Below are 114,821 nucleotides of genomic sequence, written 5' to 3'. Positions count from 1 at the left end.
CATTGTGCCATCATCTTCAAAGGGAAGAGAGAGATGGATAATGTTGTAGTCTTTAACTAGGCTATATTGTAGGCTATGTGTATTCAATTACTATCAGACAGTATAGTTGAATTCTCTTATGATCACTCCTTTGTTTTGTAAAGGATAAGAGGAAAACAGAGTAGAATAGAAGACCATGATTAGGCCAACACTGATGTCACATAACAGCTAATTCTGAACTAAATTAGGCAAAACATCATTAGGGGATTTGCTGTTTAAAACAGTTTGATAGCGGCCTTAGGTATCCACTATCCACACCATAGTATTTCTGGTTTGGTCAGCTTCATGCCTTAAATAAATGTGGTGTGTGTGTTATAGCCTATGTCTGAGTCCAAGGAGATGTAGCTTGCTGTGAAAACATGATCCTGGGTGGTCTTAGAGAGAGAGAGAGAGAGAGAGAGAGAGAGAGAGAGAGAGAGAGAGAGAGAGAGAGAGAGAGAGAGAGAGAGAGTGAGAGTGAGAGTGAGAGAGAGAGAGAGTGTAAGAGAGAGAGAGAGTGTAAGAGAGAGAGAGAGAGAGAGTAAGAGAGAGAGTGTAAGAGAGAGAGAGAGAGAGTAAGAGAGAGAGAGGGAGAGAGAGAGAGAGAGAGAGAGAGAGAGAGAGAGAGAGAGAGAGAGAGAGAGAGAGAGAGAGAGAGAGAGAGAGAGAGAGAGAGAGAGAGACAGACAGGCAGACAGACAGACAGACAGACAGACAGACAGACAGACAGACAGACAGACAGACAGACAGACAGACAGACAGACAGACAGACAGACAGACAGACAGACAGACAGACAGACAGACAGACAGACAGACAGACAGTGACACAGAGAGAGCGAAGGAGAGAGAGAGAGAACAGAGAAAGACTGGGAGAGAGAACTCAGGGAGAGGAGAAAAAAGAGAGGAGGGAGAGATTTTTTTTTATACAGAGCAGAGAGTCTATTCCAGGAAGACGGGGCTTCCTCTGATGGTGTACTGAATCTCTACCGTGTTTTATGAGGTGGTTTTCAATGTAAATTTAGGCATGGAGGAATTCCCCCGGTGTACATCTGATCTATACCATATGGCAGAGTTCCCAAATAGGTGGCCTGCGGGCCAAATTCAGCCCGCGTGTGATTTGATTTGGCCCCCAAAGTCGCCGGAGAACAAAACAACATGAGCTCAAAGTGATTTTAATGTAGGAAATCTGTTCCCAAGTATCCCCACACATAAGAAGAGAGGCATATGTGATCGTGTATCCCAATGTAATCAAGGTTTGAAATTATTATATTTTTCTCAAATACTATATCTGTTTGAGATTCTGCAGTGTACAAATTATTTATAACTCTGTTCCGGCCCCCCCAAAAAGAAAAAATAGACCCACTGCCGAATGTAACTGAGCACCCCTTACATATGGAAAGCTCAACTACTAGGCCAAGCGGCTGCAGTCATATGACCATGGTAAGCCAATCACAAGTCTCTATATATATTTTACCACCAGTGCACTCAAAGTGAAGTAATTCTTTGCAACAGTCGAGAGGAATACTATTGTGTACTTGCACATTCAATATTAAGTAACTGTGTGTGTGTGTGTGTGTGTGTGTGTGTGTGTGTGTGTGTGTGTGTGTGTGTGTGTGTGTGTGTGTGTGTGTGTGTGTGTGTGTGTGTGTGTGTGTGTGTGTGTGTGTGTGTGTGTGTGTGTGTGTGTGTGTGTGTGTGTGTGTGCTTACGTATATGCCACTGTAGGCTGGCACTTCTATACTTTTACTGACGTTGTTGCCAGTGTGTTGTAATTATAACTAGACAGCATCTTCCTGTGACTACACAATCCTGCATTCATCAGAGATCTAACCCAAGCCAATATGCTCTCAACTTGAACAAGAAGAAAGTTGTTTACAACTTGTTTCCCTGTTTTATACTACGAACTGTTAGTGTGCGCTTGCGTGTGTATGTGTGTATGCACTCGTGCATATGTGCGTGTGTGTGTTTGTAGGGAACTGGGAACTGTGAATAGGAGTTCCTGCGGGATGCTGTTTGTTTTCTTGGCTGCTCTCTGGCTGCTGTGCAGACGTCTTTGATTGGCTGGCTCCTCTTCCAGATGTTGGTGATGTCAGAGCGCTGTACAGTCCAGGTGTTTTCCCTGAAGTTTGATTGACCAGAAAGATACTGGGCACGTTCCAGGTTGACTACATTACAGCCGTGTTGTGGACACAACAACAGTGTTAGTGAGGTTGGCTTTGAGATAATGGATAATGGGATTATTGTTACTGCACCATGCATTACTCCGTTCCTGTACTGGTATGAATGAGACAGCAGGTGGCACTGTTGTCCCATTTTCCATTACTTCCATGATGCACTAAGATGCAGTTTCCTATCTTCACCAGCAGAGATCGCTACAAACATATTTCCCCCATTGTCCTCACATGCTCCCTTGACAGCAGTGCTGAATGGACAGCAGACAGGGCTGGCTGTTCAGGCTGTGCAGCGATCCCTGAGGATCCAGACATGACACTTCATCAATTGATTTATTATGTATTTTGGGGCTGTTTGAGTCACACAGTCAATGTTTTTCCGACTGAGGCCAAGACCAGCCAACAGAGCTTAAGCCTCTGCTGACCTCCATTAACATAATTTTATTAATTGAGGCACTGAGTTTATATTTCCACCATTATTGCCCTCGCCTTCCCGTTCCTCTCCCTGTTGGTCTGTTAGATTAGGAGGAAGAAAGAGGTTTGTGTGTTGTGCGTGTGCGAGAAAGTGTGAATGATAAAGGTTGGTAGTTTGGGTGTGGAGAGACAGTCCATGGCAAGATAAGGGCAGTGCCATGAAGGAGGGCGGTTATACAAGGTTAGTGGAGATTTCACTCCTTACCAGAACCAGCATCTCAGCCTCTGTTGTTTTCGTCCCAAATGGCAGTATTCCCAGAAATACTCTTCAGTTTCATCAGCTGTCCGGGTGGCTGGTCTCAGACGATATTCCAAATGCCTGTATCGCAGAATCAAGTTTTTTTAATTTTTCGTTTTTATGAGCATTTATGTTTGCTTGCTCTCTTGTTGTATATTTGGTCTCGTCTCATTCGCTCCTTCTGTGCTGTGTGCACCTTCCCATTTACACCAGAGATTTGTATAATGACGAGATGCTCATGTCTAAGCCCTAACAATGGGAGTCGTGTCCCAAAGGCGAGAAGGCAGGCGACAGGCTTAGGTTCAAAATAAGAGCATAGAAACGTATTGGGCTGATTTTGGACAGATTTTGGCGAGAGTGAAAACTCCCGCTTCGCCTCTTTCTCCCAAGCCTCTCTCCCTACCACTCACAACAACAAAGATGAGAGATCACTTCTTCCTGATATTATTTGACTGTATTAGAGGAGAAGTTAACCTTTCGAACCATACCCTGCTTATGTTTCAACTCCTACACGTTTGAGAAGAGCAGACACTACTAAAACGGATGTACCAGTGAGCATTCATTCTGACAAATGAATGCTCAGTTGGCCGTACGCACATTACGGTACCACGTATAGCTAGCAGCATTTTTAGTCAAATAAAGATTGCTATACTTGCTGTTTAGTCTGTGTTTTATAAATGTGCAATACGCATAAAACAATTATATAAGGAACTGGCAACTCGTTCTCATTCTGAGAAATAAGGTAGGCCACTTGATTGAAACATCTGAACAAAGTGGACAGGCTAGCATGCTGTTCAAACAGTTGGAGACGGACAGAAAGTTGTGTTTATAACAATTGTTTTGCCTTGTTAGCTGAATTCAGAGCTTGTGAAATTATACCTAGATCCAAGTTGGCTAAACTTGAAATATAAATATTAGCCGGCTACTCACTAGCACGTGTACTTGTGCTTGAGATATTGTTTATGAGACAGGTGTTAATGTTCTAAAATATTAGTGAATGGGCATTATGCTTGGTTCTGGTTAAAATTGTAACAAAAAGGGCATTTTTATTGACAGACCTGAAAGCCAGATCAGTGATTATTGCAAAAATAATAATTCAATTATTAGTGGGTCTTGCGGTTGTGTAAGGCATATATTCAGCCTAGGTATAATTTCAAAAGCTCTGATTTCATTAGATTATTGCTGACTGTTTTAAGTGCAGTGTATTTGACCTTTAATTGTACATCAAAGAGTTTTTATACAGTACCAGTCAAAAGTTTGGACACACCTACTCATTCAAGGGTTTTTCTTTGTTTTTACTATTTTCTACATTGTAGAATAATAGTGAAGACATCAAAACTATGAAATAACATACATGGAATCATGTAGTGACCATAAAAGTGTTAAACAAATCAAAATAGATTTTAGATTCTTCAAAGTAGCCACACTTTATTTAATAAAGAATAAATAAAGATCAAATTTGCCTTGATGGCATTCTCTCAACCAGCTTCACCTGGCATGCTTTTCCAACCTGGCATGCTTTTCTTGAAGGAGTTCCCACATTTGCTGAGCACTTGTTGGCTGCTTTTCCTTCACTATGCTGTCCAACTCATCCCAAACCATCTGAATTGGGTTGCTGTCGGGTGATTGTGGAGGTCAGGTCATCTGATGCAGCACTCCATCACTCTTCTTCTTGGTCAAATAGCCCTTACACAGCCTGGAGGTGTCTTGGGTCATTGTTCTGTTGAAAACAAATAATAGTCCTATTAAGCGCAAACTAGATGGGATGGCGTATCGCTGCAGAATGTGGTGGTAGCCATGCTGGTTAAGTGTGCCTTGAATTCGAAATAAATCACTGACAGTGTCACCAGAAAAGCACCATCCACACCATCACACCTCCTCCATGCTTCACAGTGGGAACCACACACGGTTGGAACTAAAAATCTCACATTTGGACTCATCAGACCAAAGGACAGATTTACACCGGTCTAATGTCCATTGTTCGTGTTTCTTGGCCCAAGCAAGTCTCTTCTTCTTATTGGTGTCCTTTAGTAGTGGTTTCTTTGCAGCAATTCCACCATGAAGGCCTGACTCACACAGTCTCCTCTGAACAGTTGATGTTGAGATGTGTCTGTTACTTGAACTCTGTGAAGCATTTATTTGGGCTGCAATTTCTGAGGCTGGTAACTCTAATGGACTTATCCTCTGCAGCATAGGTAACTCTGGGTCTTCCTTTCCTGTGGCAGTCCTCATGAGAGCCAGTTTCATCATAGTGCTTGATGGTTTTTACTAGAGGTCGACCGATTAATCGGAATGGCCGATTAATCGGTGCCGATTTCAAGTTTTTATAACAATCGGAAATCGGTATTTTTGGGTGCCGATTTGCCAATTTTTTTTGTTTGTTTGTTTGTTTTTACACCTTTATTTAACTAGGCAAGTCAGTTAAGAACACATTCTTATTTTCAATGACGGCCTAGGAAACAGAACGACAGATTTTTAACCTTGTCAGCTCGGGGGATCCAATCTTGCATTGATTACATTGCACTCCACGAGGAGCGTACCTGTTAGTGAATGCAGTAAGCTAAGGTAAGTTGCTAGCTAGCATTAAACTTATCTTATAAAAAAACAATCAATCAATGACTGTCATTGCTCCAATGTGTACTTAACCATAAACATCAATGCCTTTCTTAAAATCAATACACAAGTATATATTTTTAAACCTGCATATTTAGCTAAAAGAAATTCAGGTTAGCAGGCAATATTAACCAGGTGAAATTGTGTCATTTCTCTTGCGTTCATTGCACGCAGAGTCAGGGTATATGCAACAGTTTGGGCCGCCTGGATCTTTGCGAACTAGTTTGCCAGAACTTTACGTAATTATGACAACATTGAAGGTTGTGCAATGTAACAGGAATATTTAGACTCATGGATGCCACCCGTTAGATAAAATACGGAACGGAATAAACGTTTTGTTTTCGAGGTGATAGTTTCCGGATTAGTCAAAGGTATATGGTTTAGAGAGAAATAGTCGACGCGTTATAATTCCTGTAATAACTTGCAGCTGAATTTGAAAGGGGTTCCTTCGTTATTTTACCGTTCATGTCTTCCATAGAGAATGTCTTGAACTACTTCAAATAAGGTCTGTGTTTCGTGCAGGCTTAAACCGCCTCGACGTTTTGATACCCGTGTAAATCTCACTAGGATAGGTAACGTTTGTCAACATATTTTCATAAATCCACTCTACAATTTTTTTTATCTTCGCTTATATTTAGCCAATATTGATCAGAGTTACCTTGTCCTATGGATATCTACACAGTTATAAAATTGGCACGGTGATGTAAGCCTACACGAAACACAGACCTTATTTTAAGTGAATCTAAAAATATCCCATGGAATAAATGAAGGAACCGCTTTTCAGATTTTGCTATGTGTCATGGGAATTATGACTCACACTTAGGTTGTCAATTCTTACCATGCCATTATTAAAATAGGATTTCCTGCATATAGAAATTAAAGTTTTTGTTTCCAACATTCATCACAGGGAACTTAAACTCTATTTTTATTCAAACAGTTGAGAGTATTTGTCTCCTAAGCAGACTCTGTGTGTGTATTTATGTATTATATTAAGTTAAAATAAAAGTGTTCATTGTTCATTCAGTATTGTTGCAATTGTCATTATTACAAAAATGTGTGTGTATGATATATATATATTTTTTATAAATCGACCGATTAATCGGTATCGGCTTTTTTTTGTCCTCCAATAATCGGTATCGGTATCGGCATTGAAAAATCATAATCGGTCGACCTCTAGTTTTTACGACTGCGCTTGAAGAAACTTTCAAAGTTCTTGAAATGTTCCATATTGACTGACTTTCATGTCTTAAAGTAATGATGGACTGTTGTTCATCTTTGCTTATTTGAGCTGTTCTTGCCATAATATGGACTTGTTCTTTTACTAAATAGGGCTATCTCCTGTATACCTCCCTTACCTTGTCACAACACAACTGATTGGCTCAAATGCATTAAGAAGGAAAGAAATTCCACAAATTAACTATTAAGAAGGCACAGCTGGTAATTGAAATGCATTCCAGGTGACTACCTCATGAAGCTGGTTGACAGAATGCCAAGAGTGTGCAAAGCTGTCATGAAGGCAAATGGTGGCTACTTTGAAGAATCTCAAATCTAACTTTTTTGGTTACTATATGACTATATTAGAAGTGCCCATCCAAGAAGGCTCAAGGTCGTTGGCCACAGATAAAATTGATTAAAATCACGTTATATCTACAGTAACTTTGATTGGACTGATCATGTCAACATCATACTATCAAAATCTTAGCTAGCATCATCATGAATCAAGTCGAAAATCTGCTGGCAATTCCTCTTCAATCCTTGTCATATGAAGAGAAATTATGGATAAAAGGTATCCGTACTCATCGGCCATCGGCCATAAACATTACACAACAAGTTGGAAATAGCAAATTCAAAAATGTGTGGTTTGAAAGGAATCAGTGGCTAACTGCAAGCATTGCAAAGCAATTGCTAGCCTGCTATTCAGTGGAGTGGGTGTGTGGTCCAAGTCTGGGTTTAAGGGTCTCTTTTCCAAGCTTAAAAAAATTCACATTCAACATTGGCTATGCTGTCAAACCAGCATGACTTCTGCCGCGTTCAGATCAACTGGAAACTCAGACATCTCAGACTTCAGTGAGTTCAAGACAACTAGAAAATACGTTTTGAACAGTCATCCAACTCGGAATTTCAAGTTGGGAACTTAGGCCTCTTTCTAGAGCTCCGACCTTAAAGATCACTGACGTCATGATTCGGCCTTCTTTTTTTTAAAGTTCCCAGTTGTCTTGAAAGCACCATAAAGTGAGCACACTGTGCCATCTTCCTGTTCAAGTGAGCACAACACAACAAGTTGAGTCCAAAAATGTATTGTATGCTGCCGCTTAAATTATGTAATATGCCAGGGAGATATGTATACTGTAGCTAAGAAAGTAATACTAAGGGTATGTTGTGTAGTAAGCTGTTAGTAGCCCGTGCTGAAAAAATAGTTATATTGACTACGTCCGTCCTAGCTCGCTCATTAATGTCTTAATCGGAATTACGGATTGCCTCTTATCCGCTCGTCGTCCCCTTATGCAATGGTTTGTACATCTCAAGTGTCAGTAGAAACCACATTTGTATAAATCCTCTACCGCTTCTCTCTTCCGGATCCGGGATCCTCCTCATCAAAAGAGCTGACTAGCATAGCCTAGCCTAACCAGGGATATCATATAATATAATTTTCATGAAATCACAAGTCCAATACAGCCAATGAAAGATAAACATCTTGTGAATCCAGCCATCATTTCCGATTCTTAAAATGTTTTACAGCAAAAACACAATATGTATTTCTATTAGCTAACCACAATAGCAAAAGACTCAACCGCATATTTTCACAATTTTTCTACCGCATAGGTAGCTATCACAAAACCGACCAAATAGAGATATAATTAGTCACTAACCAAGAAACAACTTCATCAGATGACAGTCTTATAACATGTTATCTTCTTGAGAATACAGGGGGTGCTGTTTCGCATTAGCATAATTGCCTCTACAGATTAAACTGCCTCTTATTCAATTATTGCTGTTACTATATGCATATAACCATATACCATTGGATAGAAAACAAGCTATGGTTTCTAAAACCGTTCCAATTTTGTCTCTGAGTGAAACACAGGTCATTTCACAGCACTTTCCCTGAGCCAGAAGAAGATTGCAAGATGTGTATGCTCGCTTCAACGCTCTGCCTATATATGGTCACGCCACCTATGACCCGAAACACACTTCCTTCTTCTTCCTCTGGGTGTCAGGAAGACGTCAGAGGAGAAATTTTTTGTTTATCTTGTACTGACGTGAAATAAGACCTATTTCTTTAGCGTGACCGACAACTTCCGGTTTTCTGAGATGCGCGTTTTAGAGAAGCCATTGTCTTTTGTTATGCTGACGTTACGGATGAAAACTATCTCCGTCTCGAAGTTTGTTTGATACATGTGACCATATCACCGTAATGTATGTTTTTTCAATATAGTTTAATCAGATTATTAGAATTTTTTCGGGAGTTTTGCCGTGTTCCGTTCTTTGAGTTTTTTAACTTTGGACAGGGACCGTGCCAGTCGACCAGTACCCAGGCTAAATGAAGAGGGGAAGTTGCCATTGTGAATGGATTGAACGACTCATCAGGACTAAGGACACCTTGATCAACATTCTGATGAAAGACCAGCAATAGTAAGACCCAATTTACGATGTTATTTCATATATCTGTCGTGCATGTGAACTGGTCGGGCGCGTCCAGCTGGTTCTGGCTGGCCTGGTTATGCTAATTTAGCGCTACATTTTGTTTTCGCTATAAAACATTTAAAAAATCTGAAATATTGTTTGGATTCACCAGATGTTGGGCTTTCAATGTCTGTACGCTGTGTATTTTTTCTGAAATGTTTTAAGACAAGTAATTAGTTATATAACGTTGGTCTCTGTAATTGTTCTAGCTGCATCAGCACTATATCAGATTGCAGCTGCAATGTAGAACTGTGATTTATACCTGAAAAATGCACATTTAAAAAAAAAAAACTATGCTATACCATAAATATGTTATCAGACTGTCATCTTATGAATTCGTTTGTTGGTTAGTGGCTATCAATATCTTAGTTTAGCCGAATTGGTGATAGCACCTGATGGAGTAAGAAACTGTTGGAGTAAGAAAATGGTGTCTTTTGCTAACGTGTTTAGCTAATAGATTTACATATTGTGTCTTCCCTGTAAAACATTTAAAAAATCTGAAATGGTGGTTTTATTCACAAGATCTGTGTCTTTCATTGGGTGTCTTGGACTTGTGATTTAATGATATTTAGATGCTACTATTTAATTGTGACGCTATGCTAGCGATGCTAATCAGTGTGGGGGGTGTGGGGGGTGCTCCCGGATCCGGGTTAGGTACTCTGTAGAGGTTATACAATAAATTTATGTTTTGTTGGAAAATGTGCATATTAGAGGTATAAATCATAGTTTTACATTGCAGCTACCATCAAAAATATCACCAAAGCAGCCAGAATAATTACAGAGAGCAACATGAAATACCTAAATACTCATCATAAAACATTTATGAAAAATACATGGTGTACAGCAAATTAAAGATAAATATCTTGTGAATCCAGCCAATATTTCCGATTTTTTTATTTTTTTACAGAGAAAACACAATATAGCATTATATTAGCTTACCACAATAGCCAAACACACAAATGCATTTATTAGCAGCAAAAGGTAGCGATCGCAAAAAAACAGCAAAAGATATTAAATTAATCACTAACCTTGACCAACTTCATCAGATGACAGTCTTATAACATCAGGTTATACAATACACTTATGTTTTGTTCAAAAATCTGCATATTTAGAGCTGCAAACCGTGGTTATACATTGTGAATATGTAGCATCGATTCACCAGAATGTCCGGAGCTATTTTGGACACTCACCTAATCTGACCAAAGAACTCATCATAAACTTTTCTGAAAAATACATGTTGGACAGCAAATGAAAGATACACTGGTTCTTAATGCAACCGCCGTGTTAGATTTTTAAAAATAACTTTACCATAACAAACAGCTTACGTTATAGCGAGACAGCGCCCGCCTAAACGGCGAATAATAGGACTCAACATTTTACACAGAAATACAAAATAACATCATAAATTGTTGTTACTTTTGCTGAGCTTCCATCAGAATCTTGTACAAGGAGTCCTTGGTCAAGAATAAATCGTTGTTTGGTTTTAGAATGTCCTTTTCTCCTGTCGAATTCGTGCCACAATGCTAGCCAATGTTGATGACGTTCCCAATTTCTTTTGACGCAGAGAACGGAAAACTCCAAAAGTCCCAATAAACGTTAAATATTCTGATAAAACTCTGTTGAAAAAAACATTCTTTACGATGTTATTATCACATGTATCAAATAAAATCATAGCCGGAGATATTAGCCGTGTATACCGAACGCTTATCATAAGACAATATGGAGGTGCTTCCCGCGCCTAGGTAGAGAAAGGAAATTCTGGACACGTCATTCCAAAAGCTCTTGTTCGACCTCAGATCAAGCTAGACACCCCATTCCACCTTCCACTGCCTGTTGACATCTAGTGGAAGGCGTATGCAGTGCATGCATATCCATAAATATAAGGCAATTCAATAGGCAGGCCCTGAAACAGAGCCTCGTTTTCAGATTTTTCACTTCCTGTCTGGAAGTTTGCTGCCAAATGAGTTCTGTTTTACTCACAGATATAATTCAAACAGTTTTAGAAACTAGAGAGTGTTTTCTATCCAATAGTAATAATAATATGCATATTGTATGATCTAGAATAGAGTACGAGGCCGTTTAAATTGGGCACGATTTTTTCCCAAAGTGAAAACAGCGCCCCCTATTAAGAAGAAGTTTTAAGCAAGTCAGCCATATCAGCTGCCAGACAAGGCTCCGCTGATAGCCAGGTGGAGCAGTGGTAAGGTGTTGGGACTCTGCTGTTGGGACAGCTTTATGAAGGCCCTAACAATTTGTGGGCACAGTTTGTGGGATCCGTTTGTCACCATTATAGTGCAATTCATGTATTGTTCAGTGTTGTGTAGTGGCTTTGCTGGCATGCATACAAAACAAATTGGGGAGTGTGCCCCACCTAGGTTTGCATGCTAAAATCGCCACTGTGTACAATGACGAAAATATGACTAAAACATTGACAACTTCGTCAGGAAACAAATACTGTACCGTTCTTGCATTCACTCACAATGAAGGATAAAACTTGTTATAAAACCGGAGATTCTCTGCACAGCCACAGGTTGCGAGCTGTACTTGTGAGTTAGGCTAATTAACACTGTGAGTTCGTGCTGCTAGCTGTGATGTCGTGAGTCACTCTTAAAGGGTCAGGCTTTCCTACAGGTGAATACAACAGAAATTAATATAGGACTGTTGTTTCCGATCAATGAAAATGTTGTAATTAATTCAGAAAATCTGGAGGGTCTCCGACTGATTATAGACCCATAAGTTTAATAAATTGTGGCAATAAAATAATAACAAAGCTTATAAGCAATAGAATGGCAAAAGTCTTACCAGACTTGATACACATAAAACAAACAGGGGTTACATACTTACTAGCAAATACAAGAACATGTTTCAGTTTAATATAACACGCAAAATAACAAGATATAGATTTATCAATAATGGGTTTTGATGCTGAAAACGCTTATAACTGTCTTGAATGGCCTTTTCCAGGGCCGGCTCCAGGCATAAGCAACATAAGATGTCACTTAGGGCCCCAGGCCTCAGTCAGGGTCTCAACTTACTGTTGAGAGTTAGAATAGTAGAATACACAAGGTGCAAATTTGAAATTTGGTTGTTCATCAACAATTTTTCTCTTGCTATGTCAGTCACCCAAAGTCACTCAGTTAGCCATGTCAGCCAACAATTTTTAGATCGGTAAATTAGTCAAGCAAACTATCTAAACTAATCTTAATCATGGCCGAATACCGACCAGGTACTCAGGGAATATGAACAGGGGCCCTGACCTCCAGGGGTCCCCCATTGATTTTGTTAATCACTTTCACTCATATATCATTAACATTGCACAAGTCATGGCAAAATGTGTAGAATTGCAGAAAATATGTCATAAAATTACAAGTTGTTCTCTCCACCCCATGGCAAAATGTGTAGAGCTGCAGAAAACTCACTTTAAAACTGCTAAAAAATATATACATATTTTGGAACTCAGTCGGGGTCTCAACATACTGTTGAGACATAGATTAGTAGAGTACACAATGTACAAGTTCGAAATTTTATTGTGCATCAGCAATTTGGTTTTGTTATTTCAGTCACTCACAGTCACTGTCACACACTGTCAGCACCCTGATCTCCAGGGCCCCCCATTGATATCACTCAGATATCATGGCATAAGTCATGGAAAAATGTGTAGAATTGCAGGAAATTAACTTAAAAATGTACATTTTTCTCTCCATCCTCAAGGGGGGGACTTTTCTATTCAAAGCTTTGGAACCTTTCAACTTTCCAACTGAAATAATACATTTAATACAAATATTATATAAATGTCCTAAAGTAAAATTATACACAAATAAGACATTATCTGATTAAATTGCTTTAGAAAAGGGCACAAGACTGATGCACATGTCCCCTCTCCCCTCTCCTGTTTGCACTGGCAATTGAACATCTTGCAGAAATAATTAGACAGGACCCAAACTTAACAGGTATCAGTATTGTTAAACATGAATATATACGAAACTTATTTGCAGATGATGTCCTGATATACTTGACCAATATTGAAATCTCAATGTCTCCTTTGCTGAAAATATTTTCAGAATACTCTAAAATCTCAGGATGTAAAATGTATGTGGATAATGGCAATAGGAAAAAGAAAAACAATAACTCACAATCTACAGAAATCCTTTAAAGTGGACCACAAACAATTTTAAATACATATGTTGCTTAATAAGTGACAACAAACAATAAATATATAAAGATAACTTTATTCCATTACTCAACAATATAAAAGCAGATCTAATTAAATTGAACAATCTTCCCATAAATCTTACAGGTACTGTAGAATAAACCATTCAGAATGTCATGGCTCCCAATGTTTTTATATTTATTTTTGGTAATACCAATTACCCCATCGAAGATGTTCTTTAAAAAAGTATACTTGGTCATAACAGACTTTATATGGACAAATAACATTCATAGAATTAAATTGGAAAGTTTTACACCTTCCTAAGTATGAGGGTTTTAACCTTCCAAACTTTAAAATGTATCAAATCGCTAACCAAAGCTTTTACTTACGACATATGTATTAAAGCAATGGGTACATATTGAAGATGCGCATATTCATCCCCAGAATCTTTTTACGTGTGTAATTTAAAAGGATAAGAACATTAACTTCATAGTTAGAAACACTATAACAATATGGAAGAAAATGAAACCTATTCTACAAGAACCAATATCACATCCCTAAAAACACAACGTTATGGAACAATCCTTGGATAGCGTTTCAGAATTCACAGATAAATTGGTCCACATGGAAAATTAAAGGCATGGAAACCGTAAATGACTTGGTAAAACAGAAATACATTCTCATTACAGCTTTTAAAATACATTTTGGATTGACCAATGTAGATATTTTCAAATACATGCAATTTAAGTTTTATGTCACAACATTTAGTTTTGAAATCTTTTGGACATCAGAGCAATCTTGAGGGAATCCTATTTGAGTCAGAAAAGGATATTCATATGATTGGTAAGCTATACAGAATCTTGCAGTGAGCCTATCCAACTGACAATCGCTTAGAAAAAATATTAACTATTGGAACCCAGACTTAAAAATAACTGATGTTGGCACAAGATGGAAGGAATGTTGAAACATAACTAATGAGATTACAGTTAACGGAATCTAGGCTTAATCCAGTATAAATGAATGTTTTAAATGTATAATACAAGATACAAAAAATATCAATTCTACAGCACAATAGCAGAGTCATATCTGACGTGTAAAACGAATAATGACTCAATAATCCATGCCCTCTGGGAATGTTATAAAGTCAAAAAGTTTGTGGGTTGTAGTCTAATTAAGCAATAAGGCCTGAGGGGGTGTGATATATGACCAATATACCACGGCTAAGGGCTGCTCTTACGCACGACACAATGAGGAGTTTCTGGATACAGCCCCAGCAATATACCACAAACCCCCAAGGTACCTTATTGCTATAATAAACTGGTTACCAACGTAATTAGAGCAGTAAAAATAAATACCTGTGGTCATACCCGGGATATACGGTATGATATACCATGGCTTTCAGCCAATCAGCATTCAGGGCTCGTCCCACCCAGTTTATAATGCCTATTTTATGAGTGTGTGTCACGTTCTGACCATAGTTCTTTTGTATTTTCTTTGTTTTCGTATGGTCAGGGCGTGAGTTGGGTGGGTTATCTATGTTTTGTGTTTCTATGTTGGGTTTGTCGTTTGGCCTGATATGTTTCTCAATCAGAGGCAGGTGTTTGTCATTGTCTATGATTGGGAACCATATTTAGTTAGCCTGTTTTTGCTGTATTGTGGGTTGTGGGTGATTGTTCCTGTTCGTGTGTTCCTATGTTCTGTGTGCACTATTTCGGGACTGTAGCGTCTTCGGTTGTTTTTGTCAGTTTATTGTTTTTGTTCATTCTTGAAAGTATTCGAATAAAGATGAATACTCACCACGCTGCATCTTGGTCCGACATTTCTTACTCCTCAGATGAGGAGGACGAAGACTACCGTTACACTGTGTGTCTAATGCACCTCCATTTTCTTCTCCTGATCAGACAGTTGAAGCCAAGGACCACTGTCTCCATCTGCCCAACCCTGCAGGGGAATCCACTCACCCTCCATAGCACAGGAAGAACACCATATGCCAAGAATACCAGGCAGGAGCTAACCAAGACCCGGATACGTTCAGTTGGAGAGATAGCTGTTACAAATGTCCTCCAAGTTCTGTTCAATCTTCACAGAGAAACCCTGACAGTTGGTGGAGGGATGATGGTATGTGTGGTGTATGCTGAAAACCACAAAGCGGAGACCATGAAAATGGTATCAATGCAATGGCAAATATATCAATGGAATATGGAATGGCAACTGGCTTTAGAGACTCCCAATTCAGAATTGATCTTATTCCAAATTCCATGTCTGTCTTTTTATTGGCTATCACCACACCACCAGCCTTCCAAAGCTGTGATACTTCAAAGTCTGGCAGTTAGCTGCTACTTCTATGTCATCTGGTTACACAGTACACACCCACACACGTTTCAATATTTGCCAACCATTTTCGTTAGCTGGCCTCCTCCTAGTTCTAATGCATTGCTAAGTGGTATAGTCAGTGTCACAGAGTGTACTGTACTGTGTGCCCAGACTGCCTACAGACTGCCTACAGATGCAATGTGGAAATAGTGAGTTCTGTAAAATGGAGAAGGAAAGGGGATGGTGGAAACGTACATGTGGTTGTTTTACCTACTTTACTTTAAGTGCACTGATTGTATGTCGTTCAGATAAAGAGTGTCTGATAACTCAAATATAAATGGTGGGGAGTCAAGAGGATCAGGTGTACCAGATGGCGAGGCTGAGGCTGCACGAGGGCTGTCTGCCACAGACATCCATACCTCAGGCCCCGTTCTCCAATAGGAAACAGCAGGAAAACTCAAGGGATGTCCTCTTGTAAAGGGCCCTTCCAGGATCTAACTAACAACAGGATGGGACCTGTGTGTACCTCAGAAAGACAAGAAGGCTTTGTTTTCCCATTCCGTCTAGTGCCCAATGTTGAAAGGGTTTATTTATGCGACACGGAGCAGAACACTGTGTGCGCTAACTAAGTTTCCTTGCTTGCGTCAAGTGGAACAAAACTGTGAAAATAAAATGCTGCTGGCTGAGACCAAGTGTACTGACTAGGCTCTGTTAGACATTTAAAAGGGCCCCTTGCCTTGCTATGATGTAGAAACACAGACGAGTCTTTGTTAAACGCTGGCTTTCAGGAAACTTTCCAGTTGGTTTTTTATCCTTTTTATTAGAAAACATGTGGATTGCCATGGAAGGGCCATGTGGGCAAGACCTCCTCACTGAAGCAGAGCAGATATCGTTCCCGATTTAGCCAGGGAGTTCCCAGCAGAAAAAGATAACAGACAGAATATGTCAAACAGGAGACAATTAACTATTTTCTCTCTCCCTCTCTCCCTCTCTACTCTTTCTCTCTCTCTCCTTCTCTCTCACACACACACTCACACACGCAGCCATGTCAAACAGAGCAAAGACTGAGATCTGTTTTTGTCAAAACCTTTTTTCATTTTGAATCCACAGTTGGTTTGATTCACGCAATCATTCTTGAACGATGTAAGAGCTTATTGCATAAAGATTGTCCTCAATACAAGTTGGTGCAGATTCAGTGAACTGCAGAGATATACAGTAAAGGTCCAACTCTGTAGTTCTCTGAATCTCCAGCACCTCGTATTGAGGATTCTCTTTATGGGATAAGCCCATAGGCTACATCGTTCAATAATGATTTGTATAAGTGAGGCGGACTGGGGTTAAAATATTAGGCTCCTTCCTCCTACAAGCATGTGTTAGCTCGCTAACGCAAGTCTTGAAGTCTCAGACAAAGTTACTTACTCATCATCACACCAGCGCAGTTCACCCGAACCACCTCCGTTACATTAGCATGTTAAAGATGCACTCTGGTGTCTTAAGCACAACAAATTCATATTAAACAGCCGTTTGGGCCTTGGTGGGCCGGGTCCCACCCACTCAATCAGATTGAGCAACAACAACGTTAAATATGTACAGTACCAGTCAAAAGTTTGGACACACCTACTCGTTCAAGAGTTTTTCTATATTTTACTATTTTCTACATTGTAGATTAATAGTGAAGACATCAAAACTATGAAATAACACATCATGTAGTAACCAAAAAAGTGTTAAAAATATCAAAATATATATTTGAGATTCTTCAAAGTAGCCACCTTTGGCCTTGATGACAGCTTTACACACTCTTGGCGTTCTCTCAACCAGCTTCATGAGGTAGTCTCCTGGAATGCTTTCTCAACAGTCTTGAAGGAGTTCCCAGATATGCGAGCACTTGTTGGCTGCTTTTCCAACACTCTGCAGTCCAACTCATCCCAAACCATCTCAATTGGGTTGAGGTCGGGTGACTGTGGAGGACAGGTCATCTGATGCAGCACTCATCACTCTCCTTCTTTGTCAAATAGCCCTTACACAGCCTGGAGGTATGTTTTGGGTCATTGTCCTGTGACAGTCCCACTAAGCGCAAACCAGATGGTATGGCGTGTCGCTGCAGAGTGCTGTGCTAGCCATGCTGGTTAAGTGTGCCTTGAATTCTAAATAAATCACTGACAGTGTCACCAGCAACGCACCCCCACACCATCACACCTCCTCCTCCATGCTTGGCGGTGGGAACCACACATGCGGAGATCATCCGTTCACCTACTCTGTCTCACAAAGACACAGCCGTTGGAACCAAAAATCTCAAATTTGGACTCTTCTTATTGGTGTCCTTTAGTAGTGGTTTCTTTGCAGAAATTCGAAGGCCTGATTCACGCAATCTCCTCTGAACAGTTGATGTTGAGATGTGTCTGTTAATTAAACTCTGCGAAGCATTTATTTGGGCTGCAATCTGAGGTGCAGTTAATTGCCGATTTCTGAGACTGGTAACTCTAATGAACTTATCCTCTGCAGCAGAAGTAACTCTGGGTCTTCCTTTCCTGTGGCAGTCCTCATGTCACGCCCTGGCCTTAGTATTATTTGTTTTCTTTATTATTTTAGTTAGGTCAGGGTGTGACATGGGGTATGTGTGTGTTTGGGGTATTATATGGTAGAGGTGGTGTTGGTTGTAGTGTATGGGTTTGTGTTGAGTGTATGTATCTAGCTGTGTCTATGGGTGTGTGTAGTTTTCTAGGAAAGTCTATGGTTGCCTGAATGGGTTCTCAATTAGAGACAGCTGGTTTCTGTTGTCTCTAATTGGGAACCATATTTAAGGCTGCCATAGGCTTTAGCTGTTTGTGGGTCATTGTATATGTATATGTCGACGTAAGTAGTTTGTGTGTGTGCACTTGCGTTTTAAGTTTCACGATCGTTTGTTGTTTTTGTTTGGGTGTATAAGTGTTACGTGTTCATCTTCGTCGTTATAATTAAAGAAGATGTATTCAAGTCATGTTGCGCCTTGGTCCTCTCATTCATGTCAACACGATCGTGACAGAATGACCCACCAATCTACGACCAAGCAACATGACCAGCGGCAACAGGATCAAGGCATTAAGGATTCATGGACATGGGAGGAGATTTTAGATGGTAAGGGACCTTGGGCACAACCGGGAGAATATCGCCTCCCTCGTGAAGAGCTGGAGGCAGCGAAAGCCGAGAGGAGGCGATATGAGGAGGCAGCACGGAGGCAAGGCTGGAGACCCGCGAGTACTACCCAAAAATTTCTTGGGGGGGGGGGGCATAGAGGTAGTGGGCCGAGGGCAGGTAGGAGACCTGCGCCCACTTTCCAGGCTAACCGTGGAGAGCGGGAGTACGGGCGGACACCGTGTTACGCAGTAGAGCGCACGGTGTCTACTGTACGTGTTCATAGCCCGGTGCGGGTTATTCCACCTCCCCGCACTGGTAGGGCTAGATTGGGCATTGAGCCAGGTGCCATGATACCGGCTCAACGCGTCTGGTCTCCAGTGCGTCTCCTCGGGCCGGTATACATGGCACCAGCCTTACGCATGGTGTCCCCGGTTCGCCTACATAGCCCGGTGCGGGTTATTCCACCTTCCCGCACTGGTCGGGCGACGGGGAGCATTCAACCAGGTAAGGTTGGGCAGGCTCGGTGTTCAAGGGAACAAAGTACGCCTGCACGGTCCGGTATTTCCGACGCCACCTTCCCGCCCCAGTTCAGTTCCACCAGTGCCTACACCTCGTAACAGGCTTCCAGTGTATCTCCAGAGCCCTGTTCCTCCTCCACGCACTCGTCCTATGGTGCGTGTCTCCAGCCCAGTGCCTCCAGTTCCGGCACCACGCACTAAGCCTCCTGTGCGTCTCCAGAGTCCTGTGCATCCTGTTGCTGCTCCCCGCACTAGCCCTGAGATGCGTGTCCCCAGTCCGGTACCACCAGTTCCGGCCCCACGCACTAGGCCTAATGTGCGTCCCCAGGGTCCAGTATGCCCTGTTCCTTCTCCCCGCACTAGCCTGAAAGTGCGTGCCTTTAGCCCTGTGCCTCCAGTTCCGGCACCACGCACCAGGCCTACAGTGCGCCTCATCCGGCCAGAGCCATCCGTCTCCCCAGCGCCGTCTGAGCCATCCGTCTCCCCAGCGTCATCTGAGCCATCCGTCTGTCCAGAGCCATTAGAGCCGCCCGTCTGTCCCGAGCCGTCAGAGCCGATAGTCAGTCAGGAGCCGCTAGAGCCATTCGTCAGTCAGGATCTGCCAGAGCCGCCAACCAGACAGGATCTGCCAGAGCCGCCAACCAGACAGGATCTGCCAGAGCCGCCAACCAGACAGGATCTGCCAGAGCCGCCAACCAGACAGGATCTGCCAGAGCCGCCAACCAGACAGGATCTGCCAGAGCCGCCAACCAGACAGGATCTGCCAGAGCCGCCAACCAGACAGGATCTGCCAGAGCCGCCAACCAGACAGGATCTGCCAGAGCCGTCAGCCAGCCATGAGCGTCCAGATCTGTCAGCCAGACATGAGCGTCCAGATCCGTCAGCCAGCCATGAGAAGCCGGATCCGTCAGCTAGCCATGAGCAGCCAGATCCGTCAGCCAGCCATGAGCCGTCATCCAGCCAGGATCTGCCCATTATCCTGGTGCTGCCCCTTATCCTGGTGCTGCCCCTTATCCTGGTGCTGCCCCTTATCCTGGTGCTGCCCCTTAGTCCGGTGCTGCCCCCTAGTCCGGTGCTGCCCCTTGGTCCGGTGCTGCCCCTTAATCCAGTGGGGTTAATGTGGAGGGTGGTCATTTGGGGGAGGCTACGTAAGCGGGTAGTGACTAAGGTGGGGTGGGGACCACGACCAGTGCCGGAGCCGCCGCCGTGGAAGGACGCCCACCCAGACCCTCCCCTAGACTATGTGCTGGTGCGCCCGGAGTTCGCACCTTAAGGGGGGGTTATGTCACGCCCTGGCCTTAGTATTATTTGTTTTCTTTATTATTTTAGTTAGGTCAGGGTGTGACATGGGGTATGTGTGTGTTTGGGGTATTATATGGTAGAGGTGGTGTTGGTTGTAGTGTATGGGTTTGTGTTGAGTGTATGTATCTAGCTGTGTCTATGGGTGTGTGTAGTTTTTTAGGAAAGTCTATGGTTGCCTGAATGGGTTCTCAATTAGAGACAGCTGGTTTCTGTTGTCTCTAATTGGGAACCATATTTAAGGCTGCCATAGGCTTTAGCTGTTTGTGGGTCTATGTATATGTCGAACGTAAATAGTGTGTGTGTGTGCACTTGCGTTTTAAGTTTCACGATCGTTTGTTGTTTTGCTAGTGTGTATAAGTGTTACGTGTTCATCTTCGTCGTTATAATTAAAGAAGATGTATTCAAGTCATGTTGCGCCTTGGTCCTCTCATTCATGTCAACACGATCGTGACACCTCATGAGAACCCGTTTCATCATAGCGCTTGCTGCTTTTTGCAACTGCACTTGAAGAAACTTTCAAAGTTCTTGACATTTTCCGTATTGACTTCATGTCTTAAAGTAATGATGGACTGTCCTTTCTCTTTACTTATTTGAGCTGTTCTTGCCATAATATGGACTTGGTCTTTTACCAAATAGGGCTATCTTCTGTATACACCCATACCTTGTCACAACACAACCGATTGGGTCAAACGCATTAAGAAGGAAAGAAATTCCACTAATTAACTTTAACAAGGCACACCTGTTAATTGAAATGCATTCCAGGTGACTACATCATGAAGCTCCCGGGATCACACTCCCGGGTGCTCCCGGAAGTGGCCTCCCGGGTGGCGCAGTGGTCTAGGGCACTGCATCGCGGTGCTAGCTGTGCCACCAGAGTCTCTGGGTTCGCGCCCAGGCTGGGCTGGGTTCGCGCCCAGGCTCTGTCGCAGCCGGCCGCAACCGGGAGGTCCGTGGGCGATGCACAATTGGCATAGCGTCGTCCGGGTTAAGGAGGGTTTGGCCGGTAGGGATATCCTTGTCTCAGTATGTAAAAAAATGTAATATGTAATATGTAAAAAAATGTTTAAAAAAATAAATAAATAAAAAATGTAATAAAATGTATGCACTCTACTGTAAGTCGCTCTGGATAAGAGCGTCTGCTAAATGACTAAAATGTAAATGTAAGCTGGTTGAGAGAATGCCAAGAGTGTGCAAAGCTGTCGTCAAGGCTAAGGGTGGCTACTTTGAAGGAAATATATATTTTGATTTGTTTAACACTGTTATTTCATACTTTTGATGTCTTCACTATTATTCTACAATGTAGAAAATAGTAAAAAATAAAGAAAAACCCTTGAATGAGTAGGTGTATCCAAACTTTTGACTGGTATTGTATATATTTGTTATGCTCTCTACTTGTCAGTGTTCAAAATGGGACATTATTTGTCTTTTTACCTAAACATACAAACACCATCAGATAGAATTCATAGCAATCAGTGCACTGGAATGACATTCAGATGAACTGGAATGGCATTCACTCTCATGGGATGGGTGGCCAAAAATAACTAACTGAAAGCCACACCCCCAATAAGCCACAAATATGACCGCATTGAGGAATATGTCACTGTGATTCTATGGCTATATGCACCATGCCTCTGCTTCATTTGTTAATTTAGCAAACAAGACAACTCCATTTTTTAATCTAGTGCCTTTATCACAGTCAACACACCTATGTTTTAGCTTGAATTAGATTAAAACATAGAATAGCATGAGATTAGCTATAAAACTGCACATTTTAAGCTTTGTCCCATGGCAAAATCTGTATAATTGCAGGAAGTTAGCTGGGTTTTTTTGGTCCCATCCACATTTCTGCAGGCCCACCCACCAACTAATTTATGACTACACTACTGGTATCATATTGCACAAATTGGATTTGTAACATATATGAAATAGATCATGTAGTACACAATTGGATGAAGTAGTACACTGGCTCGTGAGCACCGTTTTCAAAACTAAAATTGTTCGAGAGTGCATCTTTAATTAAAGGCTTCCCACATACAAACTAGGGGTGGATGAAATATGTTAGTCAGCTGAGCTTAAGTCTAGGCACTAGTTTGGGGCTCTAACACAAGTCTTTAGGTCCACCGTTATTTAAGCATAATAATACCATCCCACATGCAAACTAGGGGGGTGGACAGAAGGACATGATGATGAATGAGCTGTCTGATAGGTTGGCAGTGAGGGATCCCTCTGCTGAAGGGTGCAGTGTAAAAGAACACATCACATAAAAGAAGGGCACAAACAGCAGAATAACGACTGACACTTTCACTGGCTCGGCCAAACCCCATTACAACGATGGATCACGGATCAATTACCAATCAGTTACACAAAAGACAGCAACAACACAGAACACTGCTTAGTCTTTCATTCCTTTCATCAATAAAAACATCAGCCGTTTTTAATTGTTGATTTCAAACACACAAAGACACAGTGTGTCTACGACATGCTTTCTCCTGCGTGCATTTACAGTGTAACGCCTTCAAGACTGTGTAATCCTCAAATGCTGAACCTCTGAGCTGGCCATTCCAGTAAGGTTAATAATATTATATAATAGTATAGACTGTGGGAGATGAAGGAGGGTAAGGATCACACAGAACTACATGGTGAAAATAGAAATATCAAACCTCAAAAGCTTCTACTCCTACTGCTGTTTCAACCCACTATTCCTTCCTTCCCTCCACGATGTGAATTTCCGTGTATGCCCCTCCCCTGGAGAAGTAACCCTGGAAACAAACTTCCATCCAAAGAACCCAAAGCAATATGCTCCTCCCCTTCCTAAACGAACACAGAGCTGAAAATGAAATAACAGATTTGAATAAATACTTTGTCTATAAATATAGGTTTTAGATCAGAGAGGGGTTGCGGTTAGAGGGTTAGAGCACTGGGGAGTGAGAGCTAGGGGGAACGCCCTAGAGAGAGCCATAAGGATGTGCGTCGCTGAGTGAAACAATATCCCCCTTTAACAGTCAAAATGACATTCAGTGGAATCTGAGACAGGGCACATAGGCAGCACCAGCCAGAGGGCATGTAGTCTGAGCCTGGGTAGAGGCAAGGATAGTCTGGGGCTGAGGCAAGGGTATGAGTTTGGGGCAGAGGCTGAGACTGGGGTTGGAGCTTGGGCTTTGTCTAACTTTTTTTTCCCACTACTTGGAAGAGTCCTTCAGATGACGAGATACAGAGAGAAGAGGTTAGATAAAGCTCACTCCCTCCGCCCCTTGTTCTTATCCATTAAAACAGATACATGCCCACTCACTCTCACTCAGAACATTGAATCCTTGATAAGACTTTAGTGTTTGAGAATAGTAGTCATAGACTATCTATCTGTCTGTCTGTCTGTTTTCACTCTCCCTGTGTCACGTCCTGACCATAGTTCTTATGTGTTTTGCTTGTTTAGTGTTGGTCAGGACGTGAGCTGGGTGGGAATTCTATGTTGTGTGTCTAGTTTGTCTGTTTCTATGTCCAGCCTAATATGGTTCTCAATCAGAGACAGCTGTCAATCGTTGTCCCTGATTGAGAATCATATATAGGTGGCTTGTTTTGTGTTGGGGATTGTGAGTGGTTGTTTCCTGTCTTTGTGTTTTGTCTGCACCAGCCAGGACTGTGACGGTTAGTTTGTTTTGTCATTTTGTATAGTGTCTTGTTTTGTGTTAATTAAATCATGGAAAATTACCACGCTGCACATTGGTCCTCAGATCCTTCTCGCCTCTCCTCGTCTGAGGAGGAGGACGACTTAGACTGCCGTTACACCCTGTCTGCTTAGGCCTACTGACTGACTCCCCTCCAACAGAGAATGTTCCAACAATGTTCCAACAGAGAATTCACTCTGTTAGAGTTAAATTAACACCCAGTAGTGTAAAATAACCCCAGTGTTGGTGTTAATAACCAGAGTTATTGTTTTACACTGTGGAGAGTAAAACAGTCCCATCAAACTACACCCATCATTACCATATTTCCCAGCATGCTATGCATATACATTGATTGATTATCTTATGCTACACAGAGATAATAAATACATTTTTTCAAGATAAATAACACATTTTTCTAAACAAATCCAATCAGTTAGTTACATTTATTGCACGCGTCACTGAAATGGTTGTTCCGGTTTAAATGGTTTAGGTTGTCTCCTTTCCTAACCCTGGTAGTCATTCTGAATGCAAGTTGTGGTTGAATAAAAACTCTGTCTGAATTCCAAAAGGAAGTAGACATCACTTTGCTAGGCAGCATAATGTGACTTGCAGGCCTGATGATGCCTGTAATTTGTATACCAGGATTTTCCTACCACCATTCTGTTAGGGGAAAACTAGGCCATCAAAGCAATTGATATATGATATATGTGATGTATTGTCATCAAGTAAAATTTGTAATGATAACATTCACCTAGGTACTAATTTGATGAAAGCCACAGGCTTTTAAAAGGCAAGAATTCAACAACTATCTCTCTGTCACTAACAAATACAGTCATGGGCGGTAACTCTACAATTCACTCGAAAAGAAAAGGCACCATATGCAAATTAGGCTTCACACCAGATAGTGCTAAAATAACACCCAAAATCACTTACTGTAACAGTGTTTTTGCATACCACTTATAGGAGTTGACTCTAGATTAACACTAGCGTTGAATAGAAATGACACTGAGTATTACCTACCCCATAGTGTTCAATTTGAGTAACACTGGCAAGTTTAATGCAGTGTTGATTTCCTACACTACGAAGTGTTACAAAACACTCAAAATGGAACACTATAATCAGAGCACTATGTAGAGTGGGACCATATGTTGTCTGAGATAGTGTCAAAATGTAAGTGGCAGTGGTTTAGTAGCCTGGTCCCAGATCTGTTTGTGCCGTATAGCCAACTACTAGGTCATTGGTTACAAACAGTACAAACAGATCTGCGACAAGGCTAGTGTCGAGGTCTAAACTCTGAAGCAAGTAGCAGATCAGAGTAATTTTCTGATGCCTGGTCTGATGCCTTGCAACGTGGTCATAGCCAACAACTCCATCAGGCTAAGAGAGATTTTAATTTATTAAATTTTTTATGGTTGTCTCCTGTGTCTGTGTTTGTCGCGCCACACGGGACTGTCTCGGTTTGTTTGTACGTTCGTTCTTTTGTGTAGTCTGTTTTTCCTGTTCGTGCGTTCTTCGTTTCATGTAAGTTCTTACGTTCAGGTCAGTCTACGTCGTTTGTTATTTTGTTTAGTATCAAGTATAGTTCGTTTTTTGTCTTCTTTAAATAAATCATGTCATTTCACAACGCTTTGGTCGAATCCCTGCTCCTCCTCTTCGGATGAAGAGGAGGAGGAAATCCGTTACAGAGACAACACAACACTACATAAAGAGAGACCTAAGACAACATCATAGCAAGGCAGCAACATATGACAACACAGCATGGTAGTGACACAACATAACAACAACATGGCAGCAACACAACATGGTAGCAGCACAAAACATGGTACAAACATTATTGGGCACAGACAACAGCACAAAGGGCAAGAATGTAGAGACAACAATACATCACACAAAGCAGCCACAACTGTCAGTAAGAGTGTCCATGATTGAGTCTTTGAATGAAGAGATTGAGATAAAACTGTCCAGTTTGACTGTTTGTTGCAGCTCGTTCCAGTCGCTAGCTGCAGCGAACTGAAAAGAGGAGCCACCCAGGGATGTGTGTGCTTTGGGGACCTTTAACAGAATGTGACAGAGATTTGAAAAAAAATTAGATGACTATGAAACAATTCTACAAGGTGCCATTTGAGAGGAATAGTGACAGAATGAAGGAGCTGTGGTACCAGTATGTCCAGGTAGGAACTGTGGTACCAGTATGTCCAGGTAAACCATTGGTGTGCACATGGTATATAGTACAGGGAGTTTTACTGTACTTCAATGATGCCTATATATACTTCTTGAAGTTGTAGATACCCATAAGAACAGAAAACATTTCTACATTACTAAACTGTCTGATTCTAGAATAGGCTATGCAAAACTAACTTTATATTTTCTGTGTTACTATATAGAGAATGATGGAGCTGGAAGGACATGAAATGACCCACATTCTTGTTTCTGTGGACGAGGCTGGGTTCAATCTGGCCAAAGGCAGGGGACGTGGCCGCAATCTCATTGGACACTAAGCCACAATTGGCACACCAGGCCAACGTGGGGGCAATATTATAATGTGCTCTGCCATTTCTGAGAATGGTGTGAGCAAACATATTCCACACATTGGGCCCGATAACACCCAACTTCTCCTGGCCTTCCTAAATACACTTTACAGAGACCTAACACCAGAACATCAAAGAGGTTTAGATAGACCAGATTTGCCAAATTATGTAATTGTGTGGGATAATGTCAGCTTCCACCGAACCAACATTGTTAGGGAATGGTTTGCTGCGTATGAATAACAATGGAGTTCCTTCCACCATCCTCCCCATTCCTGAATCTGATAAAAGAGGTTTGTTCAGCATGGAGGTGGAAAGTATAAACTATCGGGCACAAGATCAGATGTCTCTGTTAGATGCCATGAATGCTGTTTGTGAGGACATCACAGGCGATCACTGCAGGGGACGGTTGCGCCACGCAAGGACATTTTTCCCCCGGTGCATCGCAAGGGAAAAACATCAGATGTGATGTTGATGAAAATCTCTGGCCAGACCAACAAGAGCGACAGGATGTCCACCAAGAAGATGGGAACTTGTAGTGTTACGTACTGTGAGGAGGTACAATATATATATTTTTACAGAACTACCGCAGGTTTTTTTACTGTTGCGTTTTTTTTTTTTGGCATGCATGTCATTTTGTGGCAAAATTTCTGTCCACTATATATGACTTTACATGTAAGAAATATAAAAAAATGGACATGCAAATGTGAATTTTCTGTTTACATGTAACACATTGCTGCAAACAATAAATGTACTGTATGCATACAAATGTGCATATCATTTTTCTGTGTTCCTCAGTATTGACTTTTCCCAGTAAACTTTTCCCTACTGTTGAGATCGGTATCTAAAAAGCTCAGTGTGATAACACAATAGCATTTAGCTAGACAAAACTGACCTTCTGGTATAGTACAGTAAGCAGTCATGTCAACAAAAAAGTAGAACAAAACTGAAATTTGGTGAAAAAACATCTAAAAATGTTGATCAGTAAGGCTGTCACGACCTCCGCCGAAGTTGGTCCCTCTCCTTGTTCGGGCGGCGTTCGGCGGTTGACGTCACCGGTCTTCTAGCCATCGCCGCTCCACCTTTCATTTTCCATTTGTTTTGTCTTGGTTTTCCGCACACCTGGTTCACATTCCCTCATCTGACTAAATGTATATAACCCTCTGTTCCCCCCCATGTCTGTGTGTGGAATTGTTTGTTACGTGTGGTTCGCATCAGGCTGGTTTGCGCCGTGTATGTGTTTGACCCGTGTGTTTTGTTTATTGTACCGTTAGTGTACTTTAAGCGTTATCGCTGTTTTCCTTGGGCATGAATAAAGTGCGTCTGTTATCACCCATCTCTGCTCTCCTGCACCTGACCTACCTTCAACCAGTTGCGCACATAGTGGCAAAGGCTCACACGATGATTAAAAAAAGCGTTTAATTTTGGTGGCATTGGCCAATTTACTGACACAATAACTAGGTTTTGAAGCATGTTTTAAATGTTTTGTGGGAGTTACTACATTTTGCAGACATGCAATAGAGTTGTGATGTCTCATCAAACAGTTGTGACTATTGCACTTACAGTTTAGAGAATGTTAAGACCGTTTCAAAAAATTAACCAAAGTGATTGAGAAAAACTGTAAATCCCCTTCCCCTCAATTTCCCTTCTCTCTTTCTCCAACCCTCTTCTCTCCTTTCTGCTGATCGTCCTGCGTCGAGCCAGATTCTGTACTGCAGCTGAATGAGCTGAACACACACCTGGCTGCAACCACAGCAAAGTGAGGGAGGTGACTGACTAGTAATGAAGTCATGTCTTCTGTGGCACACACACACACAGTCACCTGCGACAGCCAGCCAGTGAGACAGACACTCAGCAGCGAGACAGCCTGATGGTTGGAACAAGGAGGCTTTTAAAAATAGTGAGCTCAGAGATAAGATGAACTAATGGTACTAATATTCTGGGAAACTCACAAAGCTCTGGGAAATAGCTTCTGGAGAATGTGTGTTTGTGTGTGTCCCGTTCTTGGGCTGGGACCTGCAGAATGTGACCCATGTGCACAGTGTGTGTGTGTGTGTGTGTTTCCCTCCTCTCCCTATAACATGTTTTTCAGTGTGGAGTTTACATTGAACCGTCAAATGTCAAGGCACTGGTCATGAAATAAATGATTATATTAGCCCCCATCTCTCTCCATGGCCATTCAATCAGCCAGATAACTGATTTCAAATGTCAACGTCTGCCATTATCATGCACGCCAGTAGAAATTCCTACTCATCTTCAGTGAAAGAGCGCATTGTGAATCAAACAAACACTGCCTACTCGCCGAGTTGAGAAAAAAAAAGGGGGAAAGGATAGGAGAAAGTGGGTGATTGAGTCAGTGGCTGAGCGCTCCCGTCCCACTCCGTAGACATCACCGTGCTCTACCGACTCCCGCCGGATCGGTGACTGACTGCGCGCTGGACCAAAGAAGTGAGGCTCGAGAGGCGGGGTTTATGCAAATGAGGCGCAGTGAGGAGACGCTCGAGCTTCAGTGAGACAGGACGAGCACTTTGTGAACACCACTTTCTTTGATCATTCGTCGATAAAAAAATATAATCGCAACATGGCTTCAAAGTGCCCCAAGTGTGACAAGACTGTGTATTTTGGTAAGTTACTTGATTTCCTGACTCTAATCTGTGCACATGGTTAGTTGAGATTTATTCGCGAAATGACACCCGTGGGAAAGGATGCAAAGACTGCAACCTGCTACAGCTAGGCTAGCCACGTTATTATGTAGAACATGTCCTTACCCAAAATCACGACATTTGTGGGTAGGCCTACAAGTTGGCACAGTTTGGCATTTTTTACAATAGCTAGCTAACGTTACTGTCATCACGACTAATTATCAAAGAGGACCAGCTTTTCTAAGCAGTAGTAAGTCTCTGCTTTGTTGTAAAAAAACGAATGATGCTAGCTAATATATCAAGTAAATTAAATGACTGGATTTGTTAATTGACTATACTCCATAGATTATTTTCTAAATCCTACATGGTCCTTTAGTGTTCAGCCTGGCACGTTCCTAACAATCCTAAGGGTTACCCACGTTTAGAACAACAGTCTAGTGGGCAAATCCTATGCAGTGTAAATACTAGAATGATAGTAGAGGATTGGACTAGCTAACGTTAGTGCCCGAAGAACATCCATTCAATCTCACAATAACATCCTTGCCGAAATATGGGACATTTGTATGTATGCATTAAAAAGATTTTTTTTTCAATCCTAAAATATTAACTGAATCGCTCAGTTGACACAGAACTAGGACATAGCAGTAGTACATTTGTTTTGCTTGGGATATATACGCATATGGAAGCTTTGGAGGTTGCCGCTCAGTCAGTGTCCTTGCTCACTCAGTCAGTGCCAAGTGTGTGATAATGCCATATGCTGAAAATACTCAATATGAAGGGAGGCAGTGTAGCCTAATTTTGTGGTCAAGCTGTTTCAGATGTACCAAACCTGCTGTTCTGTAAACCATATGCCCAGTCTGGACCACAAAGATACCAAACAACTACTTTGGCAGTGTAGAACTGTGATTTACACACACACACACACACACACACACACACACACACACACACACACACACACACACACACACACACACACACACACACACACACACACACACACACAGATAAGTTTGTCATGATTAAATCAATCACCTGATCGCAGTGTGTGTGTGCTTGTGTTTTGCTGTCATCATGGAAAAAACACAGTTATTCCTGGCTAGTTTTTATCCTATCTCTAACGACATCAAACACACACACACGCACACGCACACGCACACGCACACACACACACACACACACACACACACACACACACACACACACACACACGCCATCTAGTACAGTGCTTGAAATGGTCATGGGTTCCAAATCAATTAAGTGGATGCGCCTGTTATATAATAACAAGTGGTGCACATGGCAGCTGCTCCTCATCCTATGGGCCAATAGGGCTGTGACGGGCATGGCATTTTGGATGACAGTTATTGGTCTACCAAATAACCGTGGTCATCGTAATTTCCATTCGGATAACAAAACAAAAACAATTTTAAAGAAAATAAATATTTATTTTAAAGACATTTTCTATTCTCTTCCGCACCTGACTGTATGTGCTGCTGCTGCAGGGAGGCATTGCCTAGGCAAGCAAAGACTGGTTTGCTAAAACACCTTGCTTGTTTCAGCAAGGTGCAACAAAGTTTCATCACGTTGTAGAGTCCATGTTACCTCAGAAACGGACTCAACAGCACAAACGCCCGGGCGTCCCGTCTTCAGTCGGTTGTGCGTTCCACACAACAACAACAAAAAACTATGTTTTTTTAAATAACGGTTATGACTGTTATTTTATTTTGATGACGGTCTTCATCCAAAACCGTCAGTTACACGGTTATACGGTAATTGTGCCAGCCACACTCCCTCAAGTCAGACAACTAGAAGCATACAGGTGTAGGATCTTCATTTGAGACAGTTTGCTGGAAAGGTTAATTATTATGTGAATTGTAATTAATGGTCATTTTTGTAGGGCTGATACATTTTTTGTAAGGGAAAATCAAATTAAAAACTTCAGAAGCCTTTTTTAAACCTCAAATGCACTGGAACAGTGGTCACCAACTGGTCGATCCTGATTGACTGGTCAATTTCCAAGGCATTTCTAGTCAATTGCCAAACAGTTCTGTAAAAAACAACTATGATAAAGCCTTGCTTTCCTTTCCTTTTTGTTTTGTTTTTGTCTCGTGCTGTTGCCTGTAGGTGCATCCGATTCAGCTGCCCTGTGCGCCAGATTGGCAAAGTTTTCCCATTTTGAATCATTTCATGTGTCTGAAGGTACAAACTCTGCCTTCCCGGCAGGCCCGGAGAGCAAATCAAGTGCACTATAGGCCTACCGGTGGCCAATCGGATGGCTCAGATTAACGTGTCTGCAGTAGCGAGCCAGGCTTAAAAGAAAGCTACAGCAAAGTTTATACTGTGAGATTTCAAACCTTTTAAAACCCATGACTAGAGAGGCTGTCAACGAACACAGCAAAGTGCTGCTGTTTTTATAATGTTGTTGTTTAACTTCTTACTCAATACTGTCAAAAAAATGTATTCAACACTTTTCTAGGCTATTAAAATGTGCGTTCTTCCAACACTGCAGCGGTAATGAATGACAAGGAAAGTGTATCTATAGGCTTGCGTTGTTATCATTAGAGGCTTGGGTCTTTATTAGTATCGGGGAATATTTCACTTTCTCTGTTCATAGGAGTAACAACATGAATTAGTGCAGAAGACCGAAATAATGCGGTGCGACTCGAGTTTCGCCATCAGCTGGAAGACGGTGACCCTTTTTGGTCAGCGGAGGAAAGGGAGAACGGAGGGACGTTGAGAGGCGGGCCCTCAGTCTGCTGCTCTCTCCCTCCGCTGAGACTGACCATCAGATGCAGGCACCATCAGCCGAGTAAAGTATTTAAATGTATGCTCACTCAGCTGTGCCTCACAAGTAATACAACAACGGTTACCTGAACGCTCATCTGAGGCCCGCTAATCGTTAGCTGTCTTATCGGCTGCTATCTGAACAAAACCCCACTACACGGAACCTACCGACGGAAACGCACGAGGTATCTACAAACAGACCTCCATCCTATGCTGCTACCGATAGCCATATACCCGGCCAGCTGTCTGGATCGCCACGACCCCAACCAACCTCTACTCACTGGACCCTTATTTATCACTTGATTAAGCTTGCCTCTCCTTAATGTAAATATGCATTGTCCATTGCTGTTCTGGTTAGTGTTTATTGGCTTATTTCACTGTAGAGATTCTAGCCCTGCTCTCTATACCATATCCAACCCTGCAGTTCCACCACCCACATATGCGATGACATCACCTGGTTTCAATGATGTTTCTAGAGACAAGATCTCTCTCATCATCACTCAATACCTAGGTTTACCTCCACTGTATTCACATCCTACCATACCTTTGTCTGTACATTATTCCTTTAAACTATTTTATCGCCCCCAGAAACTTCCTTTTACTCTCTGCTCTGGTAGCTCTAGGCGACCAATTCTCATAGCTTTTAGCCGTACCATTATCCTACTTCTCCTCTGTTCCTCTGGTGATGTAGAGGTGAATCCAGGCCCTGCAGTACCTGGCTCCACTCCTATTCCCCAGGCGCTCTCTTTTGATGACTTCTGTAACCGTAATAGCCTTGGCTTCATGCATGTTAACATTAGGAGCCTCCTCCCTAAGTTTGTTCTGTTCACTGCTTTAGCACACTCTACCAACCCGGATGTTTTAGCCGTGTCTGAATCCTGGCTTAGAAAGACCACCAAAAATTCAGACATTTTTATCCCCAATTACAATATTTTCAGACAAGATAGAACGGCCAAAGGGGGCGGTGTTGCAATCTACTGCAAAGACTGCCTGCAGAGTTCTGTTATACTATCCAGGTCTGTTCCCAAACAATTTGAACTTCTACTTTTAAAAATCCACCTCTCTAAAAACAAGTCTCTCACCGTTGCCGCCTGCTATAGACCACCCTCTGCCCCCAGCTGTGCTCTGGACACTATATGTGAACTGATTGCCCCCCATCTATCTTCAGAGCTCGTGCTGCTAGGTGACCTAAATTTGAACATGCTCAACACCCCAGCCACCCTACAATCTAAGCTTGATGCCCTCAATCTCACACAAATTATTAATGAACCTACCAGGTACCACCCTAATTCCGTAAACACGGGTACCCTCATAGATATCATCCTAACAAACTTGCCCTCCAAATACACCTCTGCTGTTTTTAACCAAGATCTCAGCGATCACTGCCTCATTGCCTGCATCCGTAATGGGTCAGCGGTCAAACGACCTCCACTCATCACTGTCAAACGCTCCCTGAAACACTTCAGCGAGCAGGCCTTCCTAATTGACCTGGCCGGGGTATCCTGGAAGGATATTGATCTCATCCCGTCAGTAGAGGATGCCTGGTCATTTTTTAAAAATGCCTTCCTCACCATCTTGAATAAGCATGCCCCATTCAAGAAATTTAGAACCAGGAACAGATATAGCCCTTGGTTCTCTCCTGACCTGACTGCCCTTAACCAACAGAAAAACATCCTATGGCGTTCTGCATTAGCATCGAACAGCCCCCGTGATATGCAACTTTTCAGGGAAGCCAGAAACCAATATACACAGGCAGTTAGAACAGCCAAGGCTAGCTTTTTCAAGCAGAAATTTGCTTCCTGCAACACAAATTCAAAAAAGTTCTGGGACACCGTAAAGTCCATGGAGAATAAGAACACCTCCTCCCAGCTTCCAACCGCCCTGAAGATAGGAAACACTGTCACCACCGACAAATCCACTATAATTGAGAATTTCAATAAGCATTTTTCTACGGCTGGCCATGCTTTCCACCTGGCTACCCCTACCCGGGACAACAGCACTGCCCTCCCCTCTGCTACTCGCCCAAGCCTTCCCCATTTCTCTTTCTCCCAAATACAGTCAGCTGATGTTCTTAATGAGCTGCAAAATCTGGACCCTTACAAATCAGCCGGGCTAGATAATCTGGACCCTTTCTTTCTAAAACTATCTGCTGAAATTGTTGCCACCCCTATTACTAGCCTCTTCAACCTCTCTTTCGTGTCGTCTGAGATACCCAAAGATTGGAAAGCAGCTGCGGTTATCCCCCTCTTCAAAGGGGGGGACACCCTTGACCCTAACTGCTACAGACCTATATCTATCCTACCCTGCCTTTCTAAGGTCTTCGAAAGCCAAGTCAACAAACAGATTACCGACCATTTCGAATCACACCACACCTTCTCCGCTATGCAATCTGGTTTCAGAGCTGGTCATGGGTGCACCTCAGCCACGCTCAAGGTCATAAACGATATCGTAACCGCCATCGATAGGAAACAATACTGTGCAGCCGTATTCATTGACCTGGCCAAGGCTTTTGACTCTGTCAATCACCACATCCTCATTGGCAGACTCGACAGCCTTGGTTTCTCTAATGATTGCCTCGCCTGGTTCACCAACTACTTCTCTGATAGAGTTCAGTGTGTCAAATCGGAGGGTCTGTTGTCCGGGCCTCTGGCAGTCTCTATGGGGGTGCCACAGGGTTCAATTCTTGGACCGACTCTCTTCTCTGTTTACATCAATGATGTCGCTCTTGCTGCTGGTGATTCTCTGATCCACCTCTACGCAGACGACACTATTCTGTATACTTCTGGCCCTTCTTTTGACACTGTGTTAACAACCCTCCAGGCGAGCTTCAATGCCATACAACTCTCCTTCCGTGGCCTCCAACTGCTCTTAAATACAAGTAAAACCAAATGCATGCTCTTCAACCGATCGCTGCCTGCTCCGGCCCGCCTGTCCAACATCACTACTTTGGACGGCTCTGACTTAGAATATGTGGACAACTACAAATACCTAGGTGTCTGGTTAGACTGTAAACTCTCCTTCCAGACCCACATCAAACATCTCCAATCCAAAGTCAAATCTAGAATTGGCTTCCTATTCCGCAACAAAGCATCCTTTACTCATGCTGCCAAACATACCCTTGTAAAACTGACCATCCTACCAATCCTCGACTTCGGTGATGTCATTTACAAAATAGCCTCCAAAACCCTACTCAATAAATTGGATGCAGTCTATCACAGTGCCATCCGTTTTGTCACCAAAGCCCCATATACTACCCACCACTGCGACCTGTACACTCTCGTTGGCTGGCCCTCGCTTCATACTCGTCGCCAAACCCATTGGTTCCAGGTCATCTACAAGACCCTGCTAGGTAAAGTCCCCCCTTATCTCAGCTCGCTGGTCACCATAGCAGCACCTACCCGTAGCACGCGCTCCAGCAGGTATATCTCTCTAGTCACCCCCAAAACCAATTCTTCCTTTGGACGCCTCTCCTTCCAGTTCTCTGCTGCCAATGACTGGAACGAACTACAAAAATCTCTGAAACTGGAAACACCTATCTCCCTCACTAGCTTTAAGCACCAGCTGTCAGAGCAGCTCATAGATTACTGCACCTGTACATAACCCATCTACAATTTAGCCCAAACAACTACCTCTTTACCTACTGTATTTATTTATTAATTTATTTTGCTCCTTTGCACCCCATTATTTCTGTCTCTACTTTGCACTTTCTTCCAATGCAAACCAACCATTCCAGTGTTTTTTTTAGTTTTTATTTTACTTGCTGTGTTGTACTCACTTCGCCTCCATGGCCTTTTTATATTTTTATTTATTTATACATATATCTGTTTGCCTTCACCCCCCTTATCTCACCTCACTTGCTCACATTGTATATACTGTAGACTTATTTTTTTCACTGTATTATTGACTATATGTTTGTTTTTACTCCATGTGTAACTATGTGTTGTTGTATGTGTCGAACTGCTTTGCTTTATCTTGGCCAGGTCGCAATTGTAAATGAGAACGTGTTCTCAATTTGCCTACCTGGTTAAATAAAGGTTAAATAAAAATAAATAAATAAATAAAATAAAATATATTACCGGTGTGATCATATAGCCTAGCTCAAATGTTTACATATTTAAAATAAAAAATGCTCTGAATAACAATGCATTGGCAGGGCAATTCAAGCAAAGCCAATATAAGGTGCTAATATATTGGTCTTACTGCACAAACCTCATTGATACAGTACTGTTTTTAGTAGGTTAATGTTGCATAGGCTTACATTTGTCTAAGTCATGTTAAAAAAATCTGAGCAGTTCATCTCAGTTTGCATTTTGACTCAGAAAGTGATTTTGACTTAGAAAAGGTTGGTGACCACTGCACGACACGCTTTAAATGTTCTGCAGGAAAGTTCTTCTGCGAAAGTGTGATCAAATTAACACCCTACATCTGTACAGCAGGCAAATAAGATTTGAGATGAGCACCAAATAATACATTAATACTGGCAATTTTCTAATCTTAGCAGTATTTTGATTGCTCTGCATTTATTAATACTTTTTCTTATGTAACACACAGACAGACACACACAATGCGAGCACACAGAGGAAGGGGAACAGCCTATTGAAGTTATTTTTACCGGGACTGCGTGTGGTGGGGTGAAGTGTTCACATCACAGTTGGGTGGAGTGCTGCCTCCTGCCTGGAGCATGCAGGTTTATCTGCAGTGCAGTATGGGGTTGGTGCTGGGGTTATGTGAACAGCTGATGCTGGGATTGTGTGAACAGCTGATGCTGGGGTTGTGTGAACAGCTGATGCTGGGGTTGTGTGAACAGCTGATGCTGGGGTTGTGTGAACAGCTGATGCTGGGGTTGTGTGACCAGCTGATGCTGGGGTTGTGTGACCAGCTGATGCTGGGGTTGTGTGAACAGCTGATGCTGGGGTTGTGTGAACAGCTGATGCTGGGGTTGTGTGAACAGCTGATGCTGGGGTTGTGTGAACAGCTGATGTTTTTTATTTATTTAATCTTTATTTAACCAGGCAAGTCAGTTAAGAACAAATTCTTATTTACAATGACGGCCTAGGAAGAATGGGTTAATTGCCTTGTTCAGGGGAAGAACGACATATTTCTTCCTTGTCAGCTCGGGGATTCGATCTAGCAACCTTTCAGTTACTGACCCAACGCTCTAACCACTAGGCTACCTGCCACCCCATGTAGGGGATATGTGAACACAAGAGTTGATTCTGGGGATACAGTAGCTGTAACTGACAGCAGTCAGTCAGTGACTAGCCTCAGTGGTTTGCGTCAGAAGTCAGAGTGGGTGAGTGAGTGAGTAACTAACTATAGCAGGGATGGGCAGTGGGGGTGGGGGCCACAACAAATCTGAACTCATCATGAGGGTCTGCAGTGGCTTGCGGGTCTGTGTACCCACATCCATACTCACACATGCAGTCAGCCGGCCCCCCCACCTTGCGAGAAGAACATTTTAGTGGCCCCCTTTTTTACAGCGGGAAAGAAGAGAGAATTTCATGCAATTCTACTCATTTTGCCATTGGACGTACAGAACATGTTGCAGTTTTAAATCAAGTTTGCTGCAATTCCACACATTTTGCCATGGGGCAGAGATACATTATTTTTTTTATATATCTAATTCCCTGCAATTCTGCTAATTTTGCCAAAGGGTGGAGAGAAATGTTGGCCCATGATTATTACAAGTTTAGATAGCTGGCTAGACTAACTTACCTATTTAATTAAATTGTTAGCTGACATTAGCTAATTGAGTGACTGTCAGTGACTGACATAACATGAGAAAAACTCCTGATGTAAAACAACATTTATAAATTGTACCTTGTGTATTCTACTATTCTAACTCTCAACATTAAGTTAAGACCCCGACCTAATAACCCCACCCAACATTTTTTGGATTGTTCTTATTTGGGAGCGGGGGCAGGGCAAAATTGATCTGCGGGCCTACAAAATCTCCTCGGGTCTATTGATCCGTGGGCCTACAAACAAATAACAGTTTTACTGGGAGTAGTTGACGCTGTGGCTAGTCGGAACAGTCAGTGATGAGACTTGTGTGGTTTTGTCTGCATCATACGTGATTATTGGAGATTATACAACGGGTGGGTCTAATCCTGAATGCTGATTGGTTAAAACTGCATTTCAGCCAGTGTCTATTCCACAAGGTACCACCGGCTAAATGTATGACGTTAAAATGCCTATTTACTCTGTTCCATCTGACTCCGCAATCCACTGTCTCATCAGCCCAGCCAGGCAAGTTATAAACTTGATCTCCACTTTAAAAATCATCTAGACATGATCTCATGATCTAGACTAACATTTAGTTTTCAACAGCAGAGATTTTTTATAAACCTTGCAGTCTGTCTCACCGACATTTGCAACATTGTTTCAGTATTCAAATTCGATCTCCAGCTGTCCCATAGTAATGAAAGTGTCAGGAGTCGGGACGAGACAAAAAGGCAGGCAGAATTTCTCAGCCAGTTGAAGTTATGAATCAGCTAGCATCATTTTTATGGATATATACAGTGCCTTCAGGAAGTATTCAGACCCCTTGACTTTTTCCACATTTTGTTACGTTACAGCCTTATTCTGAAATTGATTAGCAATCTACACACAATAACCCATAAAGTCAAAGCGAACACAGGTTTTTAGAAAATGTATAAAAACAGAAATACCTTATTTACATAAGTATTCAGACCCTTTGCTATGAAACTTGAAATTGAGCTCAGGTGCATCCTGTTTTCTTTGATCCATCCTTGAGATGTTTCTACAACTTGATTGGAGACCACCTGTGGTAAATTCAATTAATTAGACATGATTTGGAAAGGCACACACCTGTCTATATAAGGTCCCACAGTTGACAGTGCATGTCAGAGCAAAAACCAAGCCATGAGGTGGAAGGAATTCTTCATAGAGCTCCGAGAGGCACAGATTGTGTTGATGCACAGATCTGGGGAAGGGTAGCAAAACATTTCTGTAACATTGAAGGTCCCCAAGAACACAGTGCCCTCCATCATTTTTAAATGAAAGAAGTTTGAAACCACCAAGACTCTTCCTAGGGCAGAAGGGCCTTGGTCAGGAAGGTGACCAACAACCCGATGGTTACTCTGACAGAGCTCCAGAGTTCCTCTGTGGAGATGGGAGAACCTTCCAGAAGGACAACCATCTCTGCAGCACTCCACCAATCAGGCCTTTATGGTAGAGTGGCTAGACGGAAGCCACTACTCAGTGAAAGACACATGACAACCCACTTGGAGTTTGCAAAAAGGCACCTAAAGACTCTCGGGACCATGAGAAACAAGATTCTCTGCTCTGATGAAACCAAGATTGAACTCTTTGGCCTGAATGCCAAGCGTCACGTCTTGAGGAACCCTGGCACCATCCCCATGGTGAAGCAAGGTGGTGGTAGCATCATGCTGTGGGGATGTTTTTCAGTGGCAGGGACTGGGAGACTAGTCAGGAACGAGACAAAGATGAACGGAGCAAAGTACAGAGATCCTTGATTAGAACTTGCTCCAGAGTGCTCGGGACCTCAGACTGGGGGCGACGGTTCACCTTCCAACAGGACAACGACCCTAAGCACACTGCCAAGACAACGCATGAGTGGCTTCGGAACAAATCTCTGAATGTCCTAGAGTGGCCCAGCCAGAGGCCGAACTTGAACCCGATCGAACATCCCTGGAGATACCTGCAGCAACGCTCCCCATCCAACCTGACAGAGCTTGGAAGGACCTGCAGAGAAGAATGGGAGAAACTCAAATACAGGTGTGCCAATCTTGTAGTGTCATACCAAAGAAGACTCAAGGCTGTAATTGTTGCCAAAGGTGCTTTAACAAAGTACTGAGTAATGGGTCTGAATACTTATGTAATGGTGATATTTACGTTTTTTATTTGTAATACATTTGCTAAAATTTCTAAAAACCCATTTTTGCTTTATGGGGTATTGTGTGTAGATTGATGAGGAAAAAAACTATTGAATCCATTTTAGAATAAGGCTGTAAAATAACAAAATGTGGGAAAAAATCAAGGGATGTGAATAGTTTCCGAAGGCACTGTACAAAGAAATGTAAATTGAAAAAAGGTCAAACGAAATGAAGTGCAACTAGTTTGTTGTCTTTCTTGCTGCAGTTTGAGGTGATTGTGTAAGCTGTGTTGTTGACGACCTCCTCTGAGCAACAGTGTCCTGACGAGTGAGCACATTCTCAATGCCAGTCGAAATCGCTCCTCATTAGTCATTGTTATGGATGTATCCAAATAAATGCCACTAGAAAACAGCTTTAACAAATGCAAATGTGGCTACGTTGCTGTTATTCTGGCTGCACTTTTTGACATGACTGTAAGTTAATCGTAAGAACGTTGCCAGCCAGTATGGCAATGGAACATTTAGAACGAACAACTGGGTCGCGTCCATAGAACGACCAAGAGTAAGTGATGCGGTCTAGTCTGGGCGAGGTGGTTGGAACATCAGGTGGACGTCACAAAGGAATTCTAGAATGCACCTGTGTAGAACGAGCTGGACTTGCTGCCTTGTTACAATACCGCCTAGACAACTCTCTTTAACCACCTTACCTGACTCACTTTAGCTGGAAGCGATTGCTGCTACTGAATGTGCTGTATGGATTCAAGCAGCATGGTGGTTGACATGCGCCTTATCGATTAGGCCTACTATGCACCTTGCGTCCTACTATGGAGAATGGCTATGCCAAAGAAAAATATAAGATCCATTTGGAAAAGGATCATCTTAGCTCAAGCATTTCTACATTGAATTCTATGTTTGCCAGTATATATTTGGCGTTGGCGTCTGTAGAAAAGGACCCGCCTTGCGTTGCCCAATATTGGAACAGCGGGCATTTTATCTATACCTATTTCTCTCTTTCAATCTTTTTTTAAATTCTCTCTCTTCCTTGATACTATAGACTGTCGTTTTAAACCCTTGGTGGTAAGCCACTGTCTGGAATGCAAACTTTTGCTTCGAAAGGAAGTGTTTTATTATTTTCCATTCGTTCTTTATTGGGCTGCTGTTTGCAGATGGTGACATTTAGTCGCCACTAACTTAATACACATGTTGTCTGTAATAGTGGCGTTTTAAAGCCTTTACAATCATCTTATTTCAAATGTATTTTTGGTGTTAAATCTCTGCTTAGCTTGTCTCTACTTATTCATAGTGTTTCTATCCCATGAAGAGAATCTGTACCAGATTAAAGAATCAAGAGTATAAAGTAGGTTGATGTTTGACCTATATTTAGGATTCTCATGAATTTAGGCTAACTTAATGAAATCCAGATACATCCATAATAAAACCTTAGCCCAAGTGTAGGCAGAGAAAGAATGCAGGATGTCCCTTAGCCTAGGTCAGGATGACTTCTTCTTCACTCGTTGATGTGAACTCTTAACTCCCAGAGTGCATGGTGCACATCTGTCAGAAGAGAGTTCCAGTGTTCCAACTGCTGCAGCTCTACCGATGTGAAACCGTATTGGAAATGCACAGGGACTATTGATTGGCGTGACTAGGACAGAGACCCCCAGGGAATTGTGTGTGTCTGTTTGTGTGAGTGCGTGCATGGTGGCACGGCTCAGTAAACCAAACGTGGACCTGAAATAGGCTAAGTGGGCCAATATAATGGCAGGCAGCATCACTTGTGCACAGCATGATAAGTGAAAAACTAGGAAGTGAATGATGCTGTGCTGCCATAAGTCTATTCTATGTTAAATATCTCTCTCTCCATCCCGTAACAATGTGCATATTGCCAAATCATACTTTCGAGATGAAGTGATTAATTTACAATATTAACATAATTTAAATAATAATCATCAAGATTGTCAGTGGGACAATCAGGAACAACAATAATCAAGGGTAAAAAAATCCATACAATGGACAAAACCAATGTCATAGAGGACATGTGCAGGTTGGTTGGTCTGTCAGACACTGTCCCTTCTTTTATGGCAGGCTGCAATGTAGTGCGCTGCCAACCCACAGCTCTATGCGTCATCCACCAACAGGACGGGTAGCCTATCCTCATCAGAGAGGTCTTTGAGCCTCTCTCTCTCTATCCCTCTACATCTCTTTATCCCTCTCTTTAAAATAAAAAAATCATACTCTTTCTCTTTCTAAACCCAGGCCTTAAATTCCTCCCCTGAATCTAAATGAGGGGGCAGGGGGAGCAAGGCGGAATGGGGCGAGTGGAGGGGAATGGAGTGACATGGCTTGGTCTTTATTTAAAGCGAGCCTCTCAAAGTGCCTCCTGTATTATAATGAGTAGCAACACCTCTATTCACACAAGGCTCTTTCTGTCTTTTTCTGTGTATAGTAGCTACACGCATTTATCCTTTCAGGTTGCTAGAATACCTTAGTCCTCCTCTTAGACAGGCTCTCTCAGGGCAGAAGAGAAGGACACCCTATTTCCCACACCGTAGGCTACACACTCATACACACACTGACAGACACACTGAAACACACACACACACACACCGTACACACACAATCTTCTCTTTCTCCCTGTTCATGGTGGAGTACCCTGTTTTCCACTTGGCTGCCCCTGGGGCTGACTGAACGCTCTACATTAGGCCAAGGCTACGTTATGTAATGTAATTTCTTGATTCGGTGCCTCATGTGGCATTGGGTTGCATAATAGCCCCTGTAAAACTATAGCTGGTCAAGGAAGGGCCTTGTTGTCGATCTGTATGCCTCTTCCAGTCACAGTTTGATCCCCTAACAGAGATGACACTATTGCGTCCCAATGGCACCCAATCCCCTATGTATGCACTATTTTTGACCACTGCCAATAGGGAAGTAGTGCACTATATAGGGTATAGGGTGCCATTTGGGACAGACTATGCCATGCCCTTAAAATGTTGGCTCCCGAGTGGCGCAGCGGTCTAGGTTCGATTACAGGCTCAAAATGTCCAGAAACAAATAACTTCTGAAACTCATCAGTCTATTCTTGTTCTGAGAAATGAAGGCTATTCCAAAATCTACCAATTATATGCATATCCTAGCTTCTGGGCCTGAGTAACAGGCAGTTTACTTTGGGCACGCTTTTCATCCGGATGTCAAAATACTGCCCCCTAGCCCAAAGAGGTTTTAAAGAAGCAATAAAACTGGCCTTCTTCAGACTAGTTGAGTATCTGGAGCATCATCATTTGTAGGTTCGATTACAGGCTCAAAATGTCCAGAAACAAATAACTTTCTTCTGAAACTCATCAGTCTATTCTTGTTCTGAGAAATGAATGCTAGTCCATGCGAGGAATTGTCAAGAAACTGAAAATCTCGTACAACGCTGTGTACTACTCCCTTCACGGAACAGCGCAAACTGGCTCTAACCACAATCGAAAGAGCAGTGGTAAGATCTGGTGCACAACTGAGCAAGAGCACAAGTGCATTAGTGTCTAATTTGAGAAACAGACGCCTCAACTCCTTAACGGGCAGCTTCATTAAATAGAACCCGCAAAACACCAGTCTCAACGTCAGCTGTGAAGAGTCAACTCCGGGATGCTGGCCTTATAGGCAGAGTTCCTCTGTCCAGTGTCTGTGTTCTTTTGCCCATCTTAATCTTTTCTTTTTATTGGCCAGTCTGACATATGGCTTTTTCTTTGCAACTCTGCCTAGAAGACCAGCATCCCGGCGGCAGGTAGCCTAGTGGTTAGAGCATTGGACTAGTAACCGAAAGGTTGCAAGATCGAATCCCCGAGCTGACAAGGTAAACATCTGTCGTTCTGCCCCTGAACAAGGCAGTTAACCCACTGTTCCTAGGCCGTCATTTTAATTAAGAATTTGTTCTTAGCTGACTTGCCTAGTAAAATAAAAATTAAATAAATATCTCCTCTATGTGCGCTAGTTAAATAAAGGTTCAATAAAATAAATAAAATCGCAGTCGCCTCTTCACTCTTCACTTCTTTAATCATTACAACAGTTTTCAGCTGTGCTAACATAATTGCAAATTGTTTTCTAATGATCAATTAGCCTTTTATAATGACACACTTGGATTAGCTAACACAACGTGCCATTGGAACATAGGAGTGAGGGTTGCTGATAATGGGCCTCTGTACGCCTATGTAGATATTCCATTCAAAATCTGCCGTTTCCAGCATTAAGAATGTCTACACTGTATTTCTGATCAATTTGATGGTATTTTAATGGACAAAAAATGTGCTTTTCTTTCAAAAACAAGGACATTTCTAAGTGACCCCAAACTTTTGAACGGTAGTGTATTATTTTTATATTAAGACGTCCAATCTGACTGCAGTGAAGCCACTCTAATTTGGTTTTGGTCTAGATGCAGAAAATCATTCATTTACACCCCCCCTACCCCTTTTATCTTCCTTAGCCAATTCCGCTGAACACTACCAACTAGTGTAGTGAACTCAATGCGTCCGAGACCCTTTTATTTAAGCACTTACTGCGCTCACTCTGTGACTCTGTGAAGGTGATGTGAATTTCAAATAGCATTTGGTTCTACAAGTAAACAGCAGCAAGACCACAGGTGCAAAGCAACCTACATACAGTACAATAGGCATCCCAAATGGCACCCTATTCCCTAAATAGCACACTACTATTATCCAGAGCCCTATGGGCCCTGATCAAAAGTAGTGCACTATGTAGGAAACAGGGTGCCATTTGGGAAACATGCTACATCATTAGTAATCATTAGCAGTAAGTCACACAGTCCTGTACCCAGTAGCATTTCAGCCTAGTACTTCTCTGAGAGCTATGTTGACCTGTAGCCCAGACTCTCCAGTTCAGAACACAATGTCCTGGCTGGTTAGTGGTTGCAGATGAGTTGGAGCTGAGGGTGAGAGGCTGTGTTTTCCACATTTAACCCAACCCCTCGGAATCAGAGAGGAGCGGTGGGCTGCCTTAATCGACATCCACATCATCGTCGCCGGAGAACAGCGGGTTAACTGCCTTGCTCAGTCAGAACGGCAGATTTTTACATTGTCAGCTCGGGGATACGATCCAGCAACCTTTCAGTTACTGGCCCAACGCTCCTACCCGCCAGGCTACCTGCCGCCCCGAAAGGTGAACAAGGCAAGGCAGAGAGGCTATGGATATGGTGCTTTCCTCTTGACCAGTACAGACTAGTGTTGCCCGGTACCACGGTAATATCACGGTACCAAAACATCATGATACCAATATCTTTGAATGCCGTAGTACCGTTTCATATGATACTACCACATTTTTCAGCCCTACAGATTGAAAGAACCCGCTGGCGCCTGTTAGAGAATGTTTATAAACTCAGTTGAATTGAAGCAACAGCCACTAGTCTCTTGTATGCACGGGTCCACTTCACTATCTACTTCACTTTCATGCCCACATCACATGTGGCAGCTGTAATCAGCCAGCCCCAGCCCAATCCCCTACCAGCCCACTCTCACTGCTTCTCTCTGTCCACTCTTCATGTACATCTATTCTTCCATCAGTTTTTGAAATAGAATTTAGCAGTGATGGCGAGCGGGGATGCAGACCCTGATGAGTCTTCTGTTGTTAGAGTTGTACATTTGTTACATTGGAACCGCGCGGCGCAAAGCAAGCCATGTTGATAGATTGTATCGTTTCATCGCCTGTTATAACCAAGAGCACAGGCCCAGAGTAGACTTTGCAAGTTGACTGACATGCAGCCTCTGAGTGCCAGAGAGGGAATATGGAGCACCGTTTCGCGACGGGCATGTGTACAGCTTTACAGCCATGAAAACGGCTTGTCTCTAGTGTAAGCGGTACAAAACAATATGACCCATATTACCAGAGATTTTTTTATTTTATTTTTTTACTTTCTATCGGGATTAGCACGCATTTGATATAATTTCACAAACCATGTCGCGGGCCATTTTAAAATAATCCTGTGTCGCTAATTTTTGGTTTGATAACCAACAACGTTGTTCAGTCATGTCACCTAGCTAGCTAAAAATCGGGCACTGTAACTTGACAGTAGGTTAAGGCTAATTTGATTGGCACAGGAAGAAAGGAAAAGAGTCTGCTACATATGAGATGTGCTTTAAAGGTAGGATTCATATAGGCCTAATGTAAACCTAAACTAAATCACAAATCCATTTCTTTCTGGTGCTCCTTAAATTTAGTTTGTGCCTAACATGTTAAAAGTTGGGAGCAGTGTTTGTGGGAATCCCTACTGTTAAACCAGTGACCGACGAAGGGGCGTACACGTCGGCTCTGAACTTCGGCTTGCCTGAAGACATTTTTTGGTGTGCACAAACAGCCGATAAAACCCTTGCCGAGGACCAAAACGGAAAACGTCACAAAATGCCATCATAATATATGCACCAACTGTTCCAAAATGTTGCGGATGGAAAGCATATTGATTTCTGCGCATAAAAAAGAGCACGGGTCGGGTGTGATTTTTATCGGGATGGGACAGGAAACTTCCAGGGTTCTAGAAATGTTGCAGGATCAGGATATTTAGGGGGAAAAATTGGACAGGACAAGACGGGAAGAATAAATTTTCACTCCCGTGTCAACCTGAATATGATCCTATGTAGTAGCAGCACATCACATCATTTTGAACCAACAAAACACGTAATTGAATCATAGACCTTCGGACTTTTTGTATTGCTAGCAGTGTAGCCCTTAACCCATCTTGACCCACTAATGAAAGGTCATCCTCATCACCCTCATGATGTGGTAGTTAACAAGGTCAACACTGTTGAGGATGTGTCAAGTCCTAAAGGACAGCTAGCCTGTTAAAAAACAACGGTAACATTTTACATTTAGGTATAGCCAGTGGGCAGTGTGAGTTCTGATGACAACTGAACAAAACATATTTTGCTTCTACTGCTTAGAAGCAGACAGAGGTCAGAAAGCGATTGATATGCCTGATACTGTACCTGTCCTGTGTAAGCTGCTTAGCTGTGTTTTGAGCTCCTGTGGTGAGCTAAGCTCTCCTCTTCAGTCTGTGGTTCCTTTGATCTCCTCTGTATAGTAAATATGGTCTTATCTTTTATCTGGCTGAAATATGTGAAATAACTCTTGTGACGCTACCCCTTACGCTCTGTTGGCAACCTGGTTTAACCCTTGGATGGAGGTGGGGTTGTATTAACCCCCTGTTGGCAACCTGGTTTAACCCTTGGATGGAGGTGGGGTTGTATTAACCCCCTGTTGGCAACCTGGTTTAACCCTTGGATGGAGGTGGGGTTGTATTAACCCCCTGTTGGCAACCTGATTTAACCCTAGGATGGAGGTGTTAACCCCCTGTTGGCAACCTGGTTTAACCCTAGGATGGAGGTGTGCTTGTGTCAACCCCCTGTTGGCAGCCTGGTTTAACCCTAGGATGGAGGTGTGGCTGTGTTGGCAACCTGGTTTAACCCTAGGATGGAGGTGTGCTTGTGTTAACCCCCTGTTGGCAGCCTGGTTTAACCCTAGGATGGAGGTGTGCTTGTGTCAACCCCCTGTTGGCAACCTGGTTTAACCCTAGGATGGAGGTGTGGTTGTGTTGGCAACCTGGTTTAACCCTAGGATGGAGGTGATGGAGGTGTGGTTGTGTTAACACCCTGTTGGCAACCTGGTTTAACCCTAGGATGGAGGTGTGGCTGTGTTGGCAACCTGGTTTAACCCTAGGATGGAGGTGTGCTTGTGTTAACCCCCTGTTGGCAGCCTGGTTTAACCCTAGGATGGAGGTGTGGCTGTGTTGGCAACCTGGTTTAACCCTAGGATGGAGGTGTGGTTGTGTTAACCCCCTGTTGGCAGCCTGGTTTAACCCTAGGATGGAGGTGTGGTTGTGTTAACCCCCTGTTGGCAACCTGTTTTAACCCTAGGATGGAGGTGTGGTTGTGTTAACCCCCTGTTGGCAACCTGGTTTAACCCTAGGATGGAGGTGTGGCTGTGTTAACCCCCTGTTGGCAACCTGGTTTAACCCTAGGATGGAGGTGTGGCTGTGTTAACCCCCTGTTGGCAACCTGGTTTAACCCTAGGATGGAGGTGTGGTTGTGTTAACCCCCTGTTGGCAACCTGGTTTAACCCTAGGATGGAGGTGTGGCTGTGTTAACCCCCTGTTGGCAACCTGGTTTAACCCTAGGATGGAGGTGTGGTTGTGTTAACCCCCTGTTGGCAACCTGGTTTAACCCTAGGATGGAGGTGATGGAGGTGTGGTTGTGTTAACACCCTGTTGGCAACCTGGTTTAACCCTAGGATGGAGGTGTGCTTGTGTTAACCCCCTGTTGGCAACCTGGTTTAACCCTAGGATGGAGGTGTGGTTGTGTTAACCCCCTGTTGGCAACCTGGTTTAACCCTAGGATGGAGGTGTGCTTGTGTTAACCCCCTGTTGGCAACCTGGTTTAACCCTAGGATGGAGGTGTGCTTGTGTTAACCCCCTGTTGGCAGCCTGGTTTAACCCTAGGATGGAGGTGTGCTTGTGTTAACCCCCTGTTGGCAGCCTGGTTTAACCCTAGGATGGAGGTGTGCTTGTGTTAACCCCCTGTTGGCAGCCTGGTTTAACCCTAGGATGGAGGTGTGCTTGTGTTAACCCCCTGTTGGCAACCTGGTTTAACCCTAGGATGGAGGTGTTAACCCCCTGTTGGCAACCTGGTTTAACCCTAGGATGGAGGTGTGGTTGTGTTAACCCCCTGTTGGCAACCTGGTTTAACCCTAGGATGGAGGTGTGGTTGTGTTAACCCCCTGTTGGCAACCTGATTTAACCCTAGGATGGAGGTGTGGTTGTGTTAACCCCCTGTTGGCAACCTAGTTTAACCCTAGGATGGAGGTGTGGCTGTGTTGGCAACCTGGTTTACCCCTAGGATGGAGGTGTGGCTGTGTTGGCAACCTGGTTTAACCCTAGGATGGAGGTGATGGAGGTGTGGTTGTGTTAACACCCTCTAAGATGGAGGTGATGGAGGTGTGGTTGTGTTAACCCCCTGTTGACAACCTGGTTTAACCCTAGGATGGAGGTGTGGCTGTGTTGGCAACCTGGTTTAACCCTAGGATGGAGGTGTGCTTGTGTTAACCCCCTGTTGGCAGCCTGGTTTAACCCTAGGATGGAGGTGTGGCTGTGTTGGCAACCTGGTTTAACCCTAGGATGGAGGTGTGGCTGTGTTAACCCCCTGTTGGCAACCTGGTTTAACCCTAGGATGGAGGTGATGGGGGTGTGGTTGTGTTAACACCCTGTTGGCAACCTGGTTTAACCCTAGGATGGAAGTGTGCTTGTGTTAACCCCCTGTTGGCAACCTGGTTTAACCCTAGGATGGAGGTGTGGTTGTGTTAACCCCCTGTTGGCAACCTGATTTAACCCTAGGATGGAGGTGTGGTTGTGTTAACCCCCTGTTGGCAACCTGGTTTAACCCTAGGATGGAGGTGTGGTTGTGTTAACCCCCTGTTGGCAACCTGGTTTAACCCTAGGATGGAGGTGTGGCTGTGTTGGCAACCTGGTTTACCCCTAGGATGGAGGTGTGGCTGTGTTGGCAACCTGGTTTAACCCTAGGATGGAGGTGATGGAGGTGTGGTTGTGTTAACACCCTGTTGGCAACCTGGTTTACCCCTAGGATGGAGGTGTGGTTGTGTTAACCCCCTGTTGGCAACCTGGTTTAACCCTAGGATGGAGGTGTGGCTGTGTTGGCAACCTGGTTTAACCCTAGGATGGAGGTGTGCTTGTGTTAACCCCCTGTTGGCAGCCTGGTTTAACCCTAGGATGGAGGTGTGGCTGTGTTGGCAACCTGGTTTAACCCTAGGATGGAGGTGTGGCTGTGTTGGCAACCTGGTTTACCCCTAGGATGGAGGTGTGGTTGTGTTAACCCCCTGTTGGCAACCTGGTTTAACCCTAGGATGGAGGTGTGGCTGTGTTAACCCCCTGTTGGCAACCTGGTTTAACCCTAGGATGGAGGTGTGGGTGTGTTAACCCCCTGTTGGCAACCTGGTTTAACCCTAGGATGGAGGTGTGGCAGTGTTAACCCCCTGTTGGCAACCTGGTTTAACCCTAGGATGGAGGTGTGGCTGTGTTGGCAACCTGGTTTAACCCTAGGATGGAGGTGTGGCTGTGTTAACCCCCTGTTGGCAACCTGGTTTAACCCTAGGATGGAGGTGTGCTTGTGTTAAACCCCTGTTGGCAGCCTGGTTTAACCCTAGGATGGAGGTGTGCTTGTGTTAACCCCCTGTTGGCAACCTGGTTTAACCCTAGGATGGAGGTGTGGCTGTGTTGGCAACCTGGTTTACCCCTAGGATGGAGGTGTGCTTGTGTTAACCCCCTGTTGGCAGCCTGGTTTAACCCTAGGATGGAGGTGTGCTTGTGTTAACCCCCTGTTGGCAGCCTGGTTTAACCCTAGGATGGAGGTGTGGCTGTGTTGGCAACCTGGTTTAACCCTAGGATGGAGGTGATGGAGGTGTGGTTGTGTTAACACCCTGTTGGCAACCTGGTTTAACCCTAGGATGGAGGTGTGCTTGTGTTAACCCCCTGTTGGCAACCTGGTTTAACCCTAGGATGGAGGTGTGGTTGTGTTAACCCCCTGTTGGCAACCTGTTTTAACCCTAGGATGGAGGTGTGCTTGTGTTAACCCCCTGTTGGCAACCTGGTTTAACCCTAGGATGGAGGTGTGCTTGTGTTAACCCCTCCTATGTTACCCCATCCTTATCCTTTTGACTCAGGATGACTACGTCTGGATGAGCCATTTTTTATAACAAAGCAAACCTACAGTTGACATTGTTCACAGTGTGGGTACAACTTGACTGTAAAGGGGCTGTAAGGTGCATGTGAGGCCACAGCAACTGTTCACAGAACTGTTCTATCATAGACACACATAATTCACAACCTTCTCTCCCAGGGAACATGGGAGTCATAAGGATGGATCTAATAGAATCAGCGTTGAGGAAAATTTGTTTCTGTAAACATGCCAAGTCCAATATGAGATTAGCCATGTGATAGGGGAAGTGCTGTTTCTACGCTGCTATCAGTGATACAGGTTTAGCAGAAAGTCGTCTCTGTGATTCGGTTACGTATTTTGTTTGTTCAAAATTATGTGATGTGCTGCTACTTAGGATCATGTTCGGCAGGGAAGCCATTAGGCCTACTGTGAGCGTTATTCTTTGGACAGTTAAGTTCTCTAGCCATATTGGGGTCTCTGTCTGTGTGTGTCTGTCTCCTGTGTGTGTCTGTCTCCTGTATGTGTCTGTCTCCTGTGTGTGTCTGTCTCCTGTGTGTGTCTGTCTCCTGTGTGTGTCTGTCTCCTGTGTGTGTCTGTCTCCTGTGTGTGTCTGTCTCCTGTGTGTGTCTGTCTCTGTGTGTGCGTGCGAGCGAGCGAGCGAGCGAGCGAGCAAGCCCAGGCGCTTATGGTGTGTGAAAACGGAGTGTAATTACGCCAGACATTAGCAGTGTGGGGAAATTATACGAGGGAACTAGTAATTTAGCAAGGAGGTCTACAGGGGGAAGGCTTCTAATGGGCAAGTGTCCCAAACGACTTAATTACAGCAGCTTAATTATCAACAACGAGCCAGAAGCACCCAAACACCATAACTCTCACACGTGATCCACACACAAACACAGCAAACACACACACATTCAACGTTTTTTTTTTTTTTTACTCTTTTCTACATTGTAGAATAATAGTGAAGACATCAAAAATATGAAATAACACATATCATGTAGTAACCAAAAAAGTGTTCAAATCACAATATATTTTATATTTAAGATTCTTCAAGTAGCCACCCTTTGCCTTGATGACAGCTTTGCAAACTCTTGGCATTCTCTCAACCAGCTTCACCTGAAATGCTTTTCCAACCATCTTGAAGGAGTCCCCACATATGCTGAGCACTTGTTGGCTGCTTTTCCTTCACTCTGCGGTCTGATCCCAAACCATCTCAATTTGGTTGAGGTCAGGGGATTGTGGAGGCCAAGTCATCTGATGGAGCATTCCATCACTCTCCTTTTTGGTAAAATAGCCTTTCCTGTTGAAAAACAAATGATAGTTGCACTAAGACCAAACCAGATGGGATGGCGTATCGCTGCAGAAGGGTGTGGTAGCCATGCTGGTTAAGTGTGCCTTGAATTCAAAAACATTACAGACCGTGTCACCAGCAAAGCACCATCACAACTCCTCCATGCTTTACGGTGGGAAATACACATGCAGAGATTATCCGTTCACCCACACCGCGTCTCACAAAGACACGGCGGTCGGAACCAAAAATCTCAAATTTAGACTCAAGACCAAAGGACACATTTCCACCGGTCTAATGTCCATTACTCGTGTATCTTGGCCCAAGCAAGTCTCTTCTTTTTATTGGTGTCCTTTAGTATTGCTTTCTTTGCAGCAATTTGACCATGAAGGCCTGATTCACGTCTCCTCTGATCAGTTGATGTGTCTGTTGAGCATTTATTTGGGCTGCAATTTCTGAGGCTGGTAACTCTAATGAACTTCTCATCTGCAGCAGAGGTAACTCTGGGTCTTCCATTCCTGTGGTGGTCCTCATGAGAGCCAGTTTCATCATAGCGCTTGATGGTTTTTGCGACTGCACTTGAAGAAACTTTCAAAATTCTTGACATTTTCCGTATTGACTGACCTTTATGTTTTAAAGTAATGATGGACTGTCGTTTCTCTTTGCTTATTTGAGCTGTTCTTGCCATAATATGGACATAGCTTTTTACCAAATAGGGCTATCTTCTGTATACCACCCCTACCATGTCACAACACAACTGATTGGCTCAAACGCATTAAGAAGATAAGAAATTCCACAAATTAACTTTTAAGAAGGCACACCTGTTAATTGAAATGCATTCCAGGTGACTACCTCATGAATCTGGTTGAGAGAATGCCAAGTGTGCAAAGCTGTCATCAAGGCAAAGGGTGGCTACTTGGAAGAATCTAAAATCTGAAATATATTTTGATTTAACACTTTTTTGGTTGCTACATGATTCCATGTGTGTTATTTCATAGTTTTGATGTCTTCACTATTATTCTACAATGTAGAAAATAGTACAAAATAAAGAAACACCCTTGAATGAGTAGGTGTTCTAAAACCTTTGACCGGTAGTGTGTGCAATACACATGCTGCACCCACACACCTCTGTGTCTGTTAAACAAAGTCTGAGAAGTCATCACAGACAAATAATCACTGGACTACTCCGCCTTGGACAACACTTACACAACTACCAGCATGCAACAGTACTGCCACAGGAACGGGAAGGAATGTCCAGTGGGACAGTGTTGCTACCTCTTATCATACAATAACTGGGTTAAAATTGTAGTGAAATCCACTCCGAAGGAAGATATAATGACTTCTGCCCTCACATATCTGATAGCGTTTACCTCACACAACTATTACCATTTAATGACTGGTTAGATAGAAGCAATCTATGAAGGATTGTATGAGTGGATGTGTGTGTATGTGTTGCAATTTAGGTGTCATGTATGTAGGCCTACAGTAGCTGCCTTATATTGATAAATTGCCTGATTCCATTTAGTTTTTTCTCAAATACCGTTTTCTCCGTTTCATTTGTCCAGGTTCCCGATAGCAAAATGATGATAACGGTTTTTGCTCTCAAAATCACACTTTTTAAATATAAAAGCAATATAAGTCCACAACAATGCTTAAACCACATCAGGAGACTTTTGAGGTCTGGGAAAAATATAAGAAATGTGGCTTTGAGGTGTAGTTAGGCTACCCTTTAATCCAAGTGCGCACCAGCAAGAGACCGTTGTTTGGTTAGCGATGTTTTTGTAGCGCTCATGTGATTGCATAGTTTTCAAAGCAAATGGCCACTGAATTGATGCAAATAATCATGATATCATTCTGCCAGGTAGGCACAGGTTACTTTGTAGTTCACATTTAATTGAGAAGGTTTTTGGGAAAGCTTTTCCATATCTGCTAGCAGAAGGTTGTCATTAGCATCATCGCTAACGGCTGTACAAAGTAGAGGTCGACCGATTTATGATTTTTCAATGCCGATACCGATTATTGGAAGACCAAAAAAGCCGATACCGATTAATCGGAAGATTAAAAAAAAAAATGTGTGTGTCTGTCTCCTGTGTGTGTCTGTCTCCTGTGTGTGTACAACAATACTGAATGAACACTTATTTTAACTTAATATAATACATCAATAAAATCAATTTAGCCTCAAATAAATAACGACACATGTTCAATGTGGTTTAAATAATGCAAAAACAAAGTGTTGGAGAAGAAAGTAAAAGTGCAATATGTGCCATGTAAGAAAGTTAACGTTTAAGTTCCTTGCTCAGAACATTAGAACATATGAAAGCTGGTGGTTCCTTTTAACATGAGTCTTCAATATTCCCAGGTAAGAAGTTTTAGGTTGTAGTTATTATAGGAATTATAGGACTATTTTTCTCTATACGATTTGTATTTCATTAACCTTTGACTATTGGATGTTCTTATAGGCACTTTAGTATTGCCAGTGTAACAGTATAGCTTCCATCCCTCTCCTCGCCGCTACCTGGGCTCGAACCAGGATCACATTGACAACAGCTACCCTCGAAGCAGCGTTACCCATGCAGAGCAAGGGGAACAACTACACCAAGTCTCAGAGCGAGTGACGTTTGAAACGCTATTAGTGCGCACCCCGATAACTAGCTAGCCATTTCACATCGGTTACACCAGCGTAATCTCGGGAGTTGATAGGCTTGAAGTCATAAACAGCGCAATGCTGTTTATGCAAAGAGCTGCTGGCAAAACGCACGAAAGTGCTGTTTGAATGAATGCTTACGAGCCTGCTGGTGCCTACCATCGCTCAGTCAGACTGCTCTATCAAATCATAGACCTAATTATAACATAACACACAGAAATACGAGTCTTAGGTCATTAATATGGTCGAATCCGGAAACTATCATCTCGAAAACAAAACATTTATTCTTTCAGTGAAATACGGAACCGTTCCGTAAGTCTAAATATTCCTGTTACATTGCACAACCTTCAAAGATATGTCATAGTTACGGAAAATTCGGGCAAATTAGTTCGCAATGAGCCAGGCGGCCCAAAATGTTGCATATACCCTGACTCTGCGTGCAATGAACGCAAGAGAAGTGACACAATTTCATCTGTTTAATATTGCCTGCTAATCTCGATTTCCTTTAGCTAAATATGCAGGTTTAAAAATATATACTTCTGTGTATTGATTTTAAGAAAGGCATTGATGTTTATGGTTAGGTACACGTTGGAGCAACGACAGTTCTTTTTCGCGAATGCGCACTGCATCGATTGTATGCAATGCAGGACACGCTAGATAAACTAGTAATATCTTCACCTATGTGTAGTTATAACTAGTGATTATGATTGATTGATTGTTTTTTATTAGATAAGGTAAGTTGCTAGCTAGCAACTTACCTTGGCTTCTTACTGCATTCGCGTAACAGGCGGGCTCCTCGTGAGGCAGGTGGTTAGAGCGACTCTTATGACTCTTAAATAAAGGTGTTAAAAAATAATTAAAATAAAATAAAGATTTCCGATTGTTATGAAAACTTTAAATCGGCCCTAATTAATCGGCCATTCCGATAAATCGGTCGACCTCTAATATGTACTGTACAATGTATCCATATTGTAATGTATGTGCAATATGCATTTTAATCTATATAAACACAAGTGTGTAGGTGGGTGTGCCTGGGTATGACTACGAGCATGCATGTCTATGCGGACACACATGGACACACGCACGCACACACAGATTTCACACACACACACACACACACACACACACACACACACACACACACACACACACACACACACACACACACACACACACACACACACACACACACACACACACACAAGCACATACACGCACCAGCACACATGTCTCTATTAGCAGTAGTGGCATAACACCACCTATCCTTCATGGCTCATATCTATGCAAAGCCGGGGTCCTGCCAATCAGTCACCCCGCTGACACAGAGCCCCACCTCCCCAATTAGAGCTGACAGAGCAAGATTATGAGGTGGCCCACCCCCACCCACCCACCTGCCTACGTGTCAATCACGAGCCTGGGCATCCGCACGCCTGTTTACTGTCAGATCCCATCTACGTCTGTCAGACGCCACGGCAACCGTCACCGAGGGAAGAGAGCAGGGTGGAAGAGGAGTTAGGGAGGCAGGGGGTGGAGAGGAGATCTGATCTGAATTAACCATGCTGCTCCCCACAGACTGGCCATACTTTTAATTCATTAAAGGGATGAGAGGAGAAGGGGAAAGATGGAGAGAGTGAGACAGAGAGCGGGGAAGGGAGGGAAAGAGGGTGGGGGAGCGTTTAACACCCTGAGCAGGATTGTCTTTGAAAGTTTTGGAGTGATATTTCCTTCCTTCTCTTCCCTGCCAACCATCCCCTGGTCCTGTCTCTCTCCCTCTGTCTTCTCTCAGAGGTGGAAGCTGTCTCTGAGGGAGAACACGCTGTCTTGTGGGACCTCTCAAGTGACTATTGAACACTGGTCTGTATGACGATGAGTAGGATATTCCACTCCTTGACAATCCTTGTCATTCCAAACATTGCATGACAAGGAGTGACAAGAAGTGGAATGTTAGCACAACAGACTGGTTTTCTCGTGCTACCACATATGTTGGGTTCCCTCATAAATGGTAACTGGAAGAAAAGGAGATATAGAATCTGGTACATACAGAAAAGATGGTCGTTATCACATGGTACCTGCATGGGGTTATTTGCACTTTAATGACTTGAATAGCTAACATTGAACCTGAAATTGTTCCCTGTCTATTGTAGTATAAAGGTCAAGATGCTGGTCCCATTGTGAGACCAGTGTGTGAGCGTACGTGTGTTTCAGGGTAGTTAGGGGTTTTAAGCTGTGGCCTGTGTACACAGTATGTAAATGTGTGTGTTTGTGCGTTCTCGCGGGCATTAAGCAGTGCTCTGTTTACACTTATGCAAATAAGGATGTGTGTGTGTGTGTGTGTGTGTGTGTGTGTGTGTGTGTGTGTGTGTGTGTGTGTGTGTGTGTGTAGCCATGGGCCCTTGGTCCCTGGTGTCTCTGTTCTGTGTTGGGGCCCCAGTGTGAACCCTAACTAATCCCTGACGGGGGCTTGATGGGGTCTCGGCCGGGGCCACTGCCAGAATTACAGGGCCACAGAGTCAACCCTCAGGAGAGAGGAGGAGAGAGATGGAGAGAAAAATGAAGGAGAGAGTGAAGAGGGAGCAGGAGAGAGGGCCAGAGAGGGATGGAGGAGAGGGGACAGGAGAGAGGGCCAGACTGGGATGGAGGAGAGGGGACAGGAGAGAGGGATGGGGGAAAGGGGACAGGAGAGAGGGATGGAGGAAAGGGGAAAGGAGAGAGGGATGGGGGAAAGGGGACAGGAGAGAGGGATGGAGGAAAGGGGACAGGAGAGAGAGATGGAGGAAAGGGGACAGGAGAGAGGGATGGAGGAAAGGGGACAGGAGAGAGGGATGGGGGAAAGGGGACAGGAGAGAGGGATGGGGGAAAGGGGACAGGAGAGAGGGATGGGGGAAAGGGGACAGGAGAGAGGGATGGGGGAAAGGGGACAGGAGAGAGGGATGGGGGAAAGGGGACAGGAGAGAGGGATGGGGGAAAGGGGACAGGAGAGAGGGATGGAGGAAAGGGGACAGGAGAGAGGGATGGAGGAGAGGGGACAGGAGAGAGGGATGGAGGAGAGGGGACAGGAGAGAGCCACTGATGGGGATGAGGGGGTAAGAGCAGTTGCCCATCGGAGGCACGTCCACCACTGACACACACCAGAGGAGGCTGGTAGGAGGAGCTATAAGAGGATGGGCTCATTGTAATGGCTTAAATGGAACGGTGTCAAACACATCAAACAAATGTAAACCACATGTTTGACTCTGTTCTATTAATTCCATTCCAGCCATTACAATGAGCCCGTCCTCCTATAGCTCCTCCCACCAGCCTCCTCTGACACACACATATACATAAACACACTAGGCATTCATGCACCTGAGGGTATTCTGTTGATGTACTACTGTTGATGCGCTTCTGATGTACTGTACCAGTCAAAAGTTTGGACACACCTAATCATTCTCGGGTTTTTCTTTATTTTGACTTTTTTCTACTTTGTAGAATAATAGTGAAGACATCAAAACTATGAAATAACACATATGGAATCATGTAGTAACTAAAAAAGTGTGAAACAAATCAAATTATATTTTATATTTGAGATTCTTCAAAGTAGCCACCCTTTGCCTTGATGACAGCTTTGCACACTTTTGGCATTCTCTCAACCAGCTTCATGATGTAGTCACCTGGAATGCATTTCAATTAACAGGTGTGCCTTGTTAAAGGTTAATTTGTGGAATTTCTTTCCTTCTTAATGTGTTGAAACAACAACATCATTAAAATAAGACATAAAGGTCAGTCAATCCAGGAACATTTCAAAAAATTTGAACATTTCATAGAGTCCTTTGGTCTGATGATTCCAAATTTGAGACTGTTGGAAAAGCATTCCAGGTGAAGCTGGTTGAGAGAATGCCAATGGCAAAGGTTGGCTACTTTGAAGAATCTCAAATATAAAATATATTTAGATTTGTTTCACTTTTTTGGTTACTACATGATTCCATATGTGTTATTTCATAATTTTGATGTCTTCACTATTATTCTACAATAATGTATGTATTGGTAATGTATGTATTGGTAATTTACAGAGATAGTAGCTGTATCATGAACATATTCCCTATGATACCATGTCGCAAGCAGCACTCATAATCAGAAATGTACAGGTTGTAAGTATTTCTGTTGGACATGTTCACAGCAGCAGTATTAGAGGCCTGTTCGCTATGTATTTATTAAGCGCAGTCTGATACAGAGCCCAAGTGCCTGCCTCTCACTCACTCACTCACTCACTCACTCACTCACTCACTCACTCACTCACTCACTCACTCACTCACACCACATCAACCTTTAATCCATATCTTATACTTTTCTTATATTTAGTGTGTTCTTTCTTCCCATATGGCAATGAACACTGACAAATATCTCAAATGCTCATAATGCTTTATTGATGAAGTATTCCACAGAATTTAAATTTTAACCAAAGCCAGCCGACAGTATTTACTTTTCCATCTGTGTTGCATTCTGACTTCTTCAGTTCGATGTCTGGGATGTACGCCATGTGATTTTCTTTGCCATGTGCCTTTTTTGACAGATTTTCTCTTTCTTTCTCCCTCTGTTTCTTTTCGTTATAGTTCCTTGTCACCTCGTCCAGGTGGGCTTTCACCCTCTCCTTATTCTTCCTCACTTCTTCCTTACTCTCTGCTTTTCTAGCTCTGAGCAGCTCTTTCACTTTGTTCTTCTCCAATATCTCTCTTTCCTTCCTCTTCTTCTTCTCTAACTTTGCCCTGACTCTCTGGGCAGTTTTAGTTTCCTTCTGAAAGAGAAAGTCCATACATGTTAATCAGTGATCTGAGATATTATTATTAGTCATTCTCCAGCATGCAGTCAACTTAATCTATTGAATCTGATAGTATAACCATTAGGAGGTGACTTGTGACCTCCCTGAAGTGTGACTGGTTAAATGGAGTACTGTACCTGTGGCTGCTCTTGCTCTCCGAACCTCAGGGCAGTCTGCATCTGGTACAGCTTTATGTATGCCTCTTTCATCCTCTCCACCATATCTTTCTTCTCTATTTCACATCTGTCTTTCTCCCTTTGCATTTTCTCAATTTCACTATTCGTTCTCTCCCGCTCCCCTGTAATCTCCAACTTCTCCATTTCCATCACTCTCTTTTCCATCTCCCATCCCTTCTTCTCTTGTCCATGCAGGCAAAGAATCCTCATATTTTCTCCTTCCAGAGCCTCTATCGCTCTTTCCTTTTCTCTCAACTCAATCATCCACTCCTCTGCTGCCTGTGTGCTACTTCTATTAATCTCCTCCTTCTCCGTCATCCATCTTTCCCCCTGTTGATCCCAGATTCTTTGTAGGCCAGCCTTGGCCTTGGCCCATCTCCCCCTGTCCTCCTTCCAGCCTAGTAAGGTCTGATTCCTCTCCAGGTCTGCTTTGGCCAAATCTGTCTTCAAACCATTTCTTATGAGGTTCCATCCATTCCTCTCTCTCACCCTCTCCTTCACCACCCTTTCATTCTCAGCTAACAGCCTCTCCTTGTCCACTCTCAACTTCCGTAACTTGGCCAAGGACATGTTCACCTTTGACATCTTGTCCACCAACGCTTGTCTGTCGGCCGCTGCACTTTCTCTGTGTTTGTCCAACACATCTCGCTGCCTTTCATTCTCTGCTAACAGCCTTGTGTTCTCCACGGTCAACTTCCCTATCTTGGCCAAGTGCAGTATGTTCTGCATAGTCACCTTTGTCATATTGACTTCTAGATTTTCTTTGTCTGCCTCTAAGCTTTCTCTCTGTTTCTTCAATATTTCTCTCTCCCTTTCATTCTCAGATAACAGCTTAGTACTCTTCACTGTCACCTCTCCTATCTCGGCCAAGTTCAGTATGTTCTGCACCTTCAGCTTTGCCATCTTGAGCTCCATCTTCTTTCTGTCTGACACTATGCTTTCTCTCTGTTTCTCAAACGACTCTCTCTCTAGCTTCCGCTGGTTGCGGTGTACCTCAATAGAAGCCTCAGTCACCCTTAACTGCCTCAGCAGCTCTCCAATTAGCCTTTCTTTTTCTTTCTCTGGTTCCACCCTCACCTTGTTGACTTTCTCCAATACCTCTCTCTCCAGCTTCCATCGGTTGTGGTCTACCTTGTTACAAGTCTCAATCTCCTTTCTCATTCTAAGCAGCCCCTCCATTTCTCTTTGTCTTTCTTTATCTAGTTCCATCCTCATCTTGTTGCCTTTCTCCATCTCCTCACTTTCAGTCATCTTTTTCTCCGTCTCACTGACTCCTCTCTGCATCGATCTATATTCAGAAACATGTATTCCTTATTTTTTTTTTATTTTTTTTGTGTAATTTTCTTAAAACTGTTTGGCCATGCCTGTTTTCCAACTTCAGTTACCCTCAAGCTAATTCGTATAATTTCTTAAATGCTAATAAGTAGGCCTACTTTCACTGATTTGCTTAGAAGTCAAACACTTTTACACATGATTATTTTCTGACTCACCTGTTTCAGTGTCACCTCTCTTCCACGATTTATGTCCAGTTATGAAGATTTAATAAAGGTCATACACTTGAGGTTTTGATGTGGTGAATGGATATGCTGGTTGTTTTCTTTGGTTTGGAACTTCTTGTTGCCAAGTTCTAATTCGGAATTCTATGGTTGTAGCCAAGCCTAATTGTTGAGTCATAATGAGATTGGAATGTTGGCTTGAATTCTTTATTATGGCCAAAAATCTCAGAATTCTGAAGATTTTAGAATTATTTTACAGAATTCTTGTTTGTGTCATACATTCTATATACCGGTACACAATTCTAGCCCATGGATGCTGTCTCAAAGTTATAAATCTTACATTCTCAGCCAAAGAAATGTTATCTATTTCAAAAAGATTCTAAATAAAGATGACTTTGTAAGTATTGGTTGTCATGGTGCCCTGAGGTAGTCCCGAAGCCACTCCTGCATTGTCTTGGCTGTGTGCTTAGGGTCGTTGTCCTGTTGCAAGGTGAACCTTCGCCCAGTCTGAGGTCCTGAGTGCTCTGGAGAAGGTTTTCATCAAGGATCTCTCTGTACTTTGCTCCTTTTATGTTTCCCTCGATCCTGACTAGTCTCTCAGTCCTTTTCGCTGAAAAACATCCCCACTGCATGATGCTGGCTCTACCATGCTTCACCGTATGGATGGTGGCAGGTTTCCTCCAGAAATGACGCTTGACATTTATGACAAAAAGTTCAATCTTAGTTTCATCAGACCAGATAATCTTGTTTCTCATGGTCTGAGAGTTTATAGGTGCCTTTTGGCAAACTCCAAGCGGGCTTTCGTGCCTCTTTTACTGAGGAATGGCTTCCGTCTGGCCACTCTACGATAAAGGCCTGATTGGTGGAGGGCTGCAGAGATGGTTGTCCTTTCTCCCCCGATTGCTCAGTTTGGCCTGGCAGCCAGCTCTAGGACGAGTCTTGGTGGTTCCAAACTTCTTCCATTTAAGAATGTTGGAGGCCACTGTGTTCTTGGGGACCTTCAATGCTGCAGAAATGTTTTGGTACCTTTCCCCAGATCTGTGCCTCGACATAATCCTGTCTCAGAGCTTTATGGACAAACTGTGGGACCTTATATAGACAGGTGTGCCTTTCCAAATCATGAATTTACCACAGGTGGACTACAATCAAGTTGTAGAAACATCTCAAGGATGATCAATCAAAACAGGATGCGCCTGAGCTCCATTTTGAGTCTCATTGCAAAGGGTCTGAATACTTAAGCAAGTAAGGTATTTATGTTATTTTGAAAAACAAAAAACATTTCTAAACTTTCAAAAAAACAGTTTGCGCTTTGTCATTATGGGGTATTGGTGTACATTACTGAGGATTTTATTTATTTAATCCGCTTTTGAATAAGGCTGTAACGTAACAAAATATGGAAAAAGTCAAGGGGTCTGAATTCTTTATTAAGGCACTATTTATTTAGCTATTTATTTATTTATTTATTTAACTATTTTTTGTTTTATTTTATGCACTTTGAGATTATCACAGTATAATGAAAAATACTTTACAAATGTAATTAATAATTATTATTAGTATTATTCTTCTGGAGGATACTGATAAAGAGCTCTAGGCCTGCGTGTCTGACGAATGTTTCTCACTCCCTGGCTGGTCCATTGACGTCTCCTCCACTCAAGCTACTCCTTTACTGAACTGTATCATCATGTAGAGGTGAAAGACCATTTTTCTCGCTATATTTTTTTTAAGCAACTTTGTCATTCTGTATGAAATGCTCCATTTGAAATATACCTATGATTATTATTCATTAACAATAAAAGGCCTTTCCATCATTTTTTTGAAAATGGTCATGTGTAGTTTTTCATGTATAGTCCATTCATTGAGATGTGTCTAGATTATTAGGGCTTTCCAAACCTGTTCCTGAAGAGCTACCGTCCTGTAGGTTTACACTCCAACTAATCTAGCACACTTTATTCTAATAATCAGCCGCTTGATAAGGTGAATCGGGTTAGTTACAACTGGGGTTGGAGAAGAAAAAACTACAGGAGGGTACTGTAGCTATTCAGGAACAGGTCTGGTCTAGATGTCTCTGTGTTTAAGGCCCTGTTACTGGGTTGATTATATGAGGATCTGGTATTTAGGAACAGTTTACCTGGAGACAGCCAACAGAGAGAGGGAGATAGTGAGGATCTGCATTAGCCAGGGAGCTGGGCCCGTACTCACAAAGCATCTCAGAGTAGGAGTGCTAATCTAGGATCAGGTCCCCACATTTTCACTCTTTGTGATCTACAAGGCTAAATTGATCCTAGATCAGCACTCCTATTGTGAGATGCTTTGTGAATACAGGCCCTGATGGTTAGGAACAGGGGTCCTGGAGACTGAGCCCAGTCCAGAGAGAGACAGAGGGAAGACCTGTATTGGCCAGGGCAGTTTGATGCCTTTAGCTAAATGATGGTGGCAGATGGAGGGATTGTTTTGGGAAGTTGTAATCCATCATGATTTCAGATGGACTCACAGCAGCGCTATGTTTATGGGGTTATGGTCTGGAGCTGTGATTGATGTGATGTGGAGGCTGGTGTAGTGTGTGTTAGAGGTCGACCGATTAGGATTTTTCAACGCCGATACCGATTATTGGAGGACCAAAATAGCCGATACCAATTAATCGGTCTATTTATTTATTTATTTATTTATTTATTTGTAATAATGACAATTACAACAATACTGAATGAACACTTATTTTAACTTAATATAATACATCAATAAAATCAATTTAGCCTCAAGTAAATAATGAAACATGTTCAATTTGGTTTAAATAATGCAAAAACAAAGTGTTGGAGAAAGTAAAAGTGCAGTATGTGCCATGTAAGAAAGCTAACGTTTCAGTTCCTTGCTCAGAACATGAGAACATATGAAAGCTGGTGGTTCCTTTTAACATGAGTCTTCAATATTCCCAGGTAAGAAATTTTAGGATGTAGTTATTATAGGAATTATAGGACTATTTCCCTCTCTACCATTTGTATTTCATTAACCTTTGACTATTGGATGTTCTTATAGGCACTTTAGTATTGCAAGTGTAACAGTATAGCTTCCGTCCCTCTCCTCGCTCCTCCCTGGGCTCGAACCAGCAACACAACGACAACAGCCACCCTCGAAGCAGCATTACCCATGCAGAGCAAGGGGAACAACTACTAGAAGGCTCAGAGCGAGTGATGTTTGAAACGCTATTAGCGCGCGCTAACTAGCTAGCCATTTCACTTCGGTTACACCAGCCTCATCTCGGGAGTTGATAGGCTTGAAGTCATAAACAGCGCAATGCTTGACGCACAACGAAGAGCTGCTGGCAAAACGCACAAAAGTGTTTACACACCTGCTTCTCCCTACCAACGCTCAGTCAGATACTTAGATACTTGTATGCTTGTATGCTCAGTCAGATTATATGCAACGCAGGACACGCTAGATAATATCTAGTAATATCATCAACCATGTGTAGTTAACTAGTGGTTATGATTGATTGTTTTTTATAAGATAATTTTAATGCTAGCTAGCAACTTACCTTGGCTTACTGCATTCGCGTAACAGACAGTCTCCTTGTGTAGTGCAACGAGAGAGAGGCAGGTCGTTATTGCGTTGGACTAGTTAACTGTAAGGTTGCAAGATTGGATCCCCCGAGCTGACAAGGTGAAAATCTGTCGTTCTGCCCCTGAACAAGGCAGTTAACCCACCGTTCCTAGGCCGTCATTGAAAATAAGAATGTGTTCTTAACTGATTGCCTAGTTAAATAAAGGTATAAAAAAATATATATATATAAAAAAATTTTTTTATGAAAACTTGAAATCGGCCCTAATTAATCGGCCATTCCGATTAATCGGTCGACCTCTAGTACAAAGTGTAGACATGCACCTGCATCACATACAACACACAGAGACAGGTGCATTCCAGTGCCGTTTCAGGAAGTTGCAGGAAAACATGAATCACTGATGCATTTTGTTCATGTTTTATGATCGGGCATGTGAATGCATTTTCTAATACGTTCAATACACTTAGTTGATGTCCTACTAAATTCAATAAATTTTTTAATATTGTTAAATTCCGTTTTAATGTCTGGATTCCGTGACTTTGTTCGGGTTCTCCACAACATGGATTTTATAGGGTCCTACTAACATTCCTGTCAAAAGTTATTCACCTCTATAACATAGACTTCAATGTACTTGTAAATCAGTCAAATTTGGGGTAAAATCCATTTAAATTCAGTCAATTCCAGAAGTAAACTGACATTTCTATTTCAATTCAAATTTTCCTCATTAAAAAGCAATTGAATTGGAATTGACACCAACCCTGAATACAGTATATAAATTGTGCGTTTTTTAATTGAATGTAAAGTATTTACATGTGTACTGTAGGTTAAATATTTCCAAATTACGGTTGGTTGGTTGGACTAATTTCTACATCAGCTGTCATGTGGACCCATCTGTTCTTCAGCCCCTCAACACTGTAAGCCCCCCTCTCTACTCCATTGCCCTTTCCTGTCCCATCCCCCCATCCATCCCTTCTCCTCTCCCCTATCCACTCCAGCTGAGTACACACAGGCATTTGTAGTCTACTCCGTTGTTACTATTGCAGCGCTCCTTTGATAATGGCATGTCCCATTAACCAACATGCACCTGACTCCTGAGGGCTGAGGGGCCTATAGAGGCAGTGGTAACAGAGAGAGTGAGTTTGTTTGTGTGTGAGGCAGAGACAAAGGGCACAAACATACAGCAAAACAAACAACCATCCTCCCACCTCCTCCCCTCTTCAGCAGCAGACAGGAAGGAACAACATTCAGCCTGTGTTCCCCCTCTGCATCCTCTCTCCATTCTGCTCTTTTTCAATTGAATACACACAACACCCCAAGGCCAAATGGCCTTCGCTGTGGTTAAGACAATGGCTATTCAACATTCACACAATCCCGTGGCAAAGGTTGGCATTCTACATCTACATCCACTAACATCAGTCATCTGACCCTGGCTTTGACTGTGGTTTGATTTGGTGAGGTACCAGTTCCATTCAACACTAGAGTCAAAGTCACTCTCAGACACTTGGTTTCTTGTTGCACATACATTAGAACATATTTTCAGCCTCCAGCTCTCTAAAATCTGAATTCCCAATCAACCTCAGGACCACAGCCATTACGGTGATACTGTAGCTGTCTATCTTTATTTAGTGCTTTCTGATTGGCTGGGTGGACATGTGGTATGTACAGCATTTGGCTTCCACCCCTCTAATCTTCTCAGATCTACAGAAGTGGCTAGAGAGTAAAGGGTTGATTTGGCATTCAGCATTAGGTGTGTCCCTCTGTAGGGTGTGATTGGTACAGCCTCTGGGTCACATGTGTTTGGGTCAGCTCCCGCTCCCTCAGGCTGGCTGATGCAACGCCAGTGAAACTATAGCCCAACTTCCCTTCAATCCCCTGGCTCTGGAGGACGTCTGTCGCCTCAGTCAAGGCGAGGTTTCCTCGCTCTCCCGCTCTCTCTCTCCGTTCGTCTCTATCCTTGTCAGCGTCCCTCCCTGAATTTAACAGCCTTGTGAATTGGGCTTGCTGACGTAAATGTTCTCTCCAGGCTGCAGCCTGGAGCAAAGTGGATAAGTTAAAATACTAGCATCCTGTCTGTCTGTATTAGTGTTGTCACGATACCACCATTTTACTAATGATACAATACCAGGTCAAGTATCACAGTGGGGAAAAAATCTGTGGTCTAGCGTCCTGTTCGCCCCCGTCCCCCGTACGCTTGTTCCCATTTTCTAAACGTTCTGCTCATGTGCTAAGCAAATATCTGTCACTGAAATTCACACTTTCACACAAATTCACATTTAACGTCAAACTGTTCAGTGTACAATAGAATACTGCATAGAATGGCTGATTTGCTCATATTTGCAAAGGCCTACCTGTAGCCGATGTGAGCAAGACCTTTAAACAGGTCAACATTCACAAGGCCGCAGGGCCAGACGGATTAACAGTGTACTCAAAGCATGCGCGGACCAACTGGCAAGTGTCTTCACTGACATTTTCAACCTCTCCCTGACCGAGTCTGTAATACCTATCTATGTTTCAAGCAGACCACCATAGTCCCTGTACCCAAGAAAGCGAAGGTAGCCGGCCTAAATGACTACCGCCCCGTAGCACTCACGTTGGTAGCCATGAAGTGCTTTGAAAGCCTGGTCATGGCTCACATCAACACCATCATCCCGGAAACCCTAGACCCACTCCAATTCGCATACCGCCCCAACAGATCCATGGATGATGCAATCTCAATCGCACTCCACACTGACCTTTCCCACCTGGACAAAAGGAACACCTATGTGAGAATGCTGTTCATTGACTACAGCTCAGCGTTAAACACCATAGTGCCCACAAAGCTCATCACTAAGCTAAGGACCCTGGGACTAAACGGCAACTGGATCCTGGACTTCCTGACGGGCCGCCCCCAAGTGGTAAGGTTAGGCAACAACACATCTACCACGCTGATCCTCAACCGTGGGGCCCCTCAGGGGTGTGTGCTCAGTCCCCTCCTGTACTCCCTGTTCACCCACAACACCATTATTAAGTTTGCTGACGACACAAGAGTGGTAGGCCTGACCACCGACAACTATGAGACAGCCTATAGGGAGGAGATCAGAGACAACAACCTCTCCCTCAACGTGAGCATGACAAAGGAGCTGATCGTGGACTTTTCACATCGACAGGCTGTAGTGGAGCGTGTCGAGAGTTTCAAGTTTCTTGGTGTCCACATCATCAAAAAACTACCATGGTCCAAACATACCAAGACGGTCGTGAAGAGGGCACGACAACGCCTTTTTTTTCACCCTCAGGAGACTGAAAAGATTTGGCGTGGGTCCCGAGATCATCAAAAAGTTATATAGATGCACCATAGATGCATCCTGACCGGTTGCATCACCGTCTGGTATGGCAACTGCTTGGCATCCGATAGTGCGTACAGCTCAGTACATCACTGGGGCCTATGCTTCCTGCCATCCAGGACCTATATACTAAGCGGTGTCAGAAATTGTCAAAGACTCCAGTCACCCAAGTCATAGACTGTTCTCTCTGCTACCGCACGGCAAGCGGTACTGGAGCGCCAAGTCTAGGTCTAAAAGGCTCCTTAACAGCTTTTACCCTCAAGCCATAAGACTGTTGAACAATTAATCAAACCTGGACTATTTGCATTGACCCCCCTTATTTTCTTGTGTAATTTAACCTTTCACGAGCCTCTACCCCGGGTCCGGGAGCACCCCCCCCCCGCCCCCCCCCCCCCCCCACACACACACTGATTAGCATCGCTAGCATAGCGTCACAATTAAATAGTAGCATCTAAATATCATTAAATCACAAGTCCAAGACACCAAATGAAAGATACAGATCCTGTGAATAAAGCCACCATTTCAGATTTTTTAAATGTTTTACAGGGAAGACACAATATGTAAATCTATTAGCTAAACACGTTAGCAAAAATCACCATTTTTCTTTGTCCACCATTTTCTCTCAACACCAGTAGCTATCACCAATTCGGCTAAACTAAGATATTGATAGCCACTAACCAAGAAAAAACCTCATCAGATGACAGTCTGATAACATATTTATGGTATAGGATAGGTTTTGTTAGAAAATGTGCATATTTCAGGTAGAAATCATAGTTTACAATTGCACCCACCGTCACAACTAGACTAGAATAAATACATAGAGCAACGTGTATTACCTAATTACTAATCATCAAACATTTCGTAAAAATACACAGCATACACTAATCGAAAAACACAGATCCTGTGAATACAGACAATATTTCAGATTTTCTAAGTGTCTTACAGCGAAAACACAATAAATCGTTATATTAGCATACCACATGTACAAACATTACCAGAGCATTGATTCTAGCCAAAGAGAGCGATAACGTCAACATCGCCAAAATCTATTAATTTTTTCACTAACCTTCTCAGAATTCTTCAGATGACACTCCTGTAACATCATATTACAACATACATATAGAGTTTGTTCGAAAATGTGCATATTTAGCCACCAAAATCATGGTTAGACAATAACAAAAGTAGCTCAGCTGGTCAGAAAATGTCCTGCACCACATTAGACAGTGATCTAGTCTTATACATAAATACTCATAAACTTGACTAAAAAATACAGGGTGGACAGCGATTGATAGACAATTTAATTCTTAATACAATCGCGGAATTCCATTTTTTAAATTATCCTTACTTTTCAATACAGGTTGCGCCAAGTGAAGCTATAGCAAACAAGATGGCGGCATAAACGTTTAACATTTATCGACAGAAACACGATTTATCATCATAAATTGTTCTTACTATGAGCTGTTCTCCCATCAGAATCTTGGGCAATGAATCCTTTCTTGGGTCTAATCTTCTTTTGATCGAAAGATGTCCACTTGTCCGTCGAAATGCCCACTAACGTACGACCGGGACCCCGAAACGTGCCCGGAGCTTCAAAGTCTATTACAAAGCAATGCCTCAAAATCGCACTAAACGGATATAAATTGCTATAAAACGGTTTAAATTAACTACATTATGATGTTTCTAACACCTATAACAAGTAAAAAGATGACCGACGCTATATTACTGGCTAAACCAAGGCTTGGAAAAAGGCCAGTCAGATATCCTTGCGTTGAGCGCAGTGTCCAAAGGAACGCTACTTCCGGTATTTGGTGATTTATAGAGCCAATGATTGCGCAATCGACTCCATTCAAATTGTCACCACTTACTGACATCTAGAGGAAGGCGTGGGCAGTGTTTGTATCTCATAGGATTAACAGAGACTTTTAAAACTGATCTGGAACCAGAGGCCAAGATGTCTAAATCTCACACACTGGGAGGAAAAGTGCTGTAGAATGAGTTCTGTTTCACTCAGAGACATAATTCAAACGGCTATAGAAACTAGAGAGTGTTTTCTATCCAATAATAACAATAATATGCATATTGTACGAGCAAGAATTGAGTACTAGGCAGTTTAATCTGTAGAGAAAATTATGCTAATGCGAAACAGCACCCCCTATAGTTGCAAGAAGTTAATGTATTTTTATTTTAACTTTAGTTAATTTTTGAAATATTTTCTTAACTCTATTTTAATTAAACTGCATTGTTGGCTAAGGGCTTGTAAGTAAGCATTTCACGGTAAGGTCTACACCTGTTGTATTCGGCACATGTGACAAATAAAATTTGATTTGATTTGGCTGGAGGAATGGGAGGAAGGAATATACATGCATAATGATCTGCATGTCATTGTGTCAGTAAGGGAAAACACTGCATGAAACCTTCTACTCTTCAGTTAAAACACACACACACACACTCTCCTTCCCTTCCTCACACACTCTGTCTCCCTCTCTCTCATACTAAACACACATTAATTTGTTGTCATTCAACGAAATACGACTCGTTTTCACGCACATTTTTTCAAATTCTGCACCAAACATTTTAATTAGATGTAAAATTGCGTGACCTAAGATCTCCTCTGCAAAAATGTAAACTCAAGAAATCTGTCATTAATTTTAGCTGAATTAATTAATTCGGACTATTTTGAAGTGTATACAAGCTACGGCATCTTAAGATGGACAAACAGTACTGTTGCGGCTTTTTCTAATTTTTCAAGCAAAGATCTGTAAAGGGAGTACGCGAGCACACTCGTTCGGTTCGGCTAGGCGATGCATGCGGAAGCCTTAAGCTGCTCTTCTGTCTGTCCCCGCTCTGCTGCAGCATCGCATTAGAGGAAACTAGGGGTGTGCCGATGTCGGCATACTCATATTCGTAATCGTATCCGTTTTATCGCACTTGATACTCGTAATCGGATTTACTCGTGATCAGAAAACCCCGAAGTGCGCTTTAAATGCCGGTAAAGACTATAGCTCAAGTGCTTATTACTGCGCTATCACTCCGAGTGCATCTCAGAGTACGTCGTTAAGTTTCTTCATTACTGCACTATCACTGTGAGTGCATCTCAGAGCACGTCGTTAAGTTCCTTCATTACTGCACTATCACTGTGAGTGCATCTCAGAGCACGTCGTTAAGTTCCTTCATTACTGCACTATCACTGTGAGTGCATCTCAGAGCACGTCGTTAAGTTCCTTCATTACTGCACTATCACTGCGAGTGCATCTCAGAGCACATCGTTAAGTTCCTTCATTACTGCACTATCACTCCGAGTGCGTCTCAGAGCACATCGTTAAGTTCCTTCATTACTGCACTATCACTCCGAGTGCATCTCAGAGCACGTCGTTAAGTTCCTTCATTACTGCACTATCACTGCGAGTGCATCTCAGAGCACATCGTTAAGTTCCTTCATTACTGCACTATCACTCCGAGTGCGTCTCAGAGCACATCGTTAAGTTCCTTCATTACTGCACTATCACTCCGAGTGCATCTCAGAGCACATCGTTAAGTTCCTTCATTACTGCACTATCACTCCGAGTGCGTCTCAGAGCACATCGTTAAGTTCCTTCATTACTGCACTATCACTCCGAGTGCATCTCAGAGCACGTCGTTAAGTTCCTTCATTAGTGCACTATCACTGTGAGTGCATCTCAGAGCACATCGTTAAGTTCCTTCATTACCGCACTATCACTGTGAGTGCATCTCAGAGCACGTCGTTAAGTTCCTTCATTACTGCACTATCACTGTGAGTGCGTCTCAGAGCACGTCGTTAAGTTCCTTCATTACTGCACTATCACTCCGAGTGCATCTCAGAGCACGTCGTTAAGTTCCTTCATTACTGCACTATCACTGTGAGTGCGTCTCAGAGCACGTCGTTAAGTTCCTTCATTACTGCACTATCACTGTGAGTGCGTCTCAGAGCACGTCGTTAAGTTCCTTCATTACTGCACTATCACTGTGAGTGCATCTCAGAGCACATCGTTAAGTTCCTTCATTACTGCACTATCACTCCGAGTGCATCTCAGAGCACGTCGTTAAGTTCCTTCATTACTGCACTATCACTCCGAGTGCATCTCAGAGCACATCGTTAAGTTCCTTCATTAGTGCACTATCACTCCGAGTGCATCTCAGAGCACATCGTTAAGTTCCTAAACGACCCCACCGGTTGAAAATGTACATGATTTACTTACTTAGTCCTATTCAATTATCAACAAAATAGGGGGGGGGGGGGAATTGCCTAATGCATGGCTGGCTACTACTGCCTGCATTTATTCAAGAAACAGATTTAAATGAAGGTAGGATAATTAGCTTGCCTCATATATTGTTTTACTTTCGAGAGGAACAAAATGTTTCTCTCCCGACACTTGTGCCACAACATTTGTACAATCAAAATAAACTATATACATTTGTAATTTTATCTTCTAATGATCTGTTACTCGGTAAACATGCTTGGGCGAGAATAAAAAAAAAAAATAGTAAGCAAGCTTGGGCTTGGATCATGACATAACGACAGACGTTATCAGCAATGGAATAATTATACGGACAAAGTAGGCAAACTCAACAACACCAGGTAGATAGACAAAAACAACCATATGGCCTCAGCAAAGTTGACAGTAAATAACTAGATTGAACAACAATGACTAGCTACGGATTCTGATTCATACACAATGTTTGGAGAAGGGCAGACTTGTGCCTTGAGATGAGTGACTGTGAGTGAGTGAAACAGCCATGCATGTGTCTGTGGAAGTGAGAGCAGAGGAAGAGCGGCTTGTTCTAATCCAATCGCTGCAGCAGGCTCAACCGATACCCCGCCCGTTTCTATACAGACAGACGAACTAGCCAATGGCTGTTTAGAGCTTCACACTGTTTGAGTGAAAGAGAAGCATGCTGGCAGCGGATTATATATTTTTTTTACTGATGTCGTATTCAGAAAATTCTCCATATCCGTTATGATACTCGTTTTGTCCGAGTACTCGGCACACCAAGACTGTTCTCAGGGCAAGCCTGGTTGTAGGTAGATAATGTTTGCGTTGCATCAGGGACAATATTAGCATTTACCTAACCGTAACCTAATTATCCTAACCTCCCACGTTAATTATCCTAACCTGCTTCGAAAAGTCACTTCTGCTAGTCAAAATCGGCAGATTTGCCCTGAGAACAGTCTTGGTTTCCACTAATGCGATACAGCTGCTATGCCGTGAGTAGCCATAGCAACTGCTCCATTTGGCTGCTGCTCAGCGCTCATGAGACAGTTGCCTGTACACAGCAGATAACAACCACATTAAGAGATTTTGGCAATTAACTTTTTGTACTTTTCTAGAGTCGGATGAACTCATGGACATGTGTAATTGTGTACGTCTCTGCGTGCATCTAAGATAAAGTAGTGACTGGCTACAACTGGAGCGAGACGACAGAATGAGCCGAAGGAAGGGGAGGGGAAAATGGCTATTTATTTTGTAATGATTTTAATAAAGTATACTATATTAGGCCTAGACAGTGGTTTTTTTTTTGTATGAAATGCGCCACACATGACATATTTATAACCCCCCCACCCCTTCCCCCCTCATAAAAGCTCATAACTATTCCTGTACTGCCCAATTCTGTAGACTGTCTATCCTGTCCTGTCCAGAACTTGACTATAGAACTTCACGGAATCCCGCAGGAATGAGAGTCAGCCGTTACTGGGTGTTATTATTCAGAGTTACAGTTGCATTCAAATATATTATAGGACCCTATAGTTTTGCGAAAAACTAAACGCAATCAGGTGAAAAATATAACCGATTTTTATAGGGCGGAAATATTGGCACACTTGCACTTTTCTTAAATAATTACCTATTTCTTCTCAAATAACTTGGTCCCCGCACCTTATTGGATGTTCAACATTGCAGAACCAATTTAAATTTTGTTGACTTATTTTCTAAACAAATTGTTTAAACTTAAAGACATGGCATGAACAAAACTGAGCTAGTACTTGGTTGCACAGCCTTTGGCCAAGATAACTTCAGACAAACTCTTCTTGTAGCCATCAATGCGCTTGCTGCATCTTTCTACTCGCTGGCCACTCCAGAACAGTCCAGTGTTTCTTCTTGAACCATTCATAGGTGTTTTTTGATGTGTTTGGGATCGTTATCCTGCTGGAAGTCCCACAACCTTCATTGGAGACCCTGTTTTTGGACACTTGGTTGAACATCAGACCCCAAAACACCTCATCTGCTGATTTCATGATGTCTTGCACACGTTCAAGGTCCCCAGTGCCAGAGGCAGCAAAGAAATGCCACAGCATTCAAAGAACATAACACCCTCACTACAATCAAACATGGGGGAGGTTGGATAAGGCTGTGGGGTTGCTTTGCTGCCTCTGAAACTGGGGGGATTGAATGTGTGCAAGACATCATGAAATCAGCTGATTATCAAGGTGTTATGGAGTGCAATGTTCAACCCAGTGTCTCTGAAGGTTGTGGGTCTTCCATCAAGACAACGACCCCCAAACACATCAAAAGCACCCTGGAATGGTTCAAGAAGATACACTGGACTGTTCTGGAGGAGCCAGCGAAAAGTCCAGATCTGAATCACATCCATAACCAATGGTCAGAATAATAATAATAAATAATGCCTTTTAGCAGATGCTTTATCCAAATTGACTTAGTCAATTTGCATGTATTCATTTTAGGTATGGGTGGTCCCGAGATTCGAACCCACTACTGTGGCGTTACACACGCCATGCTCTACCAACTGAGCTACAAAGGACCGAAACAGTAGTTAGTGGAGGGTACCCCTCAAACATTGATGAATTAGAGCAGTTTGATGCTAAAAAGTGGGCAAAATTCAAGCTCATTGGTGGCTCCAAGAAGCGATTGTTGGCAGTTATCTTGGCCAAAGGGTATGCAAGCAATAATTTTTTCGATGCCTTTTTGTCTTGGTTTTCTGAATTAAAATTGGAAACTTAAGCTTACAAAAATAAAATTGTTTCTGCAATGTTGAAAATCCAATAACAGGTTGTGGAGGACCAAAGTATATATACTTTTTTCTATTTATTTGAGAAGAAATAGGGAATTATTTAAGAAATGTGCAAGGGTGCCAATTCTGTATGTTCTCTAGCCATAGTGGGAAAGGGTCACACTGTGTGTGTTTGTGCCTCCAGTCACCCAGGCTGGATAATGGTATGCGTGTTTGTGGTATCGTATAGGGGGAGTGGTTGGCTGGAGGATAGACAGCCGGACCATTCCCCTACACTGCAACACACACACACTATAACTCACACGCTCGTAACCCAGACACCCCTTTTAACAACGTCTCTCCTCTTACAATAATAACATCCATTTAAACTGAAGAGCTTTTTTATTTGTTCAGTTTATCACCTAACCCTCATACAATGACAGAGGGCTGGCTGACATAGCCTTCTGTCCCTCTGCACGCACAACACACACACACACAATGACAGAGGACTGGCTGGCTGGTATTAAGCCTCTTCATGTCCCTCCTATCCCACTCATAAATTCTCTTTGGACACTGTCACTGTTTGGTTAGAAATCATTGATTTAGAATCTGTGATTTGGGGGTATTTCCCCTGACCCCTGCAACTATCCCCTGACCCCTGCAACTATTATCGCTGTGTTATGTTGTGTTTGTGGGAGGTCCAACTGTAGTTACTGTCTACATCCTGTTTTTGTTTCAGTGCAGTTGACAGCGAAACTGTCTTGGAGACAAAATGAACTGCCTGGAGGGAAGTCAGTCGCTGAGCTGAGGGGGGGGTCTGAAACAATCCTTCTGAAGCAATCCTGCTCACTCCAGGTGGAGAAGAGAGGGAGGGAGAAAGGGGGCGATAAGGAAGGTGTACTGTAGGAAGCGGCCTGACGTCCGGCTGATTGTGGCCTGCCATGATTAGAGAAGGTGTTTCCTGTAGTGAAGTTAGCTGGTCCTGCGGGCCTCTTCTGGACCATTGTCTGAGGGAGGGAGAGGGAGGTGGGTATAATTGTAAACTTGGCTATAATTAGGACCACTCCTGTCTGGGGAATGTCTGGTTTGGTTTGGGAGAGAGACTAAGACTGGTGAAAGGGGATAGAAACTGGGTGGATGAGGAGAAGTGGGGTTGGGGGGGGGGGGGTCAGAGAGGGGGATGAGGGAGGGGTATAGAGAGAGGAAGGATATTAAGGGATCTGGGTTAGCTGTTGACACCCTGCTGTCCAGCTGTACTCGGCCTCATGCATCTGCCGTCTGTCTGTGTGATGATGACATTATTACAGCAGCGTCCTGTATCGTGCACTAGCACCCTCAGACAATAGCCTAATGTGCCCTTCTCTGAGCTCTGAGGAGGCAAGAGAATAATCAGTGGAGTGAACAGAAAATCATTATACTGTAAAGCAATGACCTGAAAGTAACAGCCTTCTAAGAGATAAGGAAGTGTAGTCATTGATTTCAATGAAATGCCTCCATTATTTAAGCGTGTTTTCACTCATTACGTCTTCTCGTCCTCTCTCGCTCGCTCTCTCTCCTCTCTCTCATCTCTCTCTCTAGCTGAGAAGGTGGCATCTCTGGGGAAGGACTGGCATAAGTTCTGTCTGAAGTGTGGCCGCTGTAACAAAACCCTGAACGCAGGGGGACATGCTGAGGTGAGCGAAAATCAATGATGTCTATGGGTCTGTAGGCTTACAGGCATAGGATCAATCCCTATAGGTCCACGAGGTATAACCTAGTCAGAAAACCCAGTTTTAAATTGACTGATTGACACACACAGACACTCACTCACACTACATCCAGATTCGGTTGAAGTCAGAAGTTTACATACGCCTTAGCCAAATACATTTAAACTCAGTTTTTCACAATTCCTGACATTTAATCCTACTAAAAAGTCCCTGTCTTAGGTCAGTTAGGATCACCACTTCATTTTAAGAATGTGAAATGTCAGAATAATAATAGAGAGAATGATTTATTCCAGCTTTTATTTCTTTCATCACATTTCCCAGTGGGTCAGAAGTATACACTCAAAAGTATACACCCAATTAGTATTTGTTAGGATTGCCATTAAATTGTTTAACTTGTGTCAAACGTTTCAGGTAGCCTTCCACAAGCTTCCCACAATAAGTTGAGTGAATGTTGTCCCATTCCTCCTGGCAGAGCTGGTGTAACTGAGTCAGGTTTATAGACCTCCTTGCTCGCACACGCTTTTTCAGTTCTGCCCACAAATTTTCTATAGAATTGAGGTCAGGGATTTGTGATGGCCACTCCAATACCTTGACTTCGTTGTCCTTAAAGCCATTGTACCACAACTTTGGAAGTATGTGTAACATTTTAACTTTACGTCCATCCCCTCGCGAACCAGGGATCCTCTGCACACATCAACAACAGCTACCCACGAAGCATTGTTACCCATCACTCCACAAAGGCCGCGGCCCTTGCAGAGCAAGGGGAACTACTACTTCAAGGTCTCAGAGCAAGTGACGTCACCGATTGAATGGCTATTAGTGCACACCACCGCTAACTAGCTAGCCATTTCACATCCGTTACATATGCTTGGGGTCATTGTCCATTTGGAAGACCCATTTGCAACCAACCTTTAACTTCCTGACTGATGTCTTGAGATGTTGCTTCAATATATCCACATCATTTTCCTGCCTCATGATGCCATCTATTTTGTGAAGTGCACGAGTCCCTCCTGCAGCAAAGCACCCCCACAACATGATGCTGCCAACCCCGTGCTTCACGGTTGGGATGGTGTTCTTCGGCTTGCAAGCATCCCCCTTTTTTCTCCAAACATAACGATGGTCATTATGGCCAAACAGTTATATTTTTGTTTCATCAGACCAGAGGATATTTCTCCAAAAAGTACGATCTTTGTCCCCATGTGCAGTTGCAAACCGTAGTCTGGCTTTTTTATGGCGGTTTTGGAACAGTGGAACAGTGGATACGGGCTGGAACAGTGGATACGGGCTCTTCCTTGCTGTGTGGCCTTTCAGGTTATGTCGATATAGGACTCGTTTTACTGTGGATATAGATACTTTTGTACCTGTTTCCTCCAGCATCTTTACAAGGTCCTTTTCTGTTGTTCTGGGATTGATTTGTACTTTTCACACCAAAGTACGTTCATCTCTAGGAGACAGAACGCGTCTCCTTCCTGAGCGGTATGACTGCTGCGTGGTCCCATGGTGTTTATACTGGCATACTATTGTTTGTACAGATGAACGTGGTACCTTCAGGCGTTTGGAAATTGTTCCCAAGGATGAACCAGACTTGTGGAGGTCTACAATTATTTTTCTGAGGTCTTGGCTGATTTATTTTGATTTTCCCATGATGTCAAGCAAAGAGGCACTGAGTTTGAAGGTAGGCCTTGAAATACATCCACAGGTACACCTTCAATTGACTCAAATTATGTCAATTAGCATATCAGAAGCTTCGAAAGCCATGACATAATTTTCTGGAATTTTCCAAGCTGTTTAAAGTCACAGTCAACTTAGTGTGTGTAAACTTCTGACCCACTGGAATTGTGATACAGTGAATTATAAGTGAAATAATATGTCTGTAATCAATTGTTGGAAAAACTACTTGTGTCATGCACTAGTAGATGTTCTAACCGACTTGCCAAAAATATAGTTTGTTAACAAGAAATTTGTGGAGTGGTTGAAAAACGAGTTTTAATGACTCCAACCTAAGTGTATGTGAACTTCCGACTTCAACTGTAGATCAGTAGCTCAAAATGACATGACCATCACCGTTCTATAGGCCTAGAGCTTAACCTAAAGCTGTGCTCTGTAGATGTGCTGCCTGTGTCCTTGCTGAAGGTTAGCTGTCACTTCATGACCTAGCCAGCCAGCCCATAGAAATACCAGTACAATATATTATAGAACTGTTCTATTTCATTCAATGAGTCAGCTATTCTATTTTCACCATGTCTGTGTTTTATAATGAATACAGTATATCACTTCCAGTCCTCTCATATCTCCTCCATACACTCTTACATCAGTATGGCTCCTGGGCCTGGATCAGAACAGAAAGGAAGGAGAGGTGTACATTTTATAAGCCTTTTTCCTGACCTAGCAGTCAGCCATTCTATTTCCACCTTGTCTGTACATGAAGACTGAACATCCCCTTCAGTCATCCCTCATATAAACTCAGCAAAAAAAGAAACGTCCTCTCACTTCCAACTGCGTTTATTTTCAGCTAACTTAACGTGTAAATATTTGTATGAACATAACAAGATTCAACAACTGAGACATAAACTGAACAAGTTCCACAGACATGTGACCAACAGAAATGGAATAATGTGTCCCTGAACAAAGGTGGGGGGGGTCAAAAGTAACAGTCAGTATCTGGTGTGGCCACCATCTGCATTAAGTACTGCAGTGCATCTCCTCCTCATGGACTGCACCAGTTTTCCAGTTCTTGCTGTGAGATGTTACCCAACTCTTCCACCAAGGCACCTGCAATTTCCCAGACATTTTTTGGGGGAATAGCCCTAGCCCTCACCCTCCGATCCAACAGGTCCCAGACGTGCTCAATGGGATTGAGATACGGGCTCTTCGCTGGCCGTGGCAGAACACTGACATTCCTGTCTTGCAGGAAATCACGCACAGAACGAGCAGTGTGAATGGTTGCATTGTCATGCTGGAGAGTCTTGTCAGGATGAGCCTGCAGGAAGAGTACCACATGAGGGAGGAGGATGTCTTCCCTGTAACGCACAGCGTTGAGATTGCCTGCAATGACAACCAGCTCAGTCTGATGATGCTGTGACACACTGCCCCAGACCATGACGGACCTTCCACCTCCAAATTGATCCCGCTCCAGAGTACAGGCCTCGGTGTAACGCTCATTCCTTCAACGATAAGCACGAATCCGACCATCACCCCTGGTGAGACAAAACCGCGACTCGTCAGTGAAGAGCACCTTTTGCCAGTCCTGTCTGGTCCAGCGACGTTGGGTTTGTGCCCATAGGCGACATTGTTGCCGGTGATGTCTGGTGAGGACCTGCCTTACATCAGGCCTACAAGCCCTCAGTCCAGCCTCTCTCAGCCTATTGCGGACAGTCTGAGAACTAATGGAGGGATTGTGCGTTCCCGGTGTAACTCGGGCAGTTGTTGTTGCCATCCTATACCTGTCCCACAGGTGTGATGTTCAGATGTACCGATCCTGTGCAGGTGTTGTTACACGTAGTCTGCCACTGCAAGGACGATCAGCTGTCTATCCTGTCTCCCTGTAACGCTGTCTTGGGCGTCTCACAGTACGGACATTGCAATTTATTGCCCTGGCCACATCTGCAGTTCTCATGCCTCCTTGCAGCATGCCTATGGCACGTTCACGCAGATGAGCAGGGACCCTGGGCATCTTTCTTTTGGTGTTTTTCAGAGTCGGTAGAAAGGCCTCTTTAGTGTCTTAAGTTTTCATAACTGTGACCTTAAACACCGTTTCCCATGCTTGTTCAATGAACCATAAAGAATTAAATGAACATGCACCTGTGGAACGGTCGTTAAGACACTAACAGCTTAGGCAATTAAACCCTTTACAATGAAGATCTGTGAAGTTATTTGGATTTTTACGAATCATCTTTGAAAGACGGGGTCCTGAAAAAGGGACGTTTCTTTTTTTGCTGAGTTTATAATGGCGCCGGAGGGGATGGGTGCCGTTTTATGGGCTCCTTACCAACTGTGCTATTTTGTTAGTTTTTTCGCATTGTATTTTGTACATAAAGTTGATGCTACCGTCTCTAAAGACCGATAGGAGCTTATGGACATCAGAACAGCGATTACTGACCTCGAACTGGACGAAGATATTTTCATTAATGAGTCCTACGGCAAAGAATATACTTCTTTCCGGAGACAAGGCCCAAATCTCTCCCATTCACGTGAAGAAAAGGCGGAGATACAGAGGGAGAAGGTCGGTTCTATTGGCCAACGTGCAATCACTGGAAAACAAACTGGATGATCTGTGGTCGAGACTGGCCTACCAACGGGACATTAAACACTATAATATCTTATGTTTCACTGAGTCGTGGCTGAATGACGACACGGATAATATAGAGCTGGCTGGGTTTCCCATGCATCGGCAGGACAGAGCAGCTATGTCTGATGTAAGACCAGGGCAATGGTGTGTGTCTTTTTGTCAATAACTGCTGGTGCACAATGTCTAATATAATGTAAGTATTGCTCGCCTGAGGTAGAGTGTTTATCATAAGCTGTAGTCCACACTATTTACCAAGAGTTGTCATCTACAGTTGAAGTCAGAAGTTTACATACACCTTAGCCAAATACATTTAAACTCAGTCTTTCACAATTCCTGACATTCAATCCTAGTAAAAATCCCCTGTTTTAGGTCAGTTAGGATCACCACTTTATTTTAAGAATGTGAAATAATATAGAGAGAAGGATTTATTTCAGCTTTTATTTCTTTCATCACATTCACAGTGGGTCAGAACTTTACATACACTCAATTAGTATTTGGTAGCATTGTCATGCCCTGACCTTAGAGAGCCTTTTTATTTTCTCTATTTGGTTAGGTCGGGGTGGGATTTTGGGTGGGCATTCTAGTTTATCTATTTCTTTGTTGGCCGGGTATGGTTCCCAATCAGAGGCAGCTGTCTATTGTTGTCTCTGATTGGGGATCATACTTAGGCAGCCTTTTTTCCCACCTTAGTTTGTGGGATCTTGTTTTTGTTCAGTTACTGTGTAGCCTGCAGAACGTTACGTTCGTTTATCTTTTGTTGTTTTTTTGGTGTTCATCTAAATAAAATAAGATGTACGCTTATTACGCTGCACCTTGGTCTCCTTCCAACAACGGACGTGACAAGCATTGCCATTAAATTGTTTAACTTGGGTCAAACGTTTCGGGTAGCCTTCCACAAGCTTCCCACAATAAGTTGGGTGAATTTTGGCCCATTCCTCCTGACAGAGCTGGTGTAACTGAGTCAGGTTTGTAGGCCTCCTTGCTCGCACACGTTTTTTCAGTTCTGCCCACAAATGTTCTACAGGATTGAGGTCAGGGCTTTGAGATGGCCACTCCAATACCTTGACTTTGTTGTCCTTAAAGCCATTTTGCCACAACTTTGGAAGTATGCTTGGGGTCATTGTCCATTTGGAATACCTATTTGCAACCAAGTTTTAACTTCCTGACTGATGTCCTGAGATGTTCCCTCAATATATCCACATAATTGTCCTTCCTCATGATGCTCGTGGACTACATGAAAAGGAAGGCCGATCAGACCCCCATTAACATCGACGGGGCAGTAGTGGAGTGGGTTGAGAGTTTCAAGTTCCTTGGTGTCCACATCACCAACAAACTATCACGGTCCAAACATACCAAGACAGTCGTGAAGAGGGCACGACAACTCCTTTTCCCCCTCAGGAGACTGAAAAGATTTGGCATGGGTCCCCAGATCCTCAAAAAGTTCTACAGCTGCACATCGAGAGCATCATGACCGGTTGCATCACCGCCTGGTATGGCAACTGCTCGGCATCCGACTGTAAGGCGATACAGAGGGTAGTATGTACGGCCCAATACATCACTGGAGCCAAGCTTCCTGCCATCCAGGACTTATATATACTAGGCAGTGTCAGAGGAAGGGCCAAAAAAATTGTCAAAGGACTCCAGTCACCCAAGTCAAAGACTGTTCTCTCTGCTACAGCACGGTACCGGAACGCCAAGTCTAGGTCCAAAAGGCTCCTTAACAGTTTCTACCCCCAAGCCATAAGACTGTTGAACAATTAATCAAATGGCCACCTGGACTATTTACATTGACCCCCCGCCCCTTGTTTTTACACAGCTGATACTCATTGTTTATTATCTATGCATAGTCACTTTACCCCTACCTGCACAAATGACCTCAAATGACCCCCACACACTGACTGGGTACCAGTACCCCCTGTATATAGCCTTGTTATTGTTATGTAATTTTATTGTGTTACTTTTTACTTAACACTTTCTTGAACTGCACCTGTTGTATTCGGCGTATGTGACAAATAACATTTGATTTGATATCGGTTATGTCAGTGTGAAACAGCTCTGTCCCTTGGTCAGGATCAGAACAGAACAGGAAGGAAAGAAGGATGGGAATTCTGCAGCTTTTTATGACACAAAATCACAAAAGCTATTCCCCACCCAGCTCAGACCAGACGCTAGCCAGTCGTCAGTAGATACCAGTCCTAGCCTGGGTTGTTTAATCTCTCTATCATCATTACATCATATAAATGTTCTTTTTCCATGTCCTCTCCACAATTTCCCTCCAGACCCCAGTAGATAAGCCTGGTCCCAGATCTGGTTGTACAATGTACTGTAAATAGATCTGGGACCACGCGATAACCAAATCCAATTAAAGCACAAACAGATCTGGGACCAGGCTTTAACCAACTCCAATACAGAACAAACAGATCTGGGACCAGGCTTTAACCAACTCCAATACAGCACAAACAGATCTGGGACCAGGCTTTAACCAACTCCAATACAGCACAAACAGATCTGGGACCAGGCTTTAACCAACTCCAATACAGCACAAACAGATCTGGGACCAGACTTTAACCAACTCCAATACAGCACAAACAGATCTGGGACCAGGCTTTAACCAACTCCAATACAGCACAAACAGATCTGGGACCAGGCTTTAACCAACTCCAATACAGCACAAACAGATCTGGGACCAGGCTTTAACCAACTCCAATACAGCACAAACAGATCTGGGACCAGGCTTTAACCAACTCCAATACAGCACAAACAGATCTGGGACCAGGCTTTAACCAACTCCAATACAGCACAAACAGATCTGGGACCAGTCTTTAACCAACTCCAATACAGCACAAACAGATCTGGGACCAGGCTTTAACCAACTCCAATACAGCACAAACAGATCTGGGACCAGACTACTAGTAGATGTTGGCAATACTGGCCTGGTTTGTTGTTGTTGTCCGCCCTCCACTCCATGGACAGACAGCAGATCAGACACACACACACACACACACACACACACACACACACACACACACACACACACACACACACACACACACACACGATTAGATGTACTCTAGTCCATCCTCTCCATTGACAGCACATCCCAAATCCAAACAGCAGCCTTAGGCTAGGCTACATTGCCATGGTGAATGCATTGCCGTGGTCGGAAAAATCTGTACCCCATCATCATGGAACTGAAGGGATGGTTCAGAGATGGAGTGGGGGGGGGGGGGGGGTTAGTAGTGTACTATAAGAAAAGACATGGAATGTAGTCAGTGTGCTGTGAGGAGATCCCAGGCCCAGTACAGCTGAGGTCAGTGTCTCTATAAGCAGGAGGACAGGGGGATAACGAGGGGGGAGATGGCACCACTGCCCCCTGGGGCTCCATGGATGGCAGATGGCAGAGTCATAAGGTCATCCACATACTTCCCATCCGAAACAGTTATGAACAGGTGGTGCATTTGTTATGACGACATATTGTAATGTTTTTGTTAGTTTTGGTCTTCGGTAAGGTTTTTTTCAGCTGTTCGTGCACACTAATACTTTTTTTCAATGCAAGCTGAAGTTCAGAGCTGAAGTCTACACGCCTTCGTTGGTCATTGGTCAACAGTAGTGATTCGTTGGTCATTGGTCAACAGTAGTGATTCGTTGGTCATTGGTCAACAGTAGTGATTCGTTGGTCATTGGTCAACAGTAGTGATTCGTTGGTCATTGGTCAACAGTAGTGATTCTTGCAATTTGAGAGACGACTTGATTTCACACACCTTTTTTCACTTGGGAAATACTGCAATTTCTTAGATTAATTCTGACTATTTTGTGGAAGTGTATACTGGCTACGGCGCCTCAAGATGGACAAACAGGCTAGAGGTCGACCGATTATGATTTTTCAACGCCGATATCGATTATTGGAGGACCCAAAAAAACGAAGCAGATTAATCGGACGATTTTATTTATTTATTTATTTATTTGTTTGTAATAATGACAATTACAACAATACTGAATGAGCACTTATTTTAACTTAATATAATACATCAATAAAATCAATTTAGCCTCAAATAAATAATGAAACATGTTCAATTTGGTTTAAATAATGCAAAAACAAAGTGTTGGAGAAAGTAAAAGTGCATTATGTGCCATGTAAGAAAGCTAACGTTTATGTTCCTTGCTCAGAACATGAGAACATATGAAAGCTGGTGGTTCCTTTTAACATGAGTCTTCAATATTCCCAGGTAAGAAGTTTTAGGTTGTAATTATTATAGGAATTATAGGACTATTTCTCTCTCTACGATTTGTATTTCATATACCTTTGACTATTGGATGTTCTTAATAGGCACTTTAGTATTGCCAGTGTAACAGTATAGCTTCCGTCCCTCTCCTCGCTCCTACCTGGGCTCGAACCAGGAACACATCGACAACAGCCACCCTCAAAGCAGCGTTACCCATGCAGAGCAAGGGGAACAACTACTCCAAGTCTCAGTGCGAGTGACGTTTGAGACGCTATTAGCGCGCACCCCGCTAACTAGCTAGCCATTTCACATCGGTTACACCAGCCTAATCTCGGGAGTTGATAGGCTTGAAGTCATAAACAGCGCAATGCTTGAAGCACAGCGACGATCTGCTGGCAAAACGCACGAAAGTGCTGTTTGAATGAATGCTTACGAGCCTGCTGGTGCCTACCATCGCTCAGTCAGACTGCTCTATCAAATCATAGACCTAATTATAACATAACACACAGAAATACGAGTCTTAGGTCATTAATATGGTCAAGTCCGGAAACTATCATCTCGAAAACAAAACGTTTATTCTTTCAGTGAAATACAGAACAATTCCGTATTTTATCTAACGGGTGGCATCCATAAGGCTAAATATTCCTGTTACATTGCACAACCTTCAATGTTATGTCATAATTACATAAAATTCTGACAAATTTTCGCAACGAGCCAGGCGGCCCAAACCATATACCCTGACTCTGCGTGCAATGAACGCAGGAGAAGTGACACAATTTCACCTGGTTAATATTGCCTGCTAACCTGGATTTCTTTTAGCTAAATATGCAGGTTTAAAAATATATACTTGTGTATTGATTTTAAGAAAGGCATTGATGTTTATGGTTAGGTACACGTTGGAGCAACGACGGTCCTTTTTCGCGAATGCCACCGCATCGATTATATGCAACGCAGGACACGCTAGATAAACTAGTAATATCATCAACCATGTGTAGTTATAACTAGTGATTATGACTGATTGATTGATTGTTTTTTATAAGATAAGTTTAATGCTAGCTAGCAACTTACCTTGGCTTCTTACTGCATTCGCGTAACAGGCAGGCTCCTCGTGGAGTGCAATGTAAACCGTAAGGTTGCAAGATTGAATCCCCGAGTTGACAAGGTAAGAATCTGTCGTTCTGCCCCTGAACAAGGCAGTTAACCCACCGTTCCTAGGCTGTCCATTGAAAATAAGAATGTGTTCTTAACTGACTTGCCTAGTTAAATAAAGGTGTAAAAAATAATAAAATAAAATAAAAACGTCGTCCAAAATACCGGTTTCCGATTGTTATGAAAACTTGAAATTGGCCCTAATTAATCGGCCATTCCGATTAATCGGTCGACCTCTAAAACAGGCTATTGCATCTTTTTCTCATTTTTTTAAGTGAAGGTCTTTTTTTTAAAGGAGTATGCGAGTTCGACTAGCCGCCAGCCAACTGAAGCATGCAGAAGCCTTTAGCAAGCCTCCATAGTACACATTATGCATACACACACACAGGCCAAGCCTTCATCCTGGCTCTGTCCAAGGAGGAGGTCATAACTCTGTTACTACACACAGAGAACCTTCCAAGATCATGTCTGTACTAATCCCCCTCACCTGTATACCTGATACAGGTATACAGTTGATAATGGGCCTGGGTCTTACCACGCAAATGCCAAGGGAGCAGGGTGAGCGGTGGTGGTGTGTGTGTGTGTCTCACGAGGAAGGGGGCTGTATGAGATCGGATTCGGGGTCAGGGAAAGACTAGGGCTGTGACGGTCATGGATTTTGGATGACGGTAGTTGGTCAGCCAAATGATTGCGGTCACCGTAATAACCGTTCGGATAGCGAAAAAAGAAACACGGACGTTTTCTTCTCTCCTCCACTCCTGACTGCATGTGCTGCCATAGAAATAGAATGAATAGAACTGGTGTCTCCATTCAAATCAAATCAAGTTTATTTTATATAGCCCTTCGTACATCAGCTAATATCTCGAAGTGCTGTACAGAAACCCAGCCTAAAACCCCAAACAGCAAGCAATGCAGGTGTAGAAGCACGGTGGCTAGGAAAAACTCACTAGAAAGGCCAAAACCTAGGAAGAAACCTAGAGAGGAACCAGGCTATGAGGGGTGGCCAGTCCTCTTCTGGCTGTGCCGGGTGGAGATTATAACAGAACATGGCCAAGATGTTCAAAATGTTCATAAGTGACAAGCATGGTCAAATAATAATCAGGAATAAATGTATTCATGTCAATGATGTCCATTCATGTCAATGATGGCATAATGGGTGGACTGGCGGCCATTGCGAGTCTACTAATAGGAGCAAAGCAGGAAGTAAAAGGAGGAAGTAAAAGCAGGAAGTGTACCCATCACTTCTCAACTGACATTACAAAAAATACATTCCATTGCATGAGTCACATCAGATAAAATCATTTGAATGAACATTCTACGTTACCATGGAAATTATTGCATCAGGCAGCCATTGCAAGTGTTGACAGGGTTAGAGGTTCCAAGCCTTCTATTCATTATATTTCTTTGTGTGCTGCTGCTGCAGGGGGGGTGTTGCCTAGGCAACTCTTTTGCTACAACACCTTGGTTGTCACTAGTTACTACAGCGACAAAGTCAGAAGGCTCACCTACTCGACCAATCAGATGAGGGAGTGTGATGACCGGCTTGCAGGGGCAGACGAGAGACATGTATTTATTTTATTTAGTGATTCATCAATGGTTTGGTAAGTTATTAGATATAGTAAAACCAACCATTATAAATGCAAAGTGTAAATCTGATATTTTATTCAAATTCAGCTTGCAAGCTTATTACAAGGTTTGCCCTTACTCATAGTTACTTGTCTTAACCCAAAATAGGTTTACTCCAATATCTGCATTGTTTTTTAAATGGCATGTAGTCAAACAAATTGGCACATTTTGATTTTCAAAATCAACAAGCAAAACATACAGCTTCACAGAAATGTTCACAGAAAAAAAACACTATACAGTGGAAACTCACCACCCTAACCCCACTCTAAACAGGGGAAACTCACCACCCTAACCCCACTCTAAACAGGGGAAACTCACCACCCTAACCCCACTCTAAACAGGGGAAACTCACCACCCTAACCCCACTCTATACAGGGGAAACTCACCACCCTAACCCCACTCTAAACAGGGGAAACTCACCACCCTAACCCCACTCTAAACAGGGGAAACTCACCACCCTAACCCCACTCTAAACAGGGGAAACTCACCACCCTAACCCCACTCTAAACAGGGGAAACTCACCACCCTAACCCCACTCTAAACAGGGGAAACTCACCACCCTAACCCCACTCTAAACAGGGGAAACTCACCACCCTAACCCCACTCTAAACAGGGGAAACTCACCACCCTAACCCCACTCTATACAGGGGAAACTCACCACCCTAACCCCACTCTAAACAGGGGAAACTCACCACCCTAACCCCACTCTAAACAGGGGAAACTCACCACCCTAACCCCACTCTAAACAGGGGAAACTCACCACCCTAACCCCACTCTATACAGGGGAAACTCACCACCCTAACCCCACTCTAAACAGGGGAAACTCACCACCCTAACCCCACTCTAAACAGGGGAAACTCACCACCCTAACCCCACTTACATACATACTCTTTCTTTGTATCTATTTTATTGGCCCATCCACCCCCGGAGTTGTAACTTTTTTTGTTACTTAATACATGATATTTTGTTACTTAATACATGATTCATACACATGGTATTTTTCTATATAGTATTACATGATAGTAATACAGTTTGATATACACATGCAGTGAAAACAGGACAAATATAAGCAACCCCCCCCCCCCCCCCCCCCCCATGGGATCTTTAGTTACGACAGAGTTGGGACAGCTGTTTAAAGTGCCATCTTCTTCAGTTTTATTGAGGAACATACCATTGTTAGTACTTGAATATTATTTAATGAAACCAATGTTGTAAAAGTGTATTGCAGTGGTCACCAACTGGTTGAATGTGATCGACATTCCTAGTTGATCACCAAACCCAAGAAAACTATAAAAAACAACGATAAAGCCTTGCGTTCCTATTGTTTTGCGCTGTTGGCGGTTAGTGCACTTGATTCAGCAGCCCTAGCACCAGGAGAGCAAAGTGTTTCCATTTTTAAACATGTCATGTGTCTGAAGGTAGAACCACCTACCTGGCAGGCCCAGAGAGCAAATCAGGTGCACTTATAGGCCTCCCGCTGGCCAATTAGATAGCTTACCATGTCTGCAACGTGGACCTCGTGCCCTAGACTGTATAAAGAAGACTTGAACACAGTGAAATTTATAGTGTGATATTACAAAATGTTTAAAACTATGACTAGAGAGACTCAACGAACGCAGCAAAGAGCTGCTGTTTTTGAGTAAGTTCATGTTTAAGTAATTTTTTTAATGATTTATTTTACCTTATTTAACTAGCCAAGTCCGTTAAGAACAAATTCTTATTTACAATGGCGGCCTACCCCAGCCAAACCCGGACGATGCTGGGCCAATTGTGCACTGCCCTATGGGACTCCCAATCACGACCGGTTGTGATACAGCCTGGAATTGAACCAGGGTATGTAGTGACTTAGACCGCTGTGCCACTCGGGAGCCCTTATTCAGCACTGTCAATAATTTGATCAGCACTTTTATAAGCCATAAAAAGTGCATTCTCCCTATTTCCACTCACACTACAACCAGCACTGCAGCTGCAATTAATGAGTGTAGCAAAGTGTTTCCATAAGTTTGCGTTGTTATTATAAGCGGCTTGTCTTTTATAATATAGAGGAATATTTCACTTTCTCTGGTCATAGAAGTAACAACATTAATTGGTGCATGAGGCAGAAATGAATGTGGGAAAATTGGAAAGGCGAATGTCTCCTCCTTTTTGTGTCTGGGAAGTGAGTGGGCTAGGCTCTGGGCTCTGGACTGGGAAAGTTGATCCGTCTTTAGGGTACTCATACTGCAGGGAATTATAACCACACACTGGGCTGGGTAATCCAGCTTTCAGGTCCGACTGGTCCTGCTGTAGGGAAATTACAACCAGAACTGTGAGGGGACCAGAGCTGTCTAGTGGACACAATGAAGTCCTGTGTGCTGGACCTTCCCTCCTGACAAACCCATCAGTGCCTATTAGTCAGAGAGAGAGAGACTAATATTACCAGAACTTTTACTGTATAGGCCCCATAGATGTTACAACCCCTACGCATCTGTGTCTGTCTGTTTAACACACACATACTGTGTCTGCCTGTCTGTTTCTAGCTCCTGTTACAGAGCTACATTTACTTCCTTTCATGGGTAATACATTATAGATAGTTGAGAAGAGAAACAGGCTGTTTTCTACTCTGTGGGTTTCTGAGTGGAATAAGATGCCACGTGGGTGTGGAGGGATTGTGCGACTAAAGCAGTTTGTTCCCACAGTCGGCATTGGCACGTGGCCCTGTGCTGTGGCGTTGGTACCATAGCCTCCTTCATCCCCCTCTGCCTTGTCACTTTGGCTGTATCTCAATTCATCCTCTCTCTTCCCGGCCTCCTCACTGTATAGGAGGAGAATTTCCAAGGTCCCTTCTGACCTTTTTGTTTTCCAAAGATGCATGAGTCTGGCTAGAAGGTGTAAATTTCCGAGCTATGGTTGTCAGTCTTGTGAGGTTTGGGCTTATAAATGTTATTTACTCACCGTCAGTCATTCTTCTCTTTATTCCCTGTCTACAGCATGATGGGAAGCCCTTCTGCCACAAACCGTGCTATGCTGCCCTCTTTGGACCAAAAGGTGAAGTACATCTTACTATTGTCATAAGGCATACGTTAGATCAGGAGGGCAATTCCATGGTAACCGAATGATGCTGAGTCTCAGATGTTTCACTTTAAAATGTATGCCAAACAAAAACCAATGACTGCAAAGTTAAACAAACCATACGACTCTATGCACAAGAACAACTTTTAACAATTTCCACTGACAACTTTACAAAAACACATTTAACTTGAAGAAAAGTGCGGACGCAAAGTTTGTTAACAGAATGACGGCACAAACAGCACGAACCGTCATTCTGTTACCAAACTTTGCATCTGCACTGTTCTTCAAGTGAATGTGTTTTTGTAAAATGTTCAGTGGAAGTTGTTAAAAGTTGTGAATAGAGTTGTGTGGTTAGGGGTATTCAAATCCTTCCCTACGAGCTCCGGAGCCTGCTGGTTTTCTGGGTCACTTACAAATGTCCTTGTTTTTGAAAGAAAAGCAAATTGTTTGTCCATTAAAATAACATCAAATTGATCAGAAATACAGTGTAGACATTGTTCATGTTGTAAATGACTATTGTAGCTGGAAACTGCAGATTTTTTTATGGAATATCTACATAGGCGTACAGAGGCCCATTGTCAGCAACCATCCCTCCTGTGTTCCAATGGCACGTTGTGTTAGCTAATCCAAGTTTATCATTTTCAAAGGCTAATTGATCATTAGAAAACCCTTTTGAAATGATGTTAGCACAGCTGAAAACTGTTGTCCTGATTTAAAGAAGCAATAAAACTGGCCTTCTTTAGACTAGTTGAGTATCTGGAGCATCGGCATTTGTGGGGTTGATTACAGGATCTAAATGGCCAGAAACAAAGAACTTACTTCTGAAACTTTTCAAGTCAAGTTCTGAGAAATGAAGGCTATTTCATGCGAGAAATTGCCAAGAAACTGAAGATCTCGTACAACGCTGTGTACCACTCCCTTCACAGAACAGCGCAAACTGGCCCTAACCAGAATAGAAAGAGGAGTTGTAGGCCACGGTGCACAACTGTGCAAGAGGACAATTATTATAGAGTGTCTAGTTTCAGAAACAGACGCCTTACAAGTCCTCAACTGGCAACTTCATTAAATAGTACCCGCAAAACACCAGTATCAATGTCAACAGTGAAGAGGCTGGGATGCTGGCCTTCTAGGCAGAGTTGCAAAGAAAAAGCCATATCTCAGACTGGCCAATAAAAAGAAAAGATTAAGATGGGCAAAAGAACACAGACACTGGACAGAGGAAGATTGGAAAAAAGTGTTATGGACAGACGAATCTAAGTTTGAGGTGTTCGGATCACAAAGAAGAACATTCGTGAGACGCAGAAAAAATGAAAAGATGCTGGAAGAGTGCTTGACGCCATCTGTCAAGCATGGTGGAGGCAATGTGATGGTCTGGTGGTGCTTTGGTGGTGGTAAAGTGGGAGATTTGTACAGGGTAAAAGGGATCTTGAAGAAGGAAGGCTATCACTCCATTTTGCAACGCCATGCCATACCCTGTGGACGGCGCTTAATTGGAGCCAATTTCCTCCTACAACAGGACAATGACCCAAAGCACAGCTCCAAACTATGCAAGAACTATGTAGGGAAGAAGCAGTCAGCTGGTATTCTGTCTATAATGGAGTGGCCAGCAGTCACCCGATCTCAACCCTATTGAGCTGTTGTGGGAGGTGCTTGACTGTATGGTACCTAACAAGTGCCTATCAAGCCAATCCAACTTGTGGGAGGTGCTTCAGGAAGCATGGAGTGAAATCTCTTCAGATTACCTCAACAAATTGACAACTAGAATGCCAAAGGTCTGCAAGGCTGCAATTGCTGGCTGTAAATGACTACCTCCTGAAGCTGGTTGAGAGAATGCCAAGTGTGTGTAAAGCAATCATCAAGGCAAAGGGTGGCTACTTTGAAGAATCTCAAATATAAATTATATTTTGATTTGTTTATCACTTTTTTGGTTACTACATGATTCTATCTGTATTTTTGTCATAGTTTTGATGTCTTCACTATTATTATACCATTTAGAAAACAGTACAAAATAAAGAAAAACCCTTGAATTAGTAGGTGTGTCCAAACTGGTCTGAATCTAAAGTCTGACTTCTCTCTACCCTATGACCGCTGTAGGTGTGAACATTGGCGGAGCAGGGTCCTATGTGTATGAAGCCCCCGTCAGCAATAACCTAGCCTCTACTGACTTGGATGCCCCCCCCAAGCCTGCTGAGGAGAAGAAAGTGTTTGCACCCAGGGCACCTGTCAAAGGTACATGCTAGTGTGTGTGTGCACGTTCTTTTGCGCATGCATGTGTGTATGTGTCCACATATGTACAGTAAGTGAAGACATGGGAAAAGTTGTGAAATAGTGAAAGTAGCTGCCTACGGATCTGAGTTTGATAGAAAGGAGAAGCAGACTTGTCTTCCTGCTGACTCAGTGATGAGTCCTACTATACAGGCCAGGCTCACAGCAGGGATGGTCACAGTGGACTTTCTCAAGCTGTTCACACTGCGTTTTCCCACAGTTGCAGACCAGAGGCTATACGTGTGTGTGTGTGTGTGTGTGTGTGTGTGTGTGTGTGTGTGTGTGTGTGTGTGTGTGTGTGTGTGTGTGTGTGTGTGTGTGTGTGTGTGTGTGTGTGTGTGTGTGTGTGTGTGTGTGTGTGTGTGTGTGTGTGTGTGTGTGTGTGTGTGTGTGTGTGTGTGTGTGTGTGTGTGTGTGTGTGCGCGCGCGTGCGTGTGTGCGTGCGCGTGTATGTGTAGCTATCTGCTGGTGAACTCTCTTTCTGACTCTTCTGTTTCTTTACAGCTTCCAGCATCACCACCTTCTCTGGTGAGGCCAACCTGTGTCCCAGGTGCAGCAAGAAGGTCTACTTTGGTAAGTAGCCATGGCACACTACCAGGCTCAGAATAAACTGTCAGGTTAGGTGTTAGATTACAACTGGACCTGTCGTGCAGTTGCCATGGTGACGTGTCCTCCCGTGTGTCTTTCCTTTTGAATGACATTTGAACATTTCCGACGCACCTGCCGCTGAGGTCATTGATTTGTAAGTTATTGTGTGTGTGTGTGTATGACAGCTGAGAAGGTGACGTCCCTGGGGAAGGACTGGCATCGACCCTGTCTCCGCTGTGAGAGGTGCAGCAAGACCCTGGCCGCCGGCAGCCACGCAGAGGTAGGAGGGGTGTGAAAGAGGCAGGAAATTTAAACAGGAAAGGGGCCAGCTGCAAAAAACATAATCAATGTTCAAGGGAATCGGCCTGAGCAAGGCACAACACAGAATCACTGATCTACGAATCATCTTGGATCCTAAATAGCTGCTCATTATGTTATCAAGGTTAGGGAATCTACACAGCACCCTGCTCAAGCCGGTTTTCTTGAATGCACCTGAATGGCATAAATGCGTCATAATTAGGATGGTTACATGGAATACATGGTATGATTACACATTTTCATACAGTGTCTTTTGTGTTATAACAGCATAATGGCCAGCCATACTGCCACAAGCCATGTTATGCTTGTCTCTTTGGACCCAAAGGTAGGTGCTTGTCTTTACTCAGCCACTAGGTGGTGCTGTTGTCCATAAATATTAGCTATACCTTAACAGTAGCCTATGCTGTGTGTTATAGCTGTTAAAAGAATCATATTGAGCTTCCTACATAAAAGTGATGCTAAACCACCAACAGAAAATAAGTGACTAGTTATACTGTAACACATTTTCAGCATTTGATACTGATGCCTGTTTGTCTGTGGTGTTCTTGTGTCTCCAGGAGTGAACACTGGAGGTGTAGGCAGCTACATCTACGAGAAGGAGGTCAGCACAGAGGCCCAGCCCTGAGCTACTGCGGTCCCATCCCCAGCCTCAACCTGAGCTCTCCAATACTAATACCACAATCCAACACAGTATTATTAACACTAGGCTTTAGCCCCTATAGCTCCTTCTATAAGCAGCACTGAGAGACCCACGGCCTCTCTTCTAGCTCCTCCCATTTAACCCCTGACCCCAAATATTTCACCACCTGGCCCAGCCCACCTCAGCCTCCTAGCACTGCAGTCCTCTAATATACACTACCTGACCAAAAGTATGTGGACACCTGTTCGTAGATTCCAAAATCATAGGCATTAATATGGAGTTGGTCCCCCCTTTGCTGCTATAACAACCTACACTCTTCTGGGAAGGCTTTCCATTAGATGTTGGAACATTGCTAGTGATCTTGCTTCCATTCAGCCACAAGAGCATTAGTGAGGTCGGGCACTGATGTTGGGCGATTAGGCCTGGCTCGCAGTTTGCATTCCAATTCATCTCAAAGGATGCAGGCCGGGTCAAGTTCTTCGACACCGACCTCGACAAACCATTTCTGTACGGACCTCGCTTTGTGCACGGGGGCATTGTCATGCTGAAACAGGCAAGGGCCTTCCCCAAAATGTTGCCTCAATGTTGGAAGCACAGAATCATATGCAATGAATGTTATTGTATGCTGTAGCGTTAAGATTTCCCTTCACTGAAACTAAGGGGCCTAGCCCGAATCATCAAAAACAGCCCCAGACCACTATTCCTCTTCCACCAAACTTTACAGTTGGCACTATGCTTTGGGGCAGGTAGTGTTCTCCTGGCATTCGTCCGTTGGACTGCAAGATGGTGAAGCATGATTCATCACTCCAGAAAACGCGTTTCCACTGCTCCAGAGTCCAATGGCGGCGAGCTTTACACCACTCCAGCTGATGCTTGGCATTATACATGGTGATCTTAGTCTTGTGTGCAGCTGCTCTGCCATGGAAACCCATTTCATGAAGCTCCTGACGAACAGTTATTGTGCTGACGTTGCTTCTAGAGGCAGTTTGGAAAATGTTGTGAGTGTTGAATGAGTGTTGAAAATGAGGACGGACTATATTTACGCGCTTCAGCTTTCGGCAGTCCTGTTCTGTGAACTTGTGTGGCCTACCGCTTGTTACTCCTAAACGTTTCCACTTTACAATAACAGCATTTACAGTTGACTGGGGCAGCTCTAGCAGGGCAGAAATGTGAAAATTTGACTTGTAGGAAAGGTGGCATCCTATGACGGTGCCACATTGAAAGTCACTGAGCTCTTCTGTAAGGCCATTCTACTGCCAATGTTTGTCTATTGAGATTGCATGGCTGTGTGCTCGATTTTATACACCTGTCATCAATGGGTGTGGCTGAAATAGCCAAATCCACTAATTTGAATGGGTGTCCACATACTTTTGTATATATAGTGTAGATTGACGCTTCCCAAACACTTTATTAAATTATATTTTATTTACACTTCAAAAAGAAAAAATAATTCATGGAACACAGTTTAACCCTGAGTGGGTTCTTAGTAAAAAAGCACCATATTACTGTATCCATTCTCTCTCCCCACTGAAACACAAGAGCCAGGAGGCCAGTTCTTCACCTTTTATGAGTTCATGATTACTTTATGTTATGTTTATGTATATTTACGAGCGTGGATATAAGCACATTATAACACTACTTTAAGAACTGCAATAAAACATTTTATTTCCCTTTTTATTTAATTTTAAGTACCCCTAACGCGGCCTTTGAGGGGGAGTTTAGAGACGAGACCAGGTGAAAAAGGTAAAATGATCCCTGTAACATAACAAATCTATTTCCTCAAGAGTAGTGATACATGGTGTTTAAAGGAAGGTGTTGCATTGTCATGGTAACATGCTGACAGGAATGTAGGGGTACCTGGGAGAGAGGGTGTAGTCTGGCTGCAGGTGCAGGTGGTGCTGTTTCAGGACAGGAGCACCACTTTAAATCCCTCCTGCTAGATTTATGGGTTAAGACCCAGATTTATACAGTTTTGGCCGCCTGACTACATTCCTGATCAAATGGATGATATAAAAAAAAGTCTCTGGGATTTAAGTTCCAGAAAGTGTGGATCATTTTAAAAGATGGTGTTTTAGGGTTGTGGGTCTATAAGGGTAGCCAGGTTCACTATCTGTTTGTACTGTTTTGCCTATGGTCATTGCACGTCAATGGATACCATAGTATCCACACAGCACATACACATCTGGAACCAGGCTATTTTGAGGGTCCTGTTACTGGGTTGACATGGTACAGTAGATTGTTTATGCACAGTACTGCATTGGGTTCCAGACATGGAAGTCATTTTAAATTGGGTTTGAAATGAGCAGGATGTGTTGATTGATTTGTTAAGAATAAGAAGAGTATACCAGTAAAATTGCATGAGGATGGTGCATTGTACTACGGCTATGGGACAAATGAATGAAGGAAGCGAAAGAAGCTGGGGCAACATCAACTTGTAGGATATAGAGCTGTACAATTTGATATGGTCAGAATGTTCCTGTATTAAGAAACCCTTCATGTATTTCTACCTGAGATTACTATGAGCTAATTGAAGTATTATACCTTAGTAGGAGGTAGCCTATAGAAACACAGATGCATCTGAAATGGCACCCTGTTTAGTGCACTACTTTTGAACAGGGCTCTGGTCAAAAGTATCGCACTATATAGGGAATAGGATGGCATTTTGGGATGCACACAGAGTAACTGAAACACTGCAGACAAAGCATTATGTTAGAATGTGCTTTAGTATTTTATATAGATATATAATATGACTGTTATTGTGATGATTTGATTCTAATGATCTGTTATGAACTGTTTTGTGTAGTAAGGCTTTAAAACACTTCAGGAGTCACTGTTTGTAGAGAAAAATAAAATGGCTCCACTTCAGTCCTGCTGCTTCCGTCTTTTTAATCCCTTAATTAAACGTTCTATATATACTATTGATCTGATCTCCTGTGGTTTGTGTGTGTGTGGGGGGGGTATCCCAGAGCATATCAATATACTGTATTCTTTACATTTACAGTACCTTCAGAATGTATTCATAGCCCTTGATTTATGCCACAAGTTGTTGTGTTACAGCCTCAAATTCAAAAGTCATTAAATATGTATTTATTTCATCCATCTACACACAACACCCCATAATGACAAAGTGAAAACATGTTTTTAGAAACACATTGAAGATGAAATACAATGTCATTTACATAAGTATTCGCACCGCCGAGTCAGTACTTTGTAGAAGGACCTTTGGCGGCGATTACAGCTTTGATTCGTCTTGGGTATGTCTGTATCAGCTTTGCACATCTGGATTTGGGGATTTTCTCCCATTCTTCCTTGCAAATTTTGTCAAGCACTGTTAAGTTAGATGGGGAGTGGTGAACAGCTACCTTTGTCTTTCCACAGATTTTCAATGGGATATAAGTCTGGGCTTTTGCGGTGCCAATCAATGACTTTCACAATCTTGTTCTGAAGCAATTCCAGCGTTGTTTTGGCTATGTGGTTGGGGTCATTGTCCTGTTGGAACGTAAATCTTCACCCCAGTCTAAGGTCGTTTGCACTCTGAAGCAGATTCTCTTCAGGGATTTGCCTGGATTTTAGTTCCATTGTTCCCTCTATCCTTACCAGTCTCCCAGTCCCTGCCTCTGAAAAGCCTCCCCATAGCATGATGCTGCCACCACCATGCTTCACGGTAGGGATGGTGTTAGACCGGTGATGAGCTGTGCCTGGTTTTCTCCAGACATTGCGCTTTGCATTCAGGCCAAAGAGTTCCATTTTTCTCTCATCAGACCACCATTTTTCATGTGCCTTTTTGCAAACTGCAAGCGTGTTACGTCCTCGTATATTACCATGGTGATCTCTCCTTACAATAAACAAATGTCATGGTGGTTCGCTACGCTCTGTCATGACATCATCTGTCATTCATTTTAAAGTAAACTATGACATGCTGGGCTGGGCAGAGACAAATATTTCAAGGAAGACACAGAGACATGCGTGCGTGTGCACACCTTCACACATAAACACACAACTGGGTATGAATGGAAAACAATCAGGGGTTAGTTTGATTACTTTTTAATAGTTGCTCGTGCCCTGCCCACACGGTGTATGGAGACAAGGTACACATACACACACAGTCAATACAACAGAACAAACCATGTAACTCATGATAACCTTCGACCAACCCCACCCTGTAGTCTGAGCTGAGATCGACTCTTCATAGGCCTAGGAACTATCAGGCCAACCCTGCTTCTTCATAATACACACCATTAGGATTTATTTGGACCTTATTCTGCTCTGGTTGTGTGGGATGTTTGTTGTGTGATTGTCACAATACACACACACAACATTACTTCCATTACCCCAGGAATCAGCTTCTGTCTGTCAACTAAGGCTTGCATGCTATGGGCATGTTATGCATGTGTAATGGGGCAGTGGAGGCTGCTGAGGGGAGGACGGCTCATAATAGTGGCCGGAACGGAGCAAATGGAATGGCATCAAACACCTGGAAACCATGTGTTTGATGTATTTAATTCCATCCCGCATATTCCACTCCAGCCATTACCACAAGCCTGTCCTCCCCAATTAAGATGCCACCAACCTCCTGTGTGATGGTATGAATAGTTATTCTGTTTACTGTGTGTGGCCTGCTATTGTTTGTAAGGTTGACTGACTTCTTTACTATGCGTGGGCTGGTTCTGATGATTTACAGTCATAATGTCTTTGAGTTAAAAACACACACACACACACAGTACCTCAGGTAGCAGTCCCTCTGCTATGTTCCCAGGCCCAGACCTAGCTCCTTGTGTGAAGGCAGGGGACTCCCCCCAGCTCCCCTCAGGGCAGCGGACTCCCCCCAGCTCCCCTCAGTGCAGGGGAGGTCCAGGTGTCTGTCTTTATGGTCTAAACTGTACAGTATGTGAGGTTTGGGCATCTGGTCCAGAACAAGTAGTTACATTCCTACTTTACAACATAATGCCATTGCACAGTAGAGAGGGATGTGAATGTGTTTAAATATGATTATGTTCATTTGCTAGTTCAAGGTTTAATTGCTCACTAATACGGAGGTCCTCACTAAAACCCACAGGAGCCTGACTGGAGGATAGGAGCAAGAATGAAGCAGGCCTGGGTTCAAAGGGTATTTGTTCTCTTTCAAATATTTTGAGTGTTTGATTGAGCGTGCCTGAGTGGCAAACGGACAGGTTTTATACCCTGGGATGAATCTGATGAATCTATTGTGTCAGGCAAAATCGAAAATAACCGCAGCTAAAGCATTCGAAATAAAACAAATCCTATTTGACCCCCTGGAGTGGAGCTTGTGTAGCTTGTCAGCCAGGCTTTAGTCTGGTGAGGACAGGAAGTCTTACAGCCAACCAGGCTCATCATCATACCGCTGCTACCTGGGGCCAGAGCCTTTCTCCCTGGACCATCTGATGAATGACTCGGAGTATGGAGAAGTTAAAGAGGGCTGCTGGCTGCCTGACAGAGTGCTGTTGGCAGCGGAGACCTCCCCTCTATACTTCATCCTTATGAGCAAGTTGCAACAGGCCCTATTTATACACATCTGCTGAAGTGTGTTGTGCACCTTCCAGATGCACCCAACAGCCATAATCATCCCAAGGTCTGCCCTGTCACTGGACAGAGGGATAGGAAGGAAGCAAGAGAGGGATGGGAGGACGGTGGGATGGGGTGGGAATATCTAAAGCTGCCATGCATATTCAATAATGGAAACCAGGTCCAGATTTGACTGTAACCGTCATTGCTCATCCATCCCTGAAATGCTAGCCTGGATCACTCACTCACACTCACTCACTCACTCACTCACTCACTCACTCACTCACTCACTCACTCACTCACACACACACACACACACACACACACACACACACACACACACACACACACACACACACACACACACACACACACACACACACACACACACACACACACATCCATCCATCCATCCATCCATCCTTCCGACAAGGGCCTGGAGAATCCACAGGGAATGATTATGGATCTCTGTTGAAGACAGTCAGCCTCTAGACACAATTGATACGTTAAAGAGGGGACTGGTTCATGCTTCATGGCTTACAAAAAGCACTCCCTGAGTTGCCATTCCTCAAGACAAGAGTCCATATTTGGCACGTTCTGGGGTTTCACACTCAATTCTTTATTGTGTAGCGTGTTCCGAATGGGTTCCGGAGGTGGTGTAGTCAGTGTTTTCTTCTCCAGTGAGAAACATGGGACGTAACACTCTCACGCAAGAGCGTTCGTGTGCAGTTTAGTCCAGCTGGAGAGAGAATTATTACTCCTTCTACAGTACAGTTTTGGAAATGGACCATTATTGCAATTTTAAGTCCAAGTGACATGGTAGCTGCTAACACATGGTATTGCAATCATTCAAAGTATCTGTTCCATAAGCTGTCATTTCATACTGTACAGAGGGAAAATGATCATTCAGTATATATTTCTGTTCTCCCAGCCAATCCTTGGACAAACGGACAAAATTATACATAATGACTCAATTACGGTACCCAGAGTGCAAATATATCTGTCTGTGAAGTGGAAAAAGTAGAAATAAAAATGGACTCAGTACTGTAATGAGTCTTCGTTTCTCTACTTCGGGAATTGGCTTAAGAAAGTGAAAAGCCTATGGTTGCTTTGCGTCTACTTTATACCGTGAAATCACAGTAGCACTTCAGTTACCAGATGCGCTAGAGAGCCTGGAAACTCTGAGCAACATATGAACCACGTTATAACAACTCATATAATAGACCAAAAAAATCCCGGTAAAAACGTTAAGGGCACTTTGAAATAAAAAAAAATCTTATAGAGAGACGCTTAACACACCGATGTTGAGTTGAAACGCGCTGGCAAAGGGGTATTTGCGTAGGTACGTGCGTCCGTCAGACGTGCCTGCCTGCGTGTGTGTGTTACAGAGCTTTTAGAATTGGCCGGGTCCGCTTCTTTTAAATGAATTGCATGACTCAGTGACTCTGAGTGCGTCTGATACCGTCTTAAAGAATTTGTACTTTCCAATACTATTGTGTTTTACTGAGGGAAACTTAAGAAATATCCTGCCATAAAACAGTGACGTTGGAGCCTCTGAGTCTCCGCCTGCCTGCTGTTGTAATCGTGCTGAGTTGTAGAGTTGAGGTGCCTCAAGCACTTTCTTATTCAACAGTTCTGAGCCTGATGCCCTCTCACTAGTACAATGCCATAGCTTGGGAGTCCTATAGCAGTAGGCTTCTTATCAATTGACCCAAACAGATGTGTGTTGTCCCATGCCTCGTTCTACAGACAATAGAAAACGCCTCGTGTGAGATCTCCCCTCTGCACTACGTATTTCTTCATATTATCCAGCCATAAGTAGGGGCTACAGCCCTCAAACTCAAATCTGGGCCTTGAAGCCAGTTCCACTGCCTTTTCCATTTGTCCCCTCTAATCAGGGACTGTTTTAGACCTGGGAAACCAGGTGGGTACAATGAATTATCAGGTAGAACAGAAAAGCAGCAGTAGTCCGTACCTCTTGGGTGAGATTTGACTATGAGTAGGGTAAGTGTGCAAGACGCTACATCATTCTAGCTTTCCCCATTGAAGGTTTTCTTACTTTCTTTCCATCTTGTATCACACCTTTGTGTGTGATTCATGTTGAGACAGCAGTTTCTTGTTATTACTCGGACTTGCATCCTGAGTCACTGTGCACAGTCCAGACTCACCACATGAACTAATCTGACTCCAGACTACAAAAATGGCACCCTCCCTTTATAGTGCACTATTTTTTGACTCGGGGCCCATAGGGCTCACGTTAAAAGTAGTGCACTAAGTAGGGTATAGGGTGCCATTTGGGACACCGTTTCTGACTTTAGCCCACACGCACACTGCAGGTTTCACTTCCAAAGTATAAAACAACGAGAAGGGCTCCCATGACTACCGTGGTGGCAGTTAGCAGTCTGTCCTCCCTGCGTTGAAAGCTTATTGCCATGAAGAGGAAGAGGGAGAGAGAGAGAGAGAGAGAACGCGAAGGAGAGAGAGACAGAGAGGGAACACAACCTTCTGCTTTGAAAAGTACAGACCCTGTTCTCCCCCATCCGTCCAAAATTCTTTGGAAAAAAACGATTTTGTCTTTTGTCCTTCTGTGGAACTTTACGAGTTGTTTTGACATGGTTGGCACTGCGAGAAGTATGTTAAAACATTCCAACCACAACTGAAGTCAATTTGTATATTTTATCTGAGTGAGCATGTGCATGGAATTTGTATATTCAGCTTCTATTTTCATTGTGGTTACCAGTTAGGGGAAGATTAGGGATAGGAGAAGGGGTGGGAGAGAAATGCACCATTTCACAGATGTTGTTACTGATCACCCCTCCTCCCCCACCCCTCCTTCTCTCTCCTCCCCCACCCCTCCTTCTCTCTCCTCCCCCCTCCTGCCCCCCTCCTCTCTGTGACCAGTTGGGCATGCCTAGCTGTCTGTGTTATGGCTTAGTGGGGCTCTGTGTGACACTGAAGGTCTTTGTTCAAGAGGAGAGGGTGAGAACAAGGGAGGGAGGGAGAGAGAGAGAGAGAGAGAGAGAGAGAGAGAGAGAGAGAGAGAGAGAGAGAGAGAGAGAGAGAGAGAGAGAGAGAGGCAGAGACAGAGAGAGTTCCGCGCCGGCCGGTTGTCGGGTGTCTGTTGGGTCTTGTTTGTGTCTGTTACTGTGGTAACAGCGGTGGGTCAGTCGGTCCTGTGACAGCGGATGGGAGGGAGGTTAGTGAGGCGGCTGCCAGCCAGCTGCTGGGTGATGGAGGGCGAACGGACGGCTGGCCGTAACCGTGGAGTTGAGGGTGTTTCCTCGGAACAGGGTGTGGCAGCGGAGGCCACAAAGGCCAAGAGGAAGTATCTGGCCTTCCCTTCTGGCCATGGGACAGATTGGGATAAATCCCAGACCCACCCTTCCGCTCCCTTTAAAGACTCTGGTCCAGCCAGACCTCTCATCCTCCCTCTCTCCTTCCATCTCTCCCTAGCCTCTCTCCCCTATCCTCCCTTCAGTACTTTGGTCCAGCTGTTTAGTGGACAGGGTGGGTGTGAGAAAGAGCAGAGGGCTGTGTCCCATGAATCATGTCTCTATGAGTGGATGGGCCTGGCCAATGGAAGTGGATAGGGACTCATTCAGAAGGATAATGTCAGAATGTTTGTATCATGGAAGTGGATAGGGGTGTTCTTTTCACAAGGATAATGTCATAATGTTTACATCACTTAATGTCAACGATAATTGCCTGGCCCACGGGTGTAGATAGGGACTTTTATCCATTTGTAACACTTCATGTCATAAACTAATTATGTTTCTCTTTTACTGTCATTAGCTAAATGTTAACAATCGTCGATGTGGGAGGTGGCGAAGCCACAGACTACGGAGAGCATGACAGTTTCAAGACTCCATCTTGACCATAAGGGTGTAAATCAAAGTAGATTGCCCATATATTTACTGCAATGTTGAAAGATTTCTATTCCTGCTCTTGTCCGTAATCCTGTGTCCAGATACTGGTCCAATTTGATTACTGATTGAGTTAGTGTTTAGTGCCACCTGCCAAGGCATGTGGACACTGACAATATAAGGGACTATTATCTATGGTTGGCTCTGTGATGTGTTCTGTTTTGTCCTCTTGCGTACTTGAACACAGTGGACATGAACACATGTCCAAGTTTTCTTGGCTCATAGCAGGTAGTCACAGAAACATTGTTATTGCTCTGTATGTAACTATCAAGTGTAATAATGGGTGAGCACCCAACTGAGACAGGAGAAATGTTATATACTAAAGTATACTGAAACCTTGGCCGTGTTCCTCTGCCCAGGTGTTGCTGATGCCTGCCAAATCATACAATGCCTGGATAGGTATTTTACGTATCACCTGACCACATCATATGTTATTGCAATCTGTCAGTCGATGACACAGTCTATGACGTGGCACACAAACCATCGGTTGATGCATGCAGCGTCGGAGCAGGGGAACGCAACCCTTGTAAAGTGCAAGACCGCGAGAAATGAATGAATAGGAGGGTAAAACATTTTGAAAAAGAGTGTTTAATCAGAATTTAAAAACAAGTAAAGGAACAGAGAGGTTATTGTATAACCCTCCGATCCACTAGTGGGACTAGAGAACATCTCTGCGATGTATTAAGGCCGATTCCTCTAGACAACACAAAGACAGAAAATAACACAAAATGGTGGTTCCGAAAAGGAACTTCTTTGGTTGTTTGTTTTTGGTTTAGTATGGCATGGAGGATGTTGTAGAATGCAGAGTTGCCTTCTTCTTGGTGTGGTGGGTGAACCTGTAAAGAAAGGAGAAAATGTTATGTTTGTATTTTGTTAAATTAAACAACAATCTCTAATGTTTGTAGCATTTGTAAGGCTAAGGTTGGCGGTGATGGTGAATGTATTGTCTCCACGTATTTGTTTCCATATTAAGGTCTATTTGAATGGGAGTGATATCAATGTGGTTGGTCTATCTTTGGAATGAGTACACTGGCCTGTACCTGAGTGGCTCTACTTTGTGAATGTGTGGCTTTCAGCTCCTCCACGTCCAAAACCTGTTCGGGGGGAGAGAGAGAGAGAGAGAGAGACAGTATTGGCTCAGGAGACTGTATACTGTATGTCGGCCAAACATTTTGGGATTAAGTTTCAGGAGGAAATGGGAGCAGCGGAACCACAACAATGGAAACTCCAGTGGTCTCTGACCCCATTCCACAGCAGCCCTTCTAGAGCCACCACGTGGAACCAACAAGACCAGGCGATATGACCTTGGCTATGGCTACCGCTGTTCCTATTCCGACTGACAATTCCAACTATTTCATCTCATTCAGGATATCCCAGTCGATGCACAGCTGAAAGAACTGAGGGGGACCATTGTGCGTCGGGAAGCTATCCTACTTTTTAAAGTGAAAGAGCGTGTTTGAGCAGATAGCTGGTAGGTTACCCATATGCAACGAGATACATTGATAAGATGTTAGCATGAGGACCACAATGTTATTTGTGGAAGCCTGAACCTCACCGAGGTGGGTATTGTAAAGGTTACAATGAGCTCATTCGGTCACAGGTTCATGTAAGGAGGACAATGAGCTTGGACTTTCCATACAGGATATGTAATCGCCTTATCAGGCTAGGTACGTACGTGTGGCTCCAATGTCACTGAGCTCAACTTATCAACTGTTATCTTGTTACATGTCATTTGAGCCCAAAACATAGAAACACCCTAGGTAATATGGGTTATGGTAATAGAATCTCTCAATTGGGATATCCTTACTGAGATAGATGGTTAAGGCACCTTGCACCAAGGGCCGTTACAATAGTAATGAAGAAGAACTCACCTTTAGGCCCGAATAGTGCAGAGTAGCAGGGGTTGTTACAATAAGGCTTGCCATCGTGCTACAGCGAGAGAGAGATAGAGGGTACAAGCCGTATTAGTACCAGGCTGATTAAAAATACCAGCATTTGATTGTATCCAGACTTTCTGCACAATCTGTGTGATAGGTCAAGAATTCTTATGAAAGATTTATGGGCCAGAAAGACATGCTCCGGAATGACTACTAATACTTTTCAAACCTCCCGTTTTAGGCTGACTGTGTCAATGTGTAATACATGCATAATCAAATTCCTAGTTTGAAAGTGACTGTTTTTCCTCCATTTTCCCCCATGTGGGCCAGACCCCTAGCAATTTGAGTTCTAGCCAATGAGCTTCAGCCCCTCGCAATTTGAGTGACAGTTAGCAAGATACACACACAGTAGAACAAGCGAGAGGGCAATGACGTGGTGCAGATATTGCCACATATGTGACATAGTACCCATTTTTCAGAGACCACTTTTGGCTGGTGAGCACTACTTTCAGAACTACTGGCAAAAAATATATAAAAGTACCGGGGAATCTCTTTAATGGTACTCTATGAGAAATATGATCTGTGATAAAGCGAACAAACATACATCTATTTTTTATTCCAATATCATTATTTTCATTTAAATATTTGTCAGCTAATAATTCAGTGTGAGTGGCGTGTGAGGTACGTGTGAGCTGTGTGCACGAGCTTGTGTGTGTGTGTGTGTGTGTGTGTGTGTGTGTGTGTGTGTGTGTGTGTGTGTGTGTGTGTGGTCTGACCTCTGCGTGTGATCCGGCCGTCAGCGTCTTGCTGCACTTCTCACACTTCAGACAGGGTCTGTGCCAGTCCTTCCCCAGTGATGTCACTCTCTCCGCTGTGAGACAAAGAGACAAACAGACACGTTTAGCTAACGGACACGGTCCACTCACAACGACATGCATCCTCCCACATCGCACAGAGTGCCACCGTTCCACACAGAGAGGGGCATTGTGGTCTGCAGAGGGGATGGATACTGTATGTGACTTGCAGGGCCATACTGGGGCTGCATTACAGTACATGGTACCCCAGACGAACTGTGAGCTCCATGGTCGAACGCTACAGGTCCAGCCTAGTGTTGATTTCCCTACCCACACACACACAGAGATAACGCGTTACTCACAAGAACATTAGGAGGGTGTGGTGGTTGGCTGAGCCTCAGAGAGAGAGCGAGAGAGAGAGAAGAGACTCCCTGTGGAATTTGCACTCCCTTCCCTTCCCTCTTTCCCCTCCTTTTGGCATCATAAAAACCTGATAAAGAGAGTCTTTATATCCGGGCTGAACTGTGAGGAACGATTTGCAAAAAACAGCCATCATGGCTGGCGATGGTCGTTAAAGAGGGAGGGAGGCCATAGTCATGTGTTTCAGGAGTTTTATGAGAAGAGGTGTTCAAGCTGTGTCTGCTGAGACCTATCCCATGATGCAGCGGGAGAGAGAGCCAAATAAGAATTTACTGTGTCTGATGGGAGCCAAATGCTTCTCAGATCATGATACTGAACACACACACAAACGCACGTATGCACACACATACGTGCACACGGGCGTACACACACACACGCTCCATGCCAAACAAGGGGCCAACTCCCAAGCATTAAGGACAGGAGGTGCACAACGTACAAAACCGCTCTCATGAAGTTTTGTCATAAATAAACTAGAGAAAGAGAAAACACACCGGAGAATAACTTTATTAGTACCATCTGTGGATACGAATGGACCTGAGGGTCCTGCTAAAGTCTTACTCAAGAAAAGATTTAAAGCAAATCTTTAAGTAATAAACGGCAGATCCATCACGGGAGCTCTTGCTTCAGGTCTCTACATATTTGTAGAATTGCATTTGACTACAGTGTATTTCTGAGTTTATGCACAGTAGGCCTACGTATCATTGGGTATTATTTGCCAGGTCAGGGATTTAGTGTGTGTATGGATCCAACTGCTGCCTCCATTTCTTTCAATTATGGAGGAAAAAAACGGAATAATAAGACCTGATTACACAACACTGAAACCAGGAAGACTAACCTAACCTAAACTAACTACCCTAACCTAACCCAGTCAACTAGAGTCTCAGTCAGTCAGTGTCTCAGTGCGGTCAATCAGTCAGTCAGTAGAGTCAGTCAGCCAGTGCAGTCAGACAGGGAGTCTTACAGCATTCCAGCTGGCTCTGTAGAGGATGGGTGGAACGCTCTGGGCCAACACTAATTACTGTACTTTACTTCCAATAACAAGACATGGGGATCAGGAAACTGAGAAGGGACGTCCCTCTTCACTACCCTGGGCCAGACTATAATGGTGCTGCTGTGTCTTAGCTTGAGTTACAGTGTCAGAGGGTAACGTAAAGAAAGCGGGTGGGTTTAACAGACCTTATTCACACAGTGGCCGACACATGAATAAGGTCCGTCCTGATGAAACGAGGAACATTCCTGCAATTCTGTTCTGACCACTGGCTATGACTAGTCAGGTCATTCCTTTGGCATCAGAGAGCTGTTGTCTGTCTGTCTGTGGGTGTGTGAATAAAGTGCATGCTGGTGTAACTGTCATAGGGTGGGACTGACTGGGGTGTGTGTGTGGGAGAGAGACAGATGAGTTGATCTGCTGTCTGCATCAATTTGCTCATCACTGTGGAGCAATAATATGAATGGACTCCATCCAACACACACACACACACACACACACACACACACACACACACACACACACACACACACACACACACACGAGGAAGCATTCAACCCTTCATTCACCACATCCAACCTTCCAAAGAACGACGGATGGAAAAGTTCCCGCAGCCCTGCTTATCATCCTCTAAAAGATGAACTAATATGACACCCGGCTGGGACACGTGTCAGGAAGTGGAGCACTTCTGTTTTCCCTCTTCCTGGTACATCGCCTCTCGTTTTTCATGATTACTTTCACACGTCCTGTGGTTGAAATGAACACAGGGTGCACCGACCGTAAACCTACACCTACAGCCGGCTACCATTTATACAGACGGTGGAGAAACGCTTCAGAGCTGCTGATGAGGCAAACAAATGGTACATTTCCCATGCGCATCTAATCATATGTTATTCTATGTCCTGACTGAGACAATGCAGTCCTTTCCAGAAGCACTGTTCCACCCTAAATTGAACACTGGCACTGGATTGGCTCCGATCGTAATATAACTGGCCCATGTGATGAGGAAACATGCCGTTAGGATGACATCAATTGTGGTTCCTGGGTAATTCGCTGCACACTGTGACGGCCGGTGCCCCTCCTTAGCTCTTAAAGCTCAGACACAGCGGTAGGATTGTCAAACGTTTGCCTGACGACAGTGCTTAGAACTTCCGAACAGAGTGTTGGCAGTCAATTTCGTTTGTGTTCACACAGCAAAGACCTTGGAAGTCGTCGGCCACTCAGCCTTGTTAAAATACTCCAAACCAGAAGGTGGCAGTAGCGTTGCCTTGGCAATGCATATCTGTGCATATTGCTTATGGTCTAGTTTCTAAGCTATCTGCGCTAATGTTGCTATTTTGTAGAAAGCCCTTCTTGATACTAGCCAGATGGCCACATCTTGATAACAACCTAGCAAGATGATGAAGAAACAAATTAATTCACTCTCCATAATGCCATACTGCCAGTGCCAGCCCATAGCCACATGTTTTGCTAAGGTTTTGCTAAGGACACTACACTAACTTGGCAGCTAACACAGGCAGCTGTTTCATGGAAACAAGCTAATGTAATTTTAATGTCAATACAAGCTACAGTAGCAAGCTAGCTTGGAGGAAGTATTTAGTGTTGTGTGCATTGCGTCTGTGCAATTAGCTAGCTACCATCCCATAGCCCACATTGCATATGAAGTGTGACTGGATGTATGGAGAAAATGCCCTATTTTTTTTTTTTTCTTCTGTTGGCTGCCCCACGTGGTGGTTCGTGCTCTCTGATTGGCTCAAAGTCGTTGGCCACCAACGAGCATTTTGATTATACAAGTAGAATCGGTAGGTTGGTCGTTACCAGGTCGGCACGCAGCAGACACCGCATTTTTTCTAGGAAGAGAAGGAATGGCCTCCCACTGTGATAAGGACCTATAGGCAGTCTATTGGCAATGATATTCTCATGTGTTTCATGCTTCACTCTCTCTCTCCATCTTTCTCTCTCTCTCTCTCTCTCTGTCTCTCGTTCCAGGGATGGTGGAAAAGTTTTATTGTTTTCCGCTCTCCCTCCCTCCCCCTTCCTCCTTTCTCTGGAAGCAGATGTACTTCCCCTCCATCAGTCCCTGACTGTGGCAGCAGTAGCATGATTGCTTCCATCTGAGAGCTCAGCTACTGCGGGGAGAGAGGGATGGGGTAGAGGAGAGGTGGTGGCTCTGGAGAGTTGAGATCGGGTGGGTAGAGAGAGGCAGTGAATAGGAAATAGGCCTGGTCAGGTAGTAAAACAAGGCTACAGTGGAACAGATCGTGAATGGTTCCGCCTTGATGATGGAGAGTCGCTGCACAAGCATTCCCAAGCAAGACCGTATACGGTAGCTTCTACCTTGAGCACAGCTATACAACTGATATGAGAACTTTCTGGAACAACTATTTCAAAGATGTATTTATGAAAGAGGAAACTGATAGCACTCAGTCGAGATTTAAGAAAACATACCTTAGCTTCAATGCCCTTTTGCCCTGAGACATTTTAATTCATGGCTGGAGAGAGACGCAGAGCTGTTTTTTCACTGAGGCTTTTTCAGCAATACATGAACAAACGATTGAAACAAATCGGTTCGCTTGTTTTGGCCGAGGGGGAAAGTTAATCTGCAGGAAAAAAGGAAAAAGTGTGGCTCTCCAGCCAGCAGCGTCAATTCATCTGACTGACAGGCCAACCTTACTGTAGAGAGAGAGAAAGAGAGAGAATAGAGAAGAGAGAAATAGAGAAGATACGAGAAGACCGAGAGACAGAGAGAGAGACAGAGAGAGAGAGAGAATAGAGAAGAGAGAAATAGAGAGAAGATACGAGAAGACAGAGAGACAGAGAGAGAGAGAGAAAAAGAGAGACAGAGAGAGAGCGCGAGAGAGGCTATGTGGCTTTGCACTGTGTCTCATGGCTTTGTGTGTCTCCAGAGATGACTAAGTCTAAGAGTTCAACTACTGGAGACGAAGGAAATGTGCTAAATGGATCAAGACATACATCAAATGGTCATGTCCTCTTTCTTCCTTCTTTCCCCCCAGATGAACCAATCAGCCCTGCTGCCTCCATGGACCTCAGACAGAGGCCAACCAAGGCCATTGGGACTCACCGGATGAAAGCGAGGACATTTCTTTACTCCTCCTCCAACTTAAAGAAGTACAAAAGCAAAATACTAGTCTAACAGATGGAACCAGTGATAGTTATTTGATGGAATTACTTTGTCTCCTTCAGCCTTGGCAATGATAAACCCAGTACCCTTCCCACATGGATATGAGAGGTCATCATCGCCCACACAGTACTCGTCATTAAACTCCCTTGCTATCGCAGTTGTTGAGAGAGATAAATCAAGCAGGCTAGAACTCCATCAAATCTCCAATGCAAACAGATAGTTACTGCCAACCTGACCTTGTACGAATTTCAAACCTGATATATAGCTAAATGATCTCATATTCCATTTAAGGTCTGAGAGATGTATTAAGGGGGTCCTAATGCCAGTTGTAGCTTTTTATCCCTGTCTTATCCCTTCTCTCCCTAATGCAGTAAGTGCTGTCTGCTGTTCCACTGACTTGGCAGGACCTGCAGTGCCACTCCTATGATAGCAAAATGTTATCACCATAGGAAATCTCTAGAGTTTACTTTTATTCTGAGGGAAAGGTACTCCCATAAAATACTACGTGTAGTCGATTATAGTAGGATTGGGCAAAAAGCATTGCAGTCCTCAACCAATTAGGCCTAGTCAACTACATTTACTAGAATTGCTATTAACTAGTTATTAAAAGTTTGCGGCAAAAATATTTTGCAGTCACAATAAAAAAAAAAATGGTTGGCTGCAAGCATAATTCATAACAGGAAATTGCTCAAGTGGTGCGTTCATCATCGCGCTCACAATCTCCCAATAGCTTTTTGAAAGCTGCAGACAAGACAGTAAACGAAAAACTATATCCTATCCTCATATGGGAAATGTGACAGGCAAGCGCGTATGTTGAGTAAACTAATTGCAAAACAAATGAATAATAATCTGTATCGACACAATAAAGATGTCTTACCGAAGTAAACTTCCTTCGTGCATTTTGGGCACTTGGGCATGTTTGCAGGGTAAAGTGTTGGTCTCCGGGGGTGAAATAAGTATCCTAGTTGAAATAATGTTCACGGCAGTATTACAGCAGCAGCCCACCTGTCCGTTCTAAACCACGCCTCGTTGTGAAGTGCAGATGTGCGCGCCTTCCTATTTATACGGTGAAGGAAATGCGTTTGGTGGAAAGGAATAGAGGGTGAGGCTTTGACAGCGCGCGCGCGTGCGTGTGTGTGTGTGTGTGTGTGTGTGTGTGTCTGTGCATGCGTGCGTGCGTCTCTGCATGCGTGCGTGCGTGCGTGAGAGAGAGAGAGAGAGAGAGAGAGAGAGAGAGAGAGAGAGAGAGAGAGAGAGAGAGAGAGAGAGAGAGAGAGAGAGAGAGAGAGAGAGAGAGAGAGAGAGATGTAAAATATGAATATTATGGGGAAATAACATTTCTTCATGTGATTTGGATTTAAGTGTGCCTCTAAGGTCAAGTCAGGAAATCATTGTAGCAACTTTTTTCGTTCATTATTTCTTTTGGCTCGTTAGAGTTTTATTCTCCCCTTTATGTGCATACACAGCAAATTGGCAAGTGCAGATTTTTCAGTGTAATACTTATAGTGTTGATTCAGGAGTTATATTCACTCTGTTAAAGTGAAATGAACACACAGTGGTGTAAAAGAACCACAGTGTTGGTGTTAGTAACCAGAGTTATTGTTTTACACTTGGGAGAGTAAAAAAGTCCCATCAAAACCACACCCAGCATTACCATATTTCCCAGCATGCTATGCAGGTTGATTTGGGGGGATTGTACTTATTATCTGTTTTTGTTTTTTTGCTTGTACATTGATTGATTGATTACTGTTATGCTACACAAAGATAAAACACAGTCATGGGTGGTAACTCTACAATTCACTCAAAAAGAAAAGGCATCATGGAAAATATGTAAATTCGGCTTTAGACCACACCCAAAATCACTTACTGTAACAGTGTTTTTGCATAACACTAATAGGAGTTAACTGTAGATTAGCACTAGTGTTGAATAGAAATAATACTGTGAGTATTAATTACACCGTAGTGTTACATTTGAGGAACAATGGCAGGTATAATGCAGTGTTAATGTTTTACATTACGCATTGTTACATTAACACAAAAAATGTAACATTATAATCAGAGTACTTTTTACACTCTGTAGAGTGGGACCATATGTTTTCTGAGGTAGTGTTGAAATTAACACTTTAAGTGTTTTTAACACTGGAAAATGTACTGTTTGAGCTACATATTCTGAATAATTGAATTGAATTTCAATAAATCTCCGTTATTAAAGTTTTTTATCACATTGGTACTATTTTCACTAGAATGTGGTAACATTTCACAACAAAACTGAAAACAGATAATCAAATAGTCTTTTTTTCAAAACTTTAAGCACATTTTAAATTGACTGCGTACAACACACAAAATCACACGGTAACTTTTTCACCAAACCTTATCACTGTTTCATCTAGATTAGTGGTTCTCAAACTTTTTATAGTCCTGTACCACTTCAAACATTCAACCTCCAGCTGCGTACCCCCTCTAGCACCAGGGTCAGCGCACACTCAAATGTTGTTTTTTGCCATCATTGTAAATCTGCCACACACACACTATACAATACATTTATTAAACATATGTTGTGAAAGAGTTATGCAGAGTTATGCTCATCCTTTCGAGCACACCCTTCTCATTAACCTGTGGTGAGGTATTCATAACTTTTGATGAACAAATAAGGTTTTATATGTAAGATGGCTAAATAAAGAGCAAAATGATTGATTATTATTATATTATTATTTGTGCCCTAGTCCTATAAGAGCTCTTTGTCACTTCCCACGAGCCGGGTTGTGACGAACACTCTGCCTAGAAGGACAGTATCCCGGAGTTACCTCTTCACTGTTGACGTTGAGACTGGTGTTTTGCAGGTACTATTTAATGAAGCTGCCAGTTGAGGACTTGTGAGGTGTCTGTTTCTCAAACTAGACACTCGAATGTACTTGTCCTCTTGCTCAGTTGTGCACCGGAGACTCCCACTCCTCTTTACATTCTAGTTAGAGCCAGTTTGCGCTGTTCTGTGAAGGGAGTAATACACAGCGTTGTACGAGCTCTTCAGTTTCCAGCTACAATAGTCATTTGCAACATTAACAATGTCTACACTGTATTTCTAATCAATTTGATGTTATTTTAATGGACAAAAAAGGACATTTGTAAGTGACCCCAAACTTTGGAACGGTGGTGTAAGTCTATTATTGCCTAATATGAAAACTGTGTAATCTACTGTATTTATTTTAACAGGTAAGTTGACTGAGAACACATTCTCATTTACAGCAAGAACATGGGGAATAGTTACAGGGGAGAGGAGGGGGGATGAATGA

The 114,821-nt window shown here is 43.3% G+C and overlaps 3 protein-coding genes across 3 annotated transcripts; 1 reads left to right on the top strand and 2 right to left on the bottom strand.

Moving 5' to 3' along the window:
- Nucleotides 1-29,222: 29,222 nt before the first annotated feature.
- Nucleotides 29,223-97,729, top strand: crip2 (cysteine-rich protein 2). The gene is made up of 8 exons (XM_055864028.1): nucleotides 29,223-29,406; nucleotides 76,589-76,683; nucleotides 90,972-91,029; nucleotides 93,148-93,282; nucleotides 93,823-93,891; nucleotides 94,092-94,186; nucleotides 94,492-94,549; nucleotides 94,782-97,729. The coding sequence occupies exons 1-8, from the start codon at nucleotides 29,364-29,366 to the stop codon at nucleotides 94,847-94,849; spliced, it is 621 nt and encodes a 206-aa protein (XP_055720003.1). The 5' UTR covers nucleotides 29,223-29,363; the 3' UTR covers nucleotides 94,850-97,729.
- Nucleotides 59,102-60,190, bottom strand: LOC129812078 (histone-lysine N-methyltransferase, H3 lysine-79 specific-like). The gene is made up of 2 exons (XM_055864027.1): nucleotides 59,640-60,190; nucleotides 59,102-59,478 (listed from the first exon to the last, which is right to left on the bottom strand). Exons 1-2 carry the CDS (start codon nucleotides 59,994-59,996, stop codon nucleotides 59,107-59,109), a joined length of 729 nt encoding a protein of 242 aa, XP_055720002.1. The 5' UTR covers nucleotides 59,997-60,190; the 3' UTR covers nucleotides 59,102-59,106.
- A 7,151-nt stretch (nucleotides 97,730-104,880) lies between the features above and the next one.
- crip1 (cysteine-rich protein 1) lies at nucleotides 104,881-112,587 on the bottom strand. Its single transcript, XM_055864026.1, has 5 exons — nucleotides 112,409-112,587; nucleotides 106,964-107,058; nucleotides 106,182-106,239; nucleotides 105,351-105,404; nucleotides 104,881-105,146 (listed from the first exon to the last, which is right to left on the bottom strand). The coding sequence occupies exons 1-4, from the start codon at nucleotides 112,446-112,448 to the stop codon at nucleotides 105,361-105,363; spliced, it is 237 nt and encodes a 78-aa protein (XP_055720001.1). The 5' UTR covers nucleotides 112,449-112,587; the 3' UTR covers nucleotides 104,881-105,146; nucleotides 105,351-105,360.
- Between the last annotated feature and the right edge of the window lie 2,234 nt (nucleotides 112,588-114,821).

This window comes from Salvelinus fontinalis, chromosome 15, assembly GCF_029448725.1.
Source record: "Salvelinus fontinalis isolate EN_2023a chromosome 15, ASM2944872v1, whole genome shotgun sequence".
NCBI lineage: Eukaryota > Metazoa > Chordata > Actinopteri > Salmoniformes > Salmonidae > Salvelinus > Salvelinus fontinalis.
The sequence above is the reverse complement of the archived record's forward strand: the minus strand, read 5'-3'. Positions and strand labels throughout refer to the sequence as shown.

Excerpts from the sequence above, each read along its gene's own strand:
- crip1 (XM_055864026.1), bottom strand. The coding sequence starts at position 112,448 with ATGCCCAAGTGCCCAAAATGCACGAAGGAAGTTTACTTCG. Across the intron at positions 107,059-112,408 it reads CACGAAGGAAGTTTACTTCG|CGGAGAGAGTGACATCACTG; the intron begins GTAAGACATCTT and ends TTTGTCTCACAG. Across the intron at positions 105,405-106,181 it reads TGCACTATTCGGGCCTAAAG|GTTTTGGACGTGGAGGAGCT; the intron begins GTGAGTTCTTCT and ends CCCCCCGAACAG.
- crip2 (XM_055864028.1), top strand. The coding sequence starts at position 29,364 with ATGGCTTCAAAGTGCCCCAAGTGTGACAAGACTGTGTATTTTG. Across the intron at positions 29,407-76,588 it reads TGACAAGACTGTGTATTTTG|CTGAGAAGGTGGCATCTCTG; the intron begins GTAAGTTACTTG and ends CTCTCTCTCTAG. Across the intron at positions 91,030-93,147 it reads TGCCCTCTTTGGACCAAAAG|GTGTGAACATTGGCGGAGCA; the intron begins GTGAAGTACATC and ends TGACCGCTGTAG.
- LOC129812078 (XM_055864027.1), bottom strand. The coding sequence starts at position 59,996 with ATGACGGAGAAGGAGGAGATTAATAGAAGTAGCACACAGGCAGCAGAG. Across the intron at positions 59,479-59,639 it reads GAGAGCAAGAGCAGCCACAG|AAGGAAACTAAAACTGCCCA; the intron begins GTACAGTACTCC and ends TTTCTCTTTCAG.